Below are 144,179 nucleotides of genomic sequence, written 5' to 3'. Positions count from 1 at the left end.
GACTAAGAGAATGGTACAAAAAAATCAATGAATCAAAGAGTTGATTTTTTGAAAGAATAAATAAAATTGATAACCTCTTAGCCAACCTTATTTTTTTTAAAAAAAAGGAACGAAACAGCTCAATTCCATACAATTAGGAATGAAAAAGGTGAAGTCACACCAGATTGATCAGAAACCCAGATGATCATCAATACCTACTTCAGTGAAGGGAGGGCAGGAATAAAGGGAAAAAACAAGAACGAAGATCTGTCATGTAAAGATACAAGATCCCAATAATGTATGTAACTCTACTGTATACCTAAAATGTACCAATAAACTCAATGAGAAAGAAAAATACTTACTTCAAAAACCTGTACTCTAGAAAAATGGAAAATACAGAAGAAATGGACAGATTCCTAGATATATTTGAATTACCAAAGTTGAACAAAGAAGATATAAAAATTCTAAACACCCCAATTATAATCAATAAAACTGAAAACACAATTAAAAATTTACCAACAAAGAAAAGCCTAGGGCCTGATGGCTTCACTGCCAAATTCTACAAGACATTTAGAGAAGAACAATTGCCATTATTCTTTAAACTCTTAATGAAATTGAAAAGGAAGTAATACTTCCCAATTCATTCCTGGAAACAAGTGTTACTTTGATTCAAAAAGAAGAGAAAGACCCAACCAAAAAGATAACTTCAGGCCAATCTCCCTACTGAACATAGATGCAAAAGTCCTCAATAAAATACTAGGAAATCAGAACATAGAGGGTCATCAAGAGTATTATACACCCTGACCAAGTCAGATTTATCCCAGGAAAATAAAGATGGTTCAACATATGTAAATCAATAAATGTAATACACTATATTAACAGAATCAAGGAAAAAATACATATGATCATCTAAATAGATAAAAAAAAAATTCAACAAAATTTAACACCCATTCATGATTAAAAAAAAACATACAGAAAGTTGGAATAAATGGTCTTCACCATAAGCTGATAAAGGCTATATGAAAAACCAACAGCCAACATCATACTAAATGGTCAAAAACTGAAATATTCATGCTAAAATCAGGAATAAGACAAAGCTGACCACTGTCACCACTCCTGTTCCACATAGTTCTGGAAACATATAGCAATTAGATAACAGAAAGAAATAAAAGGAACAAAGGTAGGAAAGGAAGAGGTTGAAATATCACTATTTGCTGATTATATGATATTCTACATAGATCACCCAAAAAACTCTGCCTAAAGAATTGTAGATTTAATTCACAGATGCAGGAGAGTAGCTGGATTCAAAGTCAACACTCAAAAATCAGTAGCCTTCTTGTACACAAATAAAAGATTCACTGAAACAGAAATTAGGGAAATAATTTCTTTCCCAATAGCATCCAAAAAATGAAATATTTAGGAATCAATCTAATAAAGGAAGCAAAAGATCTCTTACATTGAGAATTATAGCACTCTGAAAAAAGAGATTGAATAGGATATAAGAAAATGGGAAGATATCCCCCACTCCTCCATAGGAAGAATCAATACTGTGAAAATGGCCATATTTCCAAAATTGCTATATAGATTCAATGTGATCCCAATTGAAATACCAACAGTACATTTCACAGAACTAGAGAAACATTCTAAAAATTCATTTGGAACCAGAAGAGACCTAGACTAGCAAAATCAATTCTAGGCAACAGGAACATGGCAGGGGATATTGCAATCTCCACCTTGAAAATATACTATAAAGCAATTGTGATAAAACAGCATGGTATTGGCAAATAAACAGATCCAAGGGTCAATGCAATAGATTAGAAAGTGTAGAATCAACTCCAGACATACTCAGCTATCTCATTTTTGACAAAGGAGCTAATCATCCTCACTGTAGGAAAGATAGCCTCTTTAATAAATGGTATTGGAAAAACTAGATTTCAACCTGCCAAAGATTAAAGCTAGGTCCCTATCTTTCATCATACACTATACTAAAATTAAAGTGGATTAAAGAACTAAATATTAAAACAGAAACAATAAACTTGCTGAACCCTCAAAGACATTGTCATAGGAAAAGACTTTATAAGCAAATCCTCAGCATGGGAACTAGCACAAAGAAGCAACAAGTGGTGTCTCATCTTATTAGAAACTTCTGCACTGCAAGAGAAACCACCAACAGAGCTAAGAGACAACCTACAATTTTGGAAAAAATATTATATTTTCACTAGCTATAACTAAAAAGCTATACATACAGAATTGCATAACATTTTGCTATTAAAACTGTTTAACCTAAAAAAGTCACCTGAAATGAACAGATATTTCTCAGACAAAGAAGTAAAAACATCAAGTAAATATATGAAAAAAATGTTCCACATCACTGGTCATTCAAGAGATGCAGATGAAAACAACACTGAGATTCCACCTCACCCCAGAAAGAATGGCTGCTATCATGAAATCAACCAATAACAAATGCTGGTGGGTTGTGGGGAGAAAGGAAACCTTCTCCGTTATTGATTGTAATGCAGACTGGTGCAACCACTGTAGAAATCAACACGGAGATACCTCAGAAAACTAGGATTACAGGTCCCATTTGACCCAGGTATTCCTCTGCTGGGTATCTTTCCAAAAGAATCAGTCCACAGTGATATATGCTCACCCATGTTTATAGAGGCACAGTTAGTGATAGCTAAAATTTGGAAACAGTCCAATTTCCCATCAACTGGACACTGGATTTTTTTAAATGTGGGTTTTTTTTTAATAAAATGGAGTACTATTCAGTCATAAAGAAAGAGAAACTAGAGACATTTATAGTTAAATGGATGCACATTGAGGCAATGCACTTAAGTGAAATAAAGAGGACACACATATGTAAGTACCAAATAGTTTCTCTGATGTTAAAATCTAAAAGTGTAAATAAGGATCAAAATGTATAATTGATATTGTGAAATAGGAAGAAAAGCTCCAAAGGGGAAGGGGAAGTGGATGAGTTAGGGAAAAGAAGGAAAGGAATAGCATTAATATGAGAAAAGGGAAAAATGGAAACAAAGTCTTTGTAAATAGGGAGGGATGGAGAGGTTGAAGGGAGGACAAGGGAGTGGGGAAAAAATAAGAATCTGTACGTGAAGGTACAGATTTCCAATGACGAATGTCAGTATATTGTATACCTAAAATGTACCCATAAACTTAATGGAAAAAAAGTTGTCCATATTAATGCAGAAAAGAAAGAGATTTACTTAATACTATTTCATAAATTGCCACCCAGAGTGATCTCAATGTGTCCATATTTCACTGGATTTGACCAGTTCAGCACTGCTAAAACATCCACGTGACTTTATCAGCAAGATGACAGAGTATGTGAGGCCTCATTCTGCACAAATTTCTCCTTCTATGAGGTTCCTCATTCAGGAATGTGTAGGACTCTTTCAAGAACCCTACTTATCCACAAATCCACCACTAGTTCAGAGTCCTAAAGATGTGTCACAACCCCAATACAATTGACTTTCATGATCTCCCTTCTCCCAGAGCAAGTAGTCCCAATACAAAAGCTATAAAAACTGAAAAGAGTATTCTTTCAAAATCTAAACAGATTTTTCTCCATCCTTCTCCTACTTAAAACTATAGCTTACCATTACTGTAAAGGTTAAGATGAAATTCCTTAAGAAGCTTGTTACAGGGCTGGGGATTTAGCTCAGCGGTTCAGTGGCCTGCCTTGCAAGTGCAAGGACCCGAGTTCAATCCCCGGTACCAAAAAAAAAAAAAAAAAAAAAAAAAAAAAAAAAAAAAAAAAGAAAAGAAAAGAAAGAAAGAAAGAAAAGTCTGTTACAAACACCTAAAATTCTTGCTTCGTACAGCTACTAAGTGCCTCACCAGCTGTACTGGTCATTTTCTCATTGCTAGGATAAAATATCTAACACCTGTAATTTAAGAGTTGGCTATAAGTTTCTGTGAGTGGGTCCCTGGTCACTTGGCTCCAAGCAGAACCCACATGGTGGAAGGGCCCAGCTGAAAAGAGCTTCTGTGTTATGGCAGCCAGGAAGCAGAGAGAGACAGAAGGAGATGAAAATACACCCTTCTAAGTCACACCTTCAGTGACTCACCCCTTTTGACCAGGACCCAATTCTGAACATGAGGCTTTTGTGGGACATTTTAGATCTAAGCCATAACACCAGCCTTAACAATGCCAGAATCTCTGTTCCAGGACAAGTCTCCTAGTCCTTTATGTTCTTTATGACTCCGTTGTATTCACAAGGCTTGGTATTTATTCTTTGATTCTCACTTATAAAATGTTGTTGCCCCAACTATTTCATTTGGCTAATTATTTCACATGGTTTACTTCTCAGTTTAATTATTATTTTCTCAAGAAAGGGTACTCAAGGTTACCTAGCTTGGTGAATTATCACAGTTGCAAATTTACATTTTTTTAAATGTAACTGAATAAGGATCTGTACAAAATACCCACATGAATATAAACATTATATATCATAACCGTGAGGTTAAGGCAATAACAATAATAATGAAAATGGGGAAAGAGGATTTAGAGATAGAGAGAGAGGGAGGTGGGTGGGAAGGGGAAAGAGATTAAAAACAAGCTGAGTTGTGTTTACTCCCTAAAATGAATGAAAACTTCATGTATTGCAAACATGTACTAATAAAAGCTGTTTTAAAGGATCCATCTACTTTTCCTCCTTTTTCTTCAACATTTCATTGACATCTAGTGCAGTGTCTGTTTTAATGAGTGGACACTCATTTTAGTCTTCCTACTGGTGGAAATATGAGGTTAGAATGTCACCCACAATCCAAGTGCACCTTGAACCCATGCCCCCAACATTCCATTCATCTTGAGAAAAGAAAAGTTCTCTTACTCCTCCAGATCAAGGCTTGCCTGAAGAATCCAATTATTTTGGAGAAAACACTCATCCCTATCCACAAATTGTGACCTGGATTTTTTTATTAAGTTTATTGGTGCTTTTTAGGCATACAGTACAATTACATTCAGCACTGGAATCTTGTACCTTTACACAATGTGTCTTGGTTCTTATTTTTTCCCCATATCCCTGCCCTCCATTAATTACAAAGATTTTGTTTCCATTTTTTCCTTTGCTTATATTTTCTTCCCTTCTTTCCTTTTGTGTCCTGAAATTTAAGACCTATGGGAGCCATATTTTGAAACACTTTGGCCTATACCAGGTAGTCATATCCAGCCTCAGATCTAACCCATTACAGTTTTTTCTTCAACATAGATAGAACTTCATGATATTCTTAGAACAAACAATATTTTTAAAATCAAACCAGTCTGAAACCAATATAGGAGACAACAAATTTATAATTCTATAGCTCCCCATTCTGCTAATGATACAACTGATATTACCGAATAGATTATTTAATGTCTTAGATCTAAGCATCACCATTTGGATCATTTCTCTAACCTTGTCTGAGTCTATATCTATTATCCACATGCATAAAACAGACCCCATTTTTTTATAAACAAAAAGTCCAATTTTTATCATAGCTGTAAGTAACTTACAATCCTTCAAAGTGGCACTTTTCTAGCCACCACAATCCAAGATTCATTCTCTGGAGCCATAATCCTTACAAAGATGTGCACAAAGACACACACACACACATACTCAGAGAACTGCTCCAGAGTGGGCTGTACCTTTATTATAACCTGAGTTGCTAAGCAGAATGGAGTAACAGAGTAGACCTGGCAGTGGCCCTTCTCCAGATCTTAGAGGTTAGCATGGGGCAACACTATTCCAAGTAGAACACAGTTGACTTCCTTAGACTCTGGGAAAGAGGAGGGAAGAATACAAAGGCAAGTGCTTCTCTATCATACTGTATCATATTCTAACACATTGACTTAATGGGGGGTGGGGTCAGCTTCCCAAAGGCATCTTTGATCCATTGTAGAAAAACTTAGTGAAAGTTACCGAATTGGTGATAGAAGTTATCCATATATTTTTAGTTTTTAATTTTTAAGTAAAAGAGAAAAGTTCCTAAAAGAGGGGAGAAAAATTGGGTAGCCCAAATGGTTGAACTATAGATTAATAATTATGAATGTCTCTTTTTTTAAATAAAAATTTTGTGGTTATGTAAAATGTTGAAAAGTTGAAGTTGCTTTTTTAAAAGAAATTATCTCAGTAGAAAATTTAAATCTGTGAAGTTTGTGTTTCAATAGTAATTTTAGCTATAATATTCAAAACAGATAAATTCATATTATTTTATTTATGATGACTTGGTGAAAAGTTAGATGCAATTATAAAAGATATTCTGGTCATCCCAGTATCGGAGGGTGGGTGTCCTCTTCCCAACTTCAAAAATTTCTCTTTCTGCAGTGGCCATATGAACAATACTGAACTTTAGTCATCATTAGCTGATTCAAACTAGGATATATCATTTCTCATTTCATCAGAGAGGAAAAATTAAAAATATTGATTATATGTAATATTGGCAAGGGCACAGTAAATCTCAACCCCCTCTAGTTAGATCAGATCAGAGTCCAAATTAATAAAAAGCTTTTGGGCAATAGCTATGCAAACTTAATAAGTGTGTTCTCTTTAGCCTACTAGTTATTTAAGTGCTCATGCACATACATAAAAATATATGTTACAACATGGAAAACTTGAAAACCACAATCAATAGGAAACTGATAATTGCTTAATAAATGCTGGCATATATATTCAATTTAATTTTATAGTGTGTTTTAAATGAGCTAAATTTATACCCAGTAAAATATAAAAATTCCTTAGCATTTTATTATTTAGTAGCACAATAAGGGGTGTAAAGTGACAAAAGAATATGATTACATTCTTAAGACTGAGTATGTGAGTATATGATTACAGAAAAGAGCTGATAAATGCACTAAAATAAAGCACACTATCCATATAAACTTAGAGAGTAGGCCTGAAAGAAAGAGGACCTGGAATGAGTTAACTTTTACTTCTTTACTTCACACAGTTTTGGGCTCTTCAAGTGTTGTACAATGAAAAAGTATTAACTTTTATTATTTAAAAAATTTCTTAAAAAACCAAAAATGGTTGTAGAGGACCAACAGAGCATTAGCAATCTTTCAAACATCCTTCAAATACTATGACCTAGTGACTAAATTTATGAAAGTGCTTAGTCAAAAAACAATGAAGAAATTCCACCATAAGTAAACTGATAAGACCCATAGGATGGAAGGGTGTTTGTGTCTGTGTTGGTGCCAATCCTATCCTCTGAAGAACTGCAGTGCACTGAAATGTCAAACTGGCCTAGTTTACAGCCTTCCTTGTGATTGTTCTGTATCATCAAGAAGTGTTTTGTGGAGCGGAGTGGAAAGAAGAACATTGCCCTCTAGAATAGCAAATCAGAATCTCAGTCCTTGCTTTATTTGAGGTTCAAATTCTAGGTTCAAATCAAGAGCTGGTTGTCATGGGAAGCATATTCTACCTACATTTTACATTTAGTCTTGGCAGCAATACTGTTCACAATGTGTCATACATAAAACATAAACAGAGTATTTCTCTTCTGTGCATCTGAAATGAGCAAAGTGCAACTACAACAAGTGTGAGAGAGGAAAGAAAATCAATGATGAAAACCATGTCAGAAGCAGTTATTGGTAAATGTCAGATTTCACGTGTCTTAATATCACAGCTTATATTTCCAAACAGAAGATAATTATTTTCCACAAAGCTACCTGAAAAAATGTAAGCCTCCTATAACCCTCACAAATTCACACTAATTATGCATGACATTAGTCCAAAACAGCTAACTATCAGAAGAGCAAATTTACTTTATGTTCCAATTTGAAATAAATTCAAAATATATAATGTCATTATTCTTGAACATGTCAGATTATAAACTCAGGTTTTATTTTTCAACAATGCTCAATTGGAAAATAAGTCTTAGTCCAAATAAATAGTATGATAAGGTTTCTTAAAAGAAATGTAGAATCAAGTTAGATAGTCATCTTCTTTTTACCTTGCCAACTGTTTTTATTGTTTATACAAATACATGTAGAATAAAATTTGCCACCTTAACCATTTTTAATTTATGTTCATATCATGTAACCACTGTAAATATCTATCTCCAAAATTCCTCTGATCTTGCAAAAGTTAAACTCAATATCCATCAAACAATATATTTAACTATTCGTGCGGGTGCATGCCTGTAATCCAAGCATTTGAGACAGGAAGATTATAAGTTCAAGTCCCTCTTGGTCAACTTAGAAGACCTTATCTCAAAGTAAAAACGTCTGAAAATGTAACTCACTATGAAGCACTTGGGTTCAATCCCCAGTATCACACAAAACATATATATATTTCTACTATGCTCATCCCCAGCTCTTGACAACCACTATTCTATTGCCTATGTTGAATTTCTAGCTGTATGATTTATACCTAATATAATGGAGCATTACAGTATTGTTTCTGTGACTGGCTTGTTTTACTTAGCATAATATCATCAATATCCATGGATGTCATTGCATATGACAAAATTTTCTTCCTTTTAAAAGCTTGAGTAATATTACAACATGTTTGCTTATCCATTCATTCATTGACTGACATTTTTTAGTTGCTTCTACATTTTATTTATTTTATAAACAAGGGTATACACCTATCTCTTAAGGACTCTGTTTTTAATAATTTTGTTAGTTATAACTCAGAAATAGAACTTCCTGATGCTATGGCAAGTATATTTTTAATTTTTGAGGGATTGCCATATTGTTTTCTACAGTGGTTATGCCATTTTACAACCCATCAACAGTGTCCAAGGCTTTCAATTTCTCTTTCTCCTCACATTCTTGTCAGTTTGCAAAATATAATGCCAAACTAAGTTGGATCAGTTCTGGGTGGAGCTAAAGGAATTTACTCGAGACATACAACGCACCTTGGGTGTGAATGACAGCAAATAATAGGCTTAGCATCTCAAGGGAATAAAAGGGAAACAGGAAAGGAAAATTTTCTTCTATTTCTTTGAAGGAGCTCTAGTTTCCTCTTTCACCTTGGATGTTTTCTCCTGGCTTCCAGCACAGACCTTCAGCCTTCCTCTGCAAACCTTTCAGCCTCCTGACATGGGCTCTCACAGACAACCAGTGAGATCAAAAGATCTTGGTTTACATGTCCTTGATGAGTAGGGATGGTGTTCATCTTTCATAAGCTGATTGAGCCCTTGTATATCTTCATGGTTGAGTTCATTAATTCTCTATATATTCACATTTTAGGTCCTTAATATATACATGATTTGCAAATATTTTTTCCATTTCTGGGTTGCCTTTCACTCCATTGATAGTATCTTTTCATGCACAAAATGTTTTTAGTTTGTACAAAGTTCAATTTTTCTGCTTTTTAATGTGCTACCTGTACTTTTGGTGTTCCTTTCAAAGAAGACCATCTTCTTTCAAAAACAGAAGTTCAAAATCCTGAGTAGCATGGGAACTAGCAGAAAGAATCAACAACTGGTATCTCATCTGATTAAAAAACTTCTGTGGCATGGTTGTGGGAAGAAAGGAACGCTTCTCCACTGTTGGTGGCAGTGCAGACTGGTACAACCACTATGGAAATCAATATGGAGATACCTTAAAGAACTAGGATTAGAGGTCCCATTTGACCCAGCCATCCCTATGCTGGGTATCTTTCAAAAAGAATTAAAAGAATCATACCACAGTGATATATGCACACCCATGTTTATAGCGGCACAGTTTGTAATAGCTAAAACTTGGAAACAGCCCATCTTCCCATCAGTTGGAAACTGGATAAAGAAGATGTGGTTTTTCTATAAAATGGAATACTACTCAGCCATAAAGAATGAGAAAGTAGATTCATTCATAGGTAAATGGGTACATTTTGAGGATATACTCCTAAGTGAAATAAATAAGTCACACGTATACAAATACTGAATAATTTCTCTGGTGTGAAAAACTAAAATAGTACTCAAGATCCTAACAGGACAATTAGCAACGTGAAATAGGAAGAAAAGAACCAAAGGTGTATGGACAGTGAGAAGGATAGGGAATGGGGGGGTGACGGGAGGGTGGGGACACGGGGAAAAAATGAGAACCAAGACCTGGCATGTAAAGGCACAAGATTCCAGTAATGAATGTAACTTTACTGTCTACCTAGAATTTACCAATAAATTCAATTTAAAATTAAAAATTTTAAAAAAGCTTCTGCACTACAAAAGAAACCATCAATAGAACTAAGAGACAACCTACAATGTGGGGAAAAAAATTTACCAGCTGCTCCTCAAAGGACTCTTATCTAGAACATACAAAGAACTCAAAAAAATCAGCCCCCCCAAATATAAAGAACTGATTCAAAAATGGGCATCTGAAATGAACAGACATTTCTCAGACAAAGAAGTAACAGCAGCAAGTAAATAACTGAATAAATGCTCCACATTGCTGGTCATTCGAGAGAGGGAGATTAAGACAATGCTGACATTCCATGTCACCCCACAAAGAATGGCTGCTATCAAGAAATCAACCAATAACAAATGTTGCCGGGGTTGTGGGGAGAAAGGAACCCTTCTCCATTGTTGGTGAGAGTGCAGAGTGGTGCAACCACTATGGAAATAAATATGGAGATACCTCAAAGAACTAGAATTAGAGGTTCCATTTGACCCAGCCATCCCTCTGCTGGGTATCTTTCCAAAAGAATTAAAAGAATTGTATCACAGTTATATATGCACATCCATGTTCATAGCAGCACAGTTTACAATAGCTAAAACTGGGAAACAGCCCAGTTGCCCATCAGGTGGAAACTAGATAAAGGAGATGTGGTTTTTCTATAAAATGGAATGTTACTCAGCCATGAGGAATGAAAAATTAGATTCATTCATAGGAAAACGGATCCATATTGAGGATATACTCCTAAGTGAAACAAATAAGTCACACACGTGTAAATACCAAATAGTTTTTGTGGTGTGAAAAACTATAATAGTACATAAAATCCTAATGATATAATTGACAATGTGAAATAGGAAGAAAAGAGCTAAGGTTTAGGGAAAGTGGGAAGGGAAGGAGAAAGGTAAGAAGGGGAAAGAAAAAAATGTGGGAAAATGGAAATAAAGTGCTTATAAATGGGGAGGGGAGAAGGGGGTGAAGGGAGGGCAGGGACAAGGGGGGAAAATGAGAACCAAGACCTGTCATGTAAAGGTACAAGATCCCAATGATGAATGTAACTGTACTGTTTACCTAAAATGTACCATAAACTTGATGAAAGGGAAAAAAAGCAAGTTCAATCCCTAATAGCAATCATGGAATTGCCCCTGAATTTTATAGTTTTACCTTTACCAAAGATCATCAAAATATGCAGACGTTTAACTAACCATTGATTCAATGTAAAAATATTATTGAGAATATCCATTATATTACTCTACATTAACTTTTGTTTTTTTAGTACTTAGTATCTCACTATACCATCCAACTTTTTGCACACAGAAGACATTTATGTTTTGCAATTAATGAGGATAATATGAAACTATACTTTCATTTTCACAAATAAATAAGTTTAGTTACATATATATGCTCTGAAATATTCAAAAATATGTATATTCTGTGAAAATAAGCATACCTTGCAATCTCATATATGACACTATAATGCTTAGATGAGTAAAATACAAAGTTAAATAATAACAAAATTCCAAATAAATTACAAAAATTCCCAAATTTGTATATTTCTGGTTCAATATATATATATATCGATTTAATTTCCACCAAGAAAATGGGCAGATTCTCTTTTTTGAAATATCAAACTTATAAAGTCGTAAATTAATATAAAAATTAGTCCATGCCTATGATGATTAGTTTGCATAAAATGTAAATTAACCTGCATATAAATGAAGAAAAGTAGAATAAAGCTATTGGGAAAAGACAAAACCGTAAGTTCTACAGCAACATGTAAAAGTTTCACATAATTTCATTATGAAATATACACTTTACCCGGGTTAAATATATACTTCAAAGTACACAATGATTTTGAATTATATCCACTAATTACTTTTGGAGGATTTAATTGAGATTATTAGAAGATGTGGTTTTTCTATAAAATGGAGTGCTACTCAGCCATAAAGAATGAGGAGCTAGAAACATTTATAGCTAAATGGATGCACAGTGAGGCTATGCTCAATTGAAATAAATAGACACACTTGAGTAAATACCAAATGGTTTCTCTGGTGTGAAAAACTAAAAGTGTAAATAAGGTTTGAATGGTATAACTGAGAGGGAGAAATAGGAAGAAAATGGCCAAAGGGGAAGTGGGAAGGGGAGGGGAAAGGAAATAAGGGAAAAGAAAAAATGGGAACAAAATTTTTGTAAATAGGGAAAGGTGAAGGGGGTGAAGGGAGGGCAGGGGTATGGGGGAAAAAAACAAGAGCCAAGACATATCATGTAAAGGTACAAGATCCAATGATAAATGAAACTGTATTGTTTGCTTTAAATGTACCAATAAACCTGATATAATTGACAATGTGAAATAGGAAGAAAAGGGCTAAAGGTAAAGGGGAAGCAGGAAGGGTAGGGGAAAGGAAATAAAGGAAAAGAAAAAATATGAGAAAATGAAAAAATGGAAACAGTTTTTGTAAATAGGGAAGGGAGGATGGGGTGAAGGGAGGGCAGAGATAAGGGGAAAAAGTGAGAACTAAGACCTGTCATGTAAAGGTACAAGATCCCAATGATGAGTGTAACTGTGCTGTATACCTAAAATGTACCAATAAACTCAATAAGAAAAAAATATACCAATAAACTTAATTTAAAAAAATTATTGCATTACCTCAGACCTCTAACTTCTGCAAGATTTGAGTGTAAAATATTTACCTTCACAGAAGAACCTCCCAAAAGACAACTCAGCCACCAGGCAGTGATCACATTAAGGAAGGAGCCAATGCTAATAACTGATGCAATCAAAAGTTTCACAGGTAATACACAGGTAATACAAATTAGTATTAACACAGGTAATACAAACTAGCATCGGCTTAGTGGCCATTGAATACGATGACACATGCCAACTAGTTCTCTTGCATTAACTCAGTGAAACTTTCCAGTAATTTATGAGGTTACTCTTTTATTATTTCATTTTACAGTGAAACTGAAGATAGCAGAGTTTCAATAATTTACCCAAATCTTAGAACTAGCAATTGGCAGAATAGCATCCAATCCAGAATTTTTGGCTTATTGCTACGTTGTATCTGTATTGTAGAAATTATTTTCCCAGGTCTTCAGAGAAACAGTGAAAAAACAAGGCAAGTAAAGTAGGAAAAAGTTGAAATAAAAATTCTAAGTAATAACTAAATAAAATAAGAACTAATTAAAATATATTATTTAATCTTGAAGTTATAGTCACACTTACATCTTTGGATTAAAAATGAATTTTAAAGAGATAAAAAATTTTAATTACAAGAACATGATTTTTAAAGATTTAACAAAAATTTAGTTTTCACAGTCCATTTTAGTGGCAACTTCTGTGGCCGGGTCACCACCAGGAAGAGAAAACCAACTATACAAAAATTATCAGGATTGGGCTAAAAATAGTGAACAATTTCCTATCTTTCTGTTCTACTCTTAAATAATTATTTACAAACCAGAGCAAGTAAAATTCTTGTAGAAGCCTAATAATAACTGTTTAATATAAAAACTAACCCTTTCTTCACTTTGTTGGGTCTTCTAATCTTCTACATATGTATCGACATATGTATCTTTACTTTCAGCAGGAAAAATACCCACGGTGTCTGACCAGTGAGTCAGCCAAAACACTGTGTTTCTCAAAGAAAAAGCATAGTTTTGATAAGCATACTCAAGAGAAAGAATGAATAAATTGAAATCAGGATAAGGAATGTATAAATTGAACATCTTTTGTTTTTGTTGTCTAAATCTCTTCACACTTTTTCCTAACAACAAAAGTTCTCATATCTTGGAGTCCAATCTTTATAGTTCAAGCAAAGTTGAACTTAGTACATGCCCAGACCATAGAGATAAACACATGATTCCTAACTGACCTAAATTCTTTAAATGCAGCAGTAGGGCACCTTCTACGAGATGCTGAAGCACACTTTTCAGTAAAGGTTACCACATAAAACCCAAGGTAGAAACTTCATGGCTTCTCTTTTGAATTATGATTCGTAAGGATAGAGGTTTGTGACTCTGAGCACCTGCATTTCCCAAAGTTTGAAGAGATCCTGACTGAGAAGGCTGTCAATGAGCTGAAGAGGCAAAGCTGAACAATCACAGAATGGTTTAGGAAGAGCTCAACCTTCGTCCTTCCTAGGAACGCAGCCAACAAACTTTTTTTTTTTTTGCCTAATCTAATATGAATTGAATTTTCATTTCAAGAAAAACTTTGACAAGTATAAATATCTCAGGCATAGAGTTACTTAATTCCTTCCTGAATACATTTATAAGTAGCAACCTGAGATTTTGAAATGAGTTCTTTACAATAACTACCAGATGATAGTCATATTTTATTTTATTTGTTTTTTGAAGTATTTCAACTATTAAGCAAATAATGAAAGAAAGTTGTAATTATATGAACAAAAATATTCATGGGGGTGTCTATATATTACAGCCATCAATATTAGGAGGAAAATGATAACAAAATCTTTTCCAAAAAAATCCTTACTTTAATATCATAAGTCCCTAAATCAAATTCAATCAATGGCTATTTATTTTCTAATATAGTAAACCTTATCATTTTGTGGCAGTACTTTATCAGGAAACAAATGACTTGAGATACCTAAATCTTAGAGTGAATTAGACAATTTTTCTTTATGACAAGCAAAACAAAGCAAGATGACTAGGTGCCAAAAAGCTTCAGAGAAAGTGTAAAAGGATCAAGTGAATGAGAAAACAAGACACATAGTGAGAGAAAATATTTGCAAAGGACATATCTTTAAATGGTTGTTACTCAAAATAGACAAAGAATTTTTAAATGTTACAAAAAAGACAGACAGAGTTATAGAGTATTTGCCTAGCTTGTGGTGTTGCCTGGGTTCAATACCTAGTATAAGCAGTGAAAATGAAAGGGATACGGATATAGCTCAGTGTGAAGGCCTGAGTTTATTCCCAGTATTGCTGGCTCTTCCAAAAGTGACTCATTACTTTTTGTTTCCTCTTATTGAGTTTATTGGTGCATTGTAGGTATACAGTACAGTTACATTCATCATTGGGATCTTGTACCTTTACATGACAGGTGGTCTTGGTTCTCATTTTTTCCCCTTGTCCCTGCCCTCTCTTCACCCCTTCCTCCCCTCCCCATTTACAAACACTTTATTTTCATTTTTTAATTTTCTCATATTTTTCCCTTATTACCTTTCCCCTATCCTTCCCACTTCCCCTACACCTTTAGCCCTTTTCTTCCCATTTCACAATGTCAGTTATCTCATTAGGATCCTATATACTATTGCAGTTCATTCACACCAGCGAAACTATTCTGTATTTACACATATGTGACTTATGTATTTCACTTAGGATTATATCCTCAACATGTATCCATTTTCCTATGAATGAGTCAAATTTCTCATTCTTTATGGCTGAGTAATATTCCATTTTATAGAAAAACCACAACTTCTTTATTCAGTGTGCAAATGATGGGCAAATGGGCTGTTTCCAAGTTTTAGCTATTACAAACTGTGCCACTATAAACATAGGTGCATATATATCATTGTGGTATGATTCTTTTAATTTTTTTGGAAAGATACCCAGCAGAGGGATGGCTGAGTCAAATAGAACCTCTAGTCCCAGCTCTTTCAGGTATCTCCATATTGATTTCCATAGTGGTTGCACCACTCTGCACTAGCACCAACAATGGAGAAGGGTTCCTTTCTCCTCACAACCCTGCCAACATTTGTTATTGGTTGATTTCTTGATAGCAGCCATTCTTTGTGGGGTGAGGTAGAATCTCAGTGTTGTTTTCATCTGCATCTCTCGAATGACCAGTGATGTGGAACATTTTTTCATACATTTACTTGCTGCTTTTACTTCTTTGAGAAATGTCTGTTCCTTTCAGATGCCCATTTTTGAATAGGGTCTTTATATTTGGGGGGCCTGATTGTTTTGAGTTCTTTATATGTTCTAGATCATAGTCCTTTGTCTGAGGAGCAGCTGGTAAAATTTTTTGTAGTGCAGAAACTTTTTAATCAGATGAGATCCAAATTGTTGATTCTTTGTGCTACTTCCCGTGCAACTAAGGATTTGTTCATAAAGTCTTCCCATGCCAATGTCTTCAAGAGTTCTGCCTAACTTATCTTCCAGCAAGTTTAGTGTTTCTGTTTTAATATTTAGATCTTTAATCTAAATATTGGATCTTAATTTAGTGCATGATGAAAGATACAGGTCTAGTTTTAATCTTTGGCAGGTTGAGATCCAGTTTGATTCCCAAACCTGGGAAAGATGCAACTAAAAAATAGAACTACAGGTCAATCTCCTTAATGAGTATAGATGCAAAAATCCTTAATAAGATACTAGCAAACAGAATACAGAGGATCATCAAAGCGACTCATTACTTTTAATGTAGTAGTATAAAAATAAAGTTTCTGTATAAATTATAGTGAACTGCCTCAAAATAACCAGTGCTATGCAGACTGCTTCTGCAAAGGGATATGATCAAAGAGACTATGTCCTCATTGAATTTTGTGTTGAAGACAGTAAAGATGTTAATTTAAATTTTGAAAAATCCAAGCTTACTTTCAGTTGTCTTTGAGGAAGTGATATTTTAAACATTTAAACAAAATTGATCTTTTTCACTGTATTGATCCAAGTGATTCCAAGATTAAAAGAACAGACAGATCAATTTTATGTTGTTTACAAAGAGGAGAATCTGGCCAGTCTTGGCCTAGGTTAACAAAAGAAAGGACAAAGCTTAATTGGCTTAGTGCAGACTTCAGTAGTTTGAAAGGCTGGCAGGATGATTCCAATGAAGACATGTCTAATTTTGATTGTTTCTCTGAGATGATGAACAACATGGATGGAGATGAAGATATAGATTTACCAGAAGTAGATGGAGCAGAGGATGATTCACAAGAGAGTGACGATGAAAAAAATGCCAGAATTAGAGTAAGTAATGTCATCACCTGAATTTTGAAAAGAAAATAACTTCTCTGCAAGATTTCATAATTGACAGTATGCCTGAGTTGCTAGCTCTAAAGGCAGACTGTATTTGTCAGCTTTAACCCATTTTTCCAACCTTTTTTTTTTAAGGCTTCACTAAGGATTGATAATGTGCCATTGTATGGGGCAATTTTAAGTCACCTAAGGCATTATCATTATGCATGAACTTTTCCCAGACTGTCACAAACTGTTGAGGTCATAGGTGATTGATGAAGCAGTTGTGATAAAAACAAAATTTCACCTAAGTCTACTTCATTTCATGACATAGTTACTGACATGGTAAAAAGTTCTCAGCATAGGGAAAGGTAACTAAATTTTAGATTTTAAATATGGGCTCAAAGTGGCTGAAACAAATTGGCTGACACCTTAAATTGATAACCTACCCTTCTTCTGGTGTACCCTTCAGGATTGTTCCACTATCTAAAGTTTATTATTCAAAACATTTACTTCACATTATTGTATATAAGTGATCACTTGCCAGTGATCCAGATAGATGTATCATAGCTAAACTTAGTGAATGCCCTTAACTCAGACGGTTTTTGAAGACTATATCTTTGGCAGTATTTGGCCCTCAAGCTTTTACATCTCTCAGCATGGAGGACAAAGAAAGATGTACATTGTTGCTTGGGTGTCTGTACATTTAGACCAGATCTGCATTTGCACTGTCAGTATGGCAAATGAATGAAAAGGTGTTCATACACTATTGGATTTTTAATTTCTGGTTTTGATTTGGCTTTTACTGTAGCTGAAAAACTTCAATGACAGTGGAGATTTTTTTAAATGTCTACATTCTTTCTAATAAACTGTTAGAAGATTTTTGGCTGTCAAAAAAAAGAAGAAAAAAAAACAGACAACCTGATTTAAATATGGGCAAAGATTTGAAAAGACGACTCACTATGAAAAGATTCTCAGTATTAACTCATTAGTGAATTATAGATTAAAATGAGATGGAACTGTACAACTATTAGAATGACTAAAATCCAAAAACTGAGAAACCAAATGCTGGATGGGTACAGGATAAATGAAATTTCATTCATTATGGGTGGAAATGCAAAGTGGTACATCTACTTTGCAAGACAGACTATTACAAAACTGAATATACTCATACCAGGTGATCTGGCAGTCACATTCCTTGATAGTTACCCAAATTAATTGAAAACGTATGTCCATACAAAACCTGCACATGTGTGTTTATAGCAGTCATATTCATAATTATCAAAAGCTTGGAAGCAATCAAGATTTCTTCAGTAGGTGAATGGATAAGTTGTGTTATGTTCAGAGAGTACAATATTATACAGCATTAAAAAGAAAAAAAAGCTTGCAAGTCACAAAAAGATGCAAAAATCCTTAAATGTATGTTGTTAAGGGAAAGACACCACTCTGTAAGTGCTAAGTACCATATGATTCTAATTACACAATTTGTAGTAAAATGCAAAATTATGGAGACAGCAAAAGTATCAGTAGGAGACAGGATTTCAGGGCAAGAGATAAATAGATGGAGCACAAGGGGATATTCAGGGCAGGGAAACAATTCTGTATGGTATTGTAATTGTTAATATGTCATTATACATTTGTCAAAATAGCCAAAAGTACAAAAGCAGCATTGAAGCTAATGTTAACTATAGATTTCAGTTAATGTTGATTCATCTTTTGTGAAAAATGTACCTCTCTGAAGCACTGATGTGAGAAGTTGATGGTGGGAGGCTGTGTGAAAAAGTGAGGGGAAATATTTGAGAACTCTTTTATTCTGAGCATAAAAATTCTCTAAAAATAAAGTATATAATTTTTTCAAAGGAAAAGTCTTGAAACAGGTGATAACCAAGAGCCTATACATGATATCCATCATACTTTCCCCACACCTTTACTCTTCCATGGGAAGAACACCAAATTTGGTGTCTTCTATTCACACAACAGATTTTATTTAAAATGTACTATATGTCTACTGCTTTAGTATCACATACAGCCTATAGTCTAATAAAAGCAAAAGTAGAAAATAAAAAATATATAATCACATATTATGATAAATGCTATAAAGGGGATATGTAAAAGAACATGATAATAGGGATAACTTTGTCAAGAACAGTAGAAGACAAACCAGCAGATACAAAGAGAGGTAAGACTACTTACCACATGGTGAAACTAGATAATATCTGAATTTGGTAAGAAAACTCCAGAATAGAATGCCTAAAATGTAGGAAAGAGAGAAGGGGGAAAACTGGCAAATTATAAAGCAATGACCCTGAGATAATTAATCCCTTGAATCTGGATTACTTGGAAGTAAAATGTGGACAGTTAACACATATGATGCAAAGCTATATAAAGAATTAAATAAGAGTATGTTTGAAAGATCTTTTACATATTAGACTCAAAAATACTAGTATCTGATCTGCATTTATGATACACAAGCTTTACTAAGCTTTTATTTTTAAAGCAATGTCCAGCTGAGAGTTTCCTCCTGAATAAAGTGTTAACAATATGAATATCATTTCCTAAATCCTTTCAGCTGTTCTGAGCACTAAAAATTGTTCATGGCATGTAAATTCCAGTCAGTGGGCTAATCACTATACACAGATTATGTTTTGATTCAAGTAAATCTTAGGACCCCTAAAAACAGAATATTGAGTCAATTTCATTCAAACTTACTTCTACCTGGATTACAGTGTTTCCAAAATAAAAAAAGGAATAGTCTTTTAAATATTCCTATCTACATATTTTCATACTTTTATTATGTCAGTGGTAAACTAGTTGTGAAATTTTAATTTAATGAGACTATTTTACTTAAAAAATGGATTTTGTATTTCTAGTGGGTTTTTGCATTTCAGTGGAGTTTATATTTCTCTGCTTTCTGGGTGATTTGAAATTTCACCATGCTACACCACACCAGTTAATGTTCATTAACTCATTTTGGATGCATTTTAATAAATCAGATACTGATGTCTTAATCTCAGTTCACCTGATCATTTAGGTCTGAGTTTGGATCAAAGATACTTATTTTCACCAACTCCTAAATAATATTAATGCAAGTGAGGAACATATTTCATTCTTAGAAATACCTGGAAATTATGCAAATACATATTCCATTTCAGAAAATTATTTGGTTTTTATCATGTGGAGATGCTAAAAAAACTCACTTTTATATATAGACCATACTTGATTTACTTCTTTCAAACAGTGAAAAACCAACTTCAAATTGAATTTTTGTTCACTTTGAGTGTTGCACTTTATGAATATATACATATATTTCAGAAAATTTGAAATGTTCTTACGAGTGTTTTATGATAAGTATCCATATAATTCATATATTTGTTCTATTAGACACTTTCACAACTGTTTAAATTATTACTCAAAAGTATAACAGCAATACTTTTAAACTTTTTATCTATAAAAATATTTATTTTGAAGCTTCAAGAATAATATAACATTTTCCTATCATTAGAATCTTTATCGGTTGTGGGCACCACCATAGCTGACCCAGTACCAACCAAGAAGGTGAGATCTGGGGAAAGCAGCTCAGCTGAGAAATCACATCTCCCTCCACCCACCTGAACTGAGCCCATGGTTCCAGGTAGCTGCACCCTTTTTGCAGGCGCCACCATTGCTAACCCAGCCCCAGGAGGGTACCACAACCCCCCCCCTCAGATCCCCTGACTGTGCCAGTCCTTGAACCTACTCCGCAGAGACATGGCTGGTTATAAATGGTGATTTTCTGAGCTCCCAAATTTGAACATATTTAAAGAAAGGGCAGGGGAAACCTGTGATAGAACTGTCTGTAGTTCAACCCTGCAGGAGGTCGGGGAGCTCAAATTGGTCCTTGTGGCCTGAGGTCAATCTGAGTCACAGGGTTCTGCCTTCAACTAGATGAGATAGGGTGATTTGGTTCTGCACATGGCAGCACACCATGTGTATTACGATAGCAGAGATATAGTCCGAAAGAGGCCCTTCAAAGTCATTTTTTGTCATTTTCTTTCTTTACATCATTCCTCTCAGTAAATTCTTTTTTCTGTCCTCTTTCATCAACTCAGTCTCTTGCTCCACCATATTGTACCTCATCTCCTTTTCTTTTCCTGCTCCTGCCCTAATTCAGATTTCTTTTTTATCATTTTTTTCTTTTTTATTAATGTTCTGTTTTTTCTATCAGTGAGTCTTATGCAATGGTCGGTAGTTTCAAGGGAAAGTGAGCCCCTATAGCTATTAAGGGGATATATTCTTGTCCTTATACTTCTACTCTGTCTATCCCTTTTGAGTTTTACAGTTTCCTAAAGATTGTGTGGTCATTCTGTGTTCTCTGGCTTCACTTGAAAGCTTCCCCAGTTCTTTTACTTGTTCATTCTTCTCATCCTAATTAGGTCTAGGCCCCCATCCTAAATAGTAAATACACCATGTTGAGGAGTTTGTCCACCGCAAACATATTTTGGGCTGCTTCTTGATTTTAATTTAATTCATATGGTTGGGGAGTGATGAATTGATGACTACCACAAGTAGTCAATTTACAGGAGGTGATTGATTGATCCTGTTGTGTTGCCGATTGTATTGATTGGGATAAGGGATAGGGATAGATTGGAACCATTGTTTTCTCTGATATTGTGAAAGAGACAATGTCTATGAGTCAATAGAGAGTCGGGTCTGAAGCTCAATGATATCAAGAAGATTTAATAACCCAGAGATTGAATCAAGGACAACAAAACAGCAAAAATAAAAATGAGAAAACACTTAGCCAAGATGCAAAGACAGACTTCCAGTCCGCCAATGAAAAACAGTAGGTCAAAAGAGGATGAAAAGTCTGATAGTGAACATCCAGGACAATCAGAACGCACAGCAAAGGAAGTAACAAAACAGATCGATCAGGCTCTAGAAAAATTCAAAGCAGAAATAATTTCCTAGATAACCATAGAGATGGTGAGCAAAATGAAAGTCATGCTTCGAGACTCTAGAACAGAAACTGACAAAAAAAAAAAAAAAAATGAGCTCAGGACCATAATAGAAGCCCTGAATACCCAGCATAGGATAGAAATGGAAACAATGAATGCTCAACATAGGAAAGAAATGGAATCCATAAAACAGATTCAAACAGATAACCAGGAGATTAAAAACTCTATTGAAAGTGTACACAAAAGAACACAAGATTGCAAAGATAGAATCTCATATATAGAAGATAGGACAGCAGACAGTGACTGTGAAAAGACAAGTCTCTTAAAAACAGTAAGAAATAAGATACTTCAATGACAAAGAACACCTGAAAAACTTCATGAATACCAAACCAGCACTACAATGAATTCTAAACAATAACCTAGAAAAAGACAATGAAGGTCACAACACCATGAGGCCAGACAGAGCAAATCAAATAGTCAAGACAAGAAACTAAAAGGAGAGGGTGAAAAATTAAAAAAGGTCAACAAAAAGATAATAACATGACAATAAGGAGTCAGTGCATATCAGTTATAATCATCAATGTCAATGGCCTCAATTCACCAGTCAAGAGAAATAGACTGGCAGATTGGATTAAGAAGAAAAATCCAACAATATGTTGTATACAAGAAGCACACCTAACGCAAAAAGAGGCCCATAGATTGAAAGTGAAAGGGTGGAAAACAACTTTACATGCCACAAGAGCCCAGAAATAAGCAGGAGTAGCAATCTTATTCACAGAAAAAGTAAATTTCAAACTAAAACTGATTAAGAGAGAGAAGGCCACTACATTCTTGTAAAGGGAACAATTCAAGAGGAAGAGATGACAATCACAAACAAATATACACCAAATATAAATGCCCCAACTATATAAAACAAATATTAAGTAAGATGAAAAACCAAATAAGCACTAATACAATTGTAGTGGGGGATCTAAATACCCCACTATCACAAATACACAAATCATCTAGACAAAAAATCAACAATGAAATACTAGAAATGAACCAAGCTCTTGAATGCATGGACATATTAGATGTCTATAAAATGTTCCACCCCACAAAATCAGAATATACATTCTTTTCAGCTGCATATGGGTCATTCTCCAAGATAGATCACATACTAGCTCACAGAACAGGTTTGAATAAATGCAAAAGAATCGAAGTTATTCTCTGTATATTATCAGATCATTGTGCAATAAAGCTGGAGATTAATAGCTCAAGAAACTGTAGGAACTTGACAAACACATGGAAATTGAACAACACTCTCCTGAACAATCAATGGATCACAGAGGAAATTAAAGAAGAAATCAGACAGTTTTTACAAATAAACGAAAATGCCAATATAACATACAGGAATCTATGGGACATAATGAAAGCAGTTCTATGTGGAAAAATAGCACTGAATGCCCACACTAGGAAAAATAGAACAAATTCAAATAAAAAACCTAATGATGAATCTTAGACTCCTAGAAAAACAAGAGCAAGAAAAACCCAAAGCTCAAACAAGAGAGGAAATTATAAAGATTAGAGCAGAAATCAATGCAATGAAACTAAGAAAATGATACAAAAAATAAATGAATCCAAGAGTTGGTTTTTTGAAAGAATAAATAAAATTGATAAACCCTTAGCAAAACTTATCAAAAAAAGGAAAGAACAGGCTCAGATTTGTGCAATCAGACATGAAAAAGGCAAAGTTATAACAGATCCAACAGAAATGCAGAGGATCATTAATACCTACTTTGAGAACCTGTAATCTAACAAAATGGAAAACACAGAAGAAATGGACAGATTTCTAGATACTTCTGATTTACCAAAGTTGAACAAAGATAAAAACATGTTAAATACCCCAATTACAATCAGGGAAATTGAAAATGTAATTAAAAACTTACCAAAAAAAAGAAAAGCTCATGACCTGATGGATTCACTATTGAATTTTACAAGATTTTTAGAGAAGAACTACTGCCATTACTCTTCAAACTTTTCAATGAAATTGAAAGGGAAGCAATACTTCCTAATTCATTCCTGGAGGGAGATATCACTTTGATTCCCACACCAGGGAAAGCAACAATTACAAAAGAGGACTACAGGGCAATCTCTTTAATGAATATAGATGCAAAAATCCTTAATAAGGTATTAGCAAACAGAACACAGAGGATCATCAAGAAGATCATACATCCTGACCAAGTCAGATTTATTTCAGGGATGAAAGAATGGTTCAACATACATAAATCAATAAATGTAATACACTACATTAACAAAGTCAAGGACAAAAACCATATGATCCTCTCAATAGATGCAGAAAAAGCATTTGACAAAATTCAACACCCATTCATGATAAAAATCCTACAAAAATTGGAATAGATGGTCTATATCTCAACTGAATAAAGGCTATCTATGAAAAACCAACAGCCAACATCATATTAAATGGCCAAAAACTGAAAACCTTTACATTAAAATCAGGAACAACAGAATGATGCCCACTATCACCACTCTTCTTTGATATATTTCTGGAAACATTAGGCATAACAATTAGAGAAGAAAAAGAAATTAAAGCAATAAAGATAGGAAAGAAGAAGTTAAACTATCATTATTTGCTGATGATTGATACTCTACATTAAAGACTCAAAATACTCTACCAAAAGACTTCTAGGCTTAATTGACAGATTCAATAGAGTAGCTGGATACAAGGTCAACACCTAAAAATCAATAGCCTTCTTATACACAAATAACAGATTCACTGAGAGAGAAATTAGGGAAACAATTCCTTTCCTAATAGCACCCCAAAAAATGAAGTATCTGGAAATCAATCTAACAAAAGAAGCAAAAGACCTCTACACTGAAAACTACAACACTCTGAAAAAAGAGATCAAAGAGGATATAAGAAAATGGAAAGACATCTCTGCTCCTGGGTATGAAGAATCAACATAGTAAAAATGCCCATACTACCAAAACTGCTATACAGATTCAATGCAATACCAATTGAAATCCCAACACTATAGTTCACAGAACTAGAAAGAAGAATCCAAAAATTCATCGGAACCATAAGAGACCTAGAATAACAAAAGCAATCCTAGGCAACAGTCACACGGCATCAGGTATAACAATTCCCAATTTGTAACTATACTACAAAGCCACTGTGATAAAAATAACATGGTAATGGCAAAGAAACAGATCTGAGGATCAGTGGAAGAGACTGGAAGACACAAAAACAACTCCAGATGTACTCAGCTACCTCATCTTTGACAAATGAGCTGACCATCCCCATTGGAGGAAAGATAGTCTCTTTAATAAATGGTGTTGGAAAAACTGGATCTCAACCTGCCAAATATTAAAACTAGACCCTTATCTGTCACCATGCAATAAATTAAAATCCAAGTGTATTAAAGATCTAAATATTAAAACAAACTATAAAATTTCTGGAAGATAAGTTAGGCAGAACTCTTGAAGACATTGGAAAATATTTTATGAACAAATCCTCAGTAGCATGGGAATTAGCACGAAGAATCAACAACTGGGATATTGTCTGATTAAAAAGCTTCTGCACTGCAAAAGAAACCATCAACAGAAATAAGAGACAATCTACAACGTGGGAAAAAAATTTTACCAGCTGCTACTCAGACAAAGGACTATTATCTAGAATATATAAAGAACTCAAAACAATCAGGCCCCCCAAATATAAAGACCCAATTAAAAAATGGGCATCTGAAATGAACGGACATTTCTCAGACAAAGAAGTAAAAGCAGCAAGTAAATGTATGAAAAAATGTTCCACATCTCTGGTTATTCGAGAGATGCAGATGAAAACAACACTGAGAATCCACCTCACCCCACAAAGAATGGCTGCTATCAAGAAATGACACAATAACAAATGTTTGCAGGTTGTGGGGAGAAAGGAAACTTCTCTATTGTTGGTGGGAGTGTGGACTGGTAAAACCACTATGGAAATCAATATGGAGATACCTCAAAGAGCTGGGACTAGAGGTCCCATTTGACCCATCCATCCCTCTGCTCGGTATCTTTCCAAAAGAATTAACAGAATCATATCACAGTGACATATGCGCACCTACATTTATAGCGACACAGTTTGTAGTAGCTAAAATTTGGAAACAGCCCATTTGCCTATCAGTTGGAAACTGGATAAAGAAGATGTGATTTTTCTATAAAATGAAATACTATTCAGCCATAAAGAATGAGAAAGTAGCTGGGGATATAGCTCAGCGGTTCGGTGGCCTGCCTCGCAAGTGCAAGAACCCAAGTTCGATCCCTGTTACCAAAAAAAAAAAAAAAAAAATGAGAAAGTAGATTCATTCATAGGAAAATGGATACATTTTGAGGATATGCTCCTAAGTGAAATAAATAAGTCACATGTATGCAAATACCAAACAGTGTCTCAGGTGTGAAAAACTAAAATAGTACTCAAGATCCTAAAGGGATAATTAGCAATGTGAAATAGGAATAAAAGGGCTAAAGGTGTAGGGATGGTGGGAAGGGTAGGGGAAGAGGCATAAGGGAAAGGGAGAAAAAAATGCGAGAAAATGTAAAAATGGAATTAAAGTGTTGGTAGGTTGGGAGAGCAGGAGCGGGTGAAGGGAGGGTGGGGACAAGGGGAAAAAATGAGAACCAAGACCTGTCATGTAAAGGTACAAGATCCCAATAATGAATGGAACTTTACTGTGTACCTAGAATGTACCAATGCATTCAATTTAAAAAAGAGAATCTTATCATCAGAATCTTTGAAGGAAGAATTTCCTTAAATGTCTCTGAGGATTTTCTGCCAAAGATATTTACTAAATACATGATATTTAATCCTGTTATTGCTTTTATAAGAAAATTATATTTCTTTACACATAGTATCAGATAACATTACAAACACAAACTTTCAAGCTTATGAAGAATTTAAACCAGATAAAACTTGGGAAACTATAAGTCTTCCAGAGAATTACTTTCCAGGAGCACTGAAAACACATAGTTCTGATACCAAAAAAGTAGATAAATGTAGTGTTTTCCAAGATGGAACATGAGGCCTTACTCTATTTTAAGAGGGGGAAAAATGGAAAATATCCCAGAAATGTCATTATAGGAGCAGGTTGAAGCACCCACTAACATAAAAAGACATAAAGAAAACCAACTATATCATGTATTTATTACATTTATTAAGTAAGGAAAATAAAAATCGTTCAATTTCCTTAGGGGAAATAATAAAGTAAAGCTAAATGCTCTACTATAACTGAATATTACAGTTTCACAGATGTTGTTAAGAATCATGAGACCAGATAAAACCACAGGTATTCATACATTTACAGTTGAGTCCCATCTCTAAGTCACTTTTAGTAAATTGGTCTCAGCTTAAATACCTGCAGAAGAAAAAATTTTATAAATTCTTTACATATTCAATAACATATACATAGGGTGAATATATTTTATTCATTTGTATATTCAACCCCAAAAATATGGGGAAATTTTATATGCGTTCTGTATGTGTGTCAACTCCACATGAGGAATCTAATCATTATCCACTGCTATCATGGACTAATAAAGAATAAAAGTTGAAAAAGAAAAATAAGTGGGTGATATTTTAATGAACTCAGTATAAAAACAATTTCCTAAACAAGATGCACAAACACACAAATTATTTTTAAAAGACAGATGCAGCCGGGCATGGTGGCACACGCCTGTAATCCCAGCACTCGGGAGGCTGAGGAAGGAGGATTGCTGAGAGTTTGAGACCAGCCTGGGCTACACAGTGAGTTCCAGGTCAATCTCAACTATATAGTGAGACCCTTTCTCAAAACAAACAAACAAACAAACAACAAAGACAGATGCATTTAACCACTTTCAAGATTAAATACTTCTGCCAAATAAAAGGTCTACCCTTTAAGTAACTATCCAAGTCAATCTGGAAACACTTATTATGAATGTATATATAAATTAGCATAATATATACATAAAAGAGGCAAAAAATACTATTTAAAATTCAGAAGAAACTTCTTACATGTACAAAGCAAAATATATACAAATATATTTGTAATAGGAAAGAACTGAAAGCAATCTAAAATCAGATAGAATGATTTATATATAACACAATATTATATAACAGTGAAAAATGAATGAATTAGTTATCTATGTCAGCCATCAGCTAGATACATCTCAAAAAACCAATGCAGAGTAAAAGAAGTAAATTATAAGATATTAAATATATTACAATATCATCCAGTTTAAATTTAACAACTTCAGATAGCATAATCTATGTACTAATGTATGATGGCTTCGCTCATAGGTAAATAAGAAAACTAACTTTACATTTTATTACTAATTTAATTGGAGTAAATGTAATTTCTGCATAATACAGAATAAAGAAGGCTTCAGGTTTATGACTGACTTATGATTTTAATTTCTGTTTTACAGAGAATTTTAAAAGTTTATTTTAAAAAGAAATCACTTCAGAAGATCTCATATTAAATTCTTACTATCAAATAAGTTTAAGCAAATTAATCATTTAAAAAGCATGCTATACTTTGAAATGATGTTATTAAACTAAAAGTTAGATTTTATCATTTACCTTTATCCTAAAGAATTTTGAAAATCTTTTGAATATTTATAACATCTCAGATTGAAGTTAGGTTGAAAATTTATCCATAATTTCTATATGTTGTATAACTCCAAGCCAATTATATGCAAAAGAATGAATTATTTGCAATTTTAACATTGTAATAGCATAACTTTAATAGAACCAGGTATTATTTAACAAACTTCTGTTACTTATCCCATGCATAAACATGCCAACCTTTCTACTGAACTAAGAAATATTCTCTTTATTTCAGAAGTATGTGTAAATTCACTATTTGCAGATAATTGATAAGGGCAATGATGGCCCATAGTTTTTTTTTTAATAGTCAGAACTTTAAGCTTTACTAATTGAAGTTTCCTTGGAAGAGTGGAGGTCTATATTAAATCTTCTCACATTTTAATCTACATTTAATTATTATAGATCAGTCTTCAAATGTCTACTGATGAGAAAGAAAATCACACAGCATATGGTAACCACAAAGCATTGAAAATGTTGCAACACATCACTTTCTTTGCTCCCATGGTAAAGCTAATCAATACTCCCATCCAGCCTTCCAAACTAGACAAACTTATGATACATTAAAACCATCCCTTCACTAGTCACTAGCAGTTATAGTTTGCATAAGAGTTTTTGTTCTCCTTGGACTTCAAATTCCAGCAGAAAAACTCTTGGGATGTTTATAATCTTGTGCAAGAATCTCATGAGACTACTGACTCTTGTAATTTGCATGATGATGGTTCAGCTCCTTGAAAATCATTAGAGTCTGGTGTAATACTGCACCACACACACCAATCTTTTTGCCTATCATGTCTTCCAATATAATTGCTCTATGCACAATTTCTGCTGCAAAAAAATTAGCCACTGCTTCCCCTTCTGTAAAGAAAGCCAGGATCTGCATCTTGTAGTGCACCTCCTCTGAAATGACTAGTTGGAAAATAGATGGACATTGAGTGGAAAGTGGGACCATCTTTCCAGCTGTTCAGTGGCCCATAGCTGGCTTATTGTAACATCATAACAGAGTTCATCCATACATCCGTATTGGAACTTGGAAATACCATGAGGATTGGGTGTTAGTAGTGGAAATGGAAAATAAAGTAATGTGCACATAGAAGCTCTGAGGTGAAGCAGAGCATGTGATGGTCCAGTTCAAGTTATGAAGGAGTGATAAGATGCAGAACGTCAAGGATAAGAAAGAAAGAAAACAAAACAGAACAAAAACAAGTTTTAGTTGAAGCAGTAAGAGGGAAGAAGAGAAAGACGGACACAGAGAAAGAGACAAAGGGAGACAGAGAAAAGAGTGAAAGACAGATGGGCTGAGCAATAATCCCAGCATAATGCTGGGCAGAGCTCCCCTCAGACAGATTTATCAGCTCAGTTCTGCTCAAGGCCCCACCTACCACAATTTACATCTTACATAATACCTCTGTTCTTGTAACAGAATAGAAATAATTGTCATTTTTCACTGCATTCTGAAGTACAATAAGCCTTACAAAAAGTAATTAAAACTATATTACAGACTCAGTTTCTTTCTCTTCAAATTCTCATTTAAATGACAGGATCTTCAATGTATCGTTATGATAAATGTCTGTGGTTACCAACATTTCTGTCTAAATAGATTAAGTGGAAAATACAAAGGTAAGCAAGAATCAGAAGAAAGGAAGAGGTAGAGCACACAACCTCTTAAGTTTTTGAGTAGTAGACAATGGAGCTATGCCAGTTATTTCAAAAGAAAGAAGAGAAAAGAAAAGAAAAAAGACAAAAGTATTCAAGCCTTATTTTTGAACTCACTAAATATTTTTCATTTTTCTTATCTGAACCACTTCTGAGTTTACTAAAGTAATACCAAGTAGACAAGTGGGGAAAACAAAATCTCAAAATATTTTCCAAAATGTAGCTGCACTTATAGAAAAAATAAGGAAAAGGTAACTGAACAAGAATTTCCCAAGTGGTACTAAAGTCTCCAAGGAAGGTATGTATAGTTCAGACAAGAATCATGTATTTGATTTTTATAGTAAAGAAAAATGCCAGCAGAGTTTTACAAAGAGCTTCTGCCTTTAATGCTTCAGTTATGTGAGTCAGTGATCCTGAATTAAAAGAATACCAAAAAATTACCTTTTTCTGAGATATGTATAATGCTCACTTTTCATTATTTCCAAGGCTAGAGTACCTTGCCTATTTTATTACTATAAAAGTCTAAATTTTTCTTATGATTTTATAGTCTTCATGGGCATCCATATAATTACAAATTATCTCTGTATGATTAAATTAGTCAGCTTTCTACTACTAGAACAAAAGAGCTGATACCTGTAACTTAAAGGAAGAGAGGTTAACAGTATTTTGGTTCATGGTTTCAAATGTTTCAGTCCATAACTGGCTGACTCTGAAGCATAAATATCATGGCCGAGGGCATGGTAGAGAAAAGCTGCTCACTGGGCATCTGGGAAGCAGAGAGCAGAGGAAGAGCCAGAGATGAAGAGGCAAGGGACCAGATACCGTCCCCAAAGTCACCCCCTCCGACTCACTTCCTCCAATTCTGCCCACATCCCCATAGCCATTTCAACGATGCTCTTTTCCGCAGTTGGCTCATCAGTGAGGGAAGTGCCATCATAACTCAGTCACCTCTGCAGGAGTCTCCTAGTCCAGTCAAGTTGATGAGTATGATTAACCAACACAAAGAGGAATGAAATTTTTAAAGGATTCTTTTTCATCTTCCTCAAATCAGTGACTTTGAGAAAAATTTCCCATAATTCCTTTAACTTACAACATTTTCCTAAGCAATGATTATAATTGATAAAGTGAACTACAAATAAATTAAAGAGCAAAATAAAGGACGGATAATAGGAAACAGGGAGATAGATAGATCTTTTGTAAAAAGGAAAGGGACCAAGAGGTGGAAGGGGAAAGGAGATGAAAAAGGAACTAACATGTGTTATGGCACATATCAACTCCCCATGATAAATCTAATAATTATGTACTGCAGATATATTAATAAAAATTAATATTAAAAAATAAAATAAACCACACCCCATCCAAACATCCATAGTAAATCAAACTGAAACAGCTCCAGGACAGAGTAATTAAAAATGTTTATTGGGCCGGGGAATGTTTATTGGTTCCACTGACTGACTCGCAAGCGCAAGGTCCCAAGTTTAATCCCTGGTACCAAAAAAAAAAAAAAATTCATTCTCCCGTCAATCAAATTTACATATACTTTATATTCTTGGTATTTGGTTTTTTCTTTACAAATTACATGCCAAGCATAAGCAAATTTTTTCTTAAAAGGTCAATTTCTCCCAATATACAGAAAAGAAATTAATACAAAAGCTGCTGTAATTTGCTTGTTTGTGTCGTTTCCAAAAATAATGTTGAAAAGTAATTCTCAGTGCAACAGCATGAAAAGGTTAAGCTGTCAGAGGAGTGATTCAGGGATGAGGTTCTTCCCTCGTGAATGGGTTCGTATCCTTACAAAGAAGTTCAGGGGAACTTGGCCGTTTTTGACCTTTTGTCTCCTTTCCTGTGGGAGGACACACACATGCACACGTGAACACACACACACACACACACACACACACACACGTTTTTCCCCTTTCCTCTCATTTTGACTTATGAAGACACAGAAAGGATTCTGTGTCACCCGACATTGAATAACACTGTCCAGATCTTAGATATCTTAGCCTCTGGAATTGTAAGAAATGAAATTCTGTTGTAGTCATTTATTCAGTTTAAAATATTCTATCGTAACAACATGAATGTACTAAAAGAAGTTAGTGCTGAATTTCCCCTTCTGCAGGGAAGAAGGCCACGTTCTGCATCATGCAGCTCATCTCCTCTATTTGATATTTTTTCCAAAAAAAAATGTGGCAGTGATAGCCAGGCATGGTGTCACATGTATGTATTCCTAGCTACTTGGGAGGCTGAAGCAAGAGGTTCCCAAATTCAAGGTTAGCCAGATCAGAATAACAAGACCCTGGTCACATTAAAATGCTTTAGCAAATGTGAAAGTGGCTTTAGAACAGAGTAATGAGTAGAGGCTGAGTTGAGAAGTACATGCTAGAAAAAAAGAGCATTAAAAGTGATTGCAATGACTCAGAAAAGGAGAAATATAGAAAGTCTAAAACATTGTTACTATCTAAGAGGTCTTAAACAGAATGATGGGAGAAATATGATGGCAAAGGCAATCCTCAAAACATTTAAGATGGAAAGGAGGAATATATTATTGGAAATTGGAAGAAAGGCTACCTTGTTATAAAGTGGTAAAAACATTGGTCAATTATATCTATCAATTAAAATTGGGTGGAAGACCGAATTTTGCAGCAATGAACTGGGATATTTAGTAAAATAAATATCTAAAAAGGGGTTGAGGGCGCTGCATGACCTCTTTTGACTACTTACAGTAAAAATACAAGATGAGAGAAAAATATTAAAACCAAAATTTATAATTAAAAGCAGAGTTTAAGGAATTACTAGAGACCAGAAAGGGAAAGGGGAGGACAGATGGAGGAAGGTTGGATACTGGATATCAAAATATAGCTAAATAAAATGAAATTCTAGTGTTCTACAATACAGTAGGATGACTATAGTTGATTGTAATCTATTATATATTTTTGTGAAGAGCTAGAAAAGAGGAACTTCAAGACTCCAAACATAAAAACAGAATAAGGATATGGAACTGTTAACCTACTACCCTAATTTGTTTAGTCCACATTTTATACACATATTGAAATACCACACCATCTCAATAAATTTGAACCATTATTACTGGCTACTTAAAAAGAAAAAGGAAAGTTAACAATGATAAAATAAAATGACATGAAGGAATAAAAAGAAGTAACATCAAGTGACAGATCTATCTCATTTGTGTTTCTATAAGTGCATTCTGTGGAATTTTCATTTCCCAGGGAAAAAAAATGGAAATAATTAAATCTAAAATGTTGTAGGACTGAGGATTTAGCTCAGTGGTGCCACCACCTGCCTCACAAGCACAGGGTCCTGAGTTTGATCCCCGGTTTCAAAAAAAAAAAAATATTGTGTATTTTAGTATGAAAATCCTTGGACACTAGTATAGCAAAAGAAAGAATGAAGTAAAGTAATACTTATCTCTCTATATAGAGTCAAAAACAAATGAGATTTTTCAAGATTAAGATCTGGTACTGGTATTGCTCATTAGCATTTTCTTCAATGTGATTTTTCAAAATAATGAATACTTTTTGGTAAGTTGATGAACCAAAGTGTAATCTTCCCTTTTATTTATGCAGCACTAGAATGCCTGAAATTTTGTGTACATATAGTACCATACCCATAAAAGTGTGCTTGTATGTGAAAAATGTTTTTGGGATTTAGATTCAGTTATGTACCAGGATTTTGCTTGGACAATCAATTGTGATTGGCTGAACAATCAAAATTCATAAGAGTTGCATGATAAGTCTTTATTGAATAGGAAAGCCCCATACATTCAGATAATCTAGTACTCCTTATACTAGTATCCCTGATAGCTTCCAGGAGTGTTTTAAAACAGGACTCTAAAGATGTCTCACAAATTTCAAAAAAGCTCTGGTAAGTTTCTAAACACTCCTTGAAAATGGCAGAAACACACAACCAACACTGTCATCTCCCTGTTCTCTGGATTCTCCCCATCAAACACAACACAAAACTCCCTGCTCACTTATTTACAAAACAAAAACTCTCAAACATGCCAATGGCATCAGATGGATACTTCAAAGAGAGTGAAAGAGGCTGGGTCTGATTTAGCTAAACATATGTGGGGATTTTTTTATAATTAAAAAAAGGCAGAATACTCGTTAGTAATCAAAGACAAAATGGATATCTTTTTTCTATTTGTTGTAATGTTGGTTCAGAATCTTGGTCATTTTAGAATTTTCACACTTAGCTCTGTGCACACAGTAAGTGTATAATGACACTAAATGTCACTGTCTCCTGCCAACAGCACGTTCATGGGTTTTCTCTCTGTTGAGTTGTTCTAAGCAAAATAATGGTTCTAAGATACAGCTTCCTTTAGTGAGTGATTGACGTTCCACTTTTTAAAATTCATGTTTCAACCATAATTGAAGTTTATATAAAGATACTCCTCTTGTATAAAAGTAATTATTTTTACCATTTTTAATGAATTAGCATTCATATATATATATATATATATATAATTTTCTGTACTATTTAAATCACTAAATTACTTTAATGTTCATATCTTGTGAGTGTCAACAGATCGCTAGTTTAACAGAGTGTAATAAATGAGTTCTTAATTGATTAGTGTTCTCATTAATCATTACACATCCAACAAAAAAGTGTGTAGCATGCACAAGCATAACATAATGCCCTGAGCACAGGGAAAAGTGCTGATGCCAAGCACAGAGGCATGATTTTTAAAACTTAGTAAAAATGAACCCTAGATCATCACATATTAGAATCACATTGACAGTTGGATTGTTTTTTAATCCAGTCTTCACCACAAAATGTAATTTGATTTTTTTAATCCCTATAATAAAAAGGAGTTCTTCAAAGTTTAATTTTCTGATCAGCATGAGGGCTTGCCCCACACATTAATGTTGTGAGATGTCCCAGGTGTATTAACTGACAGCCCTGGATCTTTCAAATTGTAGCTGTGCACTGCGATTTCTGCAGGAGATGCTGATGGTTATTTGGTATAACACAAGCCTATCATACCTCACAATATAAAGAATGGCCTTTGGAAACAGCTATAACTTCCACCATCACTACTAAATTACCAATGACTAGAAAATATTCACCTATCTTTCTAAAATATATTCAAAGAAAATAAAACATATTCATTTAAAATGTCCTTGTAGAGGAGTAAAATGTAGGTTCTTTTGTTCCAAGTAGTTGAAAAGAACTATTGAACAAATTTTACTTGTCCTTTTCTGAATAGTAAGTCAATCACTTTATCTTTTTCTGTCATTGTAATGCTACTTTGGGGCATCTATTTCAATGGGATCTTTATTAATCTCTTAAATAACTAAGAACACCAAAAATTGTAGTTAAATTTAACTACAGTCAAAAAGCTAGAATTTAGGAAAAGGAAAATACTTAAATCCTTGTATAATGACCCATAATTAAATACTCTCTAAATACATTATGCCTTTGCAGATTCTTTACTGTTAGTACGAAGTACTCTATAGTGCAATCTTCCTCTCTCACCGCTCTTTCTCCTTTTTTCTCAAAGCCTGAAAATTCAGTTGTATGTGGGCACAGATGACTGAAGGGAGAGAATCATTACAATTATTTTTATGATCCTTATCATCAGGCCTTTAGAAAATAAAATGATAAAATATTGTGTTGTTTAATACAAAGTTTTAATGACATATCTCTGAAGCGCAAAGAGCCTACAGAACTGGGAAGATGACAAAGTACTCATACTTCATATATGGCCAAATACCAATTTGTCCCTTGTGAGAGCATTTCCAAAAAGCTCATTGGTATTTGACCACTGATGACTCAAGCTTCAGTTGTGGAACCCCTACAAATGCTAACAAGTGAAAGAATTTAGGACCATGGACTGTATTAAATGGCACTACTATCAAGTAATGGCAGAGTAGAGAGTGAGGGACTCTCCTGTCTGTGTTCTTCATTGCTGGCCTCTCTGACTCTTTCTTTCTGGCTACAGAGATAGGGAAAAAGTATAAAGATAAAATGAATAATCCTTAAAGTGTCATTATGAATGCAAAATAAAATCTGGTTAAAAATAAATTCTAAAAAATATTCAATAATTTGGACATTAATGAATTGACTTTAATGAATTGATTAGAAATCCCTACTCTTAAACCACTGTAATGTACCCTGCCTTGGATGTATGCTTAGCAAACAGGTGTAGTCAATCACTATCTAATTCACTATCTATATTCACTAGCTACATTGAAGGTATGTAACCCAAAATAGAGTCTGTTTTGGAAAGATCATTGATCTGGAGGCAAAATAATGTTCCCTCTTTCTGTCATATCTGAAGCAAGATTGACCACACAAGTATAGAATTATCAAAAGTCATCTTGTCAATTGATATCCACTGAGACAAAGTAAACACAGAGGATGACACACATGGTGTGGACAGAAACACGACCCTCATTAAATTCTTAAAAACACATAATGTGCTATTCCTGAAGACCTATGCCTCTGGACTCATCAAAAGCAAGAGGTAATATCTTCTCTTTCTGAGATTTCTTTTTTTTTTAATTGAGTTTATAACGGTACATAGTACAGTTACATTCATTATTGGGATCTTGTACCTTTACCTAACAGGTTCTTTCTCTGAGATTTCTAAAAGTAAACTAAAATATTATGGCAAAGCATTGCGAATATTTTAAATAGTATACAAATGTAAGTAATATTTCTGTGCTCACCTTGGCAGCACATATACACATGTAAGTAACTTTCATTGTTGACAAATAAATGCAAAACCTCCCAAAATGCTAAATTTGATTCTTTCACTATTTAGTATAATTTCAATTCAGTTCTTACTGTACTCTGTGGAATAGCCAGTGTGACCATTATGCAAATTTAAAATAAAATTTAAATGACAGTAAAACAGATTTATCCAAACAGCTACAAAGGCCATGGATGAAATGAAAAAGTGCTATGAATGTAATATACTGTACTAGTGACATTAAGAAATGCTCTTCTGCTGCCAAAACACATTAAATTCATTATAAAAATTACTCAGTTTATTGTCACTAATAAATACTGCTGTGTATGTTCATGAATAGGGCTTGATTTCGGGGACTTTCTGTTAATCAGCATACAGATTCAAAGAGGACCAGTCTTTAATAACAAAAAAAATTTCTGTTTCAAAGAATAGGTAGTATCAAGTAATAGCTCTTTTTCTGAAAATGATGGTATTCATATTCCCCCAAAAGATATTCTTTTACCTTTACTCATCACTCAGAAAACAGGCCATCATCCCAAATTGCATTAAAAGATTATTTTCATAGGAAAGCTCAATATCATGAATTTCATTATTTGAATAATCTTTTTATACTCCAACTCTACTTCAAAAACTTTGATCCGTGAGAAAATTATTTTCAGGTTATGTTCATTTCGTTTAAGATGAATGACAGTATTTATTTCAGTTCCTCATTGTGCATTCAGGTCTCTATTAAACAGGGAAATAAAAATTCTCTTTTTGCTCAGATCAATTTCTTTGGGCCTACCATTAAGAGGCTTATTTACATGAAAGAAGGAGCAATTTCTAAACATTACAAATATTGAATATAACTTTGCCCCTCTCCCACCATTAGAAATATGAGACTAGCAACATTATAGAAAGAAATAGATGGTGTAAGCCACAGCTCCCCACGAAGAGGAAGAGGGCAGCTATACACACACACCAGGAGTGCTATATGAAGACATTTGGCCCAAACTTTTGTATTCTGGGATGAGAAGACCGAACACTGACTCTCTCCTAAACATACTAGAATACCAAGTCTGAAAAAATCAGCCAGGAAAGCAGCTCCTCAAAACCTGATACTGAATCTTTTAAAATTTCCACAACAAAACAGGCTAAGTGTTGCACAGAGAAAAGAGGTGGGAGGGAGAGAGGAAAATTGGTATCAGAGGGGAAAAAAATCCCTTTCTCCAAACCCTAGGGTATGAATTAATTACCCCTCTAAAGGCAGGACTCGGACTTAAAGCAAACTTGCAGCACATTTTATGAACTGTAAATGATTGGGTTTTAGTGAAGTTTCTCCCTAGAGCATGCCAGTTGTGTATATTCTGACCCTACCCACTATCTTATTCCAGTTCCAGTCTTACCTCCTGCAACATGATTCATCTAACTTTGCCAGCTCAAAATGTTATTCTTTTCTGAAAGATAATTGTCCCTAATGTTTCCTCTCTCCCATGAATCCTCTTTTATTCAATCTTGTGTTATTATTATTTATATTCATATCCTATCTTTCCAGATAAATTATTAACTTTTTCAAAGATTTCTTTTCTGATTCTACTTTTTATCTTAGTCAAGTACTGTATTTTGTACAATATAAGACAGTGAATAAAAATTTGCTATATGGATGGTGAAAAGGATGAGGAAAATATTTAACATAAATATTAGCAAATTTTCCTAAAATATCAGAGAATAAATATTTTACATTTTTTGTGTTGAGACAAAATTAAGAACACTGCATAGATACTTATATAGTCTATGAAACTATTTAAAAAAATAAAACATACATAGCTTTCAGCCTGCACAAAAATAGGCTGCAGGTAAGATTTGACCCATAGGCTATAATTTGCAATGTCTTCAGTGATATAATTTTCTGCCCCCAAGCTGGATGCCACAGCTGGGTTCTCTGGGAATCTGCTTTCTACAGGAACTAAGCAGGGTACACAAAGGAAGTGAGTTGCTGCCTACTAGCAACAAGCTCTGAGAGCCTCCCTCTTCTTCCTTTGGAGTGGGGACACACTGTGGATTGCCAGCTGTGGACCACCATGCCTGAGAGGTATTAGTCACAGAGATGCTATCTTCCCAAGTGTCCCAGTCCAGCAATGCTGCATTATAGCCAGGAGTGAGCACTGCAAGCTGCACTGGCCTAATGGATAGACTGGAGGAAGGGAATAGGAAAGGGGCTAAAGAGGGGCTCCAGGGCTGTCATGGCATAGGCAGAGCACTCATGGTGTTGGTGAGGATAGAGCCAGGGCACCACCCTGTCAGCACAATGACCACATCTCCTGTCTTTAAGAATCCTTGAGCCTTGCTGACATTCATGGCCAAGGTCCACATCCTCAGCCCAGGCCTGTTGCATAGGGTCCTTGCACAGCATGAGAAAGATAGCACAGTACAGGTGGGCCTGGCACCATCTGGGAGTTCTGGGTCACAGTGATGATGAAGGGATAGGGATGGTACCGCATCACCTGGTGGACAGTCCTGTCAGATTCAATGAACACAATAATGACACTGCTGCAGCACTTGAATGAGGCCTCCCACGGTGGCAGGTTCTGTGGAGTCACTGGTAACAGGGCCTAGGAGGCATAGCTCATCAAATAATTACAAGTGATAAAATGGCAACCTTTACCGCTCAGGCACTCAGGCACTGCATTTGCATAGCCTCCAGCCAGTAGTCTTTCTTGGACATCTCTCTGGACAACATTAATGCAGTCCAGGACAGCATTGGCCCAGTTGCTGCCCTCAGCCCACATGGGTCAGAGGTTCTTGATCCTGCCCTCCAGCATCTGCATGATGCAGAAGATGGGCTTCCCAGTGAAGTTGCAGCACCCAATCAGCTTTTTCTGATCCAGGAAGGCCTTCTCTGCAGGAATACTGATGCTGAGGTCATCATGGGCCACCATGACCCCATTGCTGACTTCCAGAGTCTCCTCAAACCTCTGTACCCCTTCATGTTTCTCAATCTTTCTGATGATCTTGATGTTCTTCCCCTTTTCTCCCAGGACCTCCCTCACCACACAGACATCAACAGGCTTGTGAAGGAAGGATAAGGACACCACATCGAAGTCCTGCTCTTCCCCAAACTTCAGGTCTCAAATGTCCTTCTTGGACATATCAAACAGGTCCAGAATGGCACCAGGAAGGTTCATGCCCTTCTCGCTGCCCAAGGAGACACTATTTTCTATCAGAAAAATGAGACTGTCACCCACATAGATCTTACTTGCCTGACATAAGCTCTCCAAATCCAGCCACAGCAAATCCTCATCTGACAATGGGTCATAAAGGATATTGTTCTGAGCCCCATCAAATAGAGCAGAAGTAAACAGAAAGAAGAGCTCTCTGAGGCTCTTTGATGAAAATGGAAACCCATTGGAAAAGTGAAGAAAATCTCTACAATAAAGGCACACCAGAGCACTGTAGTTGGTAAGTTGGAGGAATCACAACCTCCCATGGGAACCTGGACTATCTTTAGCAGGAGAGCAGCTGGAACCTGCAGTAGAACCTTGCAGAGTTCAACTTTGCAGAATGTCAGGGAGCTCAACTTGGGCCTTGCAGCCAGAAATCAGCCCTAATCTGATGGGACTGTTGCTGGCTTGCTGAGACTAATTGACTTAGATCTGCCCATTAGTGCCCAGGTTGTCTATTGTGACAGCAGAGACATATGCTGAAGGAGGCCCTTCATTTTCATAATTTATTTTTTATTTTCAAAGGTTTTTTTCTTAATTTTAATTTTTACTTTTTAAATTTTTTCTTCTTTTCAAATTTTTTCTCCTCTCTCTCTTTGTTCTTCATCTGTCTCCATTTTGCTTCTGTTCTTATCCTAATTTACATTTCTTTTTTTCTTTATTTTTTTCTTGTCTCCTTTTACTTCTCTCAATTAGAATGTTTGTTTTGTTTGTTTGGTTGGTTGGTTGGTTTCTTTTGGTACTGGGTATTGAACTCAGGACTATGCAATTGCAAAGCAGGTGGTGGAACCACTGAGCTACATCCCCAGCCCAATTGTCATTAGTTTTAAAGGAAAGTGAATACAGTTTCTGGCTTCTCTATTGCTGTTAGGTTGTTCTGCTCTTTTCTTTCTTCTCTCATTCTGTCTTTTCCTCTTGTCTTCAACCATTTCCTACAGTTTGCGGGATATTCCTGTATCTTCTGCCCTCATATCTAACCTTTCCCTATCCTTCTGCCTATCTCTCTCTCTCTCTCTCCCCAATTCCTTCTAAGTCCCCATCCCAAAGGGTAAAGTTACTTTGTTAAAGAGTTTATTCACTATAAACATATTTCTGGCAGGTCCTTGATTTTTATTCAATTCACATGGTTAAAGGTGATAGATTAATAACTATCCAAATTTTCATTTTCTAAGCTGTGCTTGATAATACTGTTGGTCCTGATTGTATCACCTGGGCTAAGGTGTTGTGATTGATCAAATCAGTTGTTTTCACCAGTGCACTGAAAACAAGATGGTCTAAGAGTCATTAGAGACTCAAAACCTGAAGAGTAGTTGTAACTGGAAGACACCTCTGAGAAGCAATCATACCATAAAGGTTCTAAATACAAGCAACAAAGATGCTTACAATAAGCAATATTGAAGTATAAACCCAGGAATTGAACCAAAAACAGTACTACCAACAAAAATAGAAATAAGAAAACACCTAAGCAAGGTGCAAACTCAGACTTCCAGCTCACCAAAGGTGAATTCTGGGGGAGACGAGGTGGAAAAGTATGATGATCAACCACCTGGACACCTTGAACTGATAGCACAGGAAATAACAAAACAAATGGATGAGGCTCTAGAAAAATTCAAAACAGAAATAATTTCTGAGATAACTACAGAGATGGTGAGCAGAATGAAAGACATGATTAAAGACTCAAGAAGAGAAACTGACAAAAAAAAATAGATGAGCTCAGGACCATGATAGAAGCCATGAATGCCTAACATAGGAAAGAAATGAAATCCATGAAACAGATTGAAACAGATATCTAGGAGATTTAAAATCTCTATTGAAAGTATTCACACCAGAATGAGCCAATATGAAGACAGAATATCAGATATAGACTACAGTATGGCAGCCAGTGATAGTGAAAAGAGAGAACTCTTAAAAATAGTAAGGGACCATGAGAAATCAATCCAACAGCTCCTAAATGATGCAAATAAAAATAATACAAGCCTGATAGGATTTCATGAAAAGGCAGGAGAAAGTACAAATGACATAAAAAAACTGTTAACAAAATTAATGACAGAAAACTTTTGAAACAGAGTGAAAGAATTTGACTTACAAATAAGTGAAACACATAGGACTCCAAGTAGCCATGATCAAAAAAAACTGCACCTAGACATATAATAATCAAGATCCCAGAAATCCAAAAGAATAAAATACTACAAGCAGTAAGAGAAAAGAAATCATGTGCAAAGGGAAACCCATCAGCATCACAGCAGACTTTTCATCATAAACCCTTAAGTCAAGGTGAGCCTGGAGTGAGGTATTTCAAGCACTGAAAGAAAACAACCTTCAACCTAAGCTTATGTATCCTGCAAAACTCTCAAAACTGACAGGAAATAAGATACTTCCATGACAAAGAAAACCTGAGAAACTTCATGAATACCAAACTAGCACTACAAACAATTTTAAGCAATATCCTAGAAAAAGGCAATGAAGGTCACAACTCCATGAGGCCCAACAGAGCAAATCCATCAGGTAAGGCAAGAAATTAAAGGCAGAGGGAGAAAAATTAAAATTAAAAAGAGCCAACAACAGGACAATAACATGACAATGATGTCAATACATATAACCATCAATGTTAATGGTTTCAACTCACCAATCAAAAGAAATAGGCTGGCAGAATGGATCAAGAATCAAAATCCAATAATATGCTGTATACAAGAAACACATCTACTTGAAAAAGAAACTACATACTGAAAGTAAAAGGATGGAAAACAGCTATCCATGCGATAGGAACCCAGCAAAAAGTAGGGGTGGTAGCTATCTTAATTGCATGCAAAGTAGATTTCAAACCAAGCTTAAGAGAGACAAGGAAGGCCAATAGATCCTTATAAAGGAAACTATATGATAGGATGAGATCACAAACATAAATATGTATGCACCAAATACTAATGCCCCCAACTATACAAAAAAAAAATTAATGGACATGAAAATGGAAGAAGCACTAATACCATTGTAGTGGGGACCTCAATACCCAACTATCACAAATAGACACATCATCTAGACAAAAAAAAAATCAACAGTGAAATACTACAACTGAATCAAACTTTTGAACAAATGGATTTAATAATGTCTATAGAGTGTCCCAACCCACAAAATCACAATACACATTCTTTTCAGCTGCACATGGGCCATTCTCCAAAATAGACCACATGCTAGCTCATAGAACGTGTTTAAGTAAATGCAAAGGAATTAAAGTTATCCCATGAATATTTTCAGACCATAGTGAAATTAAACTGGAGATAAATACCATAAGAACCCACAAGAACTCCACAAACACATGGAAATTGAATAACACTCCTAAAAAACCAATGGGACACAAAGGAAATTAAAGAAGCAATTAGATAGTTTCTACAATTAAGTGATAATGCCAATACAACATACAGGAATCTGTAGGACACTATGACAGCAGTTCTACAAGGAAAATTCATAGCAGTAAATGCTATAAACCCATACTAGGAAAACAGAGTGAGGTCAAATAAACAACCTAATGCTGAACGTTAAGTTCCTATAAAAAGAAGAGCAAGACAAACACAAAGTTTGTATAAGGGAGGAAATTATAAAGATCAGAGTAGGAAGCAATGCAATGGAGACTAAGAGAACAATAGGGAAAAAATCAATGAATCAAAGAGTTGATTTTTTTGAAAGAATAAAAAAAACTGATAAACCCTTATACAATCTTATCAAAAAAGGAAAGATAAGCCTCAAATCCATGCAATTAGAAAGAAAAAAGTGAAGTCAGAAAAAAACACAGCAGGAATCCAGAGGATCATCAATACCTACTTCAAAAACCTGTACTCTAATAACTTGGAAGACACAGAATAAATGGACAGATTTCTAGATACATATGAATTACCAAAGTTGAATGAAGAAGATACGAAAATTCTAAACACCCCAATTACAATCAGTGAAATTGAAAATGCAGTTGAGATCCTGGGGAGCAACAGTATGGTCCAAATCTGCCAGGCTGCAGGCAGATCCCAGCCAGGGATCTGCCCAGACTCCAGAGGTTCTGGCAAACCTACCCAGCCAAGGCCACCCAGGAAAGAGCTGCAGAGGTGCACAAGCTTCAGCAAGAAGCTTGCTCCACAGCATTGGTGATTTGAACCCAGGAATCAGTGTACTGATGAGCAGTAGAGAAAAAGCCTCTTCCCCAAGAGAATTGAAGAGCAAAAAGTTGCTCTCAATAAAGGCACAGCAGGCTGCATCTGTTGAAATGAGAAGACACAGAAACAAGTCCCAAAACCAGACTTCCAGCTCACCTAAGGCAACCACAGAGGGGAGTGAGATGAAACAATCTGATATTCAAACACCTGAACTCCCTGGACTGGCAACAGAAAAGGATCTAGAAAAAATGAAGTCAGAAATAGTTTCTAAGACAACAGCAGAGATTGTGCCCATAATGTAAGATATGATTAATAAATCCAGAGCAGACACAGATAAAAAACCAAAAGAGGAGCTGAGGAGCTTGATGAAATACTAACATAGGAAACAAATGGAATCCATAGAACAGGTGGAAACAGATTTTCAAGAGATTAAAAACTCCACTGAAAGTTTACACAGCAGAATGAGCCAATGTGAAGATAGAATTTCAGATATAGAAGATAGATTTGCAATTATTGATCAGGAAAAGAAAAATTTATTAAAAACAGTAAGGGAACAGGAGAAATTGATCCAACAGCTGCTAGAAGATACAAAGAAGAACAATATAAGATTGACCAGAGTCAATGAAGAAACAGGAGAGAGGAAAGACTTCATGAATACAAAACTAGCACTACAAACAATTCTAAACAATGTTCCAGAAAAAGACAATGAAGGTCACAAAACCATGAGGCCCAACAGAGCAAATCAGCAAGGCAAGGAAAGAAACTAAAGGGAGAGGGGGGAAATTTAAAAGGAGCCAACAACAGGACAATAATATGACAATGATAAGTCAATACATATTAGTTATAACCATCAAAGTCAATGGCCTCAGTTCACCAATTCAAAGAAATAGACTGGTAGAATGGATCAAGAATCAAAATCCAACAATTTGCTGTATACAAGAAACACATCTACTTGAAAAAGAAACTCATAGACTAAAAGTAAAGCGTGGAAAACAGTACACCATGTGAAAGGAGCCCAGAATAAAGCAAGGGTTGCCTTCTTATTCATAGAAAAAGTAAATTTCAAACCAAAACTGATTAGGAGAGACAAAGAAGGCCACTACATCCTTATAAAGGGAACAATCCAACAGGAAGAGATGACAATCATAAATATATATGCACAAATATTAGTGTCCCCAACTACATAAAACAAATATTAAGAGACAAGAAAAACCAAAGAAGCACTAATACAATTGTAGTGGGGGACCTAAATACCCCGCTATCACAAATAGACAGAATATCTAGACAAAAAGTCAACAACAAAATACTAGAACTGAACCAAACTTTTGAACAAATGGACTTAATAGATTTCTACAGAGTGTTCCACCACATAAAATCAGAATATACATTCTTTTTGGCTGCACATGGGTCATTCTCAAAAATAGACCACATACTAGCTCATAGAACAGGTTTAAATAAATGCAAAGGAATCAAAGCTATCCCATGTATACTATCAAACCATAGTACAATTAAGCTGGAGATCAATAGCATAAGAAACCAGAAGAACTTCATGAACACATGGAAATTGAAGAACACTCTCCTGAACAATCAATAGTTCACAGGGGAAATTAAAGAAGAAATTATTCAGCTTTTACAAATAAATGATAATGCCAATACAACATACAGGAATCTATGGGACACAATGAAAGCAGTTCTATTTGGAAAATTCATAGCAGTGAATGCCCACAATAGGAAAACTGAGTAAGCTTAAATAAACAAACTAATGGTTAATCTTGGACTCATAGAAGAAGAAGAGCAAGAAAAACCCAAAGCCTGTACAAGGGAGGAAATTATAAAGGTCAGAGCACAAATCAATGCAATGGAAACTAAGAAAACAACACAAAAAATATATGAATTGAAGAGTTGGTTTTTCAAAAGAGTAAATAAAATCAACTCTTAGCCAACCTGTCCAAAAAAAGAAAGAAAAGGCCCATATCCATGTAATTAGGAATAAAAAAGGTAAAGTCACAAGAGATCCAGCACAAATTCAGAAGATTATCAATACCTACCTCAAGAACCTGCACTCTAATAGAATGGAAAACACAGAAGAAATGAACAGATTTCTTGATACTGTTGAATTACCAAAGTTGAACAAAGAAGATTAAAAAAAATTCTAAACACCCAAATTACAATCAGTGAAAATGAAAACATAATTAAAAGTTTACCAACTAAGAAAAGCCCAGGCCTGATGGATTCACTGAAGAATTCTACAAGACATTTAAAGAAGAAATTGCTGCTGCTACTCTTTGAACTTTTAAGGGAAGCAATACTTTCAAATTCATTCCTGGAAGCAATATTACTTTGATTCCCAAACCAGGGAAAGACCCAAATGAAAAAGAGAACTCCAAAAAAAAAAAAAAAAACAGAAAAAGAACTGCAGGCCAATCTCCTTAATGAACACAGATATAAAAATCCTCTTAAGATTCTGGCAAACGATCATCAAGAAGATCATACATCCTGACCAAATTGGATTTATCCCAGGATGCAAGGATAGTTCAATATACATAAATCAATAAATGTAATACTGTACTAACAGAGTCAAGGACAAAAGCCATAAGATCATCCCAATAGATGCAGAAAAAGCATTTGACAAAATTCAACACCCATTCATGATAAAAATTGGAATTGATGGTCTTTACCTCAATTTGAAAAAACTTGGAATTGATGGTCTTTACCTCAATTTGGAAAATGGCTATCTATGAAAAACCAACAGCCAACATCAAATTAAATGGCCAAAAACTGAAAACCTTCATGTTAAAATCAGGAACAAGACAAGGATGCCCACTATCACCACTTCTCTTCAATATAGTTCTGGAAACATTAGCTACAGTAATTAGACATGAGAAAGAAATTAAAACAATAAAAATAGGAAAGGAAGAAATTAAACTAATTATTTGCTGATGATATGGTACTCTACACAGAACACCCAAAAACTCTGCCAAAAGGCTTCTGTACCTAATTGACACTTTCAGCAGAGTAGCTGGATACAAGGTTAATACTCAAAATCATTAGCCTTCTTATATACAAAAAACTGACTCACTGAGAGAGGAATTACTGAAACAATTCCTTTCACATAGCATCCAAAAAAAATGAAGCATCTAGGAATTAATCTAACAAAAGAAGCAAAAGACCTCTACACTGAAAACTACAGTACACTGAAAAAAGAGATTGAAAAGGATATAAGAAAATGGAAAGATATCCCCTGCTCCTGAGAAGGAAGAATTAATATAGTGAAAATGGCCATACTATCAAAGCTGCTATAGAGATTTGATGTGATCCTGATTGAAATTCCAACAGTATATTTTACAGAACTAGAGAAAATAATCCAAAATTCATTTGGAAACAGAAGAGACCTAGAATATCAAAAGCCATCCTAGACAACAGACACATGGCAGGTGGTCCCAAAATCCCCAACTTGAAACTATACTACAAAGCCATTGTAATAAAAACAACATGGTACTGGCAAAGAAACAGACCTGAGGATCAGTGGAATAGATTAGAAGATTCAGAAACAACTCCAGATGTGCTCAGCTACCTCATCTTTGACAAAGGAGCAAACCATCCTCACTAGAGGAAAGATAGCCTCTTTAATAAATGGTGTTGGAAAAACTGGATTTCAACCTGCCAAAGATTAAAACTAGACCCTTATCTTTCACCATGCACTAAACTAAAATCCAAGTGGATTAAAGATCTAAATATTAAAACAAACACTAAACTTGCTGGAAGATAAGTTAGGAAGAACCCTTAAAGACATTGACATGGGAAAAGACTTTATGAACAAATCCTCAGTAGCACGGGTACTAGCACAAAGAATCAACAACTGGAATCTCATCTTATTAAAAATCTTCTGCACTGCAAAAGAAACACAACAGAGCTAAGAGACAACCTACAATGTGGAGAAAAAATTTTAGCAGCTGCTCCTCAGGCAAAGGACCAGTATCTAGAATATATAAAGAACTCCAAAAAATCAGATGCCCCCCAAAACATAAAGACCTGATTCAAAAATGGGCCTCTGAAATGAACAGATATTTCTCAAACAAAGTAAAAACAGCAAATAAATACATGAAAAAATATTCAGTATTACTGGTCATCTGAGAGATGAAGATGAAAACAACACTGAGATTCCACCTTACCCAAAAAGAATGGCAACTATCAAGAAATCAACCAATAACAAATGTTGGTGGGTCTGTGGGGAGAAAGGAACCCTTCTCCATTGTTGGTGGGAGTGCAGAGTGATGTAACCACTATGGAAGTCAATATGGAGATACCTCAGAGAACTAGAATTAGAGGTCCTATTTGATCCAGCCATCCCTCTGCTGGGTATCTTTCCAAAAGAATTAAAAGAATCATATCACAGTGATATATGCACACCCATGTTTATATCAGAACAGTTTGTAATAGCTAAAACTTGGAAACAGCCTAATTGCCCATCAGTTTGAGACCAGATAAAGAAGATGTAGAGGTAAGGGGAAAAAATGAGAATCAAGACTTGCCATGTAAAGGTACATGATCCCAACAATGAATGTAACTGTACTGTATCCCTAAATGTACCAATAAACTCAATAAAAAAAAAAAATGGAGTACCACTTAGCCATAAAGAATGAAAAACCAGAGTGATTCATAGGAAAATGGATGCATATTGAGGCCATAGTCTTAAATGAAATAAATAAGACACAAGTGTAAATATCAAATAGTTTTTCTGGTGTGAAAAACTAAAAGTGTAAATAAGATCCAATTTGAATAACTGACTATTTGAAATAGAAGAAAAGGGCTAAAGGTGTAAAGGAAGTGGAAAGCATTGGAGAAAAGAAATAAGGGAAAAGAAAAATATGAGAAGAGGAAAAATGGAAACAAAGTCTTTGTAAATAGGGGAGGGAGAGAGGGTAAAGGGAGGATAGGAGTGTGGGGAAAAAATGAGTACCAAGATATGTCATGTAAAGGCTCAAGATTCCAATGATAAATGTAACTATACTGCATACTTAAAAAGTACCAACAAACTCAAAAAGAAAAAAAAAACAGATTACATGGTTAATACTTTTTTAAACTGAAGCCAAAGAAAATACTTAACAATTCAAAATAGCTCTTATCTTTCTTAAGGGTAATCCTTATAACAATAAGAGAAGTACAAGTACTCTCTAGGCCAGACACTTTAGGATAAGCAAAGATGAATAAGAGAAATTTCTGCTGTTGATTTACGTGAATGGGATTATGACAAAGTTTGTTGAAAACAAGTGTACTAAAAGGAACTCAAGAGCAGCTCACAGCCATTTGAGAAAGCACTAGTGGTTTCTTTTAAAATAGAGAAGGTGCTGCTTTTGGAAGTTAAGATTGACTTACGTAGGCAGGGACAGAAGATAAGTCATTCTAGGTAGAGATAATAGTACGACAAGAAAAAAAACAGAAGTTAAAAAATTGTACACTGTGTCAAAAAGCCTCAAGAAATTCTGCACACCTAGACTATCAACTGTTCTTTGGAGAGACATACTAGGAAAAGAATAATCAGGATCAGAACAGACATGAAAATTAAAATCCATTTGGCACTTCTTCAAGCAACAGTACACACTGTGCTTATGATGATTCAGCGTGCAGCATGGAGGAGAGATGTGGGGAGAAAGAGACTCATGGCAGGAAAAAGACCTAGATAGAGGACCCTAACACTGGCTCAAACCAGAGCTGATAAAAATTTGACCTATGCGTGTGAGTAAAATAGAAACAAAAACCACATCTATGATGCAATGTGAGATAAAAACAAATAGAACTGGAAAATGGATTCGGTATTGGAGATGTGGTAGTAGTAAATAGTCTACACTTTCAAATGTAGATTCAGATTGCTAGGGGTTAAATTCACAGGTTAGGTATTCTCTGAATTTTTCCTCACCTTTTAAAGTAATAGAACAGCAAAAAACATTGTTCTTTTCCCCCCAACAGCCTTTTCAGAATTGTAATATTGATGACCATGTTTCTTTAAGGAAATACAAATTTTAGAAGAAAATGAAGGGCTTCCTAAAATTGGTTGCATTTGAAAGCTACTAAATGGAATAGCCTCATTTTTTTATTTTCATAGAAATTTTGTGCTCCATTTCATCCTAAATCTTAACCTAGAACTTCACTGTCTTTTTTCAATCATTATGCCCTTGTTCTGCAATGTATGTATTAAATTGCTTGATTGTAAGAACTCTCATCTGAGTATTATAATAACACACAGTTGTGTACCACATATAAAAACTTCCAGAGTTTCCTAGTCAGAACTCCACATTAGATTTCCCCCAAATAGAATATTAAAATACTATTTTGAAACAGCCAAAATAACCTATGAGACAAAGTCACTGGCCTAGTGGAATGGTAATATTCAAATAACAATGATGATGATTCGGATGGAGTTCAAATCATACCAGATGCATTCGATGAATGCATCACTTTGCTAGTTCTCCTAAACAAGAGAGGTTTGGAAAGTAATTCCTACCTTTCACCAACTTTCTGTGTCTTTGGAATGAGAGGTACAGCCTTACTATTGGGTGGAATTATTGAATTAAATACTACAATAAGTGATTCAAACTTAGTCAAGTATAGTTATGTAATCAGAACAGAACACATGCATTGTTCTTGAAAGATCAGTCTGCTTAGGACCAGCCATGTAAACAGAAAGGAACACAAGAGTAGAAATGCAACTCAAAGCAGTAGCATGAGTCCAGTAAACATAAGAAAGAGAACAAATGCTGATTCTGATAAAATATAAATAGTAAGAAACAAAAGGTCTGACTAGCATGAAAATGCTTTATCATGGACAAAATTCTCTGGGAAAAAAAAGAAAAGAAATGTACTGAAATTAATGACCAGGAAGGTAAGATAATCTAAGTGGAAATTTTAGGAAGATAGGCTGACAGGTATATTCATGACTACTTGGGTGCTAGGGAGATGCTGGCAGCAGGAAGGCCAATAAAAGCTACTTTAATAAGAGGCAAAGACAGCAAAATTATTGGGATGAATATAAAATTTCAAATGTGAAGGCAAAGCCAAGTCTTTAAAAGAAATTCTATTTCTCTTTGAGCTATTACAACTGTTATGACTATTAGAAAGCAAAACATTAAGAAATTAAGGCTAAATTTTTATGTTGCTAAATTAAAATAGACTACTTTCTATATCCTTAAAGTACTTTTTAATGTGTTTATTCACTTATGATCCATATTTTTGGCTAACCATATCAAATAGATACTGTAGGCAAGCATATCAATGTAAAGTTTCAGCACAAAAAAACTTTGTCAGCTTTTTGGGTGAGAATAATAAAAATGGTAGGAGAAGATGTACTATCTGACTCTTATTGGTTTGCATGTCTATACCAGCAATTACATTTTTTTATCTGTTTATTTATTGGCAATCCATATTTATTTCTCCATGACCAGTCTGCACGTATAATTTTCCATTTCCTATTGAGTTGTCTTTTCTAGTTGATTTTTACATCTTACATTAAAAAATTGTGGATATATATGTATATAATATATAATATAATTGTGGAGATATATATATATTATATATATACTATATATATTTCTCCTAATATCAACTTAACTCATGTATGAAGAAAGAATTGGATTTATAGATATTCTGACATTTTAATTTAAATATCACCTTACACATGAGTTATTTAAGAATGAAGGCAAGGATCACCACAATGTCCATATAGAATCACTGTAAACTGCTCTTTTAATGTTCCCGGTGGAACAAGGACTAGTGTGAATGATATCCTCAGGATAACATACCTGTGGCCCTGAGATGTCTGTTCATTTTAATTTTAGGTTTTGGGGTATGAAAATTCTAAGACAGGAGAGCCTTGACAGGATTTCAGAGTAGCAGCTTGAGAGAAAACAGGCAGCTACCATTTCATGCAGTAACAGAAAGAAAGTAAATCATGCTGTCAATTAAGTAAGCAAACCACTATTGTCCTTGAGATAAGAAAGTGGGATTAGAGGACAAACTAGATGAGGCCCATCCAAGCAATGATGGTGAGAAATCTGATTTAAGACTTGACCCTAAGCTTCCTTATTCCTTCTTTATAATGCATTTCCATAATAAGATCTCCAAGCGGTGGGGGTGGCATAACACATCTCTTAGCACATTTTGGGTTGTGTGTGAACTCATATCTTGGCAGTAACTAAATTCCACCTTGCCAGAGACACCAGTCCTTTAAAAAATATATATGAATAATTAAGACATTCCTTTGGGGCTCCATCAGACTGAAATTTATCCTTTATTAGAGGCTTCTCCACCTAGAGAGCAGTTGGCTGTTTATTTGTGGAGTAGCCAACCTTTCCTTCGCTAGTTCTGCCTATGGGACAGCCAATTTTGTTTCTTTCCTATAATAAACTTTTCAATTAAAGCTTTTCCCTGTAAATTTGTGTTATTCTCTGAGTTTTAATTTCCATTATCACTGTCACAAGAACTATGCTAGCCACTGAAAGTTCTACTTTTTTTTTCACTGTTAACTCCTAGTTTAACTGCATCGTGGTAAGAGAAGTAGGCTCTAGAGTTTCTAATTCTTCATGCACTTTGGATTGCTTTAGGTTAAATATAATGGTCAGTTTTTTATCAAAGTTTATCTTTATGGTACAGAGTCCAATATATAACTATTAAAATATCCATATTAATTCTATTACTCTGATTTCCTATTACTTATTTTTTCATCCTTTTGATGTATGGTGAGCTAAAAGATTTGACTTTAAAATCTTTACTAATATTGAATTAACAACCATTACTACTATATAAATATATTACGTGGCACACCAAGTTTTATTATCTTAATTTCATCATTGAATTTAAAATTATACTTGCCTTCCTAAAAGTGTTCAGTCACTCCCCAATTACATAGAAGATACATCCATATATAGGGGGGTCTTCATCAGAAAAAGAAAAACTTGTATAAATATCTTAATACTAAATTTATTGAGCTCTCATAAGATTAACACAAGTTACCTTTGGCCTCTGCAATTATAAGAGGTGCTCAAACTGGTAGCCATTAGCTTCAAGATATTTATTATTTATTAGTACAGTGAAGCATATGTACATTTCACTGTTGCATTGTATATACCTTTTTTTGCAGACTGTATATATGCTCTAGCATATATACATATCATGCATAATCTAGCACATCTATGTATATATAAGCTAGGTAATTTAAGTTTATTTGAGTCACCATTCAGCTTCATGAATGATACCTAAGTAATCTAAATTAGTAAAATTAGTAGTTCTTAAAATTTATGACCTCAGTATTTTGTTACACTCTTAAAATTATCAGGACTTGAAAAATATTTTGTTTATGTAATTTCTATCTATAAATATATATCATAAAAATTAAAACTAAAATTTTAAATTTTTATGATCTACTTTAAAATAATAATACAATAAACATATTATATATTAATACATCTAGTATCTTTTTATGGAAATAGCTAAAACTAAAACAACATTATAAGAGGAAAGTCATTGTTTTATATTTTTGCAGATCTTTTAAATCTCTGGCTTGTAAGAAATAGATTCTAATACCTGATTTTGCATTCTATTTACTAAGATATGTCGTTTGACTGAGTTACATGGAAAAAATCAGTCCATATACAGGCATTTAATTGGAAAATGATATTATAATATCTTTTTTTCAGATTATTGTAGATATCCTTTTTTGATACTATATCAACAACTGATAGTTGGAATATAAAATCTGAAGCCATGTTGTCACATGTTATACACTTTAAACATTATTACATTAAAATGTATTGCTCTGTTTCATGATATGAATGAATCATGTATCAAGCATGATTCTGTAGAATCATACATTGGTCACTGGGAAAACACTGATTCTAGGAGCTATGCAAGTCTTCTAAATCAGAACACATTTCAGTATGCAATATCCAAAAAATCCACATTTGGTAACATCACCATCAATAAAACCAGAAAAGTATTTTAATATTGGGAAGCTATTGGCCCATGATGACAGACATAAGTCTTTTGCTGCAAAGTTTCAGTTCCCACTTTGACAAAAAAATACTCAGTAGTTTCCTAGAAGTGGCAGTTTCACTTTGTTTGCAAGAAAATCTCTGTCAAATATCCAAATCTGAATAACAGTCATTCATCTACCAGTGGTTCTTTTTTCAAAAACAGGATTTAAGAAATACATTTAGCAATACAATCAATAATTAATAAAACAATAATGAATACACTATAAAAGTTGAACAAGGAAGAAAGAGGATAAGAGCAAAACTTACAATGAAAGGGATATTTATAAATATAGATACTTTAATTTCTGAGAAAGGATATCACTATGTGGGCTATGCTGGCCAGGAAATTTTGATCTTGCATCAGTTTCCTGAATGCTGGAGTTACAGATGAATACCACAGCACAAGCGTGCACTGCAAACATGCACTAATAAAAAAGTAAAAATTTAAAAAAATTCTCAGTTATGCAGTGGTTCTTTGAAATAAAATGATGCTACATGAAAAAGCAACTAGTTCAATTGCATCTCACAACTGCAAAGTGTTTTCCTCAGAACAATTATGGCACTTCCAGATACTGCACAGGCACTGAGTGCCTATTACAGATTCACACAAAACTTTAACTAGACATACATTCAAAGGTCAAGAGTTAGTGAAACTAATAATTTTTACTGCTTTATCTATGACATTCTTAGGTGTGACCAACAAGTTGTGGCTGTGAGTGACTAATGGTGAGGAATATAATGATTGTGGTGGCATTTGGTACCATTGCTTGAGCTGTATTGAGGCACTGTCTTAGCTATAGTACTTTCTTGTGAATGGAACGGAATACTCAGTGAAGTATCTGTGTTTTACAGGAAGAAAGGCTTATTGCAGCCCACAGCTTCAGTCCATGGTACACTGGCTCCAAGGCAGGAACAAGATGGCAGACAGGCATGGCAAAGATAAAGGCATTCGACCCATGGTCACCATGGAAAGAGACGGGAGGAGCCAGAAACAAGAATGCACCTTTGCAAGTCTTGCTCCCAGCAACCCATCTCCAGCAGGCCCCACCTCCTGACAGCATAGTCAGCTACTGCACTTATCAGTGGATGCATCCACTGGTGAATATAGCAGCCCCATCTTCCAGTCACCGTCTATACATATAAGAATTAGGAAAGGGATGCATTTTAGATCTAAACCATAGCAGGCATCATCAGCTTTTGTATCGTGCAAGCCAGTATGAATACAGTGAAAAAGCAGACTGACTTCCCGATATTGTCAAGAAACTCACTTTGATGCCTCAGACCTCTTGAAAGGGCTTTGGGAATTCCTAGAGATCTACGGTTCACACTCAAAACTCTGATCAAAATAAATCAGCTGCAATCCTGTTTGCCTTTTCACTGTCACTAGTTTAGGAAACTTTTGGAGATGGTGTAAGGAAAAAGTGGTGATTTTGAATGAAGAATCATTTCCACAGTTGCTATTGGCAACTCTTATGACCGGAGGACAGCAAGTCTGAGAACAAGCCATGCAAATTAGGGACCTTCATAGTAAGCAAAGCTGGAAATGTCACAGCACCCATTGTTCCTCTCAAATTTTTTGTTATGTGAGTCAAATAGTCCCTTCATTTTTAAACCAGTTTGATTTTGTTTCTATTCTAGGCATTGCAGATATCACCATAAGAAAAACACAGAAATCCCTGTTCTCATGGAAATAAATCTGAAAATCTTTCCTTGTCATATGTAACTTATTTACTCTTTAAAAAAGAGATATGCTTTAGTCTTATTTCTGACTCATGAAACTTTCTGAGTTTAGTATTTTCTATTTTTTACAAAGTTTTCTGTGCCCTCTTATCTGAGAAAAGTTTTAAAAACTACCTTAAACTATAGTTCTTTAATTTTCCCTTTAGAACATATTATCTGACTCCTTGCTAAAAGAAGCATACTTACATTTCCCTTTGTCTTGTTTTTTTCTCCTTATCTCTCTTTATCTCATTATTTTGCTTTTAGACTACTGTCTTCACTTTTTCTGTACTTATAACACTTAGATTTGCCCTATAACCACAATTCCCATAATTATTAACTCATAATCTCAAAATAAACATAACGTTCATTACCAGTTTCCTTGTTTCTGAGATCTTTATTGTAATACACTTGCTAAGTATCTGATTTTCACAAGGAATTTTTATTTTAGGCTTAATTTGTACTATATTCCCTGATATATGTTTGATAATATTATCTGTGATTTTTGTCTTTAACAGAATTAAACATTATCTTTTTCTCTCAAAAAGATCTGTTGTTTCATGATGCTGTCATTGTAAGCTTCTAATATGCCTGAAGCTTTCTAAATATTAATTTGTTATTTTGTCTTAAGATCTTTTCTAGACCCTTGAAATCACATGCCATCTATAGAATATTGTTGGATGTTAGTCCTGCTGTACCATCTTTCCCCCAGCACATATGACAGAATCTGTAAGAACCAGATTTGGAAAAGCAGACAGTACATTTAGGGGGATCTACTACTAAGAAAGAAAGCTGTTTCCTCCCACTGGATAAAAGGAGACAGATACTTTTCCTGCCAAAGGTATTAAATTATCTTGAATGACATGCAGATGCATTTCTAGGACATCTAGGAGGGCACTCATTTCTAATAAGATAGGAATTGCGATCCAAGTTCCTGACTTCTAATATAGTTATAGCCCACCATACATACAGCATGGTTCTATTCCTTTTCCAGACCTTTATTTCTTTGCAGGTAATGTTTTTCTACATTCTAGGGTATATATTGTTATTTTTTCCATACGGCATCTTTTAGCCTAACTAGGAGCTCTCACTGTGTGAGACACACTTGCATTGTACCTAAGGGATATTGCATAATTCTGCTCCCTGCCCTACAGCCAGGGCACAGGCACTGCTCAGCTCAGACCCTACATCTCTGCCCTAAACGTTGAAGCAAAGAAAAAAAACTTTGGTGCAAAGAAAAAGGAATGGCTAGAATCTTTGTGATGGCTTTGGCCATCAGCATTGAGTCCAGTGATGTTTTCAAGCAGGCTAAACACATTTAGGGTAAGCCAACACTTTTTCTTTAATACATATTTATCAAATAAATCATCAGTATGTGAATTAAATTAATACAAACCACAGCAATAAACTGGTAAAACACATCATATGCCTTATTCTTTTCTCATACACTCCTTTTTTGGGGGGAGAGAAGAATAACCGTATTTTTCCTTAAAACTAATAGATGCATATAACAAAGGCAAAATGGCATAAATTCTCCTGAAATAACTTAAGTGACCACATTAGATGTAGTTATGTGTTCCCAGATTAAATGCCTCTAGATTTGTTTTATTATGATTAACTTTTACCATACCACTTGAGTGACTTCATTTCAGAATTCATACAAAGAGGATAGGTAAAAATGTTATACTGACATACCCACTGTGCTACTAAAATGCATTCTTTCAAATCCCTTTATGTATTACTTCACCCCCACCAATACAAGTCAGTGAAATTTACTCTTATTTTATATTTTTTTCAAGGAAAAAAATCTTCAATGGTTCCTCATATTATTGCTTTCAAAAGTTCTGTCCCATTATTGTGGGGATATAAAAATGCTAGGCTCTTGTTTGAAGCTACAGGCTTCTTAAAATAAGGTGACTGAACTGCAAAGCAATCAATTCTCTACCTTCAGTGAGATTTAGACACTTTGGCTTCAATAAAGTCTGTTATTAAGAAATCTTTTTTAAAGCATTTCCTAGCATATTTTTAAATGGTACTGTTCTTATTTTATAAAACCATCTTAAATCCTGTCACCTTGACAACAAGGTAACATATCATGTATTTCATGAAGATCAAGAACTAAAAACAGTTGAATCCAGCCCTTCTCATCATTTAAGAGCTAATATTTTAAAGATTTGTGGCATAATAATAGAACATTTATCAACAACTTCAAAATATACTACAAGTATTGCTTCACTGACATTTTTCAGAGGTGTCAAAGTATTTTATGTAAGTATATATATAAAGTGCTTATATATGTCTGGCACTGTCATAAATCTACAATATTAAAACATAAATTTCCCTATTCCTCTGATTGATGTACACTTATTATCTTCATTTTTATGGATAATGAAACTGAGGCATATAAAGTTTTTGGGGTTTGGGGGTTTGTTTGTGTGTTTGTTTGTTTGTTTGTTTGTTGGTACAGGGGATTGAGCTCAGTTCCTTGCACTTGTTTGCAAGGCAGGCCACCAAACCACTGAGCTAAATCCCCAGCTGAGGCATATAAAGTTTAGCCTACTAAAGTTTGCAAGATATATTAGTCATCTGTCACTATAATAGCTATTTAAGATAAACCAACTTATAAAGAGAAAAGTTTCATTTTTAGCTACAGTTTTAAAAGTTTCAGTGCATCACCAATTGGTCCTATTACTTTGGTGCAGTGATGAGAGAACACATCATGGCTGAAACACTTTTGGCAGGAAAATGAAGAGAGAAAAGGGAAGAACTGGGGTTTCACTGTTTCCTGCAAGGCACACCTACTGGTGATCTGAAGGCCTCCCAATGAGCCTCCCCTCTTACAGCTTCCACAACCTCCCAAGAGCACCAGAGCCTTGGGCCAACCCTTTACAAAATGGACCTTTGAGAGATAATTATGGTCCAGATTACAGCATAGGGCAAGTCAATGTCAGTCCAAATGATTTGGGATTTCTTTTCTCACTGTATGTTAAAGAAGCCAAACAGGAGATAGAAAATAGCTAACACTTCCTAGAAGAACTATGTCCTTGAAATCCTTTACTGTAACACATTGTCTCATTTTAGTGGTTCTAACAGAATAGGAATCTTTGTCTCTGCTTAATGATGGAAAACTAAGACACAGACAAATTAAATAACTTAAACCATTTAGAGATACAGCCAGGAATAGTAGCCTGGCTCTTACAGCATACATTGCCATAGTTATTACAAATCTGTTACCATTGGAAACTCAAAAGCAAAACTGAAGTGAGAAACTTTCACCTGACTCATATTTAGCTCCCTGTGAGTAAAAATGCCATTTTTTATTGGTTCAGGTGCTATGTCTCTAGTCTCTTCTTTTCTCATTATAGTCCAAGTGGAGTCTATTTGATTTCAACCTATGTGTTGTTGTTTGTTTCTAAAATATCTCAATTGTTAGAACTATTTAATAGTACTTTCTCAATAGATTCCTCAAAGTTCAGGTTAGGGTTTAAGAAAGTAAAATGAGTATACCCTTAAAACACATTTTCAAATCACTTACCAAAAATAACACTACCCAATTACACTGCCATTAGAAATTTATGAATAGAATATACAATATATAATGTTACAGAACTGGGACCAAGACAAAGGAAGCACTCTGGTGACCCACAGGAGACTCTTCCTGGAAACCCACCTGGAGCTAATTTTCTTCTTATACAGTATTTCCATAAATACTTCCTCTTTAACCTCCTTTCTGTATGTGGTGTCTTTCTTCAATTTCATGAGACAAGCAACTTGATATGTATAATGATCATTATTTCCATCTTGGAAGGCCTACAAAGACTGATAGATTTCCTCATCTGGAATATTCTTAAGTGACCAGGTTTACCGTCCCTCCGGGATGGTGAGATCCCTCTCCCCTGTGACCATTCAGTGTATGCTCATGACCATTTCCTGCTAGGTGTCTTTCTCGTTTATCTGGTCCAACCCAGTCAAATGAGCAGGTGGCCCAAGCACCAGAGTTGGCCCCCAGTGAAACTCTTCTTCTCTTTCATGGATTGAACTTCTCTTTTGTCTAGGAGGTGCTCAAAAGGAGGCACTCAATTCATGTGTTTCGCTGACACAGGAGATCTGTCACCCTAAGCATTGTTTTTTTGGGTAGAGGTAGCATCAGTATAGGACCCACAATGGGTTTGATGTCTCCTATTACCTCTGACGTATCCCTGGGCTGTATTCTTACATACTGGTCTAGATTTGATCCTCAAAGTCTCAATTAGAAATGTCTCATTTTCCTAAACAATGCTGGTTGGCTTTAATATGGGTTCCTAGATCAGGAATCTCGGTCCCTTAATGAAGAACTGCCTCAAGTGCCTTTCTAAATCCCTTCACAATCTGCCCTTCCAAACTCCAAGTTCTGACACTGATGCCCTTTCCTCCTCTGACTCTTACAGGTCTCAACATATTACAAGAAATCTCTGTTATATTCACCTACAGATCCTTATAATTTCCCCTAAGGGAGTATTTTGACTAGTATATTTATAATTATAAACCTAAAATTATAAAATATTGTTATACTTCAGCATGGACAAAAAAACAGCTAAGAGTGAATGCCAATTAAACATAATTGTTTTATGTATTCTACATGTTTTCTTGTCTCATCATCTGCCTGTTAATGTTTTAGTAATTGGTTAATGTACTTGTACCTACTTTATTAAAAAAAATTTAGCTCACATTATTTTTATTTTTTACCCTTGTAGAAATCTGGTTTTGTTAAAGTTTTTTGTTAAAAAATGATTATAGAAATATTCAGGGATACCCAAACTCACTTAAAATATTACAAGCTGAGACTGGTAGGCTACAGGCTTACAAGAGGCTTACAGGTGAAAACCTCAGGGTTTGGTAACATAAAGATAATAAATCATTAGGTTAATATGTGTATATATGTTAATTTTCAGGTACATGATCTATTGAAGTTGTCTTATAGATAAATAGACTCCCATGATATTAGCCCAAATGCTTTTAGTTCACTTCTCTGAACAGTGAGTTAATTTAAATAGGTTGGTGAGATAAAAGTAAAGATGTCCTTAAAACTGGTGACATGTTTTTGTGCATGTTGTTAACCAATGAGTATAGCATTTATTTATTTTAAAAATTGGTTTTAGTAATGCAATGCTCATTGCTTTCTATGTATAATAAGAGTTTTTCATTAAAGACAATAAGACAAATAAATAAGAGGGGCACTTGGGCCTGGAAAACTGCCAGACAAAACTCTCCCCATAGCTGAAAAAGCAGCTGCCTGAACCAATTTGCTTCAGTTTTCTCCACTGTTGGGTAACTTCTCCAGTTTTTCCCAGAATTTTTTTGTGCCCCACCACAACTAATTTTTATTAAAAAATTATTATGATTTATAATTCAGTTGGCTATGATTAAGAGGCTGAAAGTTTTTTATGTCTAAAACAACAAGATTTCCTTAATATATTAAAATGCTCTTGATTAAACTATAAAGCTAGATTAAAAACAAACTTTTAATGGGCTGGAGATTTAGCTCGGTGGTGCTGTCACCTGCCTCTCAAGTGCAGTGGTCCTAAGTTCAATCCCCAGTACCAAAAACAAACAAACAAACAAACAAAACATGTTTATATTTTACCAAAATTACTAAGATGATTTCATATGTTTTCCATTGTTAGGCTTTTGGTTAATTAAGAAATTTAAGAGTTAAAGATTATTTAAATGTTTACCTGTAAAATGTTTTCAGTAATCAGGTTGTGATTGGTTAAATCAACAACTATTTTCTTAGTTTATGATGCACCCTATAAATCTGGAACTACAGATGTATGTACATATAAAAATAAAATATGCTATGAGGCTAACATTTAAAGTTGTTTATATAATTAAGACTACATAAGTTTAATAACATTTAATAAGTGTTCTTTTAGACAATATGCATTGCATAGGCCTTAGACATATAAAATGATCACATTTTTTGGAATCTGTTTAAATTTAGACTTGCCATTTAAAACTTAATTTACATCTGTTGGCTTTGATTAAATAAGCAAAATAAATAAATATGAGAAAATGAAAAGGTGGAAATAAAGTATTTGTAAATAGGGAAGAGAGGAGGGGGTGAAAGGAGGGAAGCAGATGGAGAAAAAATGAGAACCAAGACCTGTCATGTAAAGGTACAAGATCCCAATGATGAATGTAACTGTACTGTATACCCAAAATGTACCAATAAACTCAATGAGAGGAAAAAAAGCATTATGGTGTTGTATAAATGAAATATAATTGTATATTGGGTGATAACTCTGTTTGTAATCAGTTTTAGTTTCCTAAACTTTAAGGAGTCTAAGGACAGTTTTAAAATTCTTGTCAGCAGAGTTACACTATGAAAAACCATTAACGACTGTATAGCTGTGATGCTGACTAGTGCTGACTTTATGATATACTAAATACTTGGCTTGTATGATGGCAGGTGTCTCAAAAGTGTACAGTGTGCATCACTGTAGATACCCGAGATTAGGGGTGATACTCAAAGTTACTGTAGAGGTTGCTCAAAAGTGTCACTTAATAGTATGAATTGCATATAATGAGAAAATTATGCCTTCCTTTTTAATTCTCATCTAATCTCTCTTACTAAAGCAAGATTAAAGTTTTAATTTGGTGCCAACAACATCTTTATCATCTTTCCAACTAATGAAAATATCCTTTATTACCTAAGAAAGCAGATCTCATACTGGCAGGTAATAACATTCAGCTAAAACTTACTAACAAATTAATTTGTTTTAAATATATTTAAAACATTTCTGTCATATTTTACTATTTATTTCATTTAAAATAATATAAAGCTTTTAAATAAAATAGTCTTAACTAAAAAAATGAACATATGTAAAGAAAATATTAAATAATACCTGATAAGTATATATGGCAAAAAATCAAGAGGTTTATATAAAACATTTATCCTGAGAAAGATTCAGACACTAATACTCTAATTCATAGGTCAGCAAAGTATTTCTGTAAAGTGTCAGATAGTTAATATTTTCACCTTCACAGACTACAGTGGGCAAACAGTTTCTGAATTTTAAAAAGAAAGAATGGATAAATATTCTCTGTTGGTTCATTTTAAAAGCATGTGTGTGGCACCAACCAGGTGCCAGGCATGGCTACATCTGTACTCACTTTTTCCTCATAAAAATCCATTAACATTGGTAATATTATGTTCCCACTTACACATAAGAAAAGTGAGGTGCAAATAACACCTTGTGAGATACCAAGGCAATATTATTCAAGAGCACACATTTTAGTTCTTTCACTCAGTTTTTTTGGTTTTATTTTTAGTTTGGTTTTTCAAGTGCTGCATCACCAGCATTCTAGTAATATAGAGGACAGAGGATAGTATTGTCAGGGGAAAAAAAAGATACACAATGGCGTGTCAGAGTGATTTAGAAATGTGAGATTCTGAATGTGAAGTTATCACATTATTGCACTTGAACCTGTTTATATTTATATGTTATTTTTATGTATATACTACAGTGGCAAATGATAAAAATATGTCTATATTTAAAATAAATTACATATATATATATATATTAATTATACTTTATTTAGCAGTGTTTTTGTTTTGTTTCCTTTTTTTTTAAGTGTGTGTCTGTGAGTACTGAGGATAAGCCCAAAGCTTTCACATGAGCTACATCCCCATCCCTTTTTATTTTCTCATTTTGAAACAGGTCTTGCTAAGTTGCCTGGGTTGAGCTTGACTTTGTGATCCTCCTATCTTGGCCTTCCAGAGTGCCAGTATTACAAACTTGCACCAACATACCCAGCTAGCCTGGTTTTTCTTTCTGTGTGAAATTGTGATATATCTTACATATGTATTTTTGTTTTGTTTTTGTTTCTGAAGCCTAATCTTTTCTTTCAATAGACACATAAAAATTGCCCATACTTATTGGGTAAAGTATGATGTTTCAATAAATGTCGATCATATGCAAAGAAAAGATCAGAATGATTGATAGAGCATCACAAGATGGTATGTGAATGGAGACAGTAAACCCAGAATCTCTGGACCAGGCTTGGTGGTGCATGCCTGTAATCCCAGCAACCTGGGATGCTGAGGCAAGAGGATCTCAAGTTTGTATCCATCCTGGACTATTTAGCAATTTAGCAAGAACCTGTCTTAAACTAAATCAAACTTTAAAAAGGCTGAGAGCCATGAATGTAGCTCAGCAGTACAGCGTCTGCATAGTAAGCACAAAGCCCTGACTTCGATTTCTGGTACCAAAAAATGAAAAGGGATGGGAAGAAGCTGAGGATGTAGCTCAGTGTAAAAAGCTCTGAGTTCAACCCTCAGTACAACCAATACCAACAACAACAAAAGGTTCTGTGTTCTTCCCCTGATGCTGCTGATTTGCAACATAGGACGTGATGGTTATACCTTCATCTAGGTTTCAGCTCAGCTTAAAACCTACTGCAAATGGCAGGACTTTTCTTACTGGTGCAACTGAAAGAAGATCAAAGATTTGAACAAGGAAGAACATTCCTTGAGCAGGAATTAAAACGATTAAGAGCAATTTCAGATACTGAGACAGTAAAGCTGACATTCACAGCTTCAGTCAGGCTGGGCCACGAAGAACCTGGAAAGCTGCTCTCAGTGGTTGTACAAAGACAGAAGCATTGTTGAGGCCTCATTTTAAGGGTCTTGGGCTGGGAAAAAAAATCTTGTTGTTAAATACTAATTCAACAATTTAAGATATTAATTCTCCTCTAAGATCTGATGGTTACTTTCAAATCTTGGTACAAATTAATCTTAATGTTATATATCAACATGGGTGGTGGTTTATCTTCATAATTTTTTTAAAAAATTATAATTATTCTTTGTACAAATATAATTTAAGAATATATGAAATATTTTTGCATATTCTATTGGAACATAAACCTGAGGGACAACACCTTGTAATGATTATAGAAATGAAAAATGAAAGTTTTATAGCCTACAACAACCAGCAGGAAGACTGTATGCCTTACATGGCTCCCCTGCTCCAATTATGGCAAATATATGGAAAGACAGCAATAGAATCATAAAAGAAACTTCCAAAGCAATTATTATCAACTAGTCAGAAAATAAGCCAAAAAAATATACTTTCATATTTAAATTTTTTAAAATTTTAGAACAAGGACATGCTATATTTAAACAAAATTTTGAGTTTAGTGATGTTTTTGTGTTGGTTTTCCTCAGTATATTTATTTATTCTTTTTTTAGTACTGGGGATCGAACTCGGGACCTTGTGCTTGCAAGGCAGGCAGCAGAACCATTGAGCTAAATCCCAGACCCAAGAGGGCCATTAACAGTCAAAGTCCTCAACAACCTTCACCATTTGCTCTCTGATGCTCCTACTTAGCCATTATGCTTCTTCTCCCTCAAGTGTTCATTTTCATGCTTATCCACATTCTCCAAAGTTCTATCTCTCCATACGAATGAGTGCAAATGCTTTTCTGGGACATTTACAAGAGAGCAAAGAACAGATATATAGCCTTAGGAATTCCCACCCCTTTGCCACATCTTTCTCTTCTTCCCCTAATTGAAAAAGTTAAAGCATTTGCCAGAGCTGCTCTCTGAGACACTCAACACATACTTTATGACTTCAGAAAACAAGAAACAATTTCTAATGAGTATTATAGTCTAAAATAGCCTTGAAAATTGACTTACTTGTATTTTTACAACTTTATCCAAAAATTAAAAAGTAGACTTTAAGATACATAATCAAATTAAGATTGTTAAATTAAAATAAGTAGAAAGAATTTTAGGACATTGGCTAAATATAAGTAGGGGAAACATTAGCACTTCCTGTAAAATTCCATCTTTTTATAGGTTGGTCACAAAATTCAGCTATTTTATAGAAGAAAACTAAAAGAAGAAAGCATAGTTTGATACACTATTCATGAACATCATAAGAAGAAATTATCCTCAGAAGAATCCCAAATATGCTGGAGGCTATTTCTGAAGAAATTATTCAGTGACATTGTTACAGGAAACACAGTTTAGAAATTTCACAATACATATTTCATATTATCTTCCAAATTAAAAATTTTGTAACACACTATAACAAAGTAGCTTATAGGGCCAGGGATTTGACTCATTGGTTCTGCTGCCTGCCTTGCAAGCATCAGGGCCCAAATTTGATCCCCAGTACCACAAAAAAAACAAAAGAAGCTTATAACAAATAAGTTTATAGACATTAAACAAAATACAATGGCTCAAATGGAGAAAATTGCAAAGCATTGCCAAAAATTGCACAGCATTGCTGATTAAGAATATTCCAGGGCTGGGGATTTAGCTCAGTGGTTCCACACCTGCTTTGCAAGTGCAAGGTCCAGAGTTCAATCCCTGATACCAAAATAATAATAAAATAACTATATTCCAATTATCTCCAGAAACACTACTTATGCCACCATAAATTAAGCATATTAGAATGCACAGACCATGTTAGCCGTACCTTTGGTAGAAAAGACAGATCCCTAATCTATGGCCCTTGACCAATGACCTATTATCTCTGCCCATCTTCAAGACATATTGTATCTTTGTTTATTTGTTTGTTTGTTTGTTTGTTTTGTTGTTTTTAGACAGGGTCTCACTATGTAGTTGAGACTGACCTGGAGCTCACTATGTAGCCCAGGCTGGTCTCAAACTCACAGGGCCTCCTGCCTCACCTTGTTTGTTTGTTTGTTTTGTTGTTTTTAGACAGGGTCTCACTATGTAGTTGAGACTGACCTGGAGCTCACTATGTAGCCCAGGCTGGTCTCAAACTCACAGGGATCCTCCTGCCTCAGCCTCCCAAGTGCTGGGATTACAGGTGTGCACCACCATGCCCAGCTATACTGTATTTTCTTCACAGTTAATGTTTTTGAGAACTAAAATTTATTCCTTCTCCATGAGGCTGAAGCCCCAAAACCCTACATCTCTTCTATCCAGTGATCCAGGCTGACCTCCTATGAGACACACATAAAAGAAGTGAACACCAATTCTTTCTAATAAAGTCTTTCTAAATTTATTTTTCCTAGAATATCAATATTTTATCCTTAACAGATGTGAAAGCGAAGTGTTGCCAAAGCTTAATTTGAACCATTCATTAAACCTTCAATTAGCTTTTATAAATATCAGATACTACGCTGCAGCACTAAAAATGAATTACTGCCAAGAACAAGAATGCAGCCAATTAAACACAGCATCACAGTTTGCTCTGATAAAGAATGATGAAGAAGATGCTAGCAATGTGCCCATAACGAGATAACTTGGATTGAGGAGACAGCCTCATTATAATCCCTTTAAAGTTGCATAACATTAGAGATAAAAGTTTTAAAAGTATGATATGTTTTAATTTAAGATTATACACAGTAAACTTTTATTTGGATACTTATACACTACTTTGAAACAATGCTATATCTCTCCCCCTCTCTCTGACACACGCAGATGTATACATCTATGTGTATATGTGCACACATGCACGCACACACCGTGTTATCAGAAATGGTGGTGGAGAGTGTGAAAGTGTGTCTCCATGTCATTGCTCTGTCAAAAACTGCAGCACAACCAGTTCTCAGGCAAGTGATTTTGACAGACACAAAAGAAGTTGATAAAACGCAGTGAAAGAAAAGTATAAGATATCAAGAAAAAAGGCAATACAGGATAACATAGTAAGACACTGAATGTGTGTGGCACCATAGTTTAAGGACTAAAATAAACACATTATACGCCTTTCATAACTTTGTCTGTGATTGCTTCTATCATTCAATTTATAGTATGCTAGGGGCCGGGCATTTGGTTCAGTGGTTCCGCCGCCTGCCTCACAAGAGTGAGGGCCAGAGTTAATCCCTGGTACCAATTTATAGTATGCTTAGGCCAGAGCACATAAGGGTTAGTTGATAGAACCTAAACTTGTTTATAAGTCTTCAAAAGCTCCACTCTGAGATTTTCTTTCAGGAATGTGTCTCTTAAAAAGCAAGGTTTTAGGCTAGGGATTTAGCTTAACAACACAGTGTCTGCTTAGCAAGTACAAGGTCCTGGAGTTTGATCCCCAATACAAAAAAAAAAAAGACAAGCACAAAAAAGCAAGGTTTATCTCAGCTACTTTAAGTGTCATGTTATTTTGATTGAACTTAGGTGAATCCTATTTTCACCTTCTTCAGAGTATTATTAATTAGCACTGATCATTAGTAGACCATACAGATAAGCTGACAAATGACAAAAACATGTTAAGAGAAGACAGCTCAAAATTCCCTTGCCACCAGTCAGAAATAATTGCTACCTTTCTTCAATCTTTCCTTAGAAAATGACAAATCAGGAGGAAATGTCATTTATTTCAAATGGCTTTTATCAGCTTTGGATCATAAAGCAAGGCAATTTACTTCCTTTTTGTTATAAAGAAAATATCACAACAATATTTCTGAAGGAATATTGATCAAAGTGAAGGAATTTAATATCTGTCTAAGTAAAAATCCCAAGGCATCTACATAATAGGAAGATGCGAAACTGCCAAATGTCTCAGGCTGGCTCCCTTACAGAAGTCATACTAAGCAAACCAGTATTTTTTGGTATAAAGATGCAGATGTTCTCACACTGGTAAGTGCAACAAAAACAGAATACTCTATCATCAGTCTATCCTCAAGTAAATGTATAAGCTGCTGTCCTATTGAGAATGAGATACAAAGGGAGTAAGTGCAGCTTCCACTCATCAAAAAGCTGGAACATGAAGCCATAATTTACCTCTATTTGTGTCCAACAGACAAATGCAGCTTCCATACGGCTCAGACCATTCCTGATCAAAACACAGGCTAAAAAAATTGAGGAATTTGTATGTTGGTGACAATGAAAATATAACTTTGCAGTTGACATCATCTCAAAATGTATTAACTCTTTAACTCTTCTTCCATCCTAAACTTATACTAACATACATATTTGCCATTTCCTTTTGAGAAAATTAAACATTTGTTGAGTACACATTTATTTGATAACAAGACAGTTTCTCAATAAAAAGATGAGCTGAATTTCCCCAAAATAGAACAAAGCAATTTCCTATCATCCAGCTAGACTCAAATCTATTATTTTATGCTCCTTTTTAATAACTTTCAAAATATACAAAAAATTTGGAGGAAGATATTCATATTATTCTAAAACCAAAATGTTTTTAAAATAAAAAGCAGTGTAAAGGCAGCAATTTCTAAATATCACAGTATAACTTGATACATTCCTTCAGCTTTTAATGCTATTGCTACTTAAAATACTAGTATATTTATGCAAAATACTTGGAAAAAGGGAAACACCTACTGCCTTTTCCAGTTTCAAGAACAGGTGCAGTTCTGATTCCCACCACCTCCTTAATGGATCTTACGTTATAGCATTCATCAGACACCACAGGTCAGCTCTCAAATACCTAGGACAATGCGTGTTAAATATGTGTGCTCTGCTAAATTTGCAATGGATGAAGTATTCCAAACAATACTAGAAACCTTGGATTATTTTTGCATAAAATGATATCACTCCAATATTCCCTGAAGAAATTTTATACAGGTATTGCCCACCATGGAGAGTCCTTTGTTTTTTAAATGGAACATATTCTACTACATTCTCTTCACCAATTTGTAAAAAGTGTCACAGTCATGCTCTGCATATGAAGGTGTTTACATATTCCAACTACATATATAAACAACATAATCAAAGGCTCCACACTGATTCTCAGATTTGATATTAAAATCAGTGACCACCGATCCTCCAAATATCACTCATAGTTTTAGTGATAAGAAAAATTATTGACAAAAGCTCTCTTTTATTTGAAATTTCTAAGGAAATTCTCCCATTAGACATTTAGAGTCATTAGTAGAGAAAAGGTTACAATTTATTGGTATAGGAAAAGACTTTATGAACAAAACCTCAGTAGTACAGAAATTAGAACAAAGAATCAACAACTCATCCTATTAAAAGGTTTCTGCACTGCAACAGAGACTACCAACAGAGCTAAGAGGCAACCTACCAGAAGAGAAAAAAATTTTACCAGCTGCTCCTCAGACAAAGGACTACCATCTAGAATATATAAATAACTCTAAAACATCAGATGCCCCCAAGTATAAAGACCTGATTCAAAAATGGGCATCGGAAATGAACAGACATTTCTTGGGCAAACAAGTAAAAGCAGCAAATAAACATGAAAAACTGTTCAACATCATTGGTCATTCAAGAGATGCAGATAAAAACAACACTGAAATTCCACCTAGCTCCAGAAAGAATGGCTGGAATTGAGACATCAAACAATTAACAAATGCTGGTGGGGTTATGGGGAGAAAGGAACCCTTCTTCATTGTTGGTGGGAATGCAGACTGGTGCAACCACTGCAGATATCAGTATGGAAGTACCTCAAAGAACTAGGATTAGAAGTCACATTTGACCCAGTTATTCCCCTTCTGGGTATCTTCCCAAAGGAATTAAAGCAATCATACCACAGTGATATATGCACACCCATGTTTATAGCTGCACAGTTTGTAATAGCTAAAACTTGAAAACAGCCCAATTCCCCATCAGTTGGAAATTGAAAAAAGAAGATGTGGTTTTTCTATAAAATGGAGTGCTGCTCAGCTACAAAGAATGAGAAACTAGAGTCATTTATAGCTAAATGTATGCACATTGAGGCCGTAGTCTTAAGTGAAATAAATAGGATACAGATGTGTAAATACCGAATAGTTTCTCTGGTGTGAGAAATTGAAAGTGTAAATAAGAATCAAAACATATAATAGATCATTTGAACAGGAAGAAAAGGTCTAAAGGGGAAGAGAAAATGAGAGGAGTAGTGGAAAGGAAAAGAGAAATGAAAAAAGGAAATAATAGAAACAAAGTCTTCATAAATAGGGAAGGGTGAAGGTGTTGAAGGGAGGGTAGGGGGATAGGGAAAAATAAGAACCAAGATTTATCATGTAAAGATACAACTTCCCAATGATGTATACCAAAAAAACCCCAATAAACTTAATGAAGAAAAAAGGCGACAATTTAAATATTCCAAAGTAAGTCTAATATTGATTTCCAATCATTTTTAAACTGTACACAATAATATGCCATTCTGCAATTACTAGATATTTGAATAACATTATGTTCACTTTTAGTTTTTTCTTAATTCTTATAACCCTTTTAGATTTCTATATTATATTCATATAACTTAGTTTTTAAAATTCAGATTTTAGAAAAAAAGAGCAAGAAAAACCCAAAGCTAGTACAAGAGAGAAAAATGTAGATTAGAGCAGAAATCAATGCAATGGAAACTAGGAAAGTGATGCAAAAAATAAATGAATCAAAGAGTTGGTTTTTTGAAAGAATAAATAAAATAAAAAAACTCTAAGCCAACCTTGTCAAAAAAGGAAAGATATGGCTCAGATCCAAGCAAATAGGAATGAAAAAGGTAAAATCACAGTAGATCCAACAGAAATCCAGAGGATTGTCAATAACTACTTTGAGAACCTGTACTCTAATAAAATGGAAAACACAGAAGAAATGAACAGATTTTTAGATACTTATGAATTACCAAAGTTGAACGAAGAAGATAAAAACATTTTAAACACCCCAATTACAATCAGTGAAATCGAAAATGTAATTAAAAGTTTATCAACAAAGAAAAGCCCAGGTCCTGATGGATTCACTACTGAATTTTTAAGACATTTAGAGAAGAACTACTGCCACTACTCTTTAAACATTTCAATGAACTTGAAAGGGAAGCAATACTTCCAAATTCATTCCTGGAAGCAAGTGCTACTCTGATTCCCAAACTAGGGAAAGACCCAACTAAAAAAGAGAACTATAGGCCAATCTCCTTAATTAATATAGATGCAAAAATCCTTAATAAGGTATTAGCAAACAGAATACAGAGGATCATCAAGAATATCATACATCCTGACCAAGTCAGATTTATTCCAGGGATGCAAGGATGGTCCAACATATGTAAATCAATAAATGTAATACACTATATTAACAAAGTCAAGGACAAAAACCACATGATCCTCTTAATTGATGCAGAAAAAGCATTTGACAAAATTCAACACCCGTTCATGACAAAAACCCTGCAAAAATTGGAATAGATGGTCTATACCTCAATTTAATAAAGGCTATCTATGAAAAACCATCAGCCAACATCATATTAAATGGCCCAAAACTGAAAACATTCATGTTAAAATCAGGAACAAGGCAAGGATGCCCATTATCACCACTCCTCTTCAACATAGTTCTGGAAACATTACCCATAGCAATTAGACAAGAGAAAGAAATTAAAGCAATAAAGATACGAAAGGAAGAAGTTAAACTGTCATTATTTGCTGATGATATGATACTCTACATTGAAGACCCAAAAAACTCCACCAAAAGACTTCTAGACTTAATTGACAGATTCAGTAGAGTATCTGGATACAAGGTGAATTCCCAAAATCAATAGCTTTCTTATACACAAGTAACAGACTCACGGAGAGATAAAAAAGGGAAAAAATTCCATTTATAATAGCATCCAAAAAAAAGGAAGTATCTAGGAATCAATCTAACAAAAGAAGCAAAAGATCTCTACACTGAAAAGTACAGCACTATGAAAGAAGAAGTTGAAGAGGTTATAAAAAAATGGAAAGATATCCCCTGTTCCTGGGTAGGAAGAATCAACATAGTGAAAATGGCCATACTACCAAAACTTCTATATACATTCAATGCAATGCCAATGGAAATTCCAACACTATATTTCACAGAACTAGAAAAAAGAATCCAAAAATTCATTTGGAACCATAAGAGACCTAGAATAGAAAAAGCCATTTTAGTCAACAGACACATGGTGCCAGGTGTAACAATTCCCAATTTGAAACTATACTACAAAGCCACTGTAATAAAAACAGTATGGTACTGGCAAAGAAACAGGCCTGAGGATCAGTGAAATAGATTGGAAGATACAAAAACAACTCCAGATGTACTCAGCTACCTCATCTTTGACAAAGGACACCCAACCATAACTAAAATCCAAGTGGATTAAAGATCTAAATATTAAAACAGAAACACTAAACTTGCTGGAAGATAAGTTAGGCGAACCCTTGAGACGTTGACATAGGAAAAGACTTTATGAACAAATCCTCGGTAGCATTGGAACTAGCAGAAAGAATCAACAACTGGGATCTCATCTTATTAAAAAGGTTCCTCACTGCAAAAGAAACCAAGAGAGCTAAAAGACAACCTCCAATGAGGGGAAAAAAATTTTAGCAGCTGCTCCTCAGACAAAGGACCATTATCTTGAATATATAAAGAACTCAAAACAATTGCCCCACCAAATATAAAGACCCAATTCAAAAATGGGCATCTGAAATGAACAGACATTTCTCAGACAAAGAAGTAAAAGCATCAAGTAAATATATGAAAAAATGTTATTCAAGAGATGCAGATGAAAACAACACTGAGATTCCACCTCACCCCACAAAGAATGGCTGCTATCAAGAAATCACACAATAACAAACGTTGGCGGGGTTTTGGGGAGAAAGGAACCCTTCTCCATTGTTGGTGGGAGTGCAGACTGGTGCAACCACTGTGGTAATCAATTTGGAGATACCTCAGAGAACTAGGATTAGAGGTCCCATTTGACCCAGCCATCCCTTTGCTGGTTATCTTTGCAAAAGAATTAAAAGAATCATATCACAGTGATATATGTGCACCTATGTTTATAGCGGCACAGTTTGTAGTAGCTAAAACTTGGAAACAGCCCCTTTGCCCATCAGTTGGAGACTAGATAAAGAAGATGTGGTTTATTTCTATAAAATGGACTACTACTCAGCCATAAAGAATGAGAAATTAGATTCATTCATAGGAAAATGGATCCATATTGAGGATATACTCCTAAGTGAAATAAATAAGTCACACTTGTATAAATACCAAATGTTTCTCTGGTGTGAAAAACGATAATGGAACATAAGATCCCAATGACATAATTGGCAATGTAAAATAGGAAGAAAAGGGCTAAAGGTGTAGGGGAAGTGGTAAGGGTAGGGGAAAGGTAATAAGGGAAAAGAAAGAAAACATGATAAAATGAAAAAATGGAAATAAACTATTTGTAAATAGGGAAGGGAGGAGGGGGTGAAGGGAGGGCAGAGATAAGGGGAACAACTGAGGACCAAGACCTGTCATGTAAAGTGCAAGATCCCAATGATGAATGTAACTGTACTGTATACCTAAAATGTACCAATAAACTCAATGAGAATAAATAAATAAATAAATAAAATTCAGTTTTATTTTCAACAAGTTAAGAAAAACAAACATCAAAACAGTTTACCCAGACTTTAATAGGAAGAAAGGTGTTGTTTCGGTATGTATAAAGTATAACTAGTATAGTAAAAATGTTTTGTTAAATATTAAAATATAATAACAAGGTAATTTTTTGTGATTCCAGGGATCAAATTCAGGACCTTATGCTTGTGAGGCTGGTGTGACGCCACTGAGCAAAATCCCCAGCCCAAAGGCAATTATTAAAGACATTTGAAATTGCATTTAATGTATGGATAACTGGCTCCACACCTGACGTATTGCATCCTATATTTCTTCTCCATTTACTCTAAGGAACTAGAAAAGTTATTTTAAAACAATAGATCAGTGGTCTTTCTAAGAACACCTCAGACTCTGATTGCAGCTGCAGTATTATTCTGAACGACAGCAATTTTTTTTTATGGTTTTCCCATTTTTCTTCTCTACCATTCCTGATTTCTTGACTCCATGTTTAGCAGTTAACTAAACGCATCCTCCTGAGGCATAGATGTGATCTAAGGTTTAACCTACCATTCAAAGAAGGGCAGTGATTCTCAAGCCTCCTTTCCTATGTATGAGCATTATGTAGGAAAACTGCTGCAAGAGATTCCTGGGTCCCCTTCAGACCTAACAAAGCGGTGCCTTCAGGCCTTCTTCCCCTGAATACATGGCTAATCTCACATAACCCAGTGCTTGGTTCAGCTAAAGCAAGAAGTTAAAACGGAAGACATTTATTTCCACAGGTCCTAACTCACAAACTGAGATCCAGTAAAAAAAGACAAAATGTTGGGCCATTACTCCTAAAACATGAGTGAGTGGCATGACCAAGAAAGATCTCTGCACCAACAAATCAAACACAGCTGGCTCCACTGCCCCCTTCCACAGAAGCCATCACCTTTCCTGACCCCAGAAGATGAAGGACAGCAGGCAGTGACCAGCACAGGGGCTATAACTCCAAAAGAACAATGTTTCCACAGCCTTTCTATCCATCTCTACTTATTTCTCCCAGCTCCAGTCCATGGTCTCTCTTACTGTCTTGTACCATCCTCACTTTAATTCTCTTCTCTTTCCTCTTTCTCATTTTATCTTTCCCTTTATTTTTGATAATGTATTTACCTCTTTATCTCCTTCTTGACTTTCTCTTGTTTAATAATTCTTTTTTATATAAAATAAGCAAATTTATACAGTAGATGTATGTCAGAATACATTCAGACTAAGGAGATGGACCACCAGCTATTTCCTTACTATGTGTGATATACAATGTTTTTACTATACTTTGTGCTGTCCTAATTTCACCTGTGTGAGGTCTTGGTCTGAAACATCTGTGATCCACATTTAAGTGAGGTTCACCGTGCTCTTCATAAACTTCATGGAGGCCATCAGAGCAGTTTCAGTATTTCAGAACTTCAATTTCCCATAGGCTACATAAATACACCTTAATCACAGAGCCAGGACTTGATTTACAAATATCCATAATTTAATTGAAGAAATGACTATAGTTATGTAAGTTTTATTATGTATATTGTATGTGGGAAATTAAACTATCTCAGTTTGGAAATTGAAAGTTGACCACTACCATGTAGAACATATCTATTGAATGGTAATATTTTTGTTTCAGATATCCAAAATCTTTACAGAAATGCATAAGTGGGTTTCTAACTCTGATTAATAAGCATATCTGTTGATTATTTTAAATCTCCCCAAGTTGTCTTTATTTTTATTAAAGTTTATGTTTTGTAGTCTGTTATGCATTTCTGAGACTGCATCTTTCATTCAGAGTGAAAGAATTCTTCTTTTGGTTTTAAAAAATAAGGGAGAACACACCATAAATAAGCAGATTACATATGCATTTTATTGAGATGTCTGATCTCCACTTTTAATGAAATTTCAGGTTTTCTAAAGTCATCCTGATACATACACTGGTAATTTCTGAATATTTGTTGGAACTCATCAACTTTCCACACTATCAGCAAGAAGGGTTAGTAGTGTGTCTGCAGATGAGAGTAAAAATCTTTCTTTAGAGGAATCCATTTAATAAATTTACAAATTTAAAGATAATTAAGAAAATGATTACTCAAGACTCATTGAAACTTTTCCCAAAAATTATTTCAGTAGCACCTTCCCTAAGGGCTGTGATATCAGTGATTTTATTACCATTTGTTGATTCTCTACTTTAGGCTAACTGTTCTAATGAACATAAGGGAAATCATGAGAAAATCTCAGTATCTGCCCATCAGAGCCAAGCTCAGTGGTTGAACATATCTATAAGCAAATAATAAAAATGATAATCTATATATTTAGCCTCATAGTTTGTCCCTCTCCCCAATAAATTTAGGTTGGGGCCAGGGATTTAGCTCAGTAGTGCCACCACCTGCCTCTCAAACAGAAGGTCCCAAGTTTGATCCCCAGTACCAAAATAAATAAATTAATTAAATTAGGTTCACTAAAGTACAGTTACTGTGAAGTAGGTACAATAATTGGAGTACCAGAAAAAGGCTCAGTGAAGGAAATAGTAAACATGACTCATGACTCGCTTTATAGTCAGATATATAAGAACAGAATTTTAACAGAGCATAAAATGTGATTAAAGCAAAAGTGGTATTTCCTTACCAAAAAATAGGCTGGAATCCAGCAGATTAACATAACATAACTCTGAACATGCTTATATAGCTAAATTCTAAATTGAGTAAATATTTATCAATATATCTATCAATAATTGGCAGATGGGTAACATGCTTTTTCACCATTTCTGTTTTCAGTATGAAAGGTTTTAACCTCACGGATGACCGTACAAATGCCTTTTTGAAGTATTTCAAACATTTGGTGAAGGAGTTCAGCCAGATCAAAAGTGATGAACTTGCTGTGTCTTCTTTATTTTCTCATCTGATTGTTGGGGATTTATTTCCTTTGAGAAATATTACTGCTAAAGGAATAGCTAATAGCTAATTAAAGCATTATTCCTGTAAAGTTTTGCTGAAATCACCACAGTTTTAAAACATCAGCCCTATAACTCAGTTTATATATAAGACTAATAAAAAAGAGTTTTATTTTATGTTCTATCTATAGTTTCTAGGCCATAGTTACAGACTACTGTAAAGTCCTGATTTGTAATAAGACCTTATGGTAAATACATGCCTTTCTTCATGCATTTATTTTTTACTTTTAGTTTTCCTCATTTTTTTACTATTTAAATTTAACTGACACATAAAACATAAAAATGTACACATCGGTGTGGTGCTTTGTGATATTTGACACATGTATGCATTGTGTAATGTTTAAATCAATTCTTTTCAAAACATTTATTGTGGTTTTGTACTAAAACATTCAAAATCCTTTCTTCTATCTTTTTGAAATGCACAGTAGTACCATACGTTAGCTATGGTCCTTCTACATACAGCGTCACACCAGAACTTCTTTCTCCTATGTAACAGTAAGTTAGTACCCATTGGTCAGCCTCTTCCCTTCCTCCCTTCTCACTATTATCCCCAGCCTCTGGTAACCATCATTCCACTCCCAAGTTCTATGACATCAACTTCCTTTGAGTATTTCCCACAAGAGTGAGATCACGCACTACCTGTCTTTGGGTGCCTGGTTTATTTCACTTAACACAATTATCTCCAGTTCCATCTGTGTTGTTGCAAAAGACAAGATTTCTTTTTAAATAGCTAAAGAGTATTCCACTGTGTTTGTGTGTCCATTCATCAGTTACGACACATTTAGGTGTTTTCCTTTATTTGGCTATTGTGAATAATGCTGTAGTAAACGTGAGAGTGCACATAAGGTAAATGTGTCATAGCTCATCTTATTTCTCAAAAAGGCATAAAAACTTAATATAATTCTAAACTTAATAGTTAATCTCTAGATACTCTAAAATAAAGGAAGCAGTAGGGGAAACAGGAATGGTTTGGGTTCTCACAAAATATTCTAAGAAGTAAAAACAAAATTCTTTGTTTTTCTATTGATGTTTCTCTGGTTGAAAGGTGAAAAATTAGGGAGCAGACTGCACCCTCTTATTGTCAACACTTTAAAAGAAAATTAATTAAAGAAACTTGGCTCTCTTTTGGAGCAGGTGGGATTTGAAGAGTACCATTTAAAATAAGGCAAATTACTCTCCTTTCCATGATGTTCCCCTTGAAACAGAACTGGATGCTTTTCCAAGAACATGCAGTGTATATTTGTTTCTGTCTAATCAAGCCATTTCTCTTCATTTGGTTTTACACTTCCTCCAGGTGTAGTCAACATTTCTTGTCTATCAGCCCATAAAAAAGGGAAAAGAATGATTTTTCAGCCCCAGGATTTGGCATAGACAATCTAAGCTTTAAATTATGATTTTGGAACCCCAATAAAAAGCAAGATACACTTCCAAACACCACTGTACATGTAAGCAGATATATGAGCAATACCACCTGCTCCCTCAGCTAATTCTTGCCCTCTCCTTGGGGCATTTTTAAATGTATTTTTTTTTCCTTTTCTTTTCTTCTTTAATTGCTACACTAACCACAAGCATCAGAAAAGACCATATGCAGCTAATCTGCTGCATGAGTTAAGACTCTGTTCAATATTTCAGCGTTTCCAAAAATGATATGTTCCTTGATTGGCTCTGCCTATAATCTTGTTTTCAATTTCTATCTGTCGTGGGCCTCTTCCTCCTGCCACATATCCATATCAGCCTAACTGCACCACATGCAGTGCCAGCTGCTAGAAATGCCTTGATACCAATGCATGTGACACTAAGACGATCTGCTCTGTCCCTTACAATTAAAAGGGACAACTGTGGGCATACTGTCTCCCTACCTGGCCCCATCACACATGCAGCCAACAGATGCCACCACACACAACTCATGTTAAGTACAGAGAAAAAATGTAAATATGTCCCCTAGAAAAATTTCAAGGACTGAGGCCCCATGAGATCGGTAACTTTGTGAAGAAAACAGATGTTAAGGCAAAAGAAAAGAAGACACGGCAAGGTAACCAGCACTTTATGGCCTCTGTCCAAAGCCAAGTTTCACATTTGCCTCACGGGTTAACGCACCTGTCCCTCCTACTGTGAGCCGTCCAATTACTGGGCTGGTGACAGGCCAGAATTAAACCCACTGGCAAGCGTTCTCCCCGTGTCCATCAGCACGTGCTCCGAAAAGGCTTCAGCCCTGGCGGCAGCAAGCAATGCTTCCTCTGATAACCGCTTCTCCCAGAAAACCACTTTCAGAACAGACAGTGAGCCAAGAACACTCACTGTGATCTCTGCATTCCCTTACTGCTAACAAGCTTCCCTCTAATGATCATATAAACTGAACTAGGATACACTGAAAGAAGGCTTTAAAAAAGAGGCAGAACCAAGCACTGCAAACAAGATTTACAGCATAAATTATAGCCACAAGGACACTGTAGATAAATTACAGCAATGCCGGATCCAAAATGTAACAGTTTGTCTTAAGAGGAATAAGCACAACTAGAAATATTGAATTTTATGACTTTACCCTAAATTCAGTCTGTCATTATCTTTGGTCTTGAGTCCAAATATTATTATTTAGTCTCTCCAAAATTATCTTAGGCCCCAGAGTTAATGCAAACATTAAAAAATCATCATTTAATACTGCATTATTCTTCAAACATTTAGTGCCAATAATTCAGTATTAGATGTTGAAAAATGATCAGAAGGGGTTTTTCAGCTACTCTTTGTTATCAGATGTATGCATTCCTTCTAAAAGAAAAGTTCAAATATTCAGGCATGAATGCACACATTCAGGCAATCTCTATGGCCTTAAATAACCTCAGTAATAATTCAATTACATATTAACTAGCCAGACCTACTTCTTCCCATAAAGGAATATCTGACTCCTTAAATAAATACATATGTGTACATATACTCAATAAAAGACATAAAGATGCCATAAAAGAGCACACAGTAAGGTTCACAGCAGCACTTTGTGGTGATTTTTTGGTAATAGCCAAAAAAATAAGGAAAAAAACTTAGTATTCATAATAAATAAATAAAATATGTTATATTAACACAACGAAGTACTACACAATAAAAATGAATAAGTCATTCCCATAACAACATAAGAACATTTTACAAACGTAATGTTGAATGAAAGAAACCAAACAAAAGGGAATACATATTTTGTATTCTATGTAAATAAAGTTCAAAAAAAATAAAATTTATGCAATGATAAAAGTGATATTGCCTTTTGTTAAGAGAGAGGGTGATTGAGAAAGAACACAAGTAGGTCTCTGTGTTGCTGGTAATTTTCTAATTTGTGATCTGTGTAGCACTCCACAAGCATGTTCACTTCCTGAAGAATTGTTGAGTTTAGGATTTATGAATTTAACAGATACAGTTACAATAAAAAATGCTGTTTAACGTTTCTTTTTCTTTTTTTTTTTTTTTGTTACTGGGGATCAAACTCATGACCTTGCTCTTGAAAGGCAGGTGGAGGAACCACTGAGCTGAATCCCAGCCCCAAAACATTGTTTTAGATACAGAAAAAGAAAGCCTTACTAACAAAAGCAGTTTGCAATTCTAAATAGTTTATGCTCCTAGTTTTTTTTAAAAAAATGTAGAAACTATAGGGAAGTCCATTGCTACAATAAGAGAGCAGAGACAAAAGAACCCCATGCTATAGAAGCCTACAGCTACATGTTCAAAACATGTTAAACAGAGGCAAAAAAAAAAAAGCCTGTGAGCTTCAGATCACAAGAAAGAACAAAGTCTTCAGGAATGGATGTACAATATTCTCAAGCCAATACAAAACACTGCTCTGAACTAGAAGTTCTCAGGCTCCAAATGGAAGCAACTGCCAAGCACAGAAGGGAAAGAAGAAAACATCTTGCTTAAGATGAGCTTGAAAGTCAAAATTTAAAGACCTACGAAGAAAGCCAACCCATTATATGAAAGCCTATAAACTCAACAAAGCCCACAAACATAAGAAAGTGGAAGAACTTATTTCTAAGAAAGTGGGAATGGTAAAGCCAAATGAAAATTTTTTAAAATAAGCACTTAATATCCTTAAATTGATAAAAGAAGGAAAATCCCTCAATGTAAAAAAAAAAATCAGAAGGTTATGGGACAAAACAGGTAGATATGAAACAAAAACAGGCTGATATTTTTAAAGATTATTTATAAAAGCAAAAATGAAAACAATTAAGAATGAATTTAAGGCAGGCAGCAGCAACCCTGAGTAAATGCCCGGCCCTCAGGTGTAGGGAAGGTGGGATGGGTAGGGGAAGAATAAAAAGGGAAAAGAAACAAATGTGAGAGAATGAAAAGATGAAAATAAAGTGTTTGTAGATGGGGAGGGGAGGAGGGGGTGAAGGGAGGGCAGAGGTAAGGGGAAAAAATGAGAATGAGGACTTGTCATGTAGAGGTACAAGATCCCAACAATGAATGTAACTGTATTGTATCCCTAAAATGTACCAATAAACTCAATTAAAGCTGAAAAAAAAGTTTAAAAAATTTAAAAAAACAATGAATTTAAAAACAAAGTACACTTTAGACTAAAATCCAGCTAAAGAATTAGTTATTGAACCAGTAATGAGGAATTAATCCAGTCTTGATTTTCACCAACTTTTCTTACTTGGATTCCTATCTTCTCTTTCTACATGAGTTTCTTTTCAATGTTGTCTATAAAATTGTTAATTTCTACTAATGATTTCCAAACATTTTATGTCCGTAAAGAACCTCTACCCTTCTATGTAGATACATATGATGTATAAATATATCATATGACATAAACAGTTGCCTAATGAGCACATCCATATGGATAGAATGAAGTATCCCAAACTCAGCTCATCAACTTCTGTCTCCCCCTTGATGCTTCGATTTTGCCCTATATTTCCTGTCTCAGCAGCTAACAGTACTGCTTATCATTTACAGTAAATTCCCAAATTATGAATGAGTTTCATTCCAGGTGAACGTTTATAAGTCACATTCATTCATAAGTCCAACAAAGTGAATCTTATACACCTCTGACACAAATATACAATGTAAGCATTAAAAAAACAAACACACAAAAATACTATCAATAAACTATTTTTACTTTTACAGTTACCTTAAGATGGTGTTACACTATTCCCACTTTTGTTTCCATGGTTATTGCTTTGTGCTTTCTAGCAGTTCCCTCCATATCACCATTGCTTTTCATCTTGCTTCCAGACATTCTGGAGTCTGGCTGAGTTCTGTACACTATCACAGTGTACAGTAAGCACACTCCAGCACAACTGTGACAATGTCCAGCTGACATGTGAGCTGCTTCCACAATTTGTTCACATCTGCAAGGCATAATGGGAGCTCCCTTCATATCTGTGAAAGTCTATAACCAAATGTTGTTAAGTCAGGGACTTACTGTATTCATTTCAGGAACTTGAGAGTCATCCTTGAGAGTCAACCGTCTTTCAGAAGCATCATTCTGTCTAGACCTTGTGTTTATAAACTCTATCCTCAGTTCTCTGTCCTAATGTCCATCCCAATGTGATCCAAGTAGTCTTTTTCTAAAACATTTCAATCTCAACTGCTTTCTAGTGGTCTCCTGAGTTAGTGACTCTTTTACTCATCTTCCAGACAGCTCAGTTTTTAAAACTCTTTATATTAACCCAAAACAAAATAAAAGTCAACACAAAGTCAAATGAAGAATGATTTCTTCAGATAAAGAAAGACATAACAACTATTTGTTCCTTAAAATAAGAAAACATTTTTCTTATCTTTGGAGCTTCGCTTTATAAATCCTACTTTCTGCCTGTCTGGCCTTAAGGAAGATAATTTGAAATTGACATGATGACAAAAAGAAACATTATGTACAACACAAACAGACCATTATAGGCTGAATTGTGAAGAACAGTGAGATTAAGAACCTGTGCCCCAGAAATAGACAAATCTGGGGTTAAATTCTAGTTTCACTTAATAAATGGTGACTTTGAATAAGTGACTTACCATTTCCAGTTCTCAATTTTTTAGTTCATAAAATGCAGGCAATGACAGTACCATTCTTCTTCTGTGGATGAAATGATGTCATACATGTAAATCATTTAGGTGGGCCAGGTTCCCAGTTGGTACTCAATAAGTGTTAGTCTTTATTATTTTAATTATTGAATACTTACAAGAATTTGGGAAGGCCTTAGTCAGTGCTACATTACTGTTTTAAAATGTGGCACTCAACTTATAAAGAGAGAAGTTTTATTTAGATCACAGTCTTAAAGATTTCAGTCCATGAGCATTTGACCCCATTGCTTTGGCCTGTGATAGGCAACATCATGATGGATCAAAAAAAGTTCTCCTCATGGCCAAAAAATAAAAAAGAGAAGAAGAAAAGAACTAGAATTTCACTGTCTTTCAAGAGCATGACCCCAATGACCTAAAGACCTTCCACTAATCACAACATTTTAAAGACTCTGCAATATTGATGAGAATTGCTAGCAAAGGGGGAGAAACAAGTCCCTTCACCCTCCTCCATCTTCCCCTTCCTCTCTCTCTCTCTCTCTCTCTCTCTCTCTCCCTCTCCCTCTCCCTCTCCCTCTCCCTCTCTCCCCCCTCTCTCTCTCATACCCTATTGGTGGAACATGACAAGGAGCCAGCTGGCTAAGCAGGAATATGGTGAGCAACATCTCAACCCAGAAATACAAAGTCAAGAGGTTTAGGTTTGGCAATGCTTATGAACAGGCACAGAGAGGTGTAGGTATATTATACTTGTTTGGCAATCTAAAACCTTGAACACAGTGAAAATGTTTTTCCTGTCCACGGTTAATGTCCAGTGCAGATCAGCAGGGGTCATCTGTTCATTACGGTTATTTAAGAACCCAGATTTCTGGAAGTTTCCACAATTACCTTTGCAGCAGGAGCATAATATACTGTTTAACACTTCAATTCCAGAATGATACATGTCCCTTCTGGTCACATTTTTTCAGCCAGACAAAGTCACATGGCCATGCCTAATTTCAGAGGGTAAAGCAAAATGAAGTCCAACCATATATCCGCAGGGCCAAGGGTCAGAAATATTTGATAAATGGCTGTATTTTATAAATAAATTAAAATGTTCCATTTGTAGATTAATAATAAGAATGTGTCACAAACCAAGAATTACAATTAATCAAATTCTGTGTAATAACAAAAAAAATGAAAGAAGGGGGAAGGGGAGGAGAAGGGAGGAGAGAGAGAGGAGAGAGAAGGAAGAAAGGAAGGGAGGGAGGGAGAAAGGAAGGGAAGAGGGAGGAATTTACTAGACATTTAGTAATACTAGACATAAATACAATGTTCTATAGGAGACACTGAGTCTCCAAAGGAGTTTAATGACTGAGATTGCGTACTTGCAACATTACCCTTACAATTGTATCCCTCAGACCAAAGTAGTAAAGAAAAAATATATTATTTGAATTTATTTTTATTTAATAAATATTATTTTATTTTATCCCATCCCCCACTCAAGCCCTCTCCCTTCCTGTGAACAGAAGTTTTGTTTCCATTTGTTTCTTCTATTCTCACTTTTTTTCCTCATCCCTTCCTTCCTTTCTCCCTCAAAAACATATTATTTTAAAGACACTGAACAGATTTTTCTTTTAAAGCAATGTGATAATGCAATGTGAAAAAGCAATGGACCAATGATGGTATAAACCCTGAAAAAAAAAATCTGAGTCCTAGTATTAGTCCTCTTAATATGGCTATAGAAAATGAGACTGATTAGGTGAATGCCTCAGATAGATTTAATTTAAAGGGCCAATTTCTACTGCTGGCAGAGGTTGCTTGAGGTGGATCAGCCAGCCTTGTTATGTAACAACCCAACTGTGACTAGGAAGTACTTCTTCAACTTCTGAAAGACTATACTTTTCTCATTGGTTCTAGCTAGTAATTATGTGTCACCTTAAGCTTTAATGAGTCAAAAATCACACATTTGAATTTCCAAATCTCTCCTCTGCATCATTAAGTTTTTGAGGCATAGAGTTTCATTATATTTTCCTAAAAATTTGCAATTTGGCTTGTATCCTGGAAGCAGGCAGGTACACAGAATGGAAGACAGCACATACCTGCCAATTACATATTTCTTAAAAATATGTGGAAATGCTTTCATTTTCTTATCATGAGAGTTACTGTCCCACCCTTTGAACATTTTAGCCATCTTATACATAAGACAATCTGGATAAGCAAAGGTATAGTTCAGACAAGGGTTTTTATTAGCATAAAACCTGCTAGTGATCACCCCAACACTTGTGATATGCTAAAACAACTCAACATGGCCATCTTCTGAATTCAAAGTATTAAACTCTTACATCCCATCCTAAGACTATACGTAGCCTTCACAGAGAAAAAGAAAAAGAGAGACCCCTCTCTCTTTTTGTGTGAGAAGGGGGGTAATAATGACCAGAGAAAACCTGACATGTGATGGCATCTTCCAAGCACATCCTTAATAAGGCCAGACTACTTTAGGGCATCTGTTTTATATACATTAATTATGAATTATTAATATGCATTGTCTTTTCAACTAATCATCAGAAGGTGTGCCTTGGGTGATGTTTGAAATACAGGACTCTTAAAACATTAGGTGGTAGAAACTCAATTCAAACTGCCCAGATGGGAAAGGTCCATTTTGACTCACAAACCTTAGAATGTGTTGGGGATGATTAGATGTAAAAGTCAAAAAATATATTCAGAAATTCAATTCTGTACCTCTCTGATCCCCTTTCCTCTGCTTGGCATTACTCTCAAGCAGGCTTTTCCATGGTTGAGGGGAAAGTAGCCACCAGCCACGCCAGCTCCATTCAACCCAATAAGGAGTGCTAGGAAAAAAGACCAACCTCTTTCCCACAGGTTCCAATAAAAGTACAGGGCAGGGCTGGGGATTTATTTAGCTCAGTGGTTCCTACACCTGCCTTGCAAGCACAAGGACCCGAGTTTGATCCCTGGTACCAAAAAAGGAAAAAAAAAAAAGTACAGGGCAAAAAGTCTCTCAAGGCCAAATTCTGAGGCATGGGAATATCCTAATAAAGATCAAGATCAGCCTAGCCCATAACCCCTGGTCTGAGGGTGATGAAGAGGAAGTTACACACACAAAAAAAAAAAAATCAAGAAATGGATCCAAAGAAAAGATACATAAGCAAAATTATCAATAAATGTCCAGTACTGGGATTGACTATTTAAGGACACAACAGACAGAACTAATACTTCTCAAGCAATTTCCAGTCAATCTCTGAGGACCATTCAATAACACAAAATAAAATAAATTGAAGATTTATAAAATTATTCGAAGTAAAGAAAAATCTATAGTCTATTTTTAAGGAAGAAGAGGTGATGGAAGGGATGAGGAAATGGAAAGAAGAAAAGAAGAAGATAAAGAGGGAAGAAAACAAAAATCAACTTAAAATCTAAATAAAACCGACTCTAAGTTCCATGGCTCTCATATTACTTAAAAAGTTACCATCTGTTTCAAGATAATTGTGAATTTCTGGCATGTTTCATTTATCTCAGTGATGTCACTGGATGGACTGTGTTTCTTTTTTTATCCTGTGCAATCTTTGTCACCTCTTAATTTCTACCCCTTAGCATCTTACTATGCACAAACAATTTAAGGCAAATTTTCCAGATTTCATTGCCCATGGAGTTTTACTGGTTGTAATACTGCAAATGGCAAGGCCAAAGAAGTTATCTCCTATATTTCCTCAGTTTTCATTGAACATACAGAATGCCCGTGGACTCTCAGTGCACAATTGTGTCCCTCCTAGCACAGAGATGGTATTGTGCCATGACTCTTCCCCTCCTTGTAAGTAGCCCTTAGCTTCATCTATATTCCCTCTCTTCATAGGGCTCAAACTCAAGTCCTTCAAATCAGCGTGAGGACCATGGCTGAGGCAAAGAATGCACTGTACTCCCCTCCTGCCATAAGTCCTTAGGGAAAAATTTCTCCTCTGTGAAGCAAAACCCTTGAAGTAAGGCTATTCAAGATCCACCATTCATTCCCTTGCTAGCTGTCTAAACTTCCCAGATATCTATAATTGCCAACTTAGAGTCCAGCTAGGATCTCTGCTAAAAACTGGCCATGAGCTGACTCCATACCTGTTCGTGAAAAATATCTTTTGGAGTTCTAATATTTTAATGTAAGTTCTCACCAGATTTCTTCCCTTTATCTCTCCATAAAACATTAAATGGCTTTGATCACTTTCTAAAGTGTGACTCATTCATTAGCTATATGAGGTTTCATTAGTTTTCCACAAGAAATATCAGATTTACATTTTGTCAAGGTAAAATTTTTAAAAAACTATTTTATCCTCCCTTTTATTATCTTTAGTCTTAGGTACATTTTTCTTGTTTGGGTCCTCAGCCCCAGTCCATATTATCACTTTTATTCTCTCTCTCCCTCTCCCTGCCACACTACTATGATCTCAATGGTTCTGTCCCTTCAAAATTCACTTATTGAAATCTAATCCCCAATGTGATGATATTAGGAAGTAGGGCCTCTGGAAGGTGATCTGCTCATGAGGGTGGCAACCTGGTTAATGGGATTTGTACTACTATAAAAGAGGCCCAAGAAAGGTCCTTTGCCACTTCTGTCATGTGAGGTTAGAGTGAAAAGACAGCTATTTAAGACTCTATCTGTGTGCCTCACTATATTAACAATCTGTTGAGGGTTCTGTTGTTCAATTCACATAGATATTGTGAGTTGGCAAAGTGCAGATCCATTAACGTTAGTGTCTCCAAGCTGGGAGTGCCAGTGGCTCTCGCTTCTTAGTGTTATACCTCTTACTGTAGCCCTATGTCCTAGAAGTTAGCAGTCCCTGATGGCTCTCAGAGGCCCCCATCAGCTTTTCTACAACCAATACTCACAGCCCTGTTAGCTTTCTGAAGCCCTACCAGTGCCTCTTTAGAGTTCTTCTGCAAGAGTCCATAGTTCTGTCATTCTGCTGCTCCTACTTCACAGCTCCACTGCTACCAGCTCTCTACTCACTCTCTGACCTCTTTAGCAGCCTTCTGCCTGCTAAGCACATTCAGGACTAAACAGCCCTTAGTGTTGCCAGCTATTTCTTAGTGCAACCAGCTCAGCCTACTCAACCTGAGCAAACATCACAAGTACACAATAAGAGCATGCAAACAAGGATTTCTAGGGCCTGTGCTGCACCCCAGAGGGTTAGGCTACAGGGAGGTAGTGCGAAGGAAGAGGAGCTCTCCTGAAGTAATAGGAGGAGATTGAAGGGAATGTTGCCAATATAGAGAAGGGATAATCTGTGCAGGGAGTCTCTTACATCTTGCAGACCTGTTTAGGAACCTGCAAGGCATGGTAGAGGTGACAAGGGAGTCTTATGATCATCAGCAATTTCTGTAGCAGAAGTGAAGATTTTTAGGCACCTGGTGTAGCAACAGCTAGAGCATCTCAAAGGTCCTGATGTATCTAAAACAGCCTCAGCTGTCATGACTACAGCCCAGTGTACACGCAGAAGCTTCTGCCAAAAGGAAAAGGCAGTGGGGCTGAAGTCACAACTGCCTGTTTTTCCAGAGAGTTTCTAGGAATAGTGGCAGTGTAGATCACAGCCCAACAGAGATCAGGGATTTGGGAATATTTGTGGCAGCCCCAAGCTGATCCCAAACTTTGCCCTGTTAGGCACTGTCATCTGGCTCAGAGAAGCTCCAGCAGCACCCAGCAGTCAAGTGGAGAGAAGGGAATCTCAGCTGTTGGCTAAGCCTCCACTCCTGTCAGGGCTGCAGAAGGGAAAGGCAGCCTAGGGAATGGGAGCAGGGAGAACTCAGAGGGAGCAGGAATATACTACAGTCAGTCAGTCATTACCTACCCGGTCACCCTTGGGTTAGTCTAGTAACAAGGGGTAGAGGTGTGATGCCCATCTGTCTGGCGAAATCAAGCACATTTTAGGTGTCAAAGGGAAAGTATTCCTTGGGAAAAGTGGGGCCTCACTGTTCAGTCTCAACTAGATATACAATCTTCTATCACCTTGATCTCTGTCTTCCAATTTATGCTGTTTATAAGCCTCTTCACTTATGCTATTTGTTATAGCAGACAAAATTTTCTAAGTAGTAACTTTTGAAGTAGTTGCTCTGAGAGAACAAGGCCCCAAAGCAGACCTCACTTGTTTCCTTAGTGCAGCAGCAGCAGCATTGCCATGGAGCATCAGTAGCGCCATGGAGCATTTCAGTCTAAAAGCTCATCGGGCAAGGAGAAACAAGGCCCAGACTCAATGGATAAGGAGAGTTTAAAGCATCCTACAGAACCTGCACAGATTGCATCAAGCCCAAAGCTGATATGCCATGAAAAGCACCATGCTCTAGCTTTTGCAGGAGTCAAGTGGGATGGGTGAAAAGGCCAGCAGCACAACACTAAATAAGGAGCATTACTAAAAGGAGCTTCAGCAGAGTGGGCAGAAAGACACTGTGCAGAACACAGAGCACAACTGCTGCTCCAAATATATGAAAGTCTCAAAAGAATAAACTAAGAGAAACTCTCACCTTAAAAGGCACAAAGTTCTTTTGACGAGAAGAGGCAGATAAGGACCATAAATTAGAAATCTACTCACTTTCTTTTCCACCTAACATACTGAAGCTAGAAACAGCTTCCCAGAGTTCTCAGTCTCTACTGGACAATATTCTGGGGAACTGAAATGCTCCCAAGTCACATAGTTATTTAACATCTCATCTACAAAGCTTAAAGTTCACCTGAGTGGCTTTACAAGCAAATTTCTTGAATCAGACCTCTGGTGGCTGGGAAATACTTTTCATTCTTGCAAATAGAAATGAAGATTTTATGAAAAGAAAAAATAAAAGGCTGGAATTTGACCAGAACTAGACCAGATATTTATTTGATAGGGCAAGTTACAAATTCAGAATCTAACTCAGTCAACATTAGCTGATACTTTACAAGTATTCTTGGTTCAAATTCTTCCCAAAGAGCACTAAACAGATCTGCATATAGGTAGAAATGTGTGTTGAAGATATAAGGAGTCCATATTCTATTCCCTGTAGAAGCAATAGAGAGAAGTGACCCATGATGTTTTCCTTGTCCGGGTTACTGAGTGAATTTATTGCCTACTTTCTCCTTCAACATCCTCACTCTTTATTTTCCCTTACTATAAAACAAAGAATCAACTGGAAAAAGAAACAAATAGATCTGGTTTTTTTTTAGATACCTGGCATATGTGTATATTTAATAAATAGATGTTGCTAGAGAAAATGAAAAAAGGAAATAAAGGAGGAAGCAAGAAACTGGAAAATAAATGAAAGGAAGGAAAAGAGAAGAAAAATAATAAAGTAAATATTCTTCATTTTCCTATGTTAAAAAAATTGACACTTTTGCCTCCTAAAGGAAAACACAGACCACCCATATATTTACTCTGATTAATGAATACACTTTTTAAAAAATATGTAAAGGTATAAATTTTAGATCAATTGTATGACCCTTGACACAGGACTTTTCGGAACAAAGAGCAAAACTATAGAAAACCAAAGGTTTTTGGAAAGCTTGGTTTTACAACCCAGGAAAATAGAAATACCTCCAAATTCTGTGAGCAATGTCTATGAGGTGTTTTATAGAGCCCTTTCCTTAAAGAATATTTGTGATAATTTTTCTTATTTAATTTCCTAGCCTGAGTTTTAAAAGGAACGATGACAAGAATGAATCACCTCTATGTCCTGCACATCTTATCTTTAAAAGGGAACCTCACAGAGGAAAGAAATATGCTCTGTCAAAGATTGGCTTTGTTAGAGGCAATCCAAACAGCTTTTGAATTTAAAGAAAAATGTTATTAAGGGACTGCAAGGATATGGGGAAAAAATGAGAACCAAGATCTGTCATGTAAAGGCAAGAGATCCAATGATAAATGTAACGGCACGGTATACCTAAAAAGTACAAATAAACTCATATTTATTTTTAAAAAGAGAAAAAAATGTCATTATTGAGTTTCTGAAAAACAATGGACATTGGAAAGAAGTGTGAGCTTCAAATTTAGGAAAATAAAAGTAACAGTGACAAACACTGACCAGTTCATCATCTGAGTTTAACTTTAAAAGTTCAGATTTGAAGATTGTCAGCTAGTTACTCTCTTCCTTATCACAAGAAAATAATTCCCAATATAAAGGAGGACAGTGTCAACCAAAGGCTTGACATGGTGATAATAAAGCAATAACCTTCAAGAAGAGAAATGTACTACAAGAGCTTCTGTGTGCATGAACTCTGTCTCAGTCTCCTGAGGCTACTGTAACAAAAATATCTTATACTTGATATTTTATTTTAAAAATAAGAGATTTTTGTTCACAATTCTAGGTGTTATAAGATGCCAGCAGGTTTGGTATCTAGTAAAGGTCCAGTTCTGCTTCCGAAATGGCATCTTGTTGCTGCCTCTTCATATCATATGGTGGAAAGACAAATATTGTGTCCTCCAATGGCAGGTGAGGCAAGCAAACTCCTTCAAGCTCTTCAATGAGAGCATAATCTCATTTGTGCCTTCATGACTTAATTGTGCCCTGATGGTGTTGCCTTTTAATACTATCACAGAGGGGATTACATTCCAAAAAAATGAATTTCAGGCCATGACAAACTCACTCAAAATTTCTCAACAATTATTTTATGGCAGCAATGAGGAACTTGTGAGGAACTGAAATAGAATTGCATATGTGTTCAAAAGTGAACTATAAAAAAATAACCCCCCCAGCTGAACACAAAAGAAACTTAGAAATTACTATTTCATTAAGAAGTAAAAAGCCAAACAAAGTGAAATATCGACGTCTTGATAAAAGTTAGGTCACAGAGCAACTACAACTGTCAAAATTAATGTTAAGAGAAATACATCAGAAACACAAGCTTAAAAGTCACAGTTTCGGTTACATGAGAAACTCAAATTACAAGTAAGAGATCAAAATAAAAGACAGATAATAGGAAGTGTGGAGCAAGATCCTTCTGAGATGGGAAGAGGATCAAAAGGTAGAGGGAGGAGGAAGGAGGAAAGGGAAAGGGGATGAGAAAAGGAATTAAGATGTATCATGCACATGCACCTCTTTCCCACAAAGAATATAAACATAATGTACTGTAACCATGAACTAATCAAAACAAGTTTTTTTTAAAAAATCAGAGACAGTAGATACAAAGAATAAATAGGTGTTGCTAGAGAAAATGAAAAAAGGAAATAAAGGAGGAAGCAAGAAACTGGAAAATAAATGAAAGGAAAGAAAACAGAAGCACATGAGCAAAACTTGTACAAGAACTAATGAGGGTCAGGAAAACCCAATATGTAATTGATACATTACTGGAAAATCAGAGGGAATAAGTTGGGAGAGGGAAGAGGGTTTGTTATAGTAGGATCCTGCACCTCTGAGAGTTTTTCCTCAGCAGCTCTACCAGGTCCTCACCAAGGATCTTGGGGTTGGGGGAGGACTATACTTCAGCAGGAAGAAGGGAAAAGAAAATGTTTTGGATGTGCCAGAGTTAGCTATTTTTAACTTTCTCCCTCAGGAGAAGCTGTTTGACCATAGCCTTTTTGAGCTAGGGAAAAGGAAATACACACTCTAGTTTGCTCTAGCCTTCCACAGGGAGGAAGAGAAATACGCAATTCTATCTTTTGTGTCCTTCCCAAGGGGAAAGCGGAAAATACTGAAAAGCATGCTCATTAAAAGATGGAGACATACATGAGAACAAAAGCGTCGCCCAACAGGCCTCTCTCACAGAGCAGAGACTTACAGTGGAAAGCTGAGAACGTCCCTTCCCGACACACAGCTCTTCCCAGCTCTGACTCCCTCTGTCTTCCGTCCAGCTGCCTCTTCCACTCCATTCTCTAACACATCACTTGTGCCTGCACGTAATGTTCAATATCAACTGCTATGGGTACCTGCCTAAAAAGATTCCTAAATTCATCGTTTGTGTGAACATGACTGTCCAAACAAATCTTTACCCATAGCCATTCTCCTGTATTCCTGTTGCTTGAGCTACATTAAGTAGAATGTACATGTGGTAGTCCTATGAGGACATAAACTTGATACTACGTAATGACTTGCTCCTCACATATGGTAAACTACTTAACAATGTACTGGTAAATTGAAATTGAATGCAGCATGATCTATCTGTCTAGGTTACTTAAAAATGAAGTTGAATAATAAAATTGGCTCCATTTTTGGTGCTTGGGAAGCATGCTGACCAAAAACACTATGGCTGCTCATTCATTAGTCTTGCCTACTAATATCAAGCCCATGGTACCTAGCATTAAATGAAATTCCATTGCTCCAACTCTTTACCCTATGTTTCCTCCTTTTTCCTAATTTTATCAACTATTGAAACTGCCACAAACTTGGCAAGACTTCATGAGGTCTCTGAATATTATATTTAATTGACAGGTTATCAGTAGCCCAATGTTGAAAACATTTGCATTTTTCAGTGTGATTAGAACTAAGGGGTTAAAGAATCCCTATCACACTAAAGTGTTTGGGGTTTTCCCTATATTTTACATTCTGATATATGTGTAATTTCACCTCAGAACTTCCTCCATCTGTTAATCAGCATTGTCCAGCACTTGTCTTTAAAAGTCGTTTGGCATTTGTTTTTAACTGAGTATAGTCACTTGGGAAATGGATTTTTTTTTCTCATTCAGATTGTAAGCAAGAAATTTCATCATTCAAAATCTACATCTTACATTAGTAGAACACAGGAGGAAAGAGGATGAAATAAGCTTGCCAGTGCTAAAGAAAGGAAAGCAGGTAATGTAAAAGCCATAGTAGCCAGTGCAGTACATTCTGCAGACAGCCTCATACCAGTCACTGTTGGAGTTTCTTACCGGCAGTTTCCCACTGAGAACTGCGCTAATCTCACAGACTAGAAGAAAGCCAAGACTCAAGATGAAAAGAGCCCCCTTGGCCAAATACAATGTCCTCTTCACTGCCACTACCACCACAAAATGGGTTTTTAGAGCTTTGTACAGTCTTCATAAAGTGAACATCCCTGGGACCCACTTGCATTTCCCCCAAGCAACCAAGTTTGTCCACTACTCCCTAGCAGGTAGAGAGTGCTGTGTTCCAGAAGGACTAGAGGGAAATAGAATGGGCCACCAAGATGGCACTCTCCTCTCCAGCATGAGAACCCACACATCATGCCATGAGATGATCTGAGTTGAAGTTTTGACTCTAAAATGTATAAATGAAGACAGTTAAAACCCAGTCCTTTGATATCCAAATACAAGACTGTTGTGAGTGCTTAAGCTATACTTACTGTGAGTGATTTTGTTTATTGTCTTTCTCCTGGGTTAGAAAATGGACTATATTTTGTTAGGTTTTGAAAGGCATCTGTAATGTTGCTTAATAAACTGCTCATATTAATAACTTAGTTAATAGTAGTACATAAGATCCTAATGAGATAACTGACATTGTGAAATGGGAAGAAAAGGGCTAAACACTAACCTAATTTTTAAATGGGAAAAAAATAGATGTCTCATAAAGGCAATACAGAAATAGAAGTCACAGATACCTATAGAATGGCCAAAATCTAAAACACTGACAAGGTGATGAGGATGTGGAGTAATAAGAGCCTTCTGTCATTGATACAAGAATGTGAAATAGCAGTCTCTTTGGAAGGCAATTTGGCAAATCCAAATAAAACTAAACATATTCTCTCTGTACAACCCAGCAATTGCACTCCTTAATATTTACCAAAATGAACTGAACACTAGGTCCACAAGAAAAAAAACCCTGCATACAAATGTTTATAGCAGACTTGTTTATATTTCTAAAACTTGAAAGCAACCAAAATTTCCTTCAGTGCAGTACATGAGAGAATAAACCATGGTACAAGATAGTATTATTCAACACCTAAAAATGAGGCATTGAGCTACAAAAAAGCATACACATTAATGGAAGAAACTAATCTGAAAAACTCTGTGATTCCAATTATATAACATTCCAAACATGACCAAAACTATGGAGATAGAAAAACATCAATTGACACAGGTTAGCAGAGAGAGAAGGATGAATAGCAGAGCAGGGAGGTTTTTTAGGACAGTGCAACCATTCTGCATGGAACTACAGTTTATTTATGGCATTATACATGTGTCCAAATCCATAATATCCAGAAAAGCAAGAGTGAACCATGCACTGTAGGTGATAACGATGTGTTAATGTAGTTTTATTAGCTGTAACAAATGTTTCACTTTAGTGAAAAATGTTGAGAGTGGGGGGTTTATCTCAGAGGAGGCAGGGGCAGGGGTAGACATGGGAAACCTTCTGTGTTTTCTACTCAATATTGTTGTGAACCTGTAACTGCTCTAAAAGTAGTTTATTAATGTTTTTTAATGAACAATAATGCAAGGGCAATTAAAATCTATTGAGTAAGCAAACATCTTTCATAAAATTTGAAATACAGATTTGTTAACTTAACAAATATGTGAACGTCTACCATGTAAAATGTACTGTCCAAAGTAATAGGAGTGCAAAACAAATGAGAATTAGACCTTAACTAGATGTGGGGATACAATCATATAATTTCAATATATTGTGAGAAGCACTATAAAAGAGGTATGTACAAACTGCTATGGAACACAGAGGGAGGAATTTCAGCCTTTAATGTTATCTATTGAACCTATGATCAGTGAAAACATGGTAACAGTACAACAAATTAGTGTGTTAATTTGTATAAAATTTACAGAAGCTCACTAATAATAAGAAAAGGAAATATAGATAAATAATTGTAATTCCCCATCTAGCTTCTATACACCTGCTAAGAATTAGAATTATCTTTTTTAAAAAATTGTTTGAATTCCTAGATTTCTGCACTGTTGAGTGTGCTATTTCTTTACCTTTAACCTAGCTCAGTGGGTCTCAGTCTCCACCAATTATAGAAATTAGTACACAGGGCTTTAGATACAAAATTATATGCATTATATTTTGGGTAAGCTGCAGAATTTTTGAGAGTTATTTTGACCACAAAATATTTGCCAACATCATATGCTGTTCTTTTAGACTGCTGCTAAGTTGTTTGGGTGCATTCTCACAGGAGATAACAATAGGGCAGAATCTAATAAGGTAAAATAAATTGTTTAAATTTAAATTCAGAAGAAGTTTAATGTTAGATCTGTTAAAATAGGTGATTTCATGCTGAGGTTGAGATTCCAGTATCTCATATAACGTGACTAGCAAAAATGCATAAAATGTGCCATGCTGCCAAAAACATCCTCATTACTGAGTGAGCCCCTGGTTAAAACATTTACACATGAAATTGAAACTAGCAAATGAGCAAGTGAAAGGGAATTTGGTATGAATACATTTTAAATTATACTTGACAGAAAAGTGAAATGTTAGATTCAAGTTGCATACGAAACTGATAAATGTCATCTGTGTTCTGACTTAACATCACTGCCCCCTAAGTCTCTGTATAAAACAGCTCTGGCTCAGTCATGTTAATACTTCTTTAAAGAGAAGACTTGCTGCAAGTACTTGACTTGTACAAAATTTCACATAAATGTGGGTTTTGTGGATATGCACATGGCAACATGTTGAAGTTAGAATTGTCAGCATACAATCTTCTGTTTTATTCTTACAGTCCAGAAGGTATAAAAGGAAAGGAGACAGGTTGGTTTATTTATTTCCAAGAAATGAAAAACTAATTAGTTTCCAAAAAGTTATTTTTAAAACACCAATCTCACAAAGAATCCCAGGGCAAATCCCTTTCGTTAATGATTCAGGACACCTCCCTTAACTGCAGATGCGCAAGGCACAGTAAAACATTCCAAGCTCTTTGAAAAGATGTATATTTCTCTCTTCTTAGTCAGTACTTCCCAGATTTACTTGATTATGGATCTTACTCTACTGAATGTTTATTAGCAACTCTAAAAATGACTATTTTTCCAGACCTCCAGCAGAAAACACTGCACCAGAAAAATAAAAAAAACAAAACATGGGGTTATCCTTGAAAATGTGTCTCCCACTTGAGCAGAAATTCATAGCAAAACAGATAAATGATGTGATTACCATTCAGCTTCAGTGGGCACTCATCATGGCATTACAGCTTTTGAAAGCTATGCTTATATGATTCAAAATAACTACTAAATTATGGTCTTCTTAAAACCATTCAATGTCAAAATATGTTTTCCTCTGTGGAGAAGATTGTGATGTTGTTTGTATAAAAACTTGTATGTTGAAATCCAATCCCTGATGCAATAGTATTAAGTAAGAACTTTAGATGATTAGATCTTTGGAATGGTATTAGTGCTGTTCTTTAAGAGGCCTAACGGAGCTTGCTAACCCCGTCAGCAATATGAGGACACAGAGAAGCCACCATCAGGCCCTTGCCAGACATCAAATCTACCTTCACCTTGACCTTAGACTTCTCAACTTCCATGAGCAACACTTTTCTATTGCTTGTAAATTACCCAGCCTAAAGTATTCTCTTATAGTAGCATAATCAGACTAAAATACCACCTAAACATGATAGGACCACAAAAAATGAAGACTTTAGAATTCAGAAATACTTTAACTGAGCAGGTCTTTTATTAGCCGCATTAATTAAACAAGTTGCACAAAATAAGTGCTCAGTAAGTTCTTGAAATTAATTAAATTGCTTTGGATCAAACCTAATTGAAACATAGTGTGTTTACTGGGATAAATCTTTTTTTTAATTGAGTTTATTGGTACATTTTAGGAATACAGTACAGTTACATTCATTATTGGGATCTTGTACCTTTACATGACAGGTCTTGGTTCTCATTCTTTCCCCTTGTCCCTGCCCTCTCTTCACCCCCTCCTCCCCTCCCCATTTACAAACTTTATTTCCATGTTTTTCATTTTCCCTTATTTTTTTCTTTTCCCTTATTACCTTTCCCCTACCCCTCCCACTTTCCCTACACCTTTAGCCCTTTTCTTCCTTTTTCACGTTGTCAATTATCTCATTGGGATCTTATGTACTATTATAGTTTTTCACACCAGAGAAACTATTTGGTATTTACACATGTGTGACTTATTATTGGGATAAATCTTAAAGGCAAATGAGCCAGTCTTTTACCAACAATGTTTGTATAAACCAATTGGTTCATAAGAAATTAGTAGGTAAAGGGATTCTATCAAGATAGAATGCAAAAGCTGTGATGTAATATAGCTAATTTTTTTTCATGGAAAAGGAACCATAAGACTAGAGGTAAAATACAATCTTCAAGAAAGAATAGTCTTGTCTTGGTAGCTGCATAGGTTATAAGTTCAGTTATTTCCAGTATTCCTTCTCCAAGGAGTTGTGCTCTATTCTTCCTTTGCTCAGACCTCCAGTTCCACTTAATGCTGTGCCTGTGTTAGCTAACCAGCATTTTCATTTCATTTTGCTTGTGCATTTTAATATCCCAGGAGGCAGTCCCCAGATGTTATGCCTTCAGACACCATTACTGTTTTTGTTAATGCTCTGGCTACAAAGTTATATTGCTTTTAAGTAGTCTGGCCCAATTCTATTTTCTCATAAGAAATGTTATTTTTAGTACACAAATTTTCAAACTAGGAGGTTTTCCAGGATCATAAATCTCATGTTCCATCAAAACCTCCTGCAGGTTTAAATTACTCCTTTATAAAGATAGAATGAGTAGTCTGTTTTGATGATACAGGCTGTTGTTTCTCTAACCCCAAGGATATTGGAAGGAGGACTTGGGAGTTAGTCAATTAGTTATATTGTGGATTGAATGGCTTCAATATCCTCCAAGCCCTTCAACTTGCTCTTATCTGGCCTTTTTATCTGTCTCTAGAAAACATCGAGTTCATCCCCACTGAAAGCTCTTTGAAGATATTTTCTTTCTTATCATCCAAGTCTCAGGCCAAGTGTCACTCTCAATGAAATCTTTCTTGGCCACCTTTCCTAAAACTCTACTTCCCCAAACTGAACTGAAGGACCCTACCTGTCATCCATTTCCTAGCATCTATCTCTCTTAGTTAACTGCTTTCTCTAACAATTTCTCATCACAACTCTAGTAATTATTTTTTTTCTTTTTTTTTAGTTTATTGGTACATTCTAGGTATACAATACATTACATTCATTCTTGTACCTTTACATGACAGGTCTTGGTTCTCATTTTTTCCCCTTGTCCCTGCTAGTAATTATTTTAAAAATTAGTAGAAACTTGTTTAGTTTGCTTTAAGGCCAAACTCTATTTCTGCTAATTCATTGATAAATTCCCAGAGTCTAGAAGCCCAGGCTTCTCAGAGGCATTACAAAAATGTTTCTTGAGTTTATGACTTCATTAAAGAAAAAATACTAATTGAAAAATTAAGATATTTTTCCCTGGCCACTTTAAACAATCACTAAATAGTTAAATCTGTCAACTTGTTTTGTTCTTCCTTGTGCTTTTTTTCTCAGGATCTCACTGGTTCTCAGTGTGCACAGATGAAAAAACTTACCATGCTTTCAAATGCTGTTTCTCACATGTATCTTCTAACAGGGCGTTCTTCAGCCATTTTCCTTGTTGGCTTCAATGTATTTCAAATGCCAGTATTATGTGAAGGCAATGGTATAAGAACTAGGCTTGAGTCAACAAGTGGCTTAGAGACTCAAACAATCTCATAGTGGAAACACTGATTTCAGAATGGAAAGACTGAGGGATCATTATACCTACATGCAGAGCTATTTCATAGATTGAATCTCAACTTCATTATGCCACAAAACAAATGAAAGCAAATTCTTGTCACTAGAATTGTGGCTTTAAATATACCATAATATTCACATTTTAATTTTTAAGTTAGCTATATCATTTAAGTTGGTATCATGTAGTTACCACCACAGTGATATATAGGGCCACTGGTCATAATTCATTCTTTTGCTAATTTACTCAATATTACTGAACAATCTGAGTCAGGGATTATGATGCTCACTTTAATATACATTAATACTCCTATCAAAATAATTCACAAAAATTAAGATACCTGGCATTACGTTCTAACTCAACAGGGGCTCCATGCACCCCCATCTTCCATAGCTATGAAACTGTCACAGTCTAATGGGGCTGTAAATTCATTATCCTGCACACTGCCTCACAACAAGGAAGAGAATTTACTTCTCCAAATGGAGATTTCAAATGTAAACAACACCTTTGAAACAAAAATATTGGAAAATTCTGAGCCTTATGCAGCCATGAATAAAAACACTAGGAAATTGAATGCTCCCATTTACAATAACAAATGAATTCACTACAGTGAAGCATTTGCTATTAACTGGTGCCATGGGGACTAGGTGGCTTAGCTGTCAAGAAATTTCCCGTGGGGTTGCTAGGCACAAATCAGTCCAACACTAATGAATCTCATCCTATTTATCTCACTTCTAAATCCATTATATAAATAGGCTCAATTTTGCATGAAGGATAAACACAGTTAGTAAGCAAAAGGATAAAAAGGAGAAGAGAGCTTGGCTTGTATACACACTGGCAGTCCCACTTAGAGAAGTTTTTCTCAGATTAAATAAATGCAAGCTCATATACAGTTGTTATTATTCTATTGGTATTATTTAATGATGATGATAAATGTCATTTACTGAGCTGCTAAGGTGTATCAGGCTTTGTTCTACTAAATACTATACACACCATGTCATTTAGTTCTGGCATTCTAATAAGTCAGACACTATAGAAAGCTCCATTTTAAACACAAGCTGAGCTTAGTGGGCTTAAGTAACATCTCAAGGACCAGAAAACTATTAAGCAGCAGACCCTGGACTCCCTGTTCCAACTCCAACTTCTTAAATATCATGATATACAATTAGATGGCAAAACTAAATATTAAAATCACATAGGGCAGAAAAATACAGTTTCTACCTACTGAAGTCAGAGCATGTGCTTTTTACTTTCCAGCACATATCAATAAACATAAGAAGTAAAGTGATCTAAATATCTTAAATTTCATTCTATTTCCACTCATGGAAATATGAAGTTAAGGTGAACACTATGTTCCTTGCCTGCTCTCAAATTCTTCCTGACCTTTGTTCAGAGAGTGTGTTTGGAATAATAATAAAGTCCAGTTTTTTCAGCCACATCAAAAACAGAGCCTGCCCCATGCAAGCTTCATATATTTATTGCTGTTGTTAGAAATTAGGTCCTCCCCTAACATTTTCTGAGATTCCAGATATTTTGATTTCTTATGCTTTCCAAAGTACAGCCTTATCTCTTTGTGGATTTCCAAAGTTCATGGGTCAAACTAAAAAAGGTGAAATCTTGCCATTGACAGAGTCTATGTAAAGTCCTACAAATAGGACTAGAAAAAAACTAGACATGGCCATGGCCCCCAAGATAGCAAGGCAAAGACCATAAATGGCTCAAAGTTTTGGGCCTGTGACTGCTGACTCATGAATATAACAAATTCAATAGGATTGTTTACAAGATGCTATCAAAGCCTCTGTGGCTTTGTAAACAAAATTCATCTTTAATAACTCCTTCAAATCCAATAAATATTCAGTTGTTATAGTTGTCATCTCCTAACTGAAAATCAATTACTCAGTGTAATGCTGATCTATCACTTTGTCTGATCCACCCAGAAAGATGCAGGGCCACAAAGTCATGGTCAAGGAGGCAAGCCCAGATTATTCGCCTCTTTGTTTCTTTTCTCTAGGTGAAAAAACAAAAAGTTAAAAAAACAACAACAACAACAAAACTAGGGGGATGATCTATTTTTTTAACTGAAATACAACTTGTACAAATCTGAAACACATAAATAACTCAATGAATTTTTACAGACCTTTTCATAATCACCATAACTTATAACCACACTGGAGTCTAAGATATCTCCAGCACCACAGAAGAGTCATGCGTGTCCTTCCAAATCAATAACCAACCCCTACCATGGTAAACCGCTATTCTAACTTCATCCACATGGATCTATTTTGCTTGTCTTTGAACTTTAAAAAGTGGAACCACAGAGACATAGCATGTTTCCTTTTATATCTGGCCTCTTTCACTCAACATTGTCTTAAGATTCATCCATGTTATTTGGGATATCAATTGTTAATTATTTTTTTATTATTCTGCCAGCATTCACTCTGTAGAAGGATGTTTAAGTTGTTCCTAGTTTGGGCTCACTAGAACTAATGTCAGTATGTACGCCATCATACAAATCATCTCTGTTAGGTAATGCCCAGGAAAGGAATTGGTGGACCATGGTGTAGCTATGTAATCACTTTTAGTAAATACTGCCAAACAGTTTACCAAAGCGTTTGTATCAGTGTACTTCCTGATAACAATGTACGAGCTTCAGTTGCTTTGTTTGTCAACCTGGTATATTAATCTTAAGACTAGATGAGGGCAAAGACCTTTCTCAAATTTGCCAGAGGCCTCCACTCAAATGTCTAGTCATCCCCCAAATCCAATTCCTAACTTTGATCACCAGAATTAAAATAATAAGAATCCTTTATTTGGATAGTTATTCTGGACATCAATAAAATGTAAATGATTCTTGTCATTTTTTCAGACCAAACATTAGCACTTTCTGGTAAGAGCAAGTGTTCAATGGAGAAAAAAACTGAGGATTCTGTTGGCTGTGTATACAAGAGTTTTATAGTTGCTTCTCTAAACAAAAGTCCATGTATTTGAACAGGCTGGCTGCCAGTGGCTTTCAGCAGGAATTAAGCAATTAAGATGATTCTCTTTTTTCTTTGCAACAAATTTGCCTTTAGCCAACACAGTAGGGAATGAGATTTCCTCCTCCACAAATTGCAGTCCCTGTTTTTCCCCATCCATCTTCATTAACTGTCACAAGGGTGAATATAAGAAAGTTCCACTTTTGGCAATTTATTCTTGAACAAATTTGATTATGAGGCTTGTGCACAAAAGGTCCATTTGTCAAAAATACAAAATGCACATGATTGGGAGATAGAAGATTTTGAAGAAGTGGCAGATAAATAAAACATTCTGAAATTAGCACAGAAATGCCCATGCTTTTTCATGTTAAGCTAAGAGTAAACACAAACCCTCTTTCTCTAAAATTCTTACAAATATTTGCTTTCTTCTGGCATGTGCTATGTACATAAAACTATATATTTTTACATTTTTAAACTTTAAAGTAAATATTAATAAAGAAAATATTAAATTGTTTTTACTTCTATGAAAAATGAAACAAAATTTTATAACAAAATAATTAGAGAATAATAATGGTTAAATACTGTGTACCTTGACCTTAAAAAGAATGGCCAAAATGTCACTCAGAGTATAAGAAAAGAAAGTTTTATCCTTCTATTTATTTGTTTCTTCTTTATAAGAGAAAACTATGTATATTAATACTATTCAGCTTCAACTGTTTCTGATATTCCACTTACTGTGAATTTTAAGACCTTACTTCCTCAAAGATCAAGTGCTTGTCCTATCTAAATGTTTTTTCATGTCTAACTTTTTCTCATAAAAATGGTGTCTAAGGCCATTCTCCTAAGTGGTCAGGATGCTCCCTCAGATGATTGATACCTTTTCTTTTTCTACAGATATTTCTGAAGAAAGAAAGTCACACAAAACCAGGCTAAGAATTTAACAAAATCTTCTCTCATAAGTGTGAGCTTCATCCCCTAAACCTAAAGTCTAAAGTCCTTTAAACTTCCAAAAGATTGTGTTCAAAAATACTCTGATGAGGTTATTTTGATTCATACTCCTAGAATTTCTAATGTTTCATCTTTCCACGCCAGGGTGTTCACAGGTCTCTCTGCTCTGTAAGGCAGAATTCAGATTCTATCTTCTCCTGTTCCTCACTAATTTCCTCATCCTCTACATTGCCTTCTTTCAGTAAGTATTATTTCATATTTATCTAAATATGCTAATGAAAATCCCCTTTTTAAAAACAAAAATCCTCTGTCTTCATCCCCTGTCCTCTCATACCTTTCCACAGTCCAATTTCTTAAAAGAACTTCCAGGATTTTATTTTTTCACATTCTAGTGATCCTTCAATCCATTAGGATATTACTTTTGTCCCCATCATAATATGGAAAGTATACCAATAAAAAGTCTATCAATAGTAACTGGCTTGCTAAACCCAATGAACTATGTTTAGGCTTTTCCCTACTTTCTTTTCAATGGAATCATGGACCATTCTCTCCTTTGTTAGGTACTCAGCCTACCACCCATCATGACAGCAGCATCTCCTGGTTTTTCTTCTAGGTGCCGACTATCTTCTCCTTTGCAACACACTGATCCTCTGCCCACCCCTTAGAGGCTGGTGATTCCCACATTTCCTGTGTCCACTTCTATACTCACACCACAACTTCCCAGCCCACACAATCTCATCTACTCACATGGATTCACCAATGCCTTGGACACTCCACCTTCCCTAGAACGGTGGAGGCAAGTGCAAATCTGAATGCATCAAGGGGTGGCACAGATGTAAGAAGATAGAATACTCCCATCTTTCCAAGGTTATCTTCAAATTCTTCTAGTTTGGAGAACCATGAATACAAATTCCTACAGCATCACTCAAATCTTGTCTTCCCCTCCCTCCTTAACATCTGCTTTCAGATGGCAGTGTGTGGCACAATTATACACTCCGTGCATGAGCCAGAATTTAGATAAATTCAGCCTCCCATGCCACATCCAGTTACTCAATACTACATTTAATTTATTATTAGAATAACAAGTAATCATATTGAGTTCTTACTATGTACCAAGCACTTTGCAAGGAGCTCTTCTTTGGCTTATCTAATTGCCCTGTGACAACCATTAAGGTAAGGATTATTATTATCCCTATTTTATAGGTAAGGAAATTAAAGCTTAGAGATGTTAGGTAATTCATCAATTTGTTCAGCTGTAAAATATAAAACCAGGATTCGGGAAGCCAGAGTTTTTAACTATTATGTCGTATAGTTGTAATCATCTAGACATTTTTAAAACTACAGTTATTTCCATAAGTTAAACAATCATCATCTATCTGTCCATTTCTCCCCATCTTTGTCTGCCCCTTTCTCTCCACTCCCATCCCCTACTGATTCCAAATCTTTCCCTCTGCTCATCCTGTATTCCTAAAATAGGATTTTAATGTATCTCCTTAAATTCAATGTGTTTCCATCTTCCTCAACAAAGGGACACTCTTAAAATATAAGTCTGATCAAGTCTCTTCCTGTTTCAAGATTTTTTTTTTTGTCTTTAGGAAAAAAAGTCAAGGTCCTTAGCATGGTTTCCAGACCTTATGTGAGTTGAGCCACATGGGCATGTCCCTTCCCACCAAATCGAACTTTTCTCATGTACACTCTAATCACAGGCCATCACATTCACTATTTCCCTCCTATGAAGCAATCTGCCATTCAGGCCTCTTTCCTTCTGGCTAGATTCTATAGGTCCTGTTGGTGGGCATTTCCTCCATTGCCTTCAGACAGGTCAAACTCCTTGGCTTAAGTATCCCCACTGACCCCTCTACTTGCACTATTGCTCATTGTGTCCTTTATTACACTGCCTAATTCCTCTGCTACACTGTTTTGTTTTTATTTTTACTTAATGCATGTTTGTAGTACATAATGTTTATATTCCTTGAGGGGAGTTAATACATGTATTTCCCATGTTTCAGTGCCAAAGGCTCCTAAAGCAAAGTACCCACTCAATATATACAAATTCATTTTATGTTTGAGACAGTTGCTGTTGCTGCCTATTTTTTCTTCCAGAAGCAAGTCTTGTCTGCCTCCAACATAAACCCCTAATACTTAATTTTCCAAATAGCCATACTCTGTGCAACACACTACAAGAGTGACAGAGGTGACCAAGGTAGGGTCTCTGCCATCAAGGAAATAACTTCGATTCCTTTGCATTTATTCAAACCCATTCTATATGCTAGTATGTGATCTGTCCTGGAGAAAGACCCATGTGCAGCTGAAAAGAATGTGTATTATTATTTTTTGGTGTGGAACACTCTATAGACATCTATTAAGTCCATATGTTCAAAGGCTTGGTTCAGTTCGAGTATTTCATTGTTGATTTTTTGCCTAGATGATCTGTTTATTTGTGATAGTGGGGTATTTAGGTCCCCCATTACAATTGTATTAGCACTTATTTGGAGAAAACTAGAGCACTCTGAAAAAAAGAGATCAAAGAGGATATAAGAAAATGGAAAAATACCCCTGCTCCTGGGTAGGAAGAATCAACATAGTGAAAATGGCCATACTACCAAAGCTGCTATACAGATTCAATGCAATACCAATTGAAATTCCAACAGTATATTTCACAGAACTAGAAAAAAGAATCCAAAATTCATTTGGAACCAGAAGAGACCTAGAATGGCTTTTGCCATTCTAGGTACCAGACACATGACAGGGGGTATCACAATCCCCAACTTGAAACTGTACTACAAAGCCACCATGATAAAAAATAGCATGGTACTGGCAAAGAAAAAGACCCAAGGATCAGTGGAACAGATTAGAAGATACAGAAACAATTCCAGATTTACTCAGCTACCTCACTTTGAAAAGGAGCCAACCATCCTAACTGGAGGAAATATAGCCTCTTTAATAAATGGTGTTGGAAAACTGAATTTCAACCTGCCAAAGATTAAAACTAAACCCTTATCTTTCACTATGCACTAAACTAAAATCCAAGTGGATTAAAGATCTAAATATTAAAAAGGAGTCACTAAATTTGCTGGAAGATAAGTTAGCCAGAACCCTTGAAGACCTTGGCATAGGAAAGGACTTTATGAACAAATCCTCAGTAGCATAGCAGCTATAGTGCAGAAAGAATCAGCAACTGGGATCTCATCTGATTAAAAAGCTTCTGCACTGCAAAAGAAAACTTCAATAGAATGAAAAAGCAGTCTACAATGTGGGAAAAACATTTTACCAGCTGCTCCTCAGACAAAGGAATCTTATCTAGAATATATAAAAACTCAAACAAATCAGCCCCCCCAAATATAAAGACCTGATTCAAAAATGGGCATCTGAAGTGAACAGACATTTCTCAGACAAAGAAGTAAATATATGAAAAAAAGCTCCACATCACTGGTCATTTGAGAAATGCAGATGAAAACAACACTGAGATTCCACCTCACCCCACAAAGAATGGCTGCTATCAAGAAATCACACAATAACAAATGTTGGTGGGTTTGTGGGGAGAAAGGAACCCTTCCCCATTGTTGGTGGGAGTGCAGACTGGTGCAGCCACTATGGAAGTCAATATGGAGATACCTGAAAGAACTAGGATTAGAGGTTCCATCTGACCCACCCATCCCTCTGCTGGATCTTTTTCCAAAAGAATTGAAAAAATCAAACTACAGTGATATATGTGCACCCATGTTTATAGTGGCACAGTTTGTAATAGCTAAAACTTGGAAACAGCCCATTTGCCCATCAGTTGGAGACTGGATAAAGATGTGGTTTTTCTATAAAATGGAATACTACTCAGCCATAAAGAATGAGTAGAGTCATTCATAGGAAAATGGATGCATATTGAGGAAATACTCTTAAGTGAAATAAATAAGTCACACATGTGTAAATACCAAATAGTTTCTCTGATGTGAAAAACTATAATGGTACATAAGATCCAAATTGTATAATTGACAATGTGAAATAGGAAGAAAAGGGCTAAAGGTGTAGGGGAAGTGGGAAGGGTAGGGGAAAGGAAACAATGGAAAAAAATACGAGAAAATGATAAAATGGAAATAAAGTATTTGTAAATAGGGAAGGGACAAGGGGGTGAAGGGAGGGTAGGGATAAGGGGAAAAAATGAGAACCAAGACCTGTCATGTAAAGGTACAAGATCCCAGTGATGAATGCAACTGTAATATACCTAAAATTTCCCAATAAACTCAATGAGGAAAAACAAGAAACTGAAGCCAAAGAGTTAGTTAACATGTACAACAGAATGGAAAAGGATAGAGAAGTGGATGGAGGAGAGAGAGTAGGAAGGAAAAAGGAATGAGAAAAATTAAGATGTGCTGTGTATATGTACCAAGCGCCAACAAGGAATATAAATATTATGTACTACAAACATTTACTAATTTCAAAAATGAATCATAGACTAGAGAGTAAAAAAGGGTTGTAGCCAAGAAAGAATTTTTAGAATTTCAGATCATTCAAGCAAAGCAGTTTTGAAGAATGAAGTATAAGATTGGTAAGTTTAAGTAATTTTAAGAAAGGGAGGCCATTAAACCTAAGGCCTCTGGAAATCTGAGAAGGAAATATAAAGATTTTCCCAAGGGGGACATCTTACAATGGGTAATGAGGAAGACAAAAAGCCAAAATAGATGATGCATGAAAGCATTCAGTGTCAGGAGAATGTCTACATGCTGCTTATAGATGTCTGACACAAGGAATAAGCGCATAATGTCATAAAGGAACTTCAAAATAAAAATAGTTATTGGAAAACAAAGAATGTGTAAACTCTCTCTGAGAACTGAACATTGGGAATATAGGGAAAATGTTCTCAGGAATCATGAAGCCTTGTGTAGACAACATGGTTTATACTTTAATTATTTTTTCAGCTTTAATTGAGTTTATTGGTACATTTTAGGGATACAGTACAGTTACATTCATTGTTGGGATCTTGTACCTCTACATGACAAGTCTTGATTCTCGTTTTTTGCCCTTACCTCTACCCTCCCTTCACCCCCTCCTCCCCTCCCCATCTACAAACACTTTATTTTCACCTTTTCATTATCTCACATTTTTTTCTTTTCCCTTTTTACTCTTCTCCTACCCATTCCGCCTTCCCTACACTTTTAGCTCCTTTCTTCCCATTTCTAAATGTCAGTAATCTTATTAGAATCTTATGCATTGTTGCAGATTATTTACACCAGGGAAATTATTCGGTATTTACACATATGTGACTTATTTATTTCACTTAGGAGTATATCTTCAATATGTATCCATTTTCCTATGAATGAATCTATTCTCTCGCTCTTTATGGCTGAGTAATATTCCATTTTATAGAAAAACCACAACTTCTTTATCCAGTTTCCAACGGATGGGCAAATAGGTTGTTTCCAAGATTTAGCTATTACAAACTGTGCTGCTATAAACATGGGTGCACATACTTCTCTGTGATATGATTCTTTTAGTTCTCTTGGAAAGATACCCAACAGAGGGATGGCTGGGTCAAATGGAACCTCCAGTCCAAGCTCTTTGAGGTATCTCCATATTGATTTCCATAGTGGTTGCACTAGTCTGCACTCCCACCAACAATGGAGGAGGGTTCCTTTCTCCCCACAACCCCGCCAACATTTGTTATTGTGTGATTTCTTGATAGCAGCCATTCTTTGTGGGGTGAGGTGGAATCTCAGTGTTGTTTTCATCTGCATCTCTCGAATGACCAGTGATGTGGAACATTTTTTCATATATTTTCTTGCTGCTTTTACTTCTTTGTATGAGAAATGTCTGTTCATTTCGGATGCCCATTTTTGGATCGGGTCTTTATATTTGGGGGGACTGATTGTTTTGAGTTCTTTATATATCCTTGATAATAGTCCTTTGTCTGAGGTACAGCTGGTAAAAATTTTTTCCCACATTGTAGATTGTCTCTTAGTTCTGCTAATGGTTTCTTTTGAAGTACAGAAGCTTTTTAGTAAGATGAGATCCCAGTTGTTGATTCTTTCTGCTAGTTCCCGTGCTACTGAGGATTTGTTCATAAAGTCTTTTCCTATACCAATGTCTTCCAGAGTTCTGCCTAACTTACTTTCCAGCAAGTTTAATGTTTCTGTTTTAATATTTAGATCTTTAATCCATTTGGATTTTAATTTAGTGCATGGCGAAAGATAAGGGTCTAATTTTAATCTGTGACAGGTTGATATCCAGTTTTTCCAACACCATTTATTAAAGAGGCTATCTTTCCTCCACTGAGGATGGTGAGCTCCTTTGTCGAAGATGAGGTAGCTGAGTACATCTGCATTTGTTTTTGTGTCTTCCAGTCTGTTCCATTGATCCTCAGGCCTATTTCTTTGCCAGTACCATGCTGATTTTATCACAGTGGCTTTGTAGTATAGTTTCAAATTGGGAATTGTTACACCTGGTGCCATGTGACTGTTGCCTATAATGGCTTTTGCTATTCTAGGTCTCTTGTGGTTCCAAATGAATTTTTGGATTCTTTTTTCTAGTTCTGTGAAATATAGTGTTGGAATTTCAATTGGCATTGCATTGAATGTATATAGCAATTTTGGTAGTATGGCCATTTTCACTATGTTGATTCTTCCTACCCAGGAGCAGGGGATATCTTTCCATTTTTTTATATCCTCTTCAATTTTTTTTTCAGAGTGCTGTAGTTTTCAGTGTAGAGATCTTTTGTTTCTTCTGTTGGATTGATTCCTAGATACTTCATTTTTTTGGATGCTATTGTAAAAGGAATTTTTTCCCTTATTTCTCTTTCTGTCTGTCTGTTATTTGTGTATAAGAAGGCTATTGATTTTTGGGTATTCACCTTGTATTCAGATACTCTACTGAATCTGTGGATTAATTCTAGAAGTTTTTTGGTGGAGTTTTTTGGATCTTCAATGTAGAGTATCATATCATCAGCAAATAATGATAGTTCCGGGGTCTTTGGGTCCTTCCTGGGTGTGTGTCGCGCAGTCCGGGAGGTCGCACACCAGCCGGGTCAATATGGTTTATACTTTAAAAGGAAACAAAGGAAAAGGAATGGAGAAAGATGAGTCCCAGAAAGAGCTATACATAGAGATAGGTTGGCAAAATTATGGGAGGAAGGAATCTCGTTCTGTTTGAAAACTGAAAGTTCTGCACTCATACTGCTTATGTCGCCAAAAAGAAAACAGCAGTGTGAATTCCGGTCCCACATGGACTCAGCGCTGGCCGGATGAGGTGTGATTTCAGGGACTGGCCCTGCCCAGAGTTCACAGCTGAAGGATAGAGATGAGGAGGCTTCAGCTCCACACCATTCCCCTAAAGCAGGCCTTTCCTAGACTCTGCAGGCTACTAGCAAATTCCTCCAAACATCCAACATATTAAACTGGAAGTAGATGATGTTGTTTTCATTTTATCTTATTAGAAGTATACTCTAAACCAGGCATGGTTCATTATTCAGAGGAATAGCAATAACCACTGTTTAATAATTTATTTTTTGTGTCAGTTCAGCAGACTCACTTTGCTCAGGTTGATGTAGAAAGTGTTGATGCTCAGGGCTAATTGACAGCTGAGCATGCAATGGGCTGAATTACAATATGATGGGCAAATGATAAGGGCAGAAAATGCCTACCCTTGGCTCTGAAGGAAAGCACCATTTCTATCTTATCAGACTGTTTTGTTGTTATTATTTGTTATGTTTATTAATGGGGATGGGACCCAAAGCTTTATACTCAGCTAGATCCCCAATCTCTTTTTATTTTTTATTTTTTTCTTGACAGGGTCTCACTAAGTTGCCCAGGCTGAGCTTGAACTTGTGGTGTTCACTCAGCCTCCAAGAATGCTGGTATTGCAGGTGTTTGCCAAGACCAGTTTAGTTTAACTTTGCTTAAATGACAGTTCCTTCTGCTATGGATTGTTTTTTCCCATAGGCTAATGTACTAGAGCTTTAGACTTATTGAGCCTCTTGGAAGTTTTCCCCTCTTCAACTCCCTCACCCCTCCTCATCTGTAAGACTCAGAATTTTTCAGGCTCCCTGCATACTTATTCTGTCTATCATCATAAAACATGTGGCTGCTAGTAATAGAAAAGCTGCTCCCTACTTACAGAACTCTGGCATTGTTGTATGATTCCTTTCTGCTATCTGTTCATTTGTGTATTAAATTATTCCAAGCTGTGTTCTTAGTTCTCAGAAGAAACATGTTCATAAAAACCTCCAAAACTGATAAGGAAATTCTGTTTTTATGAGAATTAAGATAAAGAACTAGAACTAACTTACATGTGTTTCTTCATGCACTGAAAGACTAGGTATGGTAGATATTCAGGAAGAAAAAGCTTTATTATAAACTTGAAAATCACATATTAAAAGCAATTTAACAGCATCTTTCTTGACTATATAAAACATTAAAAATGATTCCACAGCAACTAAACTTATTTGTAAATAACTGTGCTCATGTGAGACCATAACTTCGTAAAGCACAGTAAAATTTTTTATGTTCATAATACCAGAAAAGCCCTAAAGAAGTGAGGGTTTAGTCACAAATCCACATTTAATCTGCCTTTTGAAAATGTCTGGATTTCACACTGAGTAGGCTTACTGACTAAAAGAGTGACAGTAAGGTTTTGCTTGATTGTTTGTTTGGTTTTCCCATCTTTATTGATATATGATTGACAAATAGAAATTATGTATCACCTCTGATATATGTTTTAATAAACTTACACATTCTTTATTCAATGTTAAATGTGGAAGGATGACAGTGTTTAGCTTTTCATCTAGAAAAAATCAATTTCCTCTTTGTACAAGGCAATAATAACTGTTTCTTTTCCTATAGCCCTATGTACCAGGCACTGTTTCAAGTACTTCATTTATGTACACTCAATTCTCACAACAATTCCCTAAGGTATATAACATCACTTTCCATCTTAAAGATATGAAAACTGAGGCACAGAGAGATTAAAAACTTTTCCCAAAGTCTCATGGCTAGTAGGAGTAAACCCAGGATTTGAATCTAGGCAGTATGATTCTACCTTATTTGTGCTTTGCAAAAATAATGCTAATAAGAGTGACATTTATTGAGTATTTACCATATTCCAGTCACTGGACTAATTGCTTTGTGTGCTTTATCTCACTGAAGCCTGAAAACAACTCTGTGAATTTATGTACACTATTATTCCAAAGATGAAAAGTCTAAGGCTTCAAGGGGTCAATTCAGGTCAGTATAGCTAGTAAGTAGCAAAATTCATATGACTAATAAGAACAAATCTGCAGTTTTGCTTTTACAACAAACACTATTACATTTATTTACAAATGTGAGTTTGGGAAGTCAGGAAGGTAGGGACGAAAGCCACCCAGACACTGTCTATGGACTGCTTGGGACCCATTCCTACTTAGAACAAAATTCTGCACCTCTTGCCTCAATATTCTTGGCTATGGGTCTTTCACACAGCTGGACTAAGTGGAAAACAGAGGAGGAGATACATCCCTCCTTTGTGTACTAGTGGAGCAATGTCCAGTCCCAGATCAAAGTCTACACTGCCATTCCTCTTCTCTTTTCTGATATAAAACTTTCTAACCTGTATGAAAACAGTGGAGAATTTAAAGGATGGGACCAGGGTACCAATGGTCAGGGACCCTAGAGGGAAAAATCCTTCTACTTTTCCCTAAAAACAGGGAAGTTATGAGGTTACTGTTCACAGCTCTTAGAGCTTATGGGGGGGCCCACACCATTTTTGGATTACCTTGCATTTGGAGGACCAAGGGATCTAGCTCCCTGCATCTATTATATATTCATATCCTAAACTGATGATATTAGCCATTTTTCTCTGATGGAAGAAAGCTTTGAGGCAGAAAGCAACAAATAATTCATCTCTACCCAGCTCACACTTGTGAGCACTCACATGTATACACATAAACACACACACACACACAGAGCTGAGACAGATTCTTCCCTTCCTGTCTTCTGATGAAAATTCAAATACACCTGAGTAACACAGGAAATTCCTGGGTTCATGCTCATGGAAGTGCATGTGCGTGTGTGTGTGTGTGTGTGTGTGTGTGGTGTGCATGCATGTATTTGTGAATACATGTCTTAGAGAAAATTAAGCTATTGTAACCCAGTGATTCATATTGCTTAGCCTCATTGAGCTTCCTCCTTCAATTCAAGTCCCATTAGCATTTCCAAGTCTCTTTTGCCAAGCCTGGGCCTGAATTCTTCTACTTAAAAAGGTTGTCAGTATCTCCATTCCTGTCAATTCCAATTTCCAAGATTTTTACTCAGTTCTACCCCACTCCACTCCTCCAGAAGACCTCCTCCCCACTAATCTCTACTGAGCTGTTCCAAAGCTTATTAATTCCTGTTCAGAGAGCGATGTCCCATCTCCCCTTGCTGAAAGGATAGTGGAAGTCCCAGTGCAACCCATGAAAAAGCATTTGAACAAACCAGAATGGGGGAGGGATCATAGCCTGGTTCATCTGTCTGTCTCTCAGAATATGAAATTATATTGTTGCATGGGCTGGGGGTAGATAAAGATGGGGGAGAGAGATAAGGAAAGGAATTATCAAAAGTAAACATAAGAAAACAAAACCCTAGTGGTGCAGATGAAGAATGCTGTTCCAATAAACTGGAGAGTTAGCTCTTTCACTGATTCTGCACTGCCACTAAGAAATTTGTGTGGGAGAAGTTCAAGCCTGGCTGGGCCAGGTGTGCTGCACTCCTGTCTCCTGAGCTAACTCAGAGACGTTGCTAAGGCTGAGCTAACTCTCCTAAGTGCAGAGATGCTGGGTCCAACAGGCTACACCTCTGCCCCTAGTCCATGACTCCTTCGCCTCCCCTAAGAAAAATCACTCCACCATGCCTCCAATAAGATATCGCCAAACGTTAAATGTTCCTCCCATGCTCCTCCCCCATGCTTCCCTATAAAAGCCTGTGCATTTCCTGAACAAAGTGGAAGCATTCCAGAAACCTCCCTGGAGTCTGCCTGGTGATTCCACACCTTGCCCTCCTAGTCCAAGCTCCCAAACTTTGTTCTGCAAGCAGGCTTATGGATGACAACAAATTTGTAGACTGAAAAAGGTGGTTTGAGGGACGGAGATGGAGGCCAATCAACAGAACTGTTTAATTGTCTCTGCTGAAGGAAGGTGAAGATAAAAGGTTCTGTAAGAGATTCATCAGTAAAGCCAAGCATCTTTAATAGACCTTGGATTGAGGCGAGTCATCCTGCTATTGAGGATAACAAAGAAGACAGAAGGGACGACAGACTACAGAAGGTTAAGGTTGACAGAGGAGTGCATGCATGCATCAAGAACTGGAGGACTGAGGAGTGAGAGACCAGTGAACGCAGAAGTCTCATGCTGTTTGCTCTTGTGTCAGTCAGGGCCTGCAAGTTGACCACATCTTTGATAAAGTCCGTAGAGTGGAATTTCTCCCTTGGCAGTTGTTGCTGAAATCTCATTTTTAGAATCTGCACCTATCAGTTCCCACTTCCAGTCAAATGGAGGATCATGAGCTGCTCCTGGTCTCTACAGAGAAGATGTGGCTATCATGGCTATTGGGCAGGTGGGAGCCTCAAGTGCAGACCTAGCACTTCTGCTACTATGGATGATGGGGTCCTGGACAACCCAAAGGAGTCAAAGTTGGGTACCAGCTGGGAGCCTCTCTCTGCAAAGGCTCAAGTCCCTGATAGTTTTGGAGCTGTATCTGCAAAAAATAGAAAGTATTAGGAGTGTTCTAAGTTCTATATCTTTAGCAGGAAGATTAGAAGTTGCAGTCAGAGCTGCTCCTGTAGCTACAAATTCTCCATAAAGACGATCACACTCATCATCCTCTGAACATCAAACATGGGGCTCTAAGCTGCATATGTAGGAGGCTGAGATCCCATTCTTCATCAGCCACAGTTCTCAAAGATCCACTGGAGGAGGTCTTACATTACAGACCTGTTGCACATCCCTGACATCAACCTAGCTCCTCTGGTCCCAACAAGAGTCAAGATGTCCTGGTGTACTTGGACTATCCCCAGTCCACCAGTGCCCTTACTATTATGTCTAGCATCCAGAAGGAGGACAGGGTGAGGGAACTTCTAGTCTCAGTCTGCAGAGGCAAATAGGATGAGCTATTGAAACTTTTAGCCAGAAAAGAGAACTGATTGTAGCCAAACTTTTTCTGGGAAGCACTGAACATAGGCTCTTGGAAGTCAGTGTACACATGGCACAGGTAATTATACCTTTTGGGGATTCTCTGAAGATAGCTCAGGTCCTGGCCTCATTGGACATAATCCTCTTGCACCATGGCTACACTCCAAAAAGCTCCAAAATCTACCTCATTAATTTAAGATTATGGAATATGTGTCATTCATTCCTAGGTTCTGTTATATCAACTGCTGCATCTAGGGGATGGCCACATAATGTGGTTCATTAGGTAAGGCAGGGATGTGGATTGTCACTTGGGGAAAGCCAAAAGAAGTGAGAAGGACCACCCCCAGAGAGTCTATGTGAGCTACATACAGTAATGCCATAGGAGTAGGGCCTCTTAAACCCTTCTGAGTTCATATCATGCCATTGTTTTCCCTGGGTGTTGGGCATGGAACTTCGAGATTTAATGTCTACTCTGCTGGGTAAATCATCAGTCTTTCTCTGGTCCCATTCTTTTCTAGTCCCCTATTTTTCTAATTTTCTTGTATAGAAAAGACAAACATATTTTTAGATCAGGTACATTATCAAGAGGGATCATAGATGAGTTTCCAAAAGAATTGTGTAGTCAGGGTAAGATATTGGGGTTTTTATAAGGATTTAAGGATATGGGGAAAGGGTCAAGACAGCAAATTATTATTGTTGTTATTATTTTGTACCAGGGATTAAACTCAGTACCTTGCACTTGTGAGGACAGAGCAGTGCCACTGAGCTAAATCCTTGGCCCAGGGCAGCAAATATTTATTATCTAAAAAATATCTTTTCCTAAACCATTTAGCACCTTGTAGATCTCTGAGAGCACCTGTATTTTGTTAAAATTACATTTTTTAAAAAATTATATTTTTAATTGCCTTTGGCTTTAGATAAGAAGTTAATAAGGAGATAGATACATATCTTTAGATGGGTTGGGTCTCTTTGGGAGGAATGAATGGGCCTTACATCAAAAGCTCTGTTGCTGTCTTGTGACTACCTATTGAATGGGATGTCCTTTACTGGAATCCCTTGTTGCTTTAACTGGAGTTTGGCTATTAAGCATGTAAAAAGCCTTTTGTTCCTTATGGCCAGCCACTATATTTTTCCCCTGATAAACCAGCAAAGTCAAATTATTGACAAGGAATAAAGTGGTCATTTCCATAAAAGCTCCAGGCTGAGAAGAAAATTCATTAGGGATTCCTTGAGTTTGACTGTCAGTGGTGAATGGCCTATTTTTTAGGCTGATGACTGAGATTTAAATTGGGCAGGAAGCTGTAAATAGAGTTGCACAGAAGGTCCAGGCAGCACTCAAGCACATGTCATTGAAAACTTCTGGATTCTGGAAGAAATAAAATAGACACTACTAACAGCTGATGTAGGGGTTTTAGCCCCTTTCACAACTAGTTTAGCTCTGTATTATTATTAATTACTTTAAAGTTTTGGTTATACTTTCCTTCTAGGTCCTTAAGAGCAATTCAAAGTAAGATCTATGTTGAGTAAAATCTCTCTCTTTCTCTCTCTCTCTCTCTCTCTCTCTCTCTCTCTCTCTCTCAGATAGATAGATAGATAGATAGATAGATAGATAGATAGATGTATCAGTTAAAGCTCCTCAGAGGTTACTTTTGGGCTGTGCAAGTAGCCTCTTAGCTCCCCTAGATTTTCCTACCAGTTATGCTATCAGCCAGGAAGAGTAAGGGTTTTGCTTATTTATATGGCTTCCCTTGAAGCATGTGAAAAATTCCCTTCTTTAGTGACCCTCCATTTTGCAAAATGCACATTGGTTGACTCCTGTCTTCTGGGATCTCACAATCCCCCTGCTCAGGAGGTTGACTCCACAATTGCAGTGACCTTTTAGAGGGATCTTTTTGGGCCCTGGTCCTGACTGACTTTGGAGGACAAAGTCTAAATTATTGGCTGTCCTCTTAGTCCCTTTTTTTCCTTTGCTTGCTTCTCCAAGTCGTAGATGCTGTACAATGAGAAGGTCAGTTACACTTGAAATGGGATTAGTCAATCTCAATCTTAACTATTAATACTCTATCTGGATATCAGAGCACTGATAGAAATTTTCTACCTTTTTATTAACAACAGCTACCTTTTAAAATCATGGTTAGCATTAGTACCAGGAATTAATAGCGTATGTTATCTGCCCTGTATTTATAGACTCCCATCTTGCTGTACTATTTGGGCTGTCTTTTAGAGTTACACTACTTCTTTCTTTTTCTTTTTTGGGGGAGGTGGGGGTGGGGCACCAGGGATTGAATTTGGGACCTTAAACTTGTGAGGGAGGTGCCAGAACCACTGAGCTAAATCCCTGACCCTTAAAAGTTATATTTCTATAGAATGTTAGCAGATAACAATTATAAAGTTTTGTAAGGAAAATGAAAAAAATAAAATAACATGTACAAAAAAAAAAGATAGATGGAGAGGGAGGAGAGGAAAAGAGGAATTTTAAAAGGAATTAAGATATATTATATACATGCACCTATTCTCCACAAAGAATATAAACATTATGTAGTACAAACATACACTAATTTTAAAAAAATAAAACATCCTAAAAAGAGAGCCAGGTTTCCAGCGGGTGCTGATTGGCTCCGACACAACAGAGTGAGTTTTATGGCATCACCCCGGCTTGGACTCAGATTCCTCTCTCCTGCGTGGCCCCCTCTGGAGCTGTGCCATTTCCAGTGGGTGCTGATTCACTCCAACACAGCGCCAGGTGGATGAGTTTTACAATGTTGTCCGGCTTGGACTCAGAGCCCTCTCTCCTGCATGGTGTCCTCTGTAGCCACTCCATTTCCAGCAGGCACCACTTATTGGCTCCGGCACAGGGGCAGGAGGGTAGCTGCACAGGCGCCACTGAGCACTGTTGCAACACGCCCCCCCACCACTATTAGATCCCCTGATTGAGCCAGTTCTAGGACGCACTCTGCAGAGGCATGGCAGGCTATAATGGGTGGAGAATGATCCAATTATGTTCCTGATTTTATCGATATGGATAAAGGATAGGGATTGATTTGATGAGTTGTTTTCTCAGTTATGAAAATGAGAATGTCTATAAGTCATTAGAGAATCAAAGACTGGGACACAATGATATGAGGAAGATTTAATGACCCAGAGATTGAATCAAGGGCAACCCAACAGCAAAAATGAAGATGAGAAAACACTTAAGCAAGCCACAAAGACAGACTTCCAGTCCACCAATAGCAAACAGTAGGACAATGAAGGATGAAAAATCAGATAGTGAACCTCCAGGACACTCAGAACTCGCGGCACAGGAAGTAAAATAACTGATCAATCAAGCTCTAGAAAAATTCAAAACAGAAATTACTTCCCAGATAACCATAGAGATGGTGAGCAAAATGAATGACATGATTCAAGAATCCAGAACAGAAACTGACAAAAAAATAGAAGAGCTTAGGAACATAATTGAAACCATGAAGGCCCAGATTAAGAAAGAAATGGAAACAATGAACACCCAACATAGGAAAGAAATTGAATGCATTTAACAGATTCAAACAAATGTCCAGGAGATTCAAAATTCTATTGAAAGCATATGCAACAGAATAAAAGATTGCAAAGATAGAATCTCAGATATAGAAGATAGGATAGCAAACAGTGACCATGAAAAAAGAGGTCTCTTAAAAACAGTAAGGGAGCATGAGAAATCAATCCAAAAACTCCAAGGATGATGCAAAGAAGAATAACACAAGACTGCTAGGAATCCATGAAGTACCAGGAGAAAATGCAAATGACTTTAAAAATCTGTTCAAAGAATTAATGACAGAAAACTTCCCAAACAGAGGGGAAGAATTAGACATACAGATAAGTGAGGCATATAGGACACCAATTAGCCATAATCAAAAAAAACTACACCTAGACATATAATAATCGTGATCCCAGAAACCCAACAGAAGAACAAAATACCACAAGCAGTAAGATAAAAGAAACAAATCACATGCAAAGGAAAGCCCATCAGAATCAAAACAGACTTTTCAACACAAACCCTCAGGTCAAGGAGAGCCTGGATTGAGGTATTTCAAGTCCTAAAACAAAACAACCTACAACCAAGACTGATGTATCCTGCAAAACTCTCTTTCAAAATGGATGGAGAAATAAGATACTCCATGACAAAGAACACTTGAGAAACTTCATGAACACAAAACCAGCACTTATAAAGAATTTTAAACAATATCCTAGAAAAAGACAAAGAAGAACACAACACCAGGAGGCCCAACAGAGCAAATCAAATAGCCAAGGCAAGAAACTAAAAGGAGAGGACAAAAAATAAAGAGTCAACAAAAGGACAATAACATGACAATAATAAGTCAGTTATAACTATAAATATCAATGGCCTCAATTCACCAATCAAGAGAAATAGATTGGCACAATGTATTAAGAAGCAAAATCCAACAATATGTTGTATACAAGAAACACAGCTTGTGCAAAAAGAAGCCCTTAGACTGAAAGTGAAAGGGTGGAAAACAATTCTCCATGGGACAGGAGCCCAGAAAAAAGCAGGGGTAGCAATCTTATTTGCAGATAAAGCAAATTTCAAACCAAAACTCATTAAGAGAGACAAAGAAGCCACTACATCCTTGTAAAGGGAACAATCCAAGAGGAAGAAATGACAATCATAAACATATATGCACCAAATATAAATGCCCCAACTATATAAAACAAATATTAAGTAACATAAAAAACCAAATAACCACTAATACAATTGTAGTGGGGGATCTGAATACCCCACTATCAAAAATAGACAGATCATCTAGGCAAAAAATCAACAATGAAATACTAGAACTGAACCAAACTTTTTAATGCATGAACTTGACGTCTATAGAATGTTCCACCCCACAAAATCAGAATACACATTCTTTTCAGCTGCATATGGGTCATTCTCCAAGATAGATCACATACTAGCTCACAAAACAGGTTTGAATAAATGCAAAAGAATTGAAGTCATTCACTGTATATTATCAGATCACAGTGAAATAAAGCTGGAGATCAATAGCATAAGAAATAATAGGAACTTCATGAACACATGGAAATTGAACAACACTCTCCTGAACAATCAATGAATCACAGAGGAAATCAAAGAAGAAATCACACAGTTTTTACAAATAAATGAAAGCACCAATACAACATACAGGAATCTATGGGACACAATGAAAGCAGTTCTATTTGAAAAATTCTTATCACTGAATGCCCAAATTAGGAAAACAGAGCAAGCTCAAATGAACAACCTAATTATGAGTCTTAGACTGCTAGAAAAACAAGAACAAGAAAAACCCAAAGCTCGAATAAGAGAAGAAATTATAAAGATTAGAGCAGAAATCAATGCAATGGAAACTAAGACAATGATACAAAAAATAAATGAATCAAAGAGTTGGTTTTTTGAAAGAATAAATAAAGTTGATAAGCTCTTAGCAAACCTTATCAAAAAAAGGAAAGAAAAGGCTCAGATTCATGCAATTAGGAATGAAAAATGCGAAGTCACAACAGATCCTACAGAAATCCAGAGGATCATTAATATATACTATGAGAACCTGTACTCTAGTAAAATGGAAAACACAGAAGAAATGGACAAGTTTTTAGATACTTATGAATTACCAAAGTTGAATGAAGAAGATAAAAACATTTTAAACACTCAATCACAATCAGTGAAATTGAAAATGTAATTAAAAACTTACCAACAAAGAGAAGCCCAGGTCCTGATGGATTCACTGCTTTATTTTACAAGACATTTAGAGAAGATCTACTGCCATTACTCTTAAGACTTTTTAATGAAATTGAAAGAGAAGCAATACTTTCAAGTTCATTCCTGGAAGCAAATATCACTTTGATTTTCAAACCTGGGAAGGATGTAACTAAAAAAGAGGCCAATCTCCTTAATGAATATAGATTTAAAAATCCTCAATAAAATACTAGCAAAAGGAATACAGAGGATCATCAAGAAGATCATGCATCCTGACCAAGTAAGATTTATTCCAGTGATGCAAGGATGGTTAAACATACATAAATCAATTAATGTAATACACTGTATTAACAAAGTCAAGGACAAGAACCACATGATCCTCTCGATAGATGCAGAAAAAGCATTTGACAAAATTCAACACCTATTCATGCTAAAGACTCTGCAAAAAATTGGAACAGATGGTCTATGTCTCAACTTAATAAGGCTATCTATGAAAAACGAACAGCCAACATCATATTAAATGGCCAAAAACTGAAAACCTTCACGTTAAAATCAGGAACAAGACAAGGAGGCCCACTATCACCACTCCTCTTCAATATAGTTCTGGAAACATTAGCCATAGCAATTACACAAGAGAAAGAAATTAAAGCAATAAAGATAGGAAAGGAAGAAATTAAACTGCCATTATTTACTGAAGATATGATACTCTACATTGAAGACCCAAAAAACTCCACCAAAAGACTTCTTGACTTAATTGACACTTTTGCCAGAGTAGCTGGATACAAGGTGAAAAACCAAAAATCAATAGCCTTCTTGTACACAAATAACAGACTCACTGAGAAAGAAATTAGGGAAACACTTCCTTTCACAATAGCACCCAAAAAATGAAGTTCCTGGGAATCAATCTAACAAAAGAAGCAAAAGACCTCTACACTCAAAACTACAGCACTCTGAAAAAAGAGATCACGGAGGATATAAGAAAATGGAAAGATATTCCCTGCTCCTGGGTAGAAAGAATCATAGTGAAAATGGCCATACTACCAAAACTGCTACACAGATTCAATGCAATATCAATTGAAATCCCAACACTATACTTCACAGAACTAGAAAGAAGAATCCAAAAATTCATTTGGAACCATAAGAGACATAGAATAGCAAAAGCCATCCTAGGCAACAGACACATGGCAGCGGGTAGGACAATTCCCAATTTGAAACTATACTACAAAGTCACTGTGATAAAAACAGCATGGTAATGGCAAAGAAGCAGACCTGAGCATCAGTGGAACAGAATGGAAGACACAAAAACAACTCCAGATGCACTCAGCTACCTCATCTTTGACAAAGGAGCTGACCATCCCCACTGGAGGAAAGATAGCCTCTTTAATAAATGGTGTTGGAAAAACTGTATCTCAACCTGCAAAAGATTAAGACTAGACTCTTATATGTCACCATGCACTAAATTAAAATCCAAGTGGATTAAAGATCTAAATATTAAAACAGAAACACTAAACTTGCTGGAAAATAAGTTAGGCAGAACTCTGGAAGAAATTGGCATAGGCAAAGACTTTATGAACAAATCCTCAGTAGCACGGGAACTAGCAGAAAGGATCAACAACTAGGATCTCATCTTTTTAAAAAGCTTTTGCACTGCAAAAGAAACCATCAACAGAAGAGACAACCTACAATGTGGGAAAAACTTTTTACCAGCTGCTTCTCAGACAAAGGACTATTACCTAAAATATATAAAGAACTCAAAACAACCAGCTCCCCCAAATATAAAGACCCAATTCTAAAATGGGCATCTGAATTGAACAGATATTTCTCAAAGAAATAATAGCAGCAAGTAAACATATGAAAAAATGCTCCACATCACTAGTCATTGGAGGCATGCATATGAAAACAACACTGAGATTTCAGCTCACCCCACAAAGAATGACTGCTATCAAGAAATCACACAATAACAAATGTTGGTGGGTTTGTGGGGAGAAAGGAACCCTTCCCCATTGTTGGTGGGAGTGCAGACTGGTGCAGCCACTATGGAAGTCAATATGGAGATACCTGAAAGAACTAGGATTAGAGGTTCCATTTGACCCAGCCATCCCTCTGTTGGTTATCTTTCCAAAAGAATTAAAAGAATCATACCACAGTGATATTATGCTCACCTATGTTTATAGTGGCACAATTTGTAATAGCTAAAACTTGGAAACAGCCCATCTGCCCATCAATTGGAAACTGGATAAAGAAGATGTGGTTTTTCTATAAAATGGAATGCTACTTAGCTATAAAGAATGAGAAAATATATTTATTCATAGGTAAATGGGTACATTTTGAGGTTATACTTCTAAGTGAAATAAATAAGTCACACATATGCAAATACCGAATAGTTTCTTTAGTGTGAAAAACTAAAATAGTACTCAAGATCCTAACAGGACAATTAGCAAATAGGAAGAAAAGGACCAATGGTGTAGGGACAGTGAGAAGAATAGGGAATGGGGAATAAGGGAAAAGGAAAAAATATGAGAAAATATAAAAATGGAATTAAAGTGCTTGAAGGGGGGAGGGGAGGAGGGGATGAAGGGAGGGTGGGGACAGGGGCAAAAATGAGAACCAAGACCTGGCATGTAAAGGTACAAGATCCCAGTAATGAATGTAACTACTATCTACCTAGAATGCACCAATAAATTAAATGAAAGAAAAAAAAAGAGAGAACCAAAAAGGGTTGGGGATTTAGCTCAGTGGTGCCACTGCCTGCCTCACAAGCACAGGTCCTGTACCAAAGAAAAGCCATAAAAAACATAGTATTTTGGGACAACCATTATGAAGGCATTATTACAACAAAACACTTGCTTGATCAAAGTCAATTGATATAGAAGTTTTAAAAGACAAGACTTAATTGTACCAAGGTCCATTTGTAATGCATAAAACATGGTACCCACTGGTTACTTTATATTAAACATATAATTTTAACTCTATAAACTTTTTAACATTAGGTGAAATTTAAACTAGCAGCATATTTATGCTCAGACAGATAGGGAATCCACCAAAAAAATTTATTCAAACTTTAGCAGATTCACCATACTAATAAATGTCTGGAAGCTAGTGGCCACCACTTTGATTACTTCTTGTAATTGCAGAGGCCAAAACTAACTTGCATTAATCTCATGATGTCTCGATAAATTTGGTATTAAAATATTTATAAAAGTTTTAGTTTTCCTGATGCAGACATTTTTTGGCAGACTCTATACAATAAACTACTTTGATAAAACACAGAAACCTTTGCCTCTAGTCTTGTTTACTTTAGTTTTTGTAAGTTATTAAGTCTAGTTTTTGTAAGTTTAATGAACAGCATTTTAATATCTTAAGAACACTATTATTTTAGACATAGAACATGTCTTAACTATTTAATTATACTCAACTTTATTATGTGTAATAATTTTTTAAGTGTCATTTGCTGGGGTGGAGCCCTGGGGGAACAGCTCACCTATTATGGAGAAAACTGAAGCAAGTCCATTCAGAAAGCTGTTTTCCAGTCATGTTGGGAGCTTTGTCCTATAGTCTCAAGGACTCAGAGGCCCTCACTTAGTGGGAAAATTATATACATATTTTTATTTAGAATTTTAACTCAATAAATGTGAAAAAGCAATGTTAAACACATATATGTAATAACTTGCAAAAAAGACATTTAAAGGAACCAAATATGTTTTTTAACTTGAGTAAAGAACACTTAAAATTAGTAGCTTATGACTCAGATGTTATTATAAATACTTATAAGCATTGATTCCAGTTATTTACTTAGTCATTTTAATAATCACTTTAGATTATTTATGAAATTCAAGATATTAAACTAGCATAGTTAACATTTTAAACTATATATATAATGTTTAGTCAAAGGGAAAGCAACATAAAAGTTTTTTTGTTTGACGTATCATGAGCAATGGATACTATATGTTAAATTTTTAACAAAGATAAATATCTTGATTGGTTAATAACCTAAGCAAAATATGTAAAGACATTCTTGCTTTCATTTTACTAATTAACTTAAATGATCTTGTTTTTAAACCAAAAGTTAACACAGAAACATATACTAACTGAAATTATATAACCTTTATGTTACCAGTAATGTTACTTTCAAGTTTTATATAAACTTTGAGCCTGGTACTTTTTATTTGCTAATTATTTAACTGAAAGCCAGAACTCTATAAGGGCAAAAGATCAAAAGAAATTGATAATGAGCTGAAATTATTTTATAATAGAGCAGCTGTAGACACTTTAGCCAATTATTAAAAACATAGACTGGCAGGCAGAAAGACAAGCACATGTATGGCTCAAAACACATTAAATCAGAGTGCACTTCCCTTCAGAGTTCCTCCTTACCATAGGTAAGTGAGCATACATACTGGGGAGCAGTTGTGTGGACCACAGTGACATGGCTGCAGGCAGGGCCCAGATAGGGTCCTGTCCTGCCCTGACCCCAGAGGTGTGGGCATATGTGCCCAAGCCACAGCCCACCTAGAAAAGAGCTCCATATGTGTGCAAGCTTAATCCAGATTCACACCATGACATCATCCATAGCCAAGGCTCCACATGGAAAATAACTACAAAGACACACAAGCAACAGCCAGGGGCTGACCCTAATACCACTGATAAGTGCTTCAAGGCCCTAGCGAGGGAAGCCTACACAGACAACAGGAACTGGGGTTATACAGCTCTCAGCCTAAGGTCCCCCCAGACAACAGCTATATAAGGGCCCCAGCAAGAAGCCCACCTAGACACCATCCCAAGTGTGCACAGACCCCAGCCAGAATCCTGCCATCAGGTCAGTTCAGGAATATAGAATACCACCATTCTAAACCCAGGAACTGGTGGACTGGGGAGCAGTAGACTAAAGGCTGCTTGGTGGCCTGCTGAGAACTGAAGACAATGGGTGAGCAAAAAGTTTCCTCAACAAAGGCGCAGCAGGCTGCATCTGTTGAAATGAGAAGACATGAAAATAAGTCTCAAAACCAGACTTCCAGATCACCTAAGGCAACCCCAAAGGGCAGCGAGATGGAACAACCTGATACTCAACCACCTGGACTCCCTAAACTGGCAACAAAAGAGGACCTGGAAAAAATGAAATCAGAAATAATTTCTCAGATAACAGCAGAGATTGTGTCCACACAACAAGACATCATTAATAAATCTAGAGCACACATAGATAAAAAAAAAAAATAGAGGAGCTGAGAAACGTGATGGAATCCCAACATAGGAAACAAATGGTATCCATAAAACAGATGCAAATATTTCCAAGGCACTAAAAACTCCATTGAGAGTTTACATAACAAAACAAGCTAATGCAAGGACAGAATTTCAGATATAGAAGATAGAATTGCAATTAGTGACCAGAAAAAGAAAAAAATAGTAAGGGACCATGAGAGATCAATCCAGCAGCTGCTACACAATTCAAAGAAGAATAGCATAAGACTGATTGGAGTCAATGAAGAAACAGGAGAGAGTGCAAATGACATTTAAAAAAAAAAATCTTCACTGAAATAATGGCAGAAAACTTCCCAAATAGGTGAAAAGAACCTGACATACAGATAAGTAAGGTTTATAGGACAAAAATCTACACATAGGCATATAATAGTTAAGATTCCAAAAACCCAACAGAAGAACAAAATTCTACAAACAGAAAAAAGAAACAAATCACATACAAAGGAAAGCCTATCAGAATCACAGCAGACTTCTCAACACAAACCCACAAGGCAAGAAGAGAATGGAGTAATTGTATTTTAAGCCCTCAGTGAAAATAACCTCCAATGCAGATTGATGTACCCTGAAAAACCATCTTTCAAAACTGACGGAGAAATAAGATACTTTCATGACAAAGAGTACCTTAGGAACTTCATGAATACTAAAACAGCACTCCAAAACTTTTAAAATAATATCCTAAAAAAAGATATAACCTAATACCCTAAAAAGAAAGAATCACAACTGCAGGAAGCCCTGCAGACTCCATCAGGTACAACAAGAAATTAAATGTAAAGGGGAAGAATCCAACAAAAAGAAAAAGTCATGACAAGGATAAGTCAATACATATCAGTTACAAACATCAGTGTTAATTGTCACAATTCATCAATCAAAAGAAACAGACTGGCAGAATGGGTCAAGAAGCAGATTCCAACAATATGCTGCACATAAGAAACACACTTAATTCAAAGAGAAACTCATAGACTGAAAGTTAAAGCATGGAAAACAATACTCCATGGGACAGGAACCCAAAAAAAAGCAGGACTAGCTATCCTTTTTTCAGACCAAGTGGGTTTCAAAATAACATTGATTAAGAGAGGAATAGAAGGACACTACATCCTTGTAAAGAGAATAATCCAAGAGGAAGAGACGACAATCATAAATACATATGCACCAAACACAAGCAAGCCCAACTATATAAAACAAATACTAATGGACATGAAAAATCATATAAGCACTAATACAATACTAATGGGAGACCTCAATACTTCATTGTCACAGATAGATCAACCAGACAAAAACTAAACAATGAAATAGTAGAACTCAATCAAACTCTTGAACAAGTGAACTTAACAGATGTTTACAGGGTGTTCCACCCCATAAAATCAGAATACACATTCTTTTCAACTGCACATGGATTATTCTGCAAAATAGACCAAATACTCATTCATAGAACATATTTAAGTAAGTGAAAAGGAATTGAAGTTATTCCCTGTATATTGTTAGACCATAGTGCGATGAAATTGGAGATCAATAGCAAAAAAAGAAAAAACCCACAAGAATTTTATAAACACATGGAAATTGAACAACACATTTCTGGATAACCAATGGGTCACAGAGGAAATTAAAGAAGAAATCACACAGCTCTTACTATTAAATGGCAATGACAATATAACACACCATAATCTATTGGACACAATGAAAGCAGTCTTACAAGGGAAATTCATAGCACTGAATACTCACATTAGGAAAACAGAATGAGCTCAATTACACAACCTAATGCTGAACCCCAAGCTTCTGGAAAAAGAAGAAGTAGGTCAAACCCAAAGCTCATAAAGGGAGAAAATTATAAAGATTAGAATAGAAGTTAATGCAATGGAGACTAGAAGAATAATACAAAAAATAATCAGTGAAGCCAAGAGTTGGTTCTTTGAAAGGATAAACAAAATTGACAAACCCTTAGTCAACCTTATCAAAAAAAAGGAAAGAAAAGGCGGGGCATGGTGGCACACACCTGTAATCCCAGCACTCAGGAGGCTGAGGCAGGAGGATCACTGTGATTTCGAGACCAGCCTGAGCTATATAGTGAATTCCAGGCCAGCCTCAACTACATAGTGAGACCCTGTCTAAAAAAAAAAAAAAAAAAAAAAAAACAGTAAGGAAAAGGCTGAAATCCATGCAATTAGGAATTAAAAGGGTAAAATTACAATGGACCTGGCAGCAATCCAAAGCATCATCAATACCTACTTCAAGAACCTATTAGCCATTAAGATGGAAAATACAGAAGAAATGGACAGATTCCTCGATTTGTATGAATTACCAAAGTTGAATGAAGTTGACCTAAAAATTCTAAACAACCCAATATCAATTAAATTGAAAATGTAATTTAAAACTTGCCAACTGGGCCGGAGATTTAGCTCAGCGGTTCGGTGGCCTGCCTTGCAAGTGCGAAGACCCGAGTTCAATCCCCGGTACCAAAAAGAAAAAACTTACCAACGAAGAAAAGCCCAGGCCCTGATGGATTCACTGCTGAATTCCACAAGACATTTAGAGTGGAACTACTGCCACTCCTGTTTAAGCTGTTCAATAAAATTGAAAGAGAAGCAATACTCCTGAATTAATTCTTGAAGCAAGCATCACCTTAATCCCCAAGGCAGAAAAAGATCCAACTAAATAGAGAACTATAGGCCAATCTCACTAATGAACTAGATGCAAAATTCTTTAATAAAATACTCACAAATAGAATCAGGAGATCATCAAGAAGATCATACATCCTTACCAAGTGGGATTCAGCCCAGGGATGTAGGGATGGTTCAACATGCAAATCAATTAATGTAAGACACTATATTAGAGCGAAGGACAAAAACCATATGTTCATCTCAATAGATACAGAAAAAGCATTTGACAAAATCCAACACACATTTATGATAAAAACCCTCCAAAAAACAGAAATAGACAGTGTCTACCTAAATCTGATAAATGCCATCTATGAAAAACCAACAGCCAATATCATACTAAATGGTCAAAAACTGAAATTGAAAGGATACCTTGTCTTTATTGTCTAGGATTGCTTTTGCTATTCTAGGTCTCTTCTTGTTCCAAATGGATTTTTGGATTGTTTTCTCAAGGTCTGTGGACCATACTGCTGGTATTTCATTTGGGATTGCATTGAATCTATATAGCTGTTTTGGAAGTATGGTCATTTTACTATGTTGATTCTTCCTACCCAGGAGCAAGGGATGTCTTTCCATTTTTTGATATCCTCTTCAATATCTTTTTTCAGTGTGTGGTAATTTTCAGAGTAGAGGTCTTTGATTTTTTTTCACAGGGTAGATTCCTAGTATTTCAATTTTTTGGATGCTGTTGTAAAAGGGAATGTTTTTCCCACTTCTCTCAGTGAGTCCATTTTTTGTATAAGCTATAGAAAACCTATTGATTTTTGTGTGTTGACCTTGTATCCAGCTACATTGCTGATTTTCATTATTAAGTCTAGAAGACTTTTGGTGGAGTTATTGGGGTCTTCTAAATGGAGTATCATGTCATCTGCAAATAATGACAATTTGACTTCTTTATTTCCTATTTATTCCTTTTATTTATTTCTCTTGTCTAATTGCTGTGGCTAGTGTATTGAACAGGAGTGGTAATAGTGGACATCCTTGTCTTGTTTCTGATTTTAGTATGAGGGATTTCAGTTTTCGACCAGTTTTCTACCCATCTGTATGAGCCACAAGACAATAGAAAAGGCCTCAGAGAACAAGTTAAATTTAGTGTTATATCAAGTATAGGACAATAATAGAGACAGCAAGAAAAAAAGTCAATGGAGAATAGTCAACAGAGCTCAAATAGATGGAATTTATGAAAAAAGATGTTTAACATAAAAAAGGTCAAAGTCAGGAGCACATGACTCTCATTCTTTAATTTGAAGAAATGTCATGGAACAAAGGGTTCAATCTTGCTGCATGACAGATAGAGCTCAGCCTAATGGAGGAAAACTCTTCAAGGCAGATTTTGGTTCAGCATATGAAACTTTGGCTAGCTTTGTATCTGGGTTGCCTCCAGAAGACATAACCCTGGGATAGTTCAAGAAGAGATGGGCCAAAGATACTGCTCTAGATTCCAAGTTGATCTCCTGACCTTAACATTCTGAGATTCTAGCACAGAGATGACATCATGTTCTGCTAGTTTTTTCTTATAGCTCAACTTTCATCACTTTTCTGATTAATTCTTAAAATTGAGTTGGAGCTTGGGTAGTTTTTCTTGGCAAAAATTTAGAAGTGCAATCAGTTATTTGGGAAATAAATTTATTTTATTCACCAAATTTATTATCCTGGAATCTTATTATGATACTAAAGGGATTTGCCCTAATTTGAATGATATACAATATTCAATGCATATATTATGTACTGCAGAAAGAAGAACCAAGCATCTCTAGACTTCAGACTCAAAGACTTAGATTTTTAATGAAAACCTTAGGCCTCAAAACAAAATATCTAACCTGGTACACATTTGAAATAATAAATTCTTTGTCACTCTTTTTCAATTCACACTTTTCACTCATCTATAATTTTCTCATCATGCTTTGCTCCTTTACTGATTATTTGTAAGATCTCTTTATCACTCTTCCTCTGCTCTGCATTACAGGAATCCAATCTATAGCAACTATTTCCCAGTTTCCTTTAACAACTGAGCTCTTGTTAAGCCTAGTCAATAGGACACTTAGTTACTATTCACATTGCTAGGACAAAATACTGGACACCCACAAGTTGAAGAAGGAAAGGTTTACTTTAGTTCACAGTTTGTAGAGGTTTCAGTAGTAAGCTGTCTCCAAGGCGGGGTGGCATGGCAAAGGAGCACTGCAGAGGAAAAATAGTCCATAGCGAGCCAGACAGAAAGCAGGAAGCAGTGCATTGAACCTCTCTTTCTCTTTTATTTCATTCAGAGTACATGCCTATTGGTTAGTGCCACCCATGTCCAGGTTGGGCCTTCCCATTATGTACACCCAGAAGTAGTCCAAATCAGTCAGTGGACTAATTTAGTTATCACACAATCTTAATCCATATTAACACACCCTAGATCCAGCCATCTCCAAAACGCCCCACCTATGAGTGTATGAGGCTTTGGGGGAACATTGAGATACAAGCTATAACAGAGGCTCTGGTAGGAGATTGGAAAATGAAAAATTAGAGAAGATAGAAGAAAGGCAACACACGTTTGAATAGCATTTCTAGAAGCAATTTATTTCTTCTACAGTCTCAGCTTCTGCCAGTTTGATTTTACCAAGATTTCAGCTCCCACAGGCTATTCCAGATCCTGAAGCCTTGTACTGCTACTGCTCTCTCCCTTTGTCCCTCCAGCCATAAGGTTAGGAGGAAGTAGCTTCTGTTGATCTCTGAGTTGCTCTGTTCCCTTTATTCTGTCCCAATCTCTCTCTGTCTCTGCCTCTGTCTCTCTGTCTCTGCCTCTCTCTCTCTCTCTGTGTGTGTGTGTGTGTGTGTGTGTGTGTGTGTGTGTGTGTGCATATGGTTTAAAATATAGGTAGTAGGGCAGGGGTAAGGGGAAAAAATGAGAATCAAGACTTGTCATGTAGAGGTACAAGATCCCAACAATGAATGTAACTGTACTGTATCCCTAAAATGTACCAATAAACTCAAAAAATATATATATACATATAGGTAGTAAAATACTCTTTTCAACTTTTCCAATTCCTTTGTAAGCCATTCTCTTGTTCCCAAACTGACTCTGGCTCTGTTTTCAGACTGGAACTGATTCATACCATTCTCTAATTCAGCAGAGGCTTTATATAATTTCAATCTGTGGGTTCAAAGAGTGAGTTGAAATCATTGAAAGAAGCCATATTAATTTATTTTTATTGGTACATTCTAGGTAGAAAACATGTTGTTACACTTGGTATAAATCTTAAGTGACAGATTTTATAGCCTCCTCTTTTCCTTCCAATCTACTCAAAGTCCCTCTTCACTATATAAAAGGGGCTATGGCATCATTGTGTACTTGAACACTCATTACACCCTTAAGTGTCAGAGATTTCATTTTGGATTTTCTTGTTAGACTTTAAATCCAATTGAATTAATAAGAATCCCTCAATAACAAAATTTATTTAGAAAATCACTTACAAAAATCCCTTCATCTCGTATTTTATTTTCTATTCTTATTTTTGTCTTTCTGCCTATTGGCATTTTCTCTTTTCCCTCCATGGAAATAAAAATCATGATCAGAGCAACACTTAAACAGCCCACCAACATGACCTCTATCTTCCTTTGTGTCATAAAAGGGAGATGTTGCCATGGCAACTCCAGAGAAGATATCCTTGACTTCCTGTACTGCAGTCTCCAAAAAACTGTCTTTAAGATATTATCTATCCTCAGGTTGGAGACCTGATATTGTTTTATATAGAATTTCTTTCTTTAATGTGATACCCACATTTAAAGCCCACTGATTCTAGGTAGTGTCCTAGAGCATTTTACAAGGCCATAGGTACTTGTCAAATAGCCACTATTCACCTTTGGACTGATTTGTGCCCACTTCTTTTTTTTTTCTTTATTGGCACATTTTAGGTATAAAATATATATATGACATACCTTGGTTCTTATCTGTTCTCCATTCCCCTAGCCTCCCTTAACCCCCTCCACAACTCCCTATTTACAAAGACTTTATTTCCATTGTTTTTCCTTTACTGTTTTTTTTTCTTTTCCCTTCTTACCTTTCTCCAACCCCTCCCAATTCCCCCACACCATTAGACCTTATTTCCTATTACACAATATCAATTCTACATGTTGATCCTTATTTATACTTTTAGTTTACCATACCAGAGAAACAATTTGGTATTTACACGTGCATCCTATTAATTTCACTTAAGAGTATCACCTCAGTGTGCATCCACTTAGCTATAAATGTCTCTAGTTTCTCATCCTTTATGGCTGAGTAGTACTCCATTTTGTTTTTGAAAAAAATACATCTTCTGATTTTGATTATTCTGAGATTATTCTACTGTCTCAAAGTCACGAATTTTGACAATCACCAATTACTGATCTTTAACTGTATAAAATGCTTGGGAAGAGTTTCAAGTCTGAAGCCCTTCTCACCCAGATGGATGATGATCTCATACCATTTCCTTTTCTCTGACCATTGATCTCTTTTGCTTTATTTTTGCCACTTTATATTTTCTTAATATTAGATTTTTCTCCCTTTGAATTTAATGGCTCAATTAACAGGAATTTAATTAATTCTCTGACCTTAATTCAAGTGTAATCAACATCAGAGCCTGTGCCCAGCACACCTTCATGTAGCAGGCAGGACTGGATAAGCTGAAGTCAAAGGTCATTATTGGGAGTTGAGAAACTAAGAAAGGGCAATTCATATCCTGAGAGAAAAATTATAGAAAAGTCTACACTGAAGATACCTGGCCTCTCCTTCAAGACTACTACAATTTTAGGAGACAGAAAGGAATTGGGAAATAAATCTGGCACACAAGCTCAAATATTACATGGTTTCTCTTATATGAGAAACCCAAATTATAAGTAAAGAGCAAAATATAAAAGATTAATAATAGGAAGCAGAGAAATAGATCTTTCTTGCATGGGAAGGGAATCAAAAGATGGGGGAGGGAGAAGAAGGGGGAGGAAAGGGGAAGAAAAAAGGAATTAAGTAAGATGTGTCATGTACATGTACCAACTCCATACAAGGAATATAAACATTATGTACTAGAAACATGTATTAATAAAATTTAAAAATTTTAGAAAGGAAGGAGGAAAAGAATCTCCCTAATGCAGCATGGATTTTGCATTGACCTTTGTAGGAGTTATAAATCCTACACACGTCACACAGTGTTCCTACACCCTACCCCATCTGAGCTCCTTTTCTATCTTCTCATTCTTCCCTTAGCTCTAAGAAGGGAACTGAGAATTTTACTCATACACCCAACACTGTCCTAAGTACTTTGCATACATTTTTTGCTTCCATCTGCATGAAAACTCTAGAGTGTAACATGCTTATATCCTATTATAGCCATTATTACTAATGAGGGCAAATAACTTCCCAAGGGCCTCTTAACTAGAAAACTGCATAGGCTAGATCTGAAACCTGGCCAATCTAATCCAAAAAAATTTTTTTAACATCTACTACATTGCATCTCTAAAGAAGAAACTCTGAAATCCAAAGAGCCTGTTTGCATGTCTAATTTCCCACTGGCCTATAAGTAATGTAAGTGAAAGAACAATTTATCCATCTCAGTTTATCCTATGCCTGGCACACTGTAAATATTCTACATACATATATCAAAGTATAAATGAACTTGCTAATTAATGTCAACCTCTCTTCTTTAATTCTGCACCTGAAGTACTGCCAAAATCTCTAAAATGAACTTTTCATTTAGACTACCTCATGACCACTTCTAATCAAGCTTCTAATCAATTAATTAACTTTACACTATTTCTTTTAAAAATGGTCAAAAATCTCCATCAAAATAATCAAGAGCAAGTTTCTTTTCCTCTGTGTATCCTTAATTGTGTCTCCTCTCCCATACCATAAAAACAGCACTCTCCTGAACAATCAATGGGTCACAGAGGAAATTAAAGAAGAAATTAGTCAGTTTTTATAAGTAAATGATAATGACAATGCACCATACAGGAATCTATGGGACACCATGAAAGCAGTTCTATGTGGAAAATTCATGGCAGTGAATGCCCACAATAGGAAACAGAGCAAGCTCCAATAAACAATCTAATTATGATCTTAGGCTCCTAGAAAAAGACGAGCAAGAAAAATCCAAATCTCATACAAGGGAGGAAATTAAAAAGTTCAGAGCAGAAATCAATGCAATGGAAATGAAGAGAATGATACAGAAAAAAATCAATGAATCAAAGAGTTAGCTTTTTGAAAGAATAAATAAAATCAATAAACCCTAAGCCAACCCTGTCAAAAAAGGAAAGATACAGCTGAGATCTATGCAATTAGGAACAAAGAAGGTGAAGCCACAATAGATCCAGCAGAAACCCAGAGGATCATCATTACCTACTTCGAGAACCTATACTCTAATAAAATGGAAAATACAGAAGAAATGGACAGATTTCTTGATACTTATGAATTACCAAAGTTGAGTAAAGAAGATAAAAAATTCTAAGCACCCCAATTATGATCAGTGAAATTAAAAACATGATTAAAAGTTTACCAACTAAGACAAGCCCAGGTCCTGATGGCTTCATGACTGAATTCTACAAGACATTTAGAGAAGAACTACTACCACTACTCTTTAAACTTTTCAATGAAATTGAAAGGAAAGCAATACTTCCAAATTCATTCCTGGAAGCAATTGTTACTTTGATTCCTAAACCAGGGAAAGACTCGAACAAAAATGAGACCTACATGTCAATCTCCTTAATGAACATAGATCCAAAAATCCTCAATAAGAGACTGGCAAACAAAATACAGAGGGTCATCAAGAAGATCATACACCCTGACCAAGTCAGATTTATTCCAGGGATGCAAGGATGGTTCAACATAAGTAAGTCAATAAATACTATATTAACAGTCAAGGACAAAAACCATATGATCCTCTCAATAGATGCAGAAAAAGCATTTGACAAAATTCAACACCCATTCATGATCAAAACCCTGCAAAAAATTGGAATAGATGGTTTACATCTCAACTTAATAAAGGCTACCTATGAAAAACCAATATCAAATAACACATTAAGTGGCCAAACTGAAAACCTTCACATTAAAACCAGGAACAAGACAAGAATGCCCACTATCACCACTCCTCTTCAATATAGTTCTGGAAACTTTAGCCACAGCAGATAGACAAGAGAAAGAAATTCAATCAATAAATATAGGAAAGGAAGAAGTTAAATTGTCATTATTTGCTGATGATATGATACTCTACATTGAAGATCCAAAAAATCCAACCAAAAGACTTCTAGACTTAATTGACACTTTCAGCAGAGCAGCTGGAAACAAGGTCAATACTAAAAAATCAATAGCCTTCTTGTACACAAATAACAGGCTCACTGAGAGAGAAATTAGGGAAACAATTCCTTTCACAATAGCATCTCAAAAAATGAAGTATCTAGGAATCAATCTAACAAAGGAAGCAAAAGACCTATACACTGAAAACTACAACACTCTGAAGAAAGAGATTGAAGAGGGTACAAGAAAATGAAAAGATATCCCCTGCTCCTGAGTAGGAAGAATCAATATAGTGAAAATGGCCATACTACCTAAACTGCTGTACAGATTTGTGCAATCATGATTGAAATCCCAACAGTATATTTCACAGAACTAGAGAAAATAATCCAAAAATTCATTTGGACCCAGAATAGTCCTAGAATAGCAAAAGCAATTCTAGGCAACAGAGACATAGCAGGCAGTCCCAAAATCTTCAACTTGAAACTATACTACAAAGTCACTGTGATAAAAACAACACAGTACTGGCAAAGAAACAGACCTGAGGATCAGTGGAATAGATTAAAAGATGCAGAAACAACTCCAGATGTACTCAGCTACCTCATCTTTGACAAAGGAGCCAACCATCCTCACTGGAGGAAAGATATCCTCTTTAATAAATTGTGTTGGAAAAACTGGATCTCAGCCTGCCAAATATTAAAACTGGACCTTTATCTTTCACCATGCACTAAACTAAAATCAAGTGGATTACAGATCTAAATATTAAAAGAGAAACACTAAACTTGCTGGAAGATTAGTTAGGCAGAACTCTTGAAGACACTGGCATAAGAAAAGACTTTATGAACAAATCTTCAGTAGCATGGGAACTAGCACAAAGAATCAACTGGGATCTCATCTTATTAAAAAGCTTCTGCACTGCAAAAGAAACCACCAAAATATCTAAGAGACAAGCTACAATGTGGGGAAAAAAAATGTACCAGCTCCTCCTCAGACAAAGGATTAGTATCTAGAATATATAAAGAACTCAAAAAAATCAGGCCTCTCAAAAAATAAAGACCTGATTCAAAAATGGGTATCTGAAATGAAAAGACATTTCTCAAAGAAGTAAAAGTGGCAAATAAATATATGAAAAAATGCTACACATCACTGGTCATTCAAGAGATGCAGATGAAAGCAGCACTGAGATTCCACCTCACCCCAGAAAGAATGGCTGCTATCAAGAAATCATCCAATAACAAATGTTGGTGGGGTTGTGGGGAGAAAGGAACCCTTCTCCATTGTTGGTGGGAGTGCAGACTGGTGAAACCACTATGGAAATCAATATGGAGATACCTCAAAGAACTAGGATTAGAAGTTCCATTTGACCCAGCTATCCCTCTGCTGGGTCTCTTTCCAAAAGAATTAAAAGAATCATAGCACAGTTGATATATGCTCACCCATGTTTATAGCAGCACAGTTTGTAATAGCTAAAACTTGGAAATAGCCCATTTGCCCATCAGTTGGAGACTGGATAAAGAAGATGTGGTTTTTCTATAAAATAGAATATTACTCAGCCATAAAGAATGAGAAACTAGAGTCACTCATAGGAAAGTGGTTGCATATTGAGGTCATATTCTTAAGTGAAATAAATAAGACACACATGTGTAGATACTGAATAGTTTCTCTGGTGTGAAAAACTAAAAGTGGAAATAAGATCCAAATTGTATAATTGACAATGTGAAATAGGAAGAAAGGGGCTAAAAGTGTAGGGGAAGTGGGAAGGGTAGAGGAATGGCATTAAGGAAAAAGAAAAAATATGAGAATAGGAAAAAATGGAAACCAAGTCTTTGTAAACAGGGCAGGGTTCCAGGGGTGACTGTAGGGCAGGGGTATGGGGACAAAATGAGAAACAAGACCTGTTGTGTAAAGGTACAAGAACCCAATAATGAATGTAACTGTACTGTATACTTTAAAAGTACCAATAAATTCAATGAAAAACAAGAAAGTTATAAATTAAAGCTCCTTACACTCACTGGTTCTCTGAGAAGATAAATTAAATTTTCCAATTATGAAAGGCCTGATTTATTTTACTATCTGACATGTGTAATGTTAAATATTAAAATAAAACATAGAATTGCATAACGTTAGCATAAATCCAGTTATACTGAGTGAATAAAACATAACAAACATAAAATGGTGGTAAAGTGACTTTGCCTTCTAAAATCTGGGATCTGCAATATTTTTTGAGACTGAATAACACCAATAATAAAAGAGCCAAAAAACATAATAGAAACACATTTCTTAATTCAAAAGAAAGTGAAAAGAATATTCAATGTCATGAAGGATTTATTGCTATTAACTGGATAATAGAAATCTTTTAATCTTTTTGAATATTAAAATTGACATTTTTATATGAGTCATAGTTATGTTGGATGTTTTAACACCAAGCTTTTCTTCTTTAGTGCTCTGACGTCTCTGGATTTTTGGGGTGGGGAGGACTTTCACATAGTAAAGGGTACATTTGTTGGTTTAATGATGATGATAGTCAAGTATTAGGAGTCTACCATGCACCATTCATTTTCCCAATACTCTTTCTGGCCATCCTTACAAATCTAGAAGAAAAGCATTATCACTACTTCTGTGCTACAGATGAGGAATCAAGATTCAAGCACATTAAATAATTTTCCTGTGGTTCCAAGAAAAACTTGGAACTTGGTGCCTTTGGCTATAAATTCCATGCCTTTCCCATTGACCTTCTCCCTGCAATGCCGAAATTGCTCAAAGTATAATGCAGAACAATATGACACCTGCTCAGCAAAATATGTTTTGAGACAAAAGCTCTTTTCCATCAGAGGATTGATTAAGCTAGAGAAGCCCATTTTCCAAGTTCAAACAGGTTTTCAAGAAGAAAAAAGCATTAGAGTTATTTAATCTCTTCAGAAACACTTTATTTTTTATTTTCATGAATGTGAAAAAATATGATGAAATGGGTCAGGAAGGCTCCCACGAGACAGCACCATCAGTGACCTTTCGTAATTAGACCTACAGGGGGCCTACAAGAAATGACTGGCACCAAGGCTGTCTTGGCTACCTGTAAAACCAAAAAAAAGGTGTGATGGTTTTTTTGATGTGTGAACTTGGCTAGGTTACTGTCCTGTTTTTTATCAAACACTAATCTGGGAGCTGCTGTGAAGATATTTTGTAGATGTGATTTAAGTCCTAAATAGGCCTGATTCATTGTCTTGAAAGGGTATAGCAGCAGAACTTTGGCTTCCATAAAGAAGAAATTGTGCCTGTGAAAGGCAAATTGAGCCCATGTGAGAAAGTTCCAGCTGCCTGTGGCTTCCTGACCCCCTGCCTTGCAAATTTCAGACTTGTCAAACCCCACAAACACACAAGCCAACTCCTCGCAATAAGTCTCTTGATACATTTCTTCTACTGGATACATATCTCCTCTGCTTCTGTGAACCCTGACTGATTAAAGGGATTTGAGAATTAAAGCATAGCAAAACTGAGTGTAAATGAAAAAAAAAAGTGTTTTGAAGAGGTCACTTATTTGGCCATAACCAACTCATGTTCTTTGTGATAATGTAAAGGTGGTCTTTGAAAAATCTAGGTAAGTGAAGTTTGGTTACACCATAACAACCTAACCTGATTTTAATGAAAGTAAATTTCAACTCAAATTTTGCCACTTTATAAGCTCTGAGTAAACAACATTGATTAGCAAAATACCTACAAAACTTTTCACACCAACTATGCTACATATAGGATGAAGCTTCAGTTCTCTTTTCAGAGAACTATCATCACCTTGCATAAAAGGTTATTCAAGGCATATGTGAAAATATTCCAGAGGCAGGGTTCTGTTAATCCTAGTCAACAATGGACTATAAAACCCTCTGGCAGAGTGGCTGCATGTGGACTGTTTGCTATCAGTCTCAGGTTCCATGCCCAAGCTATTAAAGTTCAGTAGCTTTTTTATGCCTCCTTTATGTGATAGCAGTGTCTAAAATATTTTAGCCAAGTCACACAGTCCTAAATACTAGTAGTTTCAGTGATGAGACACTGTTAAATCCACTGTGATGACTAACTTGATATAAATTGTTCCTATATAAACTGGTTTCCACTATTCATTATGCTGCTTAGCAAAATGTCTAGTGTTGGCCAGAGGGCTGCAGGGCTTACAGAAGTCAAGATATCCTGTAGAGAGTGGACATCCTGACCAAATGCCAATTTATCACTCCTATTCTTAAATCAAGCCTCAGCTAAAACCACAAACCACACAAAACCACACTGCTATGCTGAAATATTTTGGACAAAATTTCAAACATTACAACAAGTACTATAACCAAATCTCTAAAGGGGAAACCAGCATTCCCTAAACTAGCAAGGTTCAAACAGATTAATTTGTCCATGGTCCTAGAGCTAGGTCCCACCATGATGCTTTTGATGTTTTTCAGATTATAAAACTTATCACTAATTAAGTCAACACGTTTGTTTACATCCATGTTGACTTCTATTTTCTTTCTTTTAAAAGAAGGAATTTACCACTTCTGGACCTTGATAGGATGAGATATATAAGGTGATACAACTATCTTTCTGAAAAAGTTTGGATTACCATTTTGGTGAGTTTTTCTTACATTATTGTAAAAGTTTGTGATAATCTAAATTTGTACTTTCCTTAAAATAACTTTCACATGGGAATATACAAATCAGTGAGATAATCTATTAAAGTTATATTTATTTCATATTCTTAGAGAAACACACACAGTTATTATTACCATAAAACCAATTATTACTTACATATTATACCTACTGTATAATATCAATCCAAAAGGCTTACTATCTATAAGTCAAATGTTAAGAAGTCAGACCACTATTTCTATTAACCATTCCAGAAAGAAAAATAAACGATGGAGCCAAAATAGCCAGGATTTGATTAATAACTGACAGCATCTCCAATTTTTGCCCCCACTTCCAACTTGGGACCAAAGAAAGAAAGCCAAATGTTTCCCTAACTAATCACATGGGATGCTCTGCTTCTCCTTAATGGTGCTACAATATCTTCATGCCAACAGCCTCTAATCAGGTGCACCTGAAGAAGCATTCCCTTTTTTCTCCTTTCCTACTTCTCTGCTTACCTCTGGATCTCTTCCAAATGCAAGGAATGATGACTCTGAATACTAAATAGCCTTTGTTTGTTCTCATTTTTGGTGGTTGCATTAGTGCATTTTCTGTTGCCAATATCATAATATCATAGATTGGGTGAGTTTCAGAGGAAAGGTGTGTATTTGACTCAGAGTTCCGGAGGTGCAAGGTTGAAGAGCTGCATCTGGTGATAGTCTTCTTTCTGGAAGAATCCCAAGGCATCACAGGACATCACATGGCAAGAGACAGAGTGCACACGTGTACAGATGTGTTTCTTCTTATCTCTATCCCTCTTCTTATGAAGCCACAGGATTCAATCATGAGAGCTCCATCACAGTGGCCTTATCTGACCCTAATCACCTTCCAAAAGGCCTGATTCTGAACACTTTAATTAGATTAAATTTCCGCCCTCTTAATAACTCATAATGAGATTAAATTTCAGCACAAGAAGTATTGCAGAATGCTGAAACCATATCTAAACCATAGCAGTGGTCTTAATTTATTTATACAAAACTTCCTTTTGAAATAAATGAACTTAAGTGTGAAAAGGGGATTTAATTAAATAAAATATCTAATTAAATAGTGCTACAGATGGTACAGAAGTATTATAGCAATGATCACAGTGGTACATAAATGAGCAAAATTTGGAACAATGCATTCTGTGCAATGCCTGGGCTAGATATCATTTTATGCACAAAATCTTGAAGGAGTGCTATGAAAAGAACTCCCTGGGCAGGTTCCTGCCATGGGCCTTTGCACTGGCTCTTTTCTGTTTGACGTGATTGTTCAAACATCCACAAGATTTGCTCTCCCTCTTCTTTGGGTCTTTGATCAAATACTCTTTCCTTTATTGAGTCCTCTGATAATTCTGTTTTTAAAGCAATACCCTCTATCCTAACCTTCCTCCTACGTGCACGCACACACACACTCACACACACACACACACACACAGTTCTTTCCACTTTTCATGTTTTATTTTCAGCATAGCACTTAGTCATCATCCAATATACTGTGTATTTTACTTCTTTGTTTACAGCTTATCTCCTCCCCCATCTCAACTAAAATAAAATTCCCTAAGGGCAGAGATTTTATTGTTTTTCCTGTTTTTGTTATCTTCTCAATACTTAAAAAAATGCCCGTCATAAGAAAGTCTTCAATAGATATTTGCTAATGGAAGGAAGGAAGGAAGGAAAGAAGGGAGAAAGCAAAGGCAGAAGGAAGAAGAAAGGAAGAGAGGAAGGGAAGCAAAGAAGGAGGGTCACCAGCTTTAACTCAGTAGAGTATCAACACCTATGGTAGACATGGAAATGTGTCACCAAGAATCTCTTCAAGGAGTGACATGTTTCCCCAAGTGTGAACTACTCCACAGTTTGCCTCAGCTGCAGAAATACTTAAGAACACGCCCTGAAAAGACAGAGCCAGTAACTGATGACTAACAGGCTGATATGCAAACGTACTGACTTCAACCCTACTGGAGCCACTCTGGTGAGCAGAATGCACCCCAGAGCTCTCCCTGGTATTAGTCATGGCTTAGGGGTCACATTTCAGCTTCTCCCTCTGCCCAGTCCTGCTTCCTTCCCTCTTCCTCAAGTGTTAATCCTTAATAAATATCTCATACAAAAAACTCTACCTCATCAGCACCTCAGAATAACTAAGCTATGTCACTAGCAAAGGTCCCAAGAACCCAACCTGCAATGTTTACTAAAACTACAACTTCCCCAGCTGCTTCCATCCCCCAAGACTTAACAGCACATATGATTGTGACAGGATCTTAGTAGCCACCTTGGGAGTAGTTTGTACCTCTTGGGGTCTCTACATACTCCTGCAGATCTAGATCTGAATGAGACCTAAGAGTCATTCAATGCACCACAGATCCCTAAGGTGAGATCTGACAAACCCCAAGGATGCTGCACGATAGGAGCTCCTAGCAAAGTTTTCCTTTCACCACAGTTACCTGCTACTATTAATCTTCCTTCTCAGTTGCCACAGGCCACATGGAAAAGGTTTGCTTTTATTCACAATGTCAGTCTCAAGGTTACAATCCCCAGGGGCAACCTCATGAGTTCAGTGAACCACACAACTCTGTGCATAGCTTCAGACTCCCTATATAATAAATATAGCAACTAATTGTTGGCTTTCCCATGGTTTCTAACCATTTGGAATGTCATAGGCATCAAGCTATTACATCATTGGCATTCATTTCCCATACCTGGTTAGCTACACTGAACTGGGAAGCAAATTATTGTTTAACTATTGAATGAATTATATATATATAATATTTATTATATATATTTATCACATATGTATTATACATATTATATTTATTATGTATAATATGATATATATCTTATTGTATTTATTGAGATATATATCTCTCTCACAGATT

The 144,179-nt window shown here is 35.7% G+C and overlaps 2 pseudogenes; one reads left to right on the top strand and one right to left on the bottom strand.

Annotated features, from left to right (window-relative positions):
- Nucleotides 1–16,520: 16,520 nt before the first annotated feature.
- On the top strand, nt 16,521–17,020 carry LOC104874386 (annotated as a pseudogene).
- A 22,114-nt stretch (nt 17,021–39,134) lies between these two features.
- Nucleotides 39,135–89,361, bottom strand: LOC104874385 (annotated as a pseudogene).
- Between the last annotated feature and the right edge of the window lie 54,818 nt (nt 89,362–144,179).

This window comes from Fukomys damarensis, unplaced genomic scaffold, assembly GCF_012274545.1.
Source record: "Fukomys damarensis isolate Sample0158 unplaced genomic scaffold, DMR_v1.0_HiC HiC_scaffold_29, whole genome shotgun sequence".
Lineage (NCBI taxonomy): Eukaryota > Metazoa > Chordata > Mammalia > Rodentia > Bathyergidae > Fukomys > Fukomys damarensis.
The sequence above is the reverse complement of the archived record's forward strand: the minus strand, read 5'-3'. Positions and strand labels throughout refer to the sequence as shown.